Raw genomic sequence first — 144,179 nt, 5'->3', positions numbered from 1 at the left:
AAATGACACGTGTTTTTTATTCTCTGGGTCAATATAATTAAACTTAAAAGAAATCGCAAACTTTTTAACCAAATTAGTACGTTTAAAATCCCCCTATTTTGAAGACCTATAACTTTTTCATTTTTCCGTATAAGCAGTGGTATGAGGGCTCATTTTTTGCGCTGTGATCTGTACTTTTTATTAATACCATATTTGCTTATACAAAACTTTTATTACATTTTTTATACATTTTTTTTGGAATAAAATGTTATAAAAAAAAGCAGCTATTTTGGACTTTTTTTTTTTTTTACGTTCACGCCGTTCACCGTACGGGATCATTTACATTTTATTTTAATAGTTCAGATATTTACACACGCGGCAATACCAAATATGTATGTAAAATAATTTTTTTACACTTTTTGGGGGTAAAATAGGGAAAATGGGACAATTTACGTTTTTTGGGGGGAGGGGGTTTTTCACATTTTTTTTTACTTTATTTACTTTTATTTTTACACTTTAATAGTCCCCATAGGAGACTATTTATAGCAATCACTCGATTGCTAATCCTGTTCAGTGCTATGTATAGGACATGGCACTGATCAGGGTTATCAGTGATCTTCTGCTCTGGTCTGCGGGAAGGCAGATCAGTACAGAAGACAGCGGAGGCAGGTGAGGGGACCTCCGTCTGCCGTGCAGGATGATCAGATCACCACGGCAGCGCTGCGGGCGATCCAATCATCCTGTTAAGTGACCGTGATGCTGCAGATGCCGTGATCGGAATTGATCACGGCATCTGAGGGGTTAATGGCGGACATCCGCGGGATCGCGGGTGTCCGCCATTACCAGCGGGTCCCTGGCTGCGATTCACAGCCAGGACCTGCCGCGCATGATGCCGGCATCCGATGCCCGTGGTTATGCTTAGGACGTAAATGTACATCCTATATTTACGTCCTGCGTCGTTAAGGGGTTAAAGGGGTACTCCGCTTGAAACAACTTTTTTTTTCTAATCAACTGGTGCCAGAAAGTTAAACAGATTTATAAATAACTTCTAGAAAAAAAAAATCTTAATCCTTTTAGTACTTCTAAGCTTCTGTATGCTCCACAGGAAGTTCTTTTCTTTTTGAATTTCCTTTCTGTCTGACCACAGTGCTTTCTGCTGACACCTCTGTCCATTTTTGGAACTGTCCAAAGTAGGAGAAAATCCCCATAGCAAACCTCTCCTGCTCTGGACAGTTCCAGAAATGGACAGAGGTTTCAGCAGAGAGCACTGTGGTCAGACAGAAAGGAAATTCAAAAAGAAAAGAACCTCCTGTGGTGCATACAGCAGCTGATAAGTACTGGAAGTAATTCACAGATCTGTTTAACTTTTTGGCACCAGTTTATTAAAAAAAAAATTGATTATCACTGAAGTACCCCTTTAAGGACCAGGAAAATTTTTGTTTTTGCACTTTAGTTTTTCCTCCTCCCTTTGTAAAAATCCTAACACTTTAAATTTTGCACTTACAGACCCATATAAGGGTTTTATTTGTGTCACCAATTGTACTCTATAATTACATCAATCATTTAATAACATAATCTACAGCGAAACAAAAAAAATAAACTTTTGTGAAATTTCAAAAAGACGTGCAATTTTGTAAATTTGGGGGGCTTCCGTTTCTACACAGTGCATGTTTCGGTAAAAATGACACCTTATCTTTATTCTGTAGGTCCATATGGTTACAAGTGTGGTGTCCCGGTACCGTATTGCATACCGTACCTTGGTAGAGGTCCCCAAAGTCAGAGTTCCTAGGAATGGTGGGGTCCCTCTTTTCTAGTTAGCCCCTCGTCACCCCTCAGTTAGCTAATATTCATATAAATATCAGTGTAAATATGTATATTTAAATCCCTACCTGTTAGCGTTGCAGGACCTTAGGTCATGTGACTCGGTGTTCAGAACTCTATGATTTGTTGAAGGACCTTCGGTGGTTCTTGTGTCAGGTGTTCACCCACAATGCCATGTAACGGTGAGTGACAGCTGTTATGGACCAATCCAAAACCGCTCAGCCCCTTCCCATATAAGGGAGATGCAGCCAATAATCACTCTCTTGGGTTGCTGACACTGGATGAGGTAGGACCTCCACAACTTCCAAAGACAATTACTAGGCCAAAGCCTTGCGGCCTCGGCCTACGCTAAAGTCTGTGAGTTCTTACAATTCCCCTCTAACTCCGCAAGATCACTGGACCTAAACCTACCCCTAAGGCTAGGTTCAGACTACGGAATCTCCTTGCAGAAAATTTCCGCCCGGAGATTCCGAGTTCCACCTGCGCAAACTGATATAGTTGGCGCTAGGACCGCGCGGACACTGTAGTCTCCTATAGACTGCTATGTGTTCCGCTAGGATTTCTGCCTGAAGAAAGAGCAACCCCTTTCTTCAGGCGGAAATTTTCTAGCGGATTTTTCATCCGGATTTTCCGCTTCACAAATTCTGAAGTGTGAATTTGTGGACGGAAAACCATTCACTACACTGTGCATTTTAGTAAGCGAAATTTCTGCCAAAAATTTCAAAGCGAAAATTCCGGCGGAAATTCCGTAGTCTGAACCTAGCCTAAATCCAGCGGATCTATGCTACAAAATCCTCCTAAACTAAAGAGAACTTACCTGGTCCCAACCACTGTCAATCGCTGCTCTGCTGTATAGAGACTCTGTTATCTGGACTGTTACCGGTTACTGCATGTTACAGAAAATCTTCAGTAGAGTTTCAACAAGTTTTCAGCTAAGCACTGGTTGTGGACAATCCGTTATTCTGCACTCACCTATCGCTCTTGGGAAGTGTGGCAATAGGCCCAGCATTACCTCAGCATTTAAAGGGGTACTCCGGTGGTTAATTTTTTTGACTATATGGCATCTTCTTTGTAAGTTTAGTTTTTTTGCAATATACATGTGTATATGTTATATGTTTTGGCAGCATGTATGTGCTTTTCTTACCTGTTTGTTGGGCAGGAAGTTCTGTAGTTCAGAGGGTTTTCTTTTACTGTTGTCCACAGTTCTGAGTCTGTTGTGGACAAGAACAGCTTTTTTTTTTTTCCTCTCTGTCTGCATGAGAGGAATAAGCCACGCCCCCTCATCTCATCCAGCTGGGTACACAGCTCCTCACCTCCCCTCTCCCCTGCTCTGTATTCTAAGGACACAGGTCGGCACAGGAGAAGAAACACAGAGAAGATAAGTGTTATCTGAAGGGGAGGATGAGAAGGTGCACGGGCTGGGGATGTATGGACTGCAGGGGGATAAATCTCATACTGGGAATGATCTCTATGGGGGAGATTTATCAAAACCTGTGAAGAGGAAAACTTGCCCAGTTGTGCATAGCAACCAATCAGATTTTTTACAGGCCTTCATAAAAATGAAAGCAGCAAGCTGATTGGTTGCTATGGGCAACTGGGCAAGTTTTCCTCTGCACAGGTTTTGATAAATCTCCCCCTATATGTGAAGGGGGAGGGGGGGACTCCTGAATGACACATGCTGGGAGTTGTATTCCCTGTTGTGTGTGTGTATGCTAGTGTTTACAAACCAGTGTGCATCCAGCTGTTGCAAAACTACAACTCCCAGCATGCCCTGACAGATTTTGGGCATGCTGGGAGTTGTAGATTTGCAACAGCTGGAGGCACACTGGTTGGGAAACACTGTTCTAGCCTATTAAGCATACACATCATGTGACACCAGTGTTTCCCAACCAGTGTGCCTCCAGCTGTTGCAAAACTACAACTCCTAGCATGCCCAAAGGCTGTCAGGGCATGCTGGGAGTTGTAATGTTGCAACACCTGGAGGCACCCTGTTTGGGAAACACTGGTGTATGCCCTACAGAGGTGTGGTGAACTACAACCCCCAGGAGACTACAGAGGCAGCATGCTGGTGTTATACCACAGACTGAAGACTCCTGAATGACACATGCTGGGAGTTGTAGTCGCTTTTGTGTGCGTGTATGCCAGTGTATGCCAACCAAGGCTGATTATATTAGTGTGCTGTGTATAAGGGGGCTGACCCGGGAAAATAGTAGGATGGGTAAAGGGCGGAACAAACAAACAAAAAAAAAAAAGGAGCCGCCCCAAACCAGCAAGGCATGTGGCATGCTGGCATTTGTAGATTTCAGCACAGAAAGAAACAGGAAATAGAAGCAAAGATAGGAAAACAAAGTGGGGGATAAAAAGACAACAAAGAACGGAAATAGAGTAGGCTAAACAACAAGAATAGAAATGAAACAAAACAAATAGGGTAAGTCAAAAACGGAAAAACACATTGACCACCGGAGTACCCCTTTAACCCTCACCCTGGCGTCACGAGTGACAAGGGTTAATAAACCCCTGATACCTGCTCAGCAACACCCCAGCTACCCTACACCCCCCGAGGCTTACCACACATGGATTCCCAATTTATGTATGTTTTATTTTATTTTACTACTTTATAAAAAAAATTATAACTACATGAACCAGAATTAAAAATTGTCGTCTTCTGACCGCTATAACTTTTATATTTTTATGTATATGAGGCTATATGAGGGCTAACTTTTTGCACTGTGGTTTGTAGTTTTATTGGTACCATTTTTGTTTTGTTTGGACATATTGATCACTTTTTATAAATTTTTCAACCATGCGGTTTAGCTAACCTTATATTTTAATAGTTCGGACATATACACACGCGGCGGTACCACGTGGTTTTTTTATTATATTATTTTATTTAAAAAATAGGAAAAGGGGGGGTGATTCAAACTTTGTTAGGGGTGGGCTTATTCACATTTATTCTCTTTTTTTTTTTTAACCACTTTTTACTTCTTCTTTTTTTTTAGCCCCCCCATAGGGGCCTATGCCATGCAATCTATTGATTCCATACACTGATCAATGCTTTGCCATAGCAAAGCATTGATCAGTGTTATCGGAGCTCTGCTGCTCCGGCAGTAGATCGCCGATCAGACGACGGGGAGGTAGGTGAGGACCCACCTGTCATCCAGTAAGCCGATTGGGACATCGCAATTCTGTTGTGATAGTCCCAATTAGCTCCGCTGAGCTTCCGGGATAGTTTTACTTTCACTTTTGACACCACAATCAACTTTGATCGCGGCATCTAAAGGGTTAATGTCAGACATCGGCCCGATCTCCTGAGCTCGGCATTAACCCTGGGTCCTGGCTGCTGATAGCAGTGGGGACCCATGGGGCTTGAAGCATTCTCCGCTCCGGGAATCAGGACGTACAGGTAAGCCTTAAGTCCTTAAGGACTCGGGAACAGGGGTGTACCTGTATGCCCTGTGTCCTTAACTGGTTAAGAGAACGTTCACACGTTTGAGACCAGCAGCAGGTTTCCACTACGAGTTACACTACCATTCCCTTCTTTGGGCACATGGACAGTCCGCAATAGTGGCAGATTTGCAGACCCATTGAAATGAATGGTAGCGTAACCCGTAGTGGTTTTTCCCAAGTGTGAAACCGGCTGCTAGTTAGGAGCGTGTGAATGTACCCTGAAGGAGAACTTCAGTAAAAAAAAAATTATCCACCATGACTGGGCTGCCAGAATAAAAATCATAAACTTTAAACAACCTTTCACTACTCCCCTGGTGCAGCCAATATCACAGTCCCATCCTCCGGTCCTGGTCTTTTTCTGGCTTTTGGTGCCTGATTTAAATAATATATAATAATATAAGAGTTCTGACTCTCAGAAGATGAGGAGGAAAAAATTTAAATGCAAAAATAAAACCTGGCTGTGTCCTGAAGGGTTAAAATATTAAATCACACCCCCCACTCCCTATTTCTAAGGTGTAAATATATACTGCTCCCTATGGCAGCCCCCCACCCCCATCCTGTTAACTTCTGCTCTCCTCTCCTATGTTTGTTAAACCTATAGACAGCACACCAAAGGTCCTAGAAGATCCATAGTAAGTGTGTGTGATGTCTATGAGCTCTGTGCAGCCCAGACAGCTTTCGGGCTATATTCTTACTATTGTATTTAGCCATGATTTGATAAAAATCTATTTTACCGCAATTTTACGCAAATTGTGGCAAAATACAGTATTATGAGTATGGACGTAAATATGTTCAGGGGGCCCTCTTTTGGATAGGGGCCCTGGGGAACTGCCCAGGTCCCCCCCCATAATGCCGGCTCTGCCCCTAGTGGTCACACATATTTTATCTCTTCTGTGGCCTGTGGGTCTGTGGGTATTATCTGTGAAAATTATTTTTCCATTGAAAGCTTGGCTTTCATTTCTCAAGCTGTACTATATGATTGCAACAGGCAACGAGGCCAGTTTTTATAGGACACATTCAGAACATCAGGTCCATTGATTCAAGAATTTAGCCCCAGAGGTTCTGTAATAAACATACCCATTTTTTTCACAATATTATTCTAGAACAGGAGCAATTAAAATGATTTTCTCTTTCAACTCTTGACATGAGCAGATGTGTACTATTTATTGTATTGTGCAATAGCTAAATATATCAACTGTACATCTAAAAAGAAAACGGATGTATTTTCGCTATTGTTACTCCACATTATCGTCATATGTCAGATACTTGTTTCTTTTACAAAGAATTACATTATTTCTAAATGCACTTGATTTAAAAGAGGGAGCCAGAGCTATTATAATAATGCTTTGGCACATAACGCTTTGTAATTTCATTTTTCTTACGTTTATCTGTGTTATTTATGAAATAATGCAGGACCATTAAATTTATTTTCACACAAAGTTGAATAGGCTACTTTGTTATAGACTAAAAAATGTTAACCCCTTCACGTATTTTCGACTCTTTACTCTAGTGTACTTTCTCTGTTCAGCTAAAGAAAACTACATTTATTATGAAACAGCAGTGCTGTATGCGATTCTCTTGAGATAATAATACTAAAAATACAGAGATTTAAACTGATAAGTTAATGAAGAATTTTTTAAATCTTGTTTAAAAATGTGTCTTGTATATAAAAACAAAATAAAAGATTGTGAAAAAATAAATTTTTGAACTTTATATGTAATACTGACCATTTTACTAGTATTTACTCTGAAGCACTCTTTATGCCTAGATCAATAAAGTTTTTCATAGTAATAATTGTCTTCACATTTTGGAAGATTAGACAAAACACATGTACATGCAAAAAACGGAGTAAAAGTATATAAAAAGGAGGTATTAATACACATAATTTTGTGCAAATTGGAGCAATGTGCAGCGGTTGTGTTGTTCTTGTGTGTACAGTACTTCCATGTGTGTATTTTTTATTTGATATAGTGTGTCCCCTTTAAGGTCATGCCAAACCTTTGGGGTTATATGACAGTTTAATACATTAAATTTTTATTGCTGATTTCCCTCATAATATAGCGGCCCAAGCTACAGGGAAAATCCACTCCCTGATATTGACCCTGATTTACTGGGTTTAGGTTAGTGTGGAATGTTGTTTCAGATTAAACAATTCCTCTCTATTTACAGGACACACAGGTCAGGAAAATTCTGATCAGCTTTTTCTTAGTGACAACTTCCAGCCATTCATTCACATGATTTTGTGTAAATAGGTCGAGTTGTGAAAACAAGCCCTTTTTGGTCAACTATGCCCATTTTCTGGACAACCACGTCCCTTTTTCAGGTTTTTCAGGTTTGTGGTTTTTTTTTGTGGTGCAATGTGCCAAATTGTGGTGAGCTGTGCCACATTATGGTGCACGACCCAACAAAAGCAGGTCAGGTTTACAATAGTAAATCAGGGCCATTTTCTGCAGGGCTAATCTGGTTCTTCTAAAACCAAGCAGCTCCTGCAGATACCCGGCACTGGTGATTACATGATGTTTAGGACAGGAAGCAGTAAGTCATGTGGCTTCCTGCTGAGTTTAATACCCATTGCTCTTTGAGCACTGTGTATGCAGTGATCAGGAATGCAGGCATGGTAATAACCCATCCTTGCCTTCTCTCTGAAGAGCCTGGCTGTTGGTGACAGCTGGTTGTCCACTCTTGCATGGTTGTCCACTCTTGCATAGCAAAATCTCTGAAAACTTTGCAAGGACATAAAAACAAGTTATTTGTCAACCACCATGATGTTATAAGTCAATCAGTGGTTTGTAAGTGGCTAAAGATCATTAATATTTACTGACAAGTGTGTCTTACATAGTTTATATAATCACCAAGGAGAATCACTTACATACGTGTCAGCTGGAATCTTTATAATGAAGAGAAGTAGGAAATTCACAATTATGCTACAATGTATCCAGCACACCACCCAACAGACTGCAGTGGTCAATTAGACTTGCCAATCATTCACTGGCCTGCTATGCTTGGTCTTCAGAGTTGGCCTTCATCAAGTATGGTGAAGCCAAAACTAAAGTGAACATAATACACTAGCATATATCCATGTGTGTAAAGAGAAGATTGCCAATCTGCCGGTAGGAACATGGTAGGCAGGACTTTCACTATCTCTCCCCAGACAGGATTTCCTCTGAATTTTATTCAGAAATGCTACTGAAAATTATATAAATCTTTATATCACAGAGCTCTGCTTTAGGAAAAAGTATTTTGAAAACCCTATTACGGCAATGTTAGTTAATAAAGGGTAGGCCCTCATAGGTAACCTACATTTATCAGAGAGACCAGAAACTACTATAGAACAAGTACATCTTCCTGGAGGATCCAATATCTCCATGCATTATGCAAAACATCCCTCAAAAACTATAAGTGATCAGTGTATGTCCTGGTAGAGTGATCTTTTTACTCTTTTTCCTTAATATTCTTTATTTAAGATTAACATTTTAGTAAAAAGTTACAAACTGTATGAAGAAGGAACAGCTATTTCTGGAAATGTCACAATAAGGCTAGGATTCCACTTGATTTCTTGTGCTGCCTTTTTTGGGATTAAAAAAACGCCTAAAAAAACGCCAGTGCAGTGTCCTGCGCCTGAAGTTTTTTCTGGCGTTTTTTCATTTGTGTGGAAATTGCATTTTTTGCACCTTTTGGCGTTTTTTTTGGTACCCAAAAAAAAAAAAAAATACAGCAGTGATGGAATTTTTTTTTAAACAAAATGTATATATTTTATAACAACATTTTTCTTATTTTATAATAAAGTGTGTGTGTTTCACTTTTTTTCTCTATTTTTTAAATTTTTTAGGTAGTACTACTACTCCCAGCATGGAACAGACTGTCCCATGCTGGGAGTAGTAGTACCTGTAGTAAAAGACAGATCACCCCGGGTCTCAGTTCTCACACCCGATGTCAACGTCCAGATGCGGCTGTATACAGCACTCACATCTCTGCTCTGTACTCCGGCCAGTGATGTAAATATAACATAATTAATTCATATTTTCCGCCCAGAGCTGTGATTGGCCGGATGGTTGCAGCCAATCACAGCTCTGAGGGAAACATCAATGAGTGAGTGGCCAGCCCGGAGTATAGTCTAGAGCAAGGATGCGAGCGATGTATACAGCCGCTCTCCATCTCTACTATAGAAAGGACGATCACAGCAGATGTCAGTAGTGACATCCACAGTGATGTGTCCTTAACTCCAGGCACTACTACTCCCAACATGGAGCACACTCTGCTTTATGCTGGGAGCTGTAGTACCTGCATTAATAGACAGATCGCAGTGAGTGTAACTTCTGACACCCGCTGCGATCTGTCTATTAATGCAGTTACTACCACTCCCAGCATGAAGCAGAGTGTACTCCATGTTTGGAGTAGTAGTGCCTGCAGTTATGGAAAGATCACAGAGGTTTTCATAACCCCTTACATTTAAAGATCAATGTTTACATTTGCATTAAGCATGTATTTAGCTACTGCTAAACTCAAAAAATTATAGGCCCAAGGCCTGAGGCACCAAGGAGGCAAGTAGTTTGTGAAAGACACAGAATGAGTCTGGAGCAGTCATTCGCAGTACCCAAGAGGGTTTCATAACCCATTACATTTAAAGATCAATGTTAACATTTGCATTAAGCATGTATTTAGCTACTGCTAAACTTCAAAAAATGTATAGGCCCAGGGCCAGAAGCATCAGTTTTCCCCATATTAGGAGCACAGTTGTCCCCCAGATTAGGCAGCATAGATGTCACCCAGATTAGCCAGCATACATGTCCCCCAGATTAGGAACATAGTTGTCCCCCAGATAAGGAGCATAGTTGTCCACCAGATTAGGCAGCATAGATGTTCCCCAGATTAGGAGCATACTTGTCCCCCAGAGTAGGCAGCATAGATGGCCCCCGGATTAGGAGTATACTTGTCCCCCAGATTAGGCAGCATAGATGTCCCCCAGATTAGGAGCATATTTGTCCCCCAGAGTAGGCAGCATAGATGTCCCCCAGATTAGGAGCATACAACATACTTGTCCCCCAGATTAGGCAGCATAGATGTCCACCAGATTAGGATATTAGTTGTCCCCCAGATTAGGCAGCATAGTTGACCCCCAGATAAGGAGCATAGTTGTCCCCCAGATTAGGCATTTTAGATGTCATCCAGATTAGGCAGAATAGATGTCCCCCACATTAGGCAGCATAGATGGCCCCCAGATTAGGCAGCATAGATGTCCCCCAGATTAGGAGCATAGTTGTCCCCCAGATTAGGCAGCATAGATGTCACCCAGATTAGGCAGCATAGATGTCCCCCAGATTAAGAGCATACTTGTCCCCCAGATTAGGCAGCATAGATGTCCACCAGATTAGGAGCTTAGTTGTCCCCCAGATTAGGAGCATAGTTGTCCCCCAGATAAGGAGCATAGTTGTCCCCCAGATTAGGCAGCATAGATGTCACCCAGATTAGGCAGCATAGATGTCCCCCAGATTAGGCAGCATAGATGTCCCCCAGATTAGGCAGTATAGATGTCCCCCAGATTAGGAGCATAGTTGTCCCCCAGATTAGGCAGCATAGTTGTCCCCCAATCAGCGCGGGCCGGTCAGAGCCAATCAAAGGGCCGTATGTGGCAAGCGGGCCGTACAATGCCCAGGTCTGCCACCAGAGGGTTTCATAACCAACCACAATAGAGAAAATTTTGTTGTAGGAGCATGGTCAATCTACTCAGACCCATCTGTCATTGGTGGCTGGAAATCCTGGCTGATCCATCCCTCATTCATCTTGACAAACGTCAGTCTCTCCACATTTTTAGTGGACAGACGAGTTCGCCTTGGGGTCACTATGGCCCCGGCCGCACTAAACACCCGCTCTGATGGCACACTACTGGCCAGGCAGGACAGCTTTTCCAGGGCAAACTCCGCTAGTTGCGGCCATAAATCGAGTTTGGCTGCCCAGAAGTCCAGCGGATCTTCAACGGTTGTTGGCAGGGTCATGTCAAGGTAAGCCACCACCTGTTGGTTCAGGTCCTGCTCCATGTCCACCTGCTGCTGATGAGTAGCATCACTATGCGGCTGAAGGAAGCTACTCATCAGCGACTGTAGACTCAGGCTGCTGCTGATTGAGCCGATACTGCTCCTGCCACCCCTCCCCTCTCCAGCAGCCGTGGCAGTGGAAGGTGAGCGCAGAGGCCCCCCCGAGTCAGACCTGCGAGTGGATGGACCATGTGACCGACTACGTAGAAGCTCCCTGAAGTAGGTCAGTTTGTCCTCCCTCTCAGTGGGTGTAAAAAAGGCCCCCATTCTGGGCCGGTAGCGAGGGTCTAATAAGGTGGAGATTCAGAAGTCATCGCACTGACGAATATTGACAATTCGGGGGTCACTACGCAAGCAACTCAGCATGCATCGTGCCATTTGTGACAGTGACTTGCTGGGACTACCTGCCTCCATCTCCACTGCATACTGCCACGGTGTGGCTGGATCCTCTGTCTCGCCTCCCTCTTAATAACCCTCCAGCTCCTCTGGCTGCTCCAGCTCCTCCTCTCCTGTCCAATGACCAGAAACACCGGCCATCTCATCCACTGTAAACTGTGCTCCGCTCTTCCCCTCATCATCCTCCTCCAGTTCATCCCCCACAGGACTCATATAGCCTTCTGATGTAGGCGCAACGTCTCCATTGCCATGACCAGCCACGTTTTCAATAATTTTTTGGAGTAAATGTAGGAGTGGAATTACGTCGTTCATGGCGTAATTCGAGCGACTAACAAAAAATGTGGCTTCCTCAAAGGGCCTCAGCAAACGGTAGGTGTCACGTATGAGCTGCCGTTCACATTGAAGTTACACAGGGGAGTACTCCTATCTGCTTGTATCATCAAAAAATCCGTGATGGCTTTTCTTTGTTCGTATAGTCTGTCCAACATATGGAGGGTGGAATTCCAACGTGTGGCAACGTCACAAATAAGACTATGTTGTGGGATACCGTTCTGACGCTGCAGCTCAAGCAAAGTGTGCTTGGCGTTGTACGAGTGGCTAAAGTGCATGCACAGTTTCCTTGCCATTGTCAGGATGTCTTGCAAATGGGGTGAAGACTTGATGAACTTCTTGACAACCATATTCAACACGTGTGCCATGCAGGGTAAGCCATACTCGTGATTTCTTCCCTAATGCATTTCAGCAGTTCCTCCCCTGTGTGACTCCGTTCGCCAAGGCAAACCATGTGAAGGACGGCTTGACACCGCTGTGCCCTACACACGTGGTACGATGAAGGGCCACCGAGATTTGAACGTGCAGTGGAGGCTGAGGACACGGGGGAGGAGGAGGTGCACACTGTAAAAGGACCAACTGCCTGGGAGCGAGAGCGTGGAGGAGGAAGCAGTGTGACCTGTCCAAGTTGCTGTTGTGGCTGTGCTGGAACAACATTTATCCAGTGGGCCGTAAAAGACATGTATTGTCCCTGCCCGTAGTTACAGCTCCACACGTCGGCGCTGCAGTGCACTTTTGAACACACCGACAGGCTCAAGGACTCAAACTTATGCAGGGCGGGTACTGCCTTCTTCGCAAAGAAATGACGGCTTGGGACTATCCACCTCGGCTCGGCACAAGCCATCAATTCCCTTAAAGCTGCACAGTCCACCAGTTGGAAAGGGAGGGACTGCAAAAACAGCAACTTGGACAGGAGCACATTCAACTTCTGCGACATTGGATGAGTGTGTGCATACTGTTGTCTCTTGGACAAGGCTTCGCTGATCGATTGTTGGCGGAATGGCTGACTACGAGCGGAAGAAGCAGGAGCGCAAGAAGGAGGGTTTGACACAATGCTCCCTTCAGCTGAGGTGGTGGAGCCTTGGCTGGATGACGGAGGGAGCGGATGGCCACTGGGTGATGCGGCAGGCTGGACCACTACATCGGAGCCACGGTTATCCCAGGCCACTTTATGGTGGCGAATCATGTGTTGACGCAGGGCCGTGGTGCCGAGATTGGGACCCTGGCCACGCTTCACTTTCTGCCGACAGATTTTGCATGTGACTACGCTAAGGTCCTCCGGATTCTTTATGAAGAACAACCACACCGCAGAGTAGCTAATTTCCCACCCGCAGTCTGCACTATTTCACTGCTATTGGCACCGTCTCCAGGAACCCCTGTTCCACTACCTCCTTGAATGGTAGCTTGCCGCGAAGCAGGTGGTCTCCCCCTGGCATGTTTGGCTCCTGAATTTCCACTACTGCCACCACCACGCTGATTGCCAACCATGCTACCGCCTTGCTGCCTCATAGACAAAGAGCAAATCTCTTCTCCTGATGATGATGAAGCCCCAGCTTCTGCACCCGGCTCCCAGTTGCGATCGGCTTCATCATCATCAAAAGATGTGTGCACGTCACTGATGTCCTCCTCGTGTTCCACAACAGTGTCTGCCTCAGGACCCTGAACAATTGAAACACCGCCTCCCACGTCACTCTCCGCATCACTAATTGCCCGCCTTGCGGAGCAAGCGACACATGTCTCCTCACATTCTTGGCTGCCCATTAGCTGCTGACTGTCCTCTCTATTGGATCGTCCTCAGTAAATAGTGGAGCTGAACCCAAAGCATGAGATACTTCTTTGGGAGAGGGAACAGCATAGGACAAAGGCAATGGGATTACGGTGACTGCTCCCAGGCCATGTCAACTGAGGGTTGTGTCTGAGGAACCCACCGACTCTTGACTGGAGTTGTCACATGTCGCTTGTGATGATGGGGATGAGTGTGCAAACCAATTGACGAGGAGAGATGGGTCGACGATACGACCGCTGGGTGTTAACAGGAGCTCAGGCCTATTGCTGCGACTTCTGCTGCCACTCGCCCCAAGTCTACTGCCAACTCTGCCATACGTATGTAGGCCTCTGCCCCTTCTCTGTGCACGTCCTGGCACTTCCCTGCCTGACATACTTAGTGCGTTTATGAGGGTATAGAACAGCAGCAGGCGATTACTTACGGCTGTCCTTTCAAAGTATATAGGCCCTAGACAGAATAACAGTTACTAAATAGTCCACTCCTTTGTTGCATGTATGCCCTTTGCAATGATGAGCGCACTGGTATGCGTATTTCTACGCAGAAAAAACACTTTTTTTTTTTTTTAAATACACCAGCAGGTGTATACTAATGTGTGGAATAGCACTGAATTTAGCACAGAGACAGAATAACAGGTAGTAAATAGTACACTACTTGGTTCTATGTATGCCCTTTGCAATGATGAGCGCACTGTTAAGCGTATCTCTACGCAGAAAAAAACTCTCTTTTTTTGTTGTATACACCAACCGGTGTATACTAATGTGTGGAATAGCACTGAATTTAGCACAGAGACAGAAAAACAGGTACTAAATAGTACACTACTTGGTTGTATGTATGCCCTTTGCAATGATGAGCGTAATTGTACGCAGGAAAAGCTTTTTTTTTTTTTTTTTTCATACACTGGCAGGTGTATAACATGTGGTATAACACTGAATTTAGCACAGAGACAGAAAAAAAGGTAGTATATGGTACGCTATTTGCTTGTATGTAGGCCCTTTGCAATGATAATGCCACTGTTAAGCGTATTTGTACGCAGGAAAAACTTTTTCTTTCTTTCATACACCAGCAGGTGTATAACGTGTGGTATAACACTGAATTTAGCACAGAGACAGAAAAAAAGGTAGTATATGGCACGGTATTTGCTTGTATGTAGGCCCTTTGCAATGATAAGGCCACTGTAAAGCGTATTTGTACGCAGGAAAACCTTTTTTTTATTCTTACATACACCGGCAGGTGTATAACGTGTGGTATAACACTGAATTTAGCACAGAGACAGAGTAACAGGTGAAAAATGGTATAAAGGCACTAAAGTCCACACTAATATGACTTACCGTATTTATCGGGGTATACCACGCACCGGCCTATAACACGCACCCTCATTTTACCAAGGATATTTAGGTAAAAAAAGTTTTTTACCCAAATATCCATGGTAAAATGAGGGTGGGTGTGTGCGCGTGTATACCCCGATACACCCCCAGGAAAGGTAGGGGGAGAGAGGCCGTCGCTGCCCGCTTCTCTCCCCCTGCCTTTCCTGGGGTCTAGAGCCCTGCTGCCGGCCCTTCTCTCCCCCTGGCTATCGACGCCACTGCCCGTTCTGTCCCCCTGACTATCGGTGCCGGCGCCCCATTGCCGGCGCCGCTGCCCCGTTGCCTCCCCCCATCCCCGGTGGCATAATTACCTGGGTCGGGTCCGCGCTGCTGCAGGCCTCCGGCGTGCATCCCCTGCGTCTTTGCTATGCACGGCGCGGCGCACTGACGTAATTCGCCGCGCCGTGCAGCGCATAGCAACGACGAAGGGGACGCACGCCGGAGGCCTGCAGCAGCGCGGACCCGACCCAGGTAATTATGCCACCGGGGATGGGGGGAGGCAACGGGGCAGCGGCGCCGGCAATGGGTGCCGCTGCCCCTTCTCTCCCCCTGGCTGTCGGCACCGATTCTCTCGCCCTGGCTATCGGCGCCGGCAATGGGGTGCCGGCACGATAGTCAGGGGGACAGAACGGGCAGCGGCGCCGATAGCCAGGGGGAGAGAACGGTCGGCAGCAGGGCTCTAGACCCCAGGGAAGGCAGGGGGAGAGAAGCGGGCAGCGACGGCCTCTCTCCCCCTGCCTTTCCTGGGGGTGTATCGGCGTATAACACGCACATAGACTTTAGGCTAAAAATTTTAGCCTAAAAAGTGCGTGTTATACGCCGATAAATACGGTATTTCTGAACAGCAGCAGGACCCAACAGTGCAGCACCACAAAAAAAAATCCAGGTATTAAACCCTAAATTGCACTCTGTCACACAATTCTGAGCAGCAGAAGATTTGTGGAGCAAATAAAATTTAACTCAATTGGAGTGAAAAATGAGGAGATGAGATGCTTCAGAAAGTTCAGGCAGCTTGGAGATCTGTATGAGGCAGCTGACAGCTATCTGCCCTCTCTGCTGCAATGCTCAATAACGTGAATAGGTGGTTTAGCTATCAATGATCCTTCTCAGTGTTAACAGCACAGCACTCTGCACTCCTGCCTTTCCCTAATGCTGATGTGACTAGCAGTTGCAGTGTAACGCTGTGGTATGAGCTATTCACACACACACACAGTTCCGTCCTCTCCATCTGAGTGCATAGATGAAATGAAGAGAGGCAAGATGGCCGCCGATTATATAGGGGATGTGACATCACAGGGGTCAGTGAACAATGATAGGCTGCATCTCACATGTGATTCAGGGTCAGCCCGCCTACCTTCTTTCCCGCCGCTGTTTCCCGCCCTCCCATAATCCCCTGCCCCATGTACTCACATGTGGATCCGCAATCTTAGGTCTCCAATAGCCTGGAACGCTGTAAAATGAAGTTTAATGAAGCGATTTGCGCGATAGAATCGCGGCTATATTCGTATTCGTTGCAAATCTAATTTTTCATGAAATTTGTAATGAATTCGGGTTTGTCAACTTCGATTCGCTCATCTCTAGTCAGAACCTCAACCATTGCAGTGCGAACCACCACTTTAGGCCTCAAATCTCATCAGTGCAGTCTCATTCCTAAGCCCTGTTTTGCACCCACATAGTGCTTTACCTCAATGGGGTATTTCCTTATTCTGGAGAAATTGGGCTACAAATTTTGTGGTGCTTTTTTTCTCTTACTACTTGTGAAACTAAATTTTTTTTGGTTAATACCAGCAATTTAGTATTAAAAATCTATTCTTTCACTTTTACGGCCCACTGTTCAAAAAATATGTGAGTTGTAAGTACTCACTATAACCCTTGTTACGTTCCTTGAGGGGTGCAGTTTCTAATGTGGTGTCACATGTGGGGTTACTGCTGTTCTTGCACAATGGGTGCTTTGTAAACGCACATATCCCGGACTTCAATTCCAACAAAATCTTCACTCCAAAAGCCCAATGGCACTCCTTCTATTCTGAGCATTGCAGTGTGCCCTCAGAGCAGTTTACATCCACATATGGGGTATTTTCTCAGGAAAGTTGCACTACAAATTTGGAGGGCCTCTTGCTCTATTACCCCATGTGAGAATTAAACATTTGGGGTAACATTACAAATATAGTGTGAAAAATAAACTTTTTCGCTTTTATGGTCCACTGTTCAAAAACCTGTGAGGTGTAAGTACTCACTGTAACCCTTGTTATGTTCCTTGAGGGGTGTAGTTTCCAAAATGGTGTCACAAGTGGGGGGTTTCTGCTGTTCTGGCTCCATGGGAGGTTTGTAAATGCACATGGCCCCGACTTCAATTTTAGCAAACTTCTCTCGCCAAAAGTCCAATGGTTCTCCTTCTGTTCTGAGACCTATAGTGCGCTTAACACTTAACATCCATATATGGGGCGTTTTCTTAATCGAGAGAAATTGGGCTTCAAATTTTGGGGTCTATTTTCTCCTATTACACCATGCAAAAAATAAAAAGTTTGGAATAACACCATCATTTTAGTGTTAAAATCTAATTTTCCATTTTCACGTCCAACTTCAACGCAAAGTTGTCAAACACCTGTGAGGTGTTTAGGCTCACTACAGCCCTTGTTACGTTCCTTGAGGGGTGCAGTTTCTATAATAGTGTGCCATGTGGTTTTTTTTTTTTTTTGCTGGGGGCTTCCTAAATGCAACATGCCCCCCCCCCCCCAAACCATTTCAGCAAAATTCTCTTTCAAAAAGCCACATTTTGCTCCTTGTCTACTGAGCATTGTAGGGTGCCACTTAATGTCCACATTAACTTTACTAGTCCCTGAAAAATTCAGATTTTGACATTTTCGTGAACATTTTGAAAATTGCTGCTATACCTTGAAGCTCTCTAATGTCTTAAAAAAGTTTTAAAAAATTCAACTTTATGTTGTCAACATAAAGTAGACATATTGGCCCTCATTTACTATTCTAAACCCGACCTCTTTTGTCGGGTTGTTTTGTCGCATCTTTGTCTGCGCCATGTCGCAGACATCGTGCGCCAGTCTGCGACACGATGCAACATTTTTTCCCGACGGATCCGATGTGGATTCTCCCAAACCCGAAAAAGGGGCGTTACCCGACATTTCTGAGCTTTCCCACGTATTTATTAAGGTTTCCAACCCGAATTTGTTGTATTGTTGTGGATTTTTTCCCGACAGCTCAGAGGAGTTGGAAACCAAAACCAACAAAACCCACGTGCGACAAACAGGATGCGACATAATAATAAATATCAGGGGAAAAAAGCAGTCGGGTAAGAAAGCAACATAGACTTACAACCCGATTTTCTAAGTAAATGAGGGCCATTGTATTTGTGAATCAATATATAATTTATTTGGAATATCCATTTTCCTTACAAAGAGTGAGTTTCAAAGTAAAAAAATAATGCTAAATTTTCATGACATTTGGGAATTTTTCACCAAGAAAGGATGCAAGTAACAACAAAAAATTACCACTATGTTAAAGTAGAATATGTCACGAAAAACAATCTTGGAATCAGAATGAAAGGTAAAAGCATCTCAGAGTTATTAATGCTTAAAGTTACAGTGGTCAGATTTGCAAAAAAAGGGCTGCGTCCTTAAAGGGGTATTCCAGGCCAATTTTTTTTTATATATCAACTGGCTCCGGAAAGTTAAACAGATTTGTAAATTACTTCTATTAAAAAAATCCAATAGTTATTAGCTTCTGAAGTTGAGTTGCTGTTTTCTGTCTAACTGCTTTCTGATGACTCACGTCCCAGGAGCTGTGCAGCTCCTATGGGGATATTTTCCCATCATGCACAGCTCCCGGGACATGACATCATCATTGAGCAGTTAGACAGAAAACTTCAGAAGCTAATAACTACTGGAAGGATTAAGATTTTTTAATAGAAGTAATTTACAAATCTGTTTAACTTTCCGGAGCCAGTTGATATATAAAAAAAAGTTTTGGCCTGGAATACCCCTTTGAGGTGAAAATGAGCTGCATTCTTAAGGGGTTAAAGAAGGGGAAAACATTGAATGCATGAATGCATTCAGTCTTTTAAACAAAAGTGAACAATTCTAGTACTTTATGTATCACTGTTGCATCCAGTTGGCAATTCCCCAGAAATAATCCCTTTAAAAGAAAAATAGGACAACAATACAGCATGTACAAGGTCGGGTTCACACAGTGCTTTTCCTGGAATAGTTTTACTGGCATAAAATTCATAAGACAAATTTTTTTGTCCAAATTTTTCATCTATGGCTTAGTTGGTTAAAATTATGCCTAAACATGGCTCCCTGGTCTTTAACCTTTTCAGGACGCCGGGCGTATGCATACGCCATGCATCCCGAGTCCTTAAGGACTGAGGGCGTATGGATAGCCGGTTGGGGACCGGATCGGGATGCCTGCTGAAATCATTCAGCAGGCACCCCTGCACATCGCCCAGGGGGGTCCTGAGACCCCCCCATGTCGGCGATCGCAGAAAATCGCATGTCAATTCAGACATGCAATTTTCTGCTATTTCACGCTGATCGGGTCTCTGGTGATCCGATCACCCAGAAAATAGCGATGATCGGAGCTGTCAGGGACAGCCTCGATCATCTTGAGGGCTAGGAGTGAGGTCGCAGAGATGCGATCTCCTCCTATCCCCTGCCATTGGTCAGAACTGATTCTGACCAATGGCAGAACAGGACAGTGGGTTGCCATGGCAACCCTCATTTTGCCCACCCCTGGATGTCGAGGGGATCGAGGGAAGAAGATGGAGGCCGGTACCTGCAGGTGAAGATGCCTTGGGACCCCGGATCTTCGCTGTAGACTGCTGGATACTGAATCAGGAAGGGAAGCGACGGTGGGGGGGCATTGGAAGTGAAAGTAAAACGATCTTCACTGTGGCAACCACTAGGAAGGCCAAACTGCAACTCCCAGCATGCCCATACAGCCAAAGGCTGTCTAGGCATGCTGGGAGTTGTAGTTTTGCAACATCTGGAGGGTCACAGTTTGGAGATCACTGTTACAGTGGTGCCCAAACGGTAGCCCTCCAGATGATGCCAAATTACAACTCTCAGCATGCCTGGACTGCCCAGGCGTGCTGGAAGTTGTAGTTCTGTAACATCTGTCCCTTCAGATTTAGCAATTTTCATAAATTTTTTGAAAATTGCTTCTCTACTTTGAAGCCCTCTAATTTTTTCAAAAAGCAAAAATATGTCCATTTTATGACGCCAACATAAAATGGACATATTGTATTTATGAATAAAAATAAAATTTATTGTGAATATCCATTTTCCTTACAAGTAGAGAGCTTCAAAGTTAGAAGAATTCAAAATTTTCTAAATTTTCATGAAATTTGGGGATTTTTTGCCAAAAAAGGATGCAAGTAACGCAGAAAATTTATCACCAAAATAAAGTAGAATATGTCAGGAAAAACAATCTCAGAATCAGAATATTCGGTAAAAGCGTTTTTGCGTTATTAATTCGTAAAGCGACGGTGGTCAGAATTGCGAAAAAGGGCTCAGTCCTTAAGGTGAAAAAGGGCTGCGTCCTTAAGGGGTTAAGCCAACCCTACCTCACATTATGATGAAATCAATGCCCCAAACATTCCAGCACCATGGCCCTCATTTACTTAGAAAATCGGGTTGTAAGTCTATCTTGCTTTCTTACCCGACTGCTTTTTTCCCCTGGTATTTATTATTATGTCACATCCTGTTTGTCGCACGTGGGTTTTGTTGGTTTTGGTTTCCAACTCCTCTGAGTTGTCGGGAAAAAATCCACAACAATTCAACATATTCGGGTTGGAAACCTTTATAAAAAAGTGGGAAAGCTCAAAAATGTCGGGTTACGCCCCTTTTTCGGTTTTGGGAGAATCCACATCGGGTCCGTCGGGAAAAAAATGACGCTTCGTGTCGCAGACTGGTGCACGATGTCTGCGACATGTCGCAGACAAAGATGCGCCAAAAAAACCCGACAAAAGAAGTCGGGTTTAGAATAGTAAATGAGGGCCCATGTGTTTTGTTTAGCTCAAGAATTCTTTCTCCATATGTGATCAATTTAAAAAAATGCATTTGCAAATATGTAGCATGTCACTTATTTTTGTGCACTCACAAAAAAAAAATATATATATGTGATCAGTGTTTGTAAGACAAACAACCACTTTCCCTTAGACTTACATAGAGCACATTATTATGGATACAAAACTCCTGCAATTTTGCAAACAGAATTTGAAAATAAATTTGCTTGGATACAATGTGAACATAGTCTAAGTCTAATGTTATGAAACAAGTGTCTATGTATCTATACCACTGATGGCGAACCTATGGCACGGGTGCCACAGGTGGCACGCCAAGCCCCCTCTGTGGGCACGCGGCCATAGGTCGCCATGGATGCCTTTCAGAGCACACCGCTTGGCCAGCCGTCTGTCTTGGCGGAATATCCAAAAATACATTAATTTTTTTAAACTTGCAGCTCCGCCCGCTCTATCCCGGTTATCCCCCCTTCCTCCGGCCGCTCTATCCCCTCCGGCCACTCTATCTATTTGTATGTATGCATATAGTATGTATTTATGCATTATGTATGATGTGTGTGTGTATATATATATATATATATATATATATATATATATATATATTTGTTATGTATGTATGTATGACGTATGTATATATGTATTATGAATCAGATCAAAAGATAAACGAAAGTTGCCTCCAGCTCTTCCAAGGATAACGGTGCATGTAGTATTAAACCATGAAACCTTTAATCTGTATGCATTAAAAATAGAAAAAAAAAGGATATCAGAAAAGAAAAGTGAAACACCAGTGCGTTTCGAGCTAAACTACATTTAGCTCAAAACGTGTTGGAGTTTCACTTCTCTTTTATGATTGATGTCCACCTTTTTCTATTTTTAATGCATGCAGATTAAAGGTTTGATGTTTTAAAACTACAAGCACCTTGAAAGAGGCAACTTTTATTTTTCCTTTGTTCTGATACACGGGACACAGCCCACTCTCTGCGGTCCGTGCTCTTCTACCAGCAAATATACTAAAAACTACTACAGCGCCGACCTAGCATCCAAGCCGGTAGCTAAAATATATATTTTTTTATGTATTATGTATGTATTTTGTATTATGTACCCCATCCCCCAAACAGCACCCATAGCACCCCTCAAACACATACAGCAACCCTCAAACACACACACACAGCACCCCTCAAACACACACAGCACCCCTTAAACACACACAGCACCCCTTAAACACACACACAGCACCCCTCGAACACACATCACCCATCAAACACACACACACACAGCACCCCCACAAACATCACCTCGCACACAGCACCCCCACAAACATCACCTCACACACAGCACCCCCATAAACAGCACCTCACACACAGCACCCCCACAAACAGCACCTCACACACAGCACCCCCACACACAGCACCTTTAGACACACAGTACCCTTCAAACACATACAGCACCTCACACACACACACACACACACACACACACACAGCACCCCTCAAATACACACACACACAGCACCAAACACACACAGCACCTCACACACACCCAGCACCCCTCAAACACACACACACAGCACACACACACACACACTGCACCAAACACACACAGCACCCCCACACACAGCACCTCACACACACACGCACAGCACCCCTCAAGCACACACACAGCACCAAACACACACAGCACCCCACACAGACAGCACCCCCACACACAGCCCCTCACACACACAGCACCCCTCAAACACACATACACAGCACCCCCCCACACAGCACCCCTCAAACACACACACAGCACCCCCACACACTGCACCTCACACACACAGCCCCTCACACGCAGCCCCTCACACACACAGCCCCACTCAAACACACACACACACAGCACCTCACACACACAGCACCCCTCAAGCACACACACACAGCACCAAACACACACAGCACCCCCACACACAGCACCTCACACAGACAGCACCCCCACACACAGCCCCTCACACACACAGCACCCCCCCACACAGCACCCCTCAAACACACACAGCACCCCCACACACTGCACCTCACACACAGCCCCTCACACGCAGCCCCTCTCACACACAGCCCCCCTCAAACACACACACACACAGCCCGCCCCACACAGCACCTCACACACAGCAACTCTCACACACACAGCACCCCCACACACAGCACCTCTCACACACACAGCCCCTCACACACACACACAGCCTCTCACACACACAGCACCCCCACACACTGCACCTCACACACATACAGCCCCTCACACGCAGCCCCTCACACACACAGCACCCTTCAAACACACACACACAGCACCCCCACACACAGCACCTCACACACACAGCACCCCTCAAACACACACAGCATCCCCACACACAGCACCTCACACACACAGCACCCCCACACACAGCACCTCTCACACACACAGCCCCTCACACACACACAGCCCCTCACACACACAGCACCCCCACACACTGCACCTCTCACATACACAGCCCCTCACACACACAGCACCCCTCAAACACACACAGACACAGCACCCCCACACACAGCACCTCACACACACAGCACCCCTCAAACACACACACACAGCACCCCCACACACAGCACCTCACACACAGCATCTCTCACACACAGCACCCCTCAAACAAACAGCACCCCACAAACACACAGCACCCCACAAACACACAGCACCCCACACACAGCACCCCTCAAACACACACACAGCACCCCCACACACAGCACCTCACACACAGCATCTCTCACACACAGCACCCCTCAAACAAACAGCACCCCACAAACACACAGCACCCCACAAACACACAGCACCCCACACACAGCACCCCTCAAACACACAGCACCCCACAAACACACAGCACCCCTCACACATACATCACTCCACACACATCAGTATTCTGATTTAATTGCTGTGCTGGCACTTTGAGGGGAAAAAAAAGTTGGCGTGCATTGCGGTTTGGGCACTCGGGCTCAAAAAGGTTCGCCATCACTGATCTATACAATACAAATTTGTATGCAGTTATGCCATGAAAATAATGCAAATTTAATCAAATAAAAAATTGTTACGAACAAAAGATACAAGTCAGTTGACTGTAAATACAAAGTTACATCACTATACATGCTGTGTTACTATCTCAACATGTTTTTTTTTTTTTTTTTTTTTAAGAAAAAGCCTACCAATGTGGTTTACCTATACCCCTACATTTACAGATAGATCAATTGGCAAACAATTCATGAAAAACAGATCAGACTCAAAATAACCAACAGGGACATGTCAAACAACAATTCCTACAATTGTCTTTGATAAAGGAAAAAGTAAATAGAAAATGTCAGAACACAAATGTGGCAAAGGGAAAGTGCTTTCATATAATGTGTAGAGCATCACAAATAATAGCGACCTAATGTGACTGCATGATGCATCTTTACCTCAGGCACAATACTTCAAGACATGTATTATGTGCCTATAGGGACCCTATTACCATCAATAGTTTTGCATAATATTTTTTTTTTATATATCTTCTATATGTAGTCCTTACTGAATTGTCACAGAACCAAGATAACATGAAACCTAGCTATCTTGAGCTATAAAACAGGTTCTGACATTTATGTGTAAGGATGTGCAACTTTAGAGGATTTGTGCTGCTGGCACAATTTGATAAATGTCCCCCTATATGTCCATTACCAGCCATTTTTCCTGATTTTAACGGGATTCTGCTGCGGTGTTCACATAGCAGAATTTCCGTGCCGGAAACACACTGAAGGTATTGTCATCTATGAGTTGGCCCCTTCCCAGTCACTACGGTCCTAGCACTGGCGTGTTATGGGGCAATGTCCGCATGGATGTGCCCTAGGATGAAAACAATTGACAGGATTTACAGTACATCATAGGGAAGGATGTGACCAATATTCTGTTATGCAAAGAGAGAACTGTTGCTTTTCTTGTTGATTTTTATTCATTGTTTATTATTGTTATCCACCTGATTAATGGATTTATGTATGCTGTATAGTGGACCTTATCATATTTTGCTGTATGATAAAGTCTTGGGATGTTTCTTTGCGCTAAACATCTGGCGACTAAATTATACATTCAGGACAGGGAAAGGATATCATAGATTATATAGAATTTTGACTAATGAAGTTAGAATACTATGGACTATATGAAATTTCTGTTTTGGTATTTTTCTTTTGGATTTATAATTAGACATAATGAAAACAATGCTTTGCACATGACTTGGTCTGGTTAGGGTGTGTGTGGTGCAATCTTTGTTGGACAGGAATTAGTATGTAGTGTGTGTGTGATTCTAAGGGTAGGCTTATTCAGTTTGGGTCAATTTAGGGTGGCTGTGGGGTGGAGAGGTGTGTCATGGGATTGTGTTTTTTTCATTTTTTTTTTTTTTGGGGGGGGGGGGGTACATTCATATGGTTTCTATTATTAAGTGTTTCTTTAATTATCTGTTATTGCCCTTGGATTCACCATGTGTATTGAATTTTCTAGAAGTTCATTATCATGGTTGATTTAATTAGCATCTTTTTTTGCACATTTATGCACTAATTGCACTTTTGTAATATATTATAGTTATTTATTATAGTCTTTTTTATTTACAGGTAAAATGATTATTACAGCTGTAACCTTTTATTTGATTATATATAAGGGTTGCATCTTGAGTCCAACAGAGAGTCCCATCCATAAACAATTTTAATTAATTTCCCTGTGGCTGGCAGTGTATATGAAGTGGAACTGTGGGCAAGCAATTGTGGAATTGTGTAGTGGTGTAGGTGGTGGGGCCAGATGGTATTAACCCCTTGGGCAAGATGTTGTTAACCCCTAGTGTTTGTGACGCCTGAGTGGTTTTCGGGTTTCGGAACCACACGAAAGGTATCTCCGCTATTCCAATGGCTAGTTAAGGAAAGGAGAGTCCACAACCAGTAATGGTTTAACAGAGGCTTTACTGAGTTAAGACAGATGGAATTATCTTCACAGCTAGGCCAAATTCCCAGAGAGGTGGCCAGGAACCCAGAAGGACCTTGCAGCTTGCTGGGACCAGTTATACTTGTAATAGACTTGAGACATTTATCTTGAGGCTTGACTATATGCAGGACTTGACTATTTGTAGCAACAGCAGACATAGACTTTTGACTTACTGGAATGACTTTGTGGCCTTCCAGATGCTGGTCACTAGCACTGAGATCTCTGGTGTTTGCTGTGCTCAGTAGCAGATGAAATCTGAGAGAAATTGTAGGTCATAGGTTAAGCTGGTGCTCTCTGGGTAACATCATGTGACAACATAACATGTGACACTCCACAGGTCCTGCAGACATCTCACAGGTCCTTTAGACAATCTATACATTGGGACACTGACTACACATAAGGTAGGATAAATAACATTATAGAAATAGCAGGGGAGTCCCTGCAGGGGAGCCCCCAGGTCACCGAGGGACTCAACCTGACACGGCCTAACTGCAGTGCAGTATCATGTCCTGTACTGGGACATTGCAAACTGCTGCCACAAAGTTAAACAGATATGTAAATGACTTCTATTTAAAAATCTTAATCCTTTCAGTACTTATCAGCTGCTGTATACTACAGAGGAAGTTGCATTTCTTTCTGGAGTTCTTTTCAATCTGACAACAGTGGTCTCTGTTGACACCTCTGTCTGTATCAGGAACTGTCCAGAGCAGGAGGTTTGCTTTGGGGATTTTCTTGTACTCTGGATAGTTCCTGACATGGACAGAGGTGTCAGCAGAGAGCACTGTGGTCAGACTGAAGAGAACTCCAGAAAGAAATACAACATTCTCAGTAGTATACAGCAGCTGATAAATACTGGAAGCATTAAGATTTTTAAATAAAAGAAATTTACAAATCTGTTCAACTTTCTGGCACCAGTTGATTTAAAAAAAATAAATGTTTTCCACAGGAGTACCCCTTTAAGTTCAAGTCCATCTGACTGATTTCCTGAATTGTCAGACAAACTATAAACCAACATATCTCAGGAACAGAAGGGAATATCAATAAACAGTTTTTTAAGGGTGGGTATTTTATCTTGAAGGGGGGAAGGGAATTCAGTTTTTAACATGAAAATATTAATAAAGCATTGTGTAAACTGTTAGTGTGATGTTTTGTGATCAGCTGTAGGTTTTAATGAAGTTTTAAATAGACTGCATCATTATTTTGAGGTATTGCTGGGAGAAATTTGCTTTGACTGTATCACTGTATGCCTCTAATTATATGTAATATTCCTGTCACAATACAAGCTCTCCGGACGTGGTTGCCATGTGTATGATCCTTTTCCACTTTCATTTTTCCATTCATTTGTATAAATGGGTCATAACCTGCGAAATCTTTATTCGCTTTAAACTAGAAATATATTGTTGGGTCAAGTTTTTAAATGTTAATCATGGTAATATGTAAGGCATTTTTATATTAAAGGGGTTATCTGGAGGGAAGGGGGAGTCCTAACTATGCCCATTGAATGGGATAGGGATATTTAAAGAAAAAAAAGAAAAAAACTGTACTTACCTCCAGCACTCCCGTGGTACCTCCAACGTCCTTCTCCAGTCCCCAGTTGCGATGCTCTTCCTGAGCTGCAGCATGACACAACAGGCCCAGGAAGCACCCGGGCCTAATGTGACATACCGTTGCTCCGTGAATCACTGACATTTTCTGCTCATATTGGGCCCGGGTATTTCTTGGACCCAGGTGTCATGCTGCAGCTCATTAAGATGATCACACCAGGGGACTGAAGCAGCACACCAAAGGCACTGTGGGAGCACTGGAGGTGAGTATAGGTTTATTTTTTTATATCCCACACAATGGGCATAGTTAAGAAACCCCTACCCTCCTGCCAGATAACCCCTTTAAATTCAAATTTAGTTTTACAGTTTTTCAGCATAAAATAATTAGTTGCAAATTTAAAGTTTACTCATCATATGACTCATTCTTTCACACAGGACGCAACTTTAAATAACACATTAACGGCAAAAGCGGACAGCGTTTTTTAATCATTATCTCTGATTATGTTAACAAGCACAGATCAAAAAATGTAGTGTCAATGAAAGTCTAAAGTAAGACATATTTAACAATATTGCTTCCTTTTACTATGCCAATACTGTACATCAGAAGACTGATGTAGGTCAAACTTGATAAAAGCAAACAGACAATTACTGAAAATTATCAGGCATGCTACAAAAATATAATTTTTTTTACATATGAAGCCAAGTTCTCAGAACCCCTGAATATGCTGATAAAAGACCAAACATGCTCACCATTTTGCAACATTTGAAGACCAAAGGCCCAGGTCTAATGTATGTCAGTGTGTGTAGTGCGGAAGAGGCCAAACTCATATTCTAATGGATAGTCAACAAGCCAGTGTAAAATAAATCGTACACATAAAATCAATACATTTTGGTAGTATTATTCAAGATAGTTTGCTTCATAAGGAAGAATACTGCTTCTCTAGTCCTAAATTAAAGAGGTACTCCGGTGGAAAACTTTTCCACCGGAGTACCTCTTTAATTTAGCACTAGAGAAGCAGTATTCTTTTTAAATGAACTGGTGCCAGAATGTTAGTAAATTACTTCTATTTAAAAATCTTTATCCTTCCAGTACCTATTAGCAACTGTACAGATACAGAGGAAATTCTTGCTACAGAGGAAATTCCTTTATTTTTGAATTTCTTTTTTGTCTTGTCCACAGTGTTCTCTGCTAACACCTCTGTCCATGTCAGGAACTGCCCAGAGCAGCATAGGTTTGCTATGGGGACTTTCTCCTGCTCAGTTCATGATACTGACATCAGGTGTCAGCAGAGAGCACTGTCGAAAAGAACAAAAAAAGAAATTCAAAAAGAAAAAAATGTCCTTTATAGCATACAGCTGCTAATAAGTACTGGAAGGACAAATATTTTTTTTTATAGAAGTCATTTACAAATATGTTTAACTTTCTGGCACCAGTTGATTTAAAAAAAAAAAAAAAAGTTCCACTCGAGTACCCCTTTAAGGTGACTACCCTGTAGTCAATATGACAGAACCTCAGTCACATGTACCATATTTTGCTGCATAACTTTCTGCATATTTGCTGCATATTTCCCTACCCATTAAAGGGGTACTCCACTGGAAAAAAATTTTTTAACCCCTTAAGGACCGTTTTCCCGTTTTTGCATTTTCATTTTTTCCTCATCACCTTCTAAAAATCATAACGCTTTCAATTTTGCACTTAAAATTCCATATTATGGCTTATTGTTTGTGCCACCAATTCTAATTTGCAGTGACATTAGTCATTTTACCGAAATGTGGAAAAAAAATGTATTGTGCGACAAAATTGAAGAAAAAATGCCATTGTGTATCTTTTGGGGGTTTCCGTTTCTACGCAGTAGGAAAAAGAAACACTGAGGTCTAAAAGTTAGCTTTTATTGATATACATTAAACTAAGAACATGACCAAAAATAAGGTAAAAGATAAAAAAAGATATCACAAGATTCAGTTATAATCTAACATAGCAGGCCCCAGATATTGGACCATACACAACGGCTCCTAAATACTGACCCTGCTTGGTCCGTGTAGACCCCCTGCCTATTAATGCAGAGAGGCCTTCCTAGAGAATACCACCTGCATCCGGAACCTCGTACCTCACCCTAATGAAGAGGAAGGGCGCCAGATGCAATACAGGTTTAGAGACCGTAAGTGGTAAAATTGCTGGTTGGTATAACCTCCGATTGCACATACAGTGAGTTATATAATACGCAAACATATGTATACAATTAGTACAGTGATTACAAGACAATGCTAATCGGTGAGCTGGATTTGCTTACTGACAATTGATAGGGATGACCCTTATGTTTCTAATGACTGATCATTATATTAATATTAGAATGCCATTGCTGCTGGAAAAATATCTGTTCCCTTACCCTTTAACCCAGATACATCAGAATGCTAAATGCAAAATATTTAATCTTATCGCTTTGCCTGTAACTAAGACTAGAGCCTTGAGATGGAGACTCTGGATACAAGACGTCTAAACATTGGAATTTGTGGAAAGATGCTGAAATCTTAAGCTAAGAGGACTTGCAAGATAATGACTTATTCTACGCCACACTCAAATGACCAATCAGCATATAGAACGATGCATAATTTTACCTTTCACCCTCCCCTTTTTCTCAGTTTGTAAAAACCAAATTTACTTCCTGTAATAAACAGAACTCCCCGGGGTACCGAGGAGGGAACCCATACCAACCTGGCCTGGTGTGAATTCTCTTACGTCAGAAATTAGTATAGCGGTAGTCACTCACAGATTAAGGCTGCACATTAGCTAATCCTTAACAGTTGGTGGCAGCCGACTGTCAAAGGTGCTCGGGAGCAAGAAGTGGCTCTGGTATATTTTTTTGGACTGGTAATGCATAAGAGTAGCAGATTATAGTGGCATCATACAAACGATGGTTGTCACGTTGACACCCTTTTTTGTTTGGTCTAGAGTCACATGACATAGTTATGCACTGTGAAAGGAAAAAATATAAAGCAATTCTAGAAGCTAATGATTTGTTGGCTGCTCCCCAAGTTTGATATCCTACCTCATGTTCCATAACAAAAGGAAAATATATAGAGATGGAATGTAGAGAAGAGAAAGAGAATATAACTGTATACTAGATAGAGACGTTTTACTGCTCGATAATGATGAGGATCGCAGCTGTCGGCTGTGTTCCCGTGGTGGTCAGTAAAACCTGCCCTCAATAAAAGACTGTTAGAGACTGTTTCCTGTTCCTGGAGTGTAAATGCTCCACCAGATGCTGACACAGCACCTCCGTATACTGGAAAAATGGAAGCCCCCCAAAAAATGCACCCACCCTACAGTATTCTATTCAACCTCCGTATAGTGGTGGCCATGTTACTACAGTAACCTCCAGTACTTGCAGCCATATTGGAGTAGCCGGAAGTGTGGGTTGCCCCACTTCCTGTGATGGTAGCCATATTGGAGGCCCAGGAAGTGTGGTAAAATCCATTCCCTGTGCTGTCAGCCATTTTGGTTCAACAAATCTACTTATTCCGTGTGACAAGCCGTCATGCAGTACACCCAAACAGAACTTGCCAGTTGCTGGAAGGTTTCCAAATGAAACTTCCTCTATTGCTGAAGCACTTGATCTCTTTTCAGGTATGACTCAGGATGGGAGTTACTTTGTACGTAATGACCAGAACACTGGCCCATACCCAAATCAAACCCGCACACTCCGGGATCAGCCCTCACCGGAAAGCTCTGTATTTAATTTTGCTAATAATTGCTGTGCCTCACCTAGAAGTCAGACCTCTGTACCCAGTGAAGGCAGTCATCCAGACCGAGATGTATTCCAGGATCATTTTAACTCTCCTACCGATGATGATGATCATCATCATCATCATCGTCAGTCCACAGGAAAGAGACCACTTTCACCTGTTAATACAATCACACCTACTGTGGTGCAATTTCATGAGCCTCCCAATATTTCCAACAGTAACATGTACCAAACCAATATAGCAGATATGGTTTCTAAATTTTTTCAAAGGGCCCTTGGAACAAAGATTTGGAATAACACCCTACTCTGGATTGGCATGGGTTCCATGGAAACCCAGCGAGTGCAAGCTATAGTCAACGCTGCAAATTGATATCTTCAGCATAATGATGGCCTTGCTGCTGCCTTAGTGCAGACAGGGGGAAATAGTATACAACATGGATTACCCAGATCTACGTCAACTGAACTTTTGCCCACACAGCCTGATGATTCCAGAGATCTCCTGCATAGTTTTGATGAATCCAGTCCGCCGCAAACTATGTCAATACCACTTACCTATGGTGGTATTAAAGGGTCTGAAAAACCTCTTTCCAAAACTCTTTATAAACATGTTCCGTTTACCTCGGTACAAGTAAATAATCTTGTAGCCCAACTACCTGACCTAGAGAAACAGCCAATGCCTTTCTACAGAAGAATTAAGCAAATCCAACAAACCTATTCATCAGTATGGAAGGAGTTATATAATCTAGTCTCTATCAGAACTGGAGACGCCTTCTGGCCTATCATTTCCACCAGCCCTGATAGCTCTGCTATTGTGGACAAAGAGACATACTCCTCTGGAATAGAATTCTGCCGACAACTACAAGCCTGGGCCAAAGGCAGACTAGCTTCAAGCTCCACCAATTTCTCTGATGCCTCTCAGGAACATACGGAATCAGCTGAAGAGTTTTTCTCCAGACTACTTAATCTGTTCCAGTATCAAGGTTATAACCTAGGAAGCAAATTCCATAAGAAACTCCTCATTAGCACTTTTGTTACTGGCCTCCACGATGCTAAATAAAGACTTACGGACACTAGGCCTGAATATATGACACTTTAAACAAAACAGCTTTCACTCATTGTCGAAGCTATTGAAAAACAAATTGAAGTGGCACCTACTAAGAAGAGCTCGGATGTGCCAATCTGTCAAGATGCACCGATGATGCTTAATGCTACAGCACAATACCCGGTTCAGGATTATGTCCCTCGAAGATCACCCATCAAAACGATCATCTGATACAGATGGGGTAAAATTGGGCATGTCCAGTGACACTGCAGAACCAGACCTCCTCCTTCTAACTACCGAATGGATTCAGCCATTGTAAGGCCAATGATGTCACAAAACCGTCATAATATGGGCCAACAACAATCTGGATCTCTCTCTGGACACCAAAACTACTCCAGGATGAATCAACAATGAAGACCCTACAATAGAATAACTCAAGATAATCCAGTCAATCATGTCTCATATAGAAATTGTCGAAAATCTGAATCCAAAATTTACTCCTAAAACTCGAAGCAACCAATACATATAAGGATGATGGGATGCACCTTGAATTATCCTAACCACTCACACCTGAAGAACTTTGTGTCCTGCAAGCCTCTCCACTGATGGTCATGAACATCCCAACAAAGACTATACTCGATGTCCATCTACAACAAATTCTTGACTGTGTCTGGTCCAAAAGCCCAGATGATGTTAGACTCTTGCCTGTTCCGCCTGTTAAGGTCTTCTTAAACCAGGAGCCAAGATACCTAGAGTACCCCAGTATCCGCCCAAAGCAAACCAAGAAACTTCTCTTTCTGAACAAATAGCAACTCTTCTCAAGAATGGAGCCTTAATCAAATGTATTTCCCCAGCAAAGAAGAAGACACGAAAAGGACAACCTTCGTGCCATTAATGCTGCCACAGTTCTGGATACTCCCATTGTTCCCAACCCACATCCAGCTCCTCAACCCTGATGCCAGAAGCTCGCAGACTCTGCTCAGCTCAATACAACCAGATGCCAAGTTTTACTGTTCTGGACTTAGCCAATGTTTCAGCATTCCTTTGCATCCAGGCTGCCAATACCTCTTTGCCTCTACTCAACAAGGAGGGCAATACACCTAGACACGCTTGCCACAGGGAGCTCAAAACTTTCCTCAAGCCTTATCCACCTGTCTGCATCCATGGTTATGTGCCCATCCTAATGTGACCTTACTTCAATATGTGGTTGACCTTCTACTCTGTGCCACATCGCAAGATAAGTGTGCCACCACTTCGGTTGATCTGCTATCTTTCTTTCTTCAATCAACTGCAAGGTGTTCCATGGGAAAGTTTAATGGACACAACAAGAAGTTGTTTTCCTACAGAAGACCAGTATCTCTCAAGGTGCTAAACGGAAGACAGAAAGCAAGCCATACAAGAGATTCCTGTACCCTTTCTTGGTATGATCACTTACTGCCGACAATGGATTCCAGATGCCTCAGCACTGATGCAACCTCTGCATGATGCCATTCCAGCTATGACTCAGAAGCAGCCACTATCATGGGAAGCTGTACAGTGTTTGAACCGCCTAAAAGACCTTATCCTGTCCACTCCAGCACTTGGTATCCCAAATTACGAACTGCCATTTTATCTGTTTGTCTCTGAGACCAAGGGCCATGTCTCTGGAGTCCTTGATCAAAAACATGGAAATAAATTCAGACCTTTGGGATACTACTCATCCAGACTAGATCGTGTTGCACAAACTGCACCAACCTTCTTTCGAGCTGTGTTAGCAGCTAAAGACCTTCTGGACAAGACTTTGGATATCATTCTTGGACATTACATTGTTATCCTCGCTACGCATGATCTGAAAGCTATTCTAACACAATGCCAAAGAAATGCACTTACTCTACAAAGACAAGTGAAACTTCAATGCTCTCTCTTACTCCCGGATAATGTCACCCTTCAGAGATGCACAATCCTCAATCCAGCTACCCTGCTTCCTCTCTCGAGGGGGGATGATGAAGAAAAACACATTGATCAAAATCATGCAGACCTCAGTGACCCTAAGCACAATTGTTTAGAGGTTATAGAAATGGAGACATCACATCTACCAAGAAATACCATTGGGCAATACAACCTTTAGTCTCTACACAGACGGGTCCAGATATGCTGATGAAAGTGGCAACTTCCACACAGGATACTCAGTGGTTAGCCCATTAGAAGTTCTGCGAATGAGACTTCCCGTGTTTCAGCACAAGATGTGGAACTCATTGCCTTAGCTGAAGCCTGCCGCATTTTGGAAGGACAGACCGCCAACATCTACACGGACTTTGCCTATGGGCATGGAGTGGCGCTGGACCTCAGATTTAAATGGGCCCTAAGGGTGTACAAGACTGCAAATAGAACCCCTATAAAGAACTTTGAAGCTGTCAGGACCCTGATTGAAGTCTTAAAATTGCCTGAACAGGTGGAGATCATCAAAGTTAAAGTGCATAGATGATTGTGCTCTGAAGAAGCCGATGGAAATTTCTTGGTAGACCAGGCAGCTAAAGAAACTACAATACTGCCCTTGCTCAAGATGAATCAGGGGTATATGTAGTGACAAGAAGACAGAAGAATATATCAGAAGAACCAGAAGAGGGAAAGAAGAACCCCGGACCATGACAAGAAGACAGAAGAAAGGATCAGTAGAACCAGAAGAGGAAAAGAAAAACCCCGAACTCAAGAAACTGAAACAGTTCCAGACTCAAGCCTTGAACAAGGGAAAGAGGAAATGGGAGCTGAACTCAGTGATTCAGATGGCCTATGAAGGAAAAGAAGCAATATTTGTCTTCATCAAGCCCTTTACCCAGGGGTGGCTTAATGGGCTCATGGAGTCACCAAACAGAGGGGAAAAAACAAAAAAAAACAAATGATCACTTCTAGCAACAAAATCTACCTTGCACCAGGCATCACAACACCAGTTGAACAATATGTCAAGGGATGTGACATTAGCAACACCTGCAACCCTGAAAGAACAGAAGAAACACTTGGCCAAACCTTGCTACCCATTTCAGAGAATCCAGATTGACCACATGCAACTGCCCAAAAGGGGAAAGTTTGAGTACTTGCTAATAGCAGTGGACATTTTCTCAGGATGGGCAGAAGCCTACCCAGTCACTAATATTGTAGCAAAGACTACTGTAAAGAAACTACTTACGGGGCTGGTATGCAGATTTAAAGTCAATGAGGTAATTGAAGGTGACAAAGGACAGGCTTTCATTGCGGATATTACAAGAGAACTTTGGAAGATGATGAGAGCAGACCTTGGACTCCATACTCCATATCATCCCGGAGCAGTGGGAAAGCTGAACGACTAAATGGCACCCTAAAGAACAAAATCCTAAAAGCCAGTTAAGAACTGTCCCTTCCATTGCCAGAAATGCTGCCCATAGCCCTGTACTCTGTTAGAAACACACCCCGACAGCCAACAGGTCTAACCCAATATGAGACATTTTTCAGGGAAGGGGGGTCAATAAGCTAGGATGTTATTACCCTCAGCATCTTAGTGCAGGAGATGATAGTTTAGTAAAATTTGTTATTACCCTGTGTAATGAGCTGAAAGTAACACGTTTTAGTTTTATTCTTCCATTCCAGATCCAGACACTGAACCAGGAAGTCACAATCTGCAGCCCAGAGAATTTGTCCTCGTGAAAGACACATGAGGGGGCAGCTGGAACCTGGATTTGAAGGTCCTTATCAGGTTCTACTGACAACTCTGATTTCGGTGAAACTGGAAGGAGAATCAACATGGATACGCCTCATACTGCAAGAGGGTTCCTACACCATGCTCCTGATACATATCCTTTTCTGTATAAGTGGAGTACAAATCCAGCAACCCAATCCAGCTCCACCACACTACTGGACTGACTTGACAATGACCCAAGAGTTGTATCCCACGTTTTGATAACTCTTCAGTGCCCAAGTGATAACTTTTAAATTTGACTACTGTGATATAGTGAATTGTCCCGAGGTGCCAAAACAATGTCTTATGTATGGGGATGACAATTCACTATGTGCATGTGTGACGGATGACTACTGGGGGGAACAACTGTGGATATTGAACCTACTATTTCAGCTTATCTGAACCTAATTGATACATCAGACTCAAACATGACCGAGAGAATTACCCCCATGAGAACAACCATCCTGTATGCCAATGGTGCAAGTGTATACCCAGCAGAGTAGGGTGAACATAGAAGTCCCAGGTAAAGGACTAGTCTGACAACAAAGGTGGGCGGAACACAAGGGTCCGCTTGTCACAATTCAGTGAAGCATCACATACCCGTTTTTTTTTTCTCCAACTGAACTTGGGACTATTAGGCAGAACGCACCATAGGGAGAGATGTCATGTATGGTAACAGATATCTTTTAGGGGGGAATTGATAGGGATGACCCTTATGTTTCTAATGACTGATCAATATATTAATATTAAAATGCCAATGCTGCTGGAAAAAATATCTGTTCCCTTACCCTTTAACCCAGATACATCAGAATGCTAAATGCAAAACATTTCATCTTATCGCTTTACCTGTAACTGAGACTAGGGCCTTAAGATGGAGACTATGGATACAAGACGTCTAAACATTGGACTTTGTGGAAAGATGCTGAAATCTTAAGCTAAGAGGACTTGCAAGATAATGACTTATGCTATGCCATGCTCAAATGACCAATTAGCATATAGAACAATGCATAATTTTACCTTTCACCCTCCCCTTTTTCTCAGTTTTTAAAAAACAAATTTACTTCCTGTAATAAACAGAACTCCCCGGGGTACCGAGGAGGGAACCCATACCAATCTGGCCTGGTGTGAATTGTCTTAAGTAGGAAATTAGTATAGCGGTAGTCACTCACAGATTAATCCCGCGGCTAATACCACACATCGCCGATCACGGCAATGTGCAGTATTAACCCTTTAGAACCGCCGCTTCTAAAGTGAAAGTGAAACTATCCTGGCTAGTCAGTCGGGCTGTTCGGGACCGCCGTGGTGAAATCGCGGCGTCCTGAACAGCTTACAGGACACCGGGAGGGGCCTTACCTGTCTCCTCGGTGTCCAATCGACGAATGACTGCTCAGTGCCTGAGATCCAGGCAGGAGCAGTCAAGCGCCGATAACACTGATCATAGGCGTGTTAATACACGCCAGTGATCAGCATGAGAGATCAGTGTGTGCAGTGTTATAGGTCCCTATGGGACCTATAACACTGCAAAAAAAAAGTAAAAAAAGGGTTAATAAAGGTCATTTAACCTCTTCCCTAATAAAAGTTTGAATCACCCCCCCTTTTCCCATAAAAAAAATAAAACAGTGTAAAAAAAAAAATACATATGTGGTATCGCCGCATGTGTAAATGTCTGAACTATAAAAATATATCATTAATTAAACAGCACGGTCAATGGCGTATGCGCAAAAAAATTCCAAAGTCCAAAAAAGCGTATTTTGGTCACTTTTTATATCATTAAAAAATGAATAAAAAGTGATCAAAAAGTCCGATCAAAACAAAAACCATACCGATAAAAACTTCAGATCACTGTGCAAAAAATGAGTCCTCATATTGCCCTGTACGTGGAAAAATAAAAAAGTTATAGGGGTCAGAAGATGACATTTTTAAACGTATAAATTTTCCTGCATGTAGTTATGATTTTTTCCAGAAGTACGACAAAATCAAACCTATATAAGTAGGGTATCATTTTAACCGTATGGACCTACAGAATAATGATAAGGTGTCATTTTTACCGAAATATGCACTGCCTAGAAACGGTAGCCCCCAAAATTTACAAAATGCTGTTTTTTCTTCGATTTTGTCGCACAATGATTTTTTTAACGTTTCGCCGTGAATTTTTGGGTAAAATGACTAATGTAGTGACATTAGTCATTTTACCCAAAAATTCATGGCGAAACGGAATTGGTGACGCAAAAAATAAGCCATAATATGGATTTCTAGGTGGAAAATTGAAAGGGTTATGATTTTTAAAAGGTAAGGAGGAAAAAATGAAAGTGCAAAAACTGAAAAACCCTGAGTCCTTAAGGGGTAAAGGCTGCACATTAGCTAATCCTTAACACTAGCATTGTCAGTGATCTGAAGTTTTTATCGGTACCATTTTTATATTGATCAGAATTTTTGATCGATTGTTATTCATTTTTTCATGATATAAAAGTGACCAAAAAAATACGCTATTTTGGACTTTGGAATTTTTTTGCATGTACGCCATTGGCCATTGGAATTTTTTTTTAAATGGAAAAAGGGGGGTGAGTATTACTTTTTTAAGGAAGGAGTTAAATGATCTTTATTAACTTTTTTTCACACTTTTTTTTTTGCAGTGTTATAGCCCCCCTGGTGGCTATTACACTGAACATACCGATCTCATACACAGATCTTTGCTCTGCATTGACACAGCAAAGATCAGTGTTATTGGCGGTCGATTGCTCACACCTGGGTTTTGAGCAATAAATCGCCGATTGGACGCGACGGATTCAGGTAAGGGGACCTCCGCTCGCGTTCTAGCTGATCAGGACATCGCAATTTCACTGATCAGTCCGACTGAGCTTTTACTTTTATTTTAGACGCAGCGATCAACTTTGAACGCTGCGTCTAAAGGGTTAATAGCGCACAACACAACAATCAGTGCTACACGCTATGAGGCCAGGGTCCCGGCTGTCATTAGCCGCCGGGACCGACCCGGTATGACCCTGCCTTATATACCCTGACCGGGTGCAGGGCGTACAGGTACGCCCTGCGTCCTTAAGATGTTAATCAACTGGTACCAGAAAGTTAAACAGATTTGTAAATTACTTCTATTTAAAAATCCTAACTTTTCCAGTACTTATCAGCTGCTGTATGTTCCACAGGAAGTTCTTTTCTTTTTGAATTTCCTTTCTGTCTGACCACAGTGCTCCCTGCTGACACCTCTGTCCATGTCAGGAATGGTCCAGAGCAGGAGAGGTTTGCTATGGGGATTTGCTCCTACTCTGGACAGTTCCTAAAATGGACCCCACAGACAAAGCATTACAGTAACAATGGCCGCCACAAATCACCACACCAGTGTGAACACCTACCATGTGCTCCCTGCCAGAGGGCTGGGAGAATGCTAAGAGGAAACCCATATGCAGTCTCCTGCTAATGTGATGAGTGGGCTTGTATTTTTTGACCAAAATGTATACTAACAACCTGTTAGTTTTTGAAATTATGCTGAGAAGCAAGTAGATCAAAATACAAATGGTGGATGGGCAGCTATGTTTCTAGTTCTTTATTTTTGTTGTACATTGCAGTCTTTCCCCTCTTCCATGGCCAGCACTTCACTCCATCCATTCAACCCAGGTATTTTAAATTAACAGTAGACTGCAAATGGGTTTCCTTCTAGTATTCTCCCAGCCCTCTGGCAGGGAGCACATGGTAGGTGTTCACACTGATGTGGTGCTCTGTGGTGGCCATTGTTTCTGTGATGCTTCGTCTTTGGGGTGGTGTAACCTGGAGCCAGGGGCTTGGTCGGGCAGCAGTGGGGCTGCCAGGTCACTGGGTCATTCACCCAGTGGATTTTGTGTCACGGAGGCAGTGGTCGCCGCCCAGCGCTACGCCAGTGTTAGGTAAGAGAGTGAAGAGTAGTGCCCACTCTGACTAGGTGGCCTTGACGTGGCGAGTGGGCTTGTACTTTTTGATCAAAATGTATACTAACAACCTGTTAGTTTTTCAAATTATGCTGACAAGCAAGTAGATCAAAATACAAATGGTGGATGTGCGGCTATGTTTCTTTATTTTTATTGTACATTGTAGTCTCTCCTCTCTTCCATGGCCAGCACGCCACTCCACCCATTACTAACAACCTGTTCGTTTTTTAATTGACCATATACTTAGAAAAAAATGCACACGTACAAGGTTCATGTTCTTAATTCCATATACTTTATTTCCCTTTCAGTTTGTTATCGAATCAAATTTACCTGCGAATGTAGCCAAAAAGAGATACACTATTTGGATGTACACATTAAAAAGGTAGAGAATAGACTTGAAACTTCACTATTCTCTAAGGAGACAGACCGTAACAATCTGCTCCATAGGAACAGAGGCCATGCACCCCAAGTATTCCAGGGGATCCCTAAAGTTCAAATAATGAGAGCTAAAAGAATTTGCAGCACACAGGGTGAATATGAGAGGAACAAATAGAAATTAGTGAATACATTTGTGCAGAGAAGCTATGAGAGGAAGATAGTAGAGTAAGCATAGAGAGGTGTGGATGATATACCAAGGGAATCATTGAGGAAAAAGAAATGAGAATGTGTTCTTGGGGACATTGGGGTATGTTGAGAGCGGACCCTAAATATGGCATTGGTGACCTGTTGGTGAGGTCAGATCTAAGGAAGAAAAAGTACCAAGACAGATATTTCTTAAAGCTATAAAAGAGGTACGTTCCCATGCGGTTCCTGTCAGAACTGCAATGCCATTGTGAGGGGTGACACAGTATCACATCCAATGAAGTGGACCCACTTTCCCATTCGAGGATGGTATAACTGTGAAACTAAACAGGTTGTATACATGATAAAGTGCCCATGTGGCAAGGTATACATCGGCCAAACCACCAGATCTGTTAGAGTTGAATCAATGAGCATAAAAGTGCTATTAGAAACATGGCTAAAAAAATTATCCAAGAAAGGGAAGTGGAGAGTACTAAATATGGTAAAATCAGTGTGGCAAGACACTTTGTTGAGAATCATCATCAAGTATGTGATCGGAGATGGATGGTATTGGAAGAAGTATGGGAATCCAGAAGTGAAGAGGTTAAAAGGATGATATTGAAAAGGGAGGTGTTTTAAATAACCAGGCAGGATTTTATGTCCCCGAATGGTATTAACGAAAATGGTAAGTTTAATGTATTTTTGTGATTTTCTTTAAACTGTTCTGACATGTTTTAATATGGTATTTCCACCTATTATTGTACTTAAAATTGTTTTGTGCATGATTTTAACCTTTACATGTGAAATCTAGCGAGACTTCGGTCCTTATGTAAAGTGGTGGTGGGTGCACATACACTAGGCTTGAGAAAGGGAACACCACCTACGCTAGGCTTGAGAAAGGGAGTCGCCAGTACGGCCCACAAGTGTGTGATCGTGTCTGCTGTTAGTCTGAAAGGAAAGCTGGGTGAATGGCATACATGGAAGCTCCGGCTGGAGCAAGAGACTTGTACTAAGATGCCGCATCCCTGAACAGCAACGAGCACATGGGTGATTATGTTATTTTTTATTATACTGCTTCCGTTATTTGAAAGTTTTGTAAAGAAACAAATGGAAAGAGATGTAAAGTATATGGAATTAAGAGCATGAACCTTGTATGTTTTTTTCTAAGTATATGTACATTGTACTGAGAGCAAGAAGAGTCTTACTATATTGAGCTTTTGAAATGATGCTGAGAAGCAAGTAGATCAAAATACAAATGGTGGATGTGTGGCTATGTTTCTTTATTTTTGATGTTTATATGTTGTAGTATTATACAGGCTTTAGAAATGTCTTCCTTCTGATGTGCATACACCTTACCTTTGTTTTGCCATATCTGCATATAAACCCCATATTCCACGCCTCCTCTTACTTCTCCCCAAATATTGGCTGTCTACTTATGTACCAGATATCTCTATAGGGGTTGCTTAACTAGATCAAATATATCCCTTTGAGGAGCTTTCCCACAGGTAATTTTGCTCCAGTGCAAATTGGTAATATTGGTGACTGGTGTACTGGAATTATTGTTAATGTTGGTCTCGGTATGCTGGATTTGATCAGGTTACAATAACATAAGGGGATATTTGCCCCCTGTATAGTGGTATCATTAGGTAGTTGTATGACTAGTTTATTTATGCAAAAAGTGTTATCATGCATAGAAAATTGTCACTAACTATATATACACATACATGTGTTTGTGCTTTTTTTTATTTTTTTTATTTTTTTGGGGGGGGGAGATTTGGGGCAGCATGTCATTCTTGGGTCAGGCAGCACAATGTATTGGGCCGGCCCTAACAACAGTACTGTACAGTGCAGAAATATTAAATATTCAACTGCTATTAAAAAATCATAGTTAACCCTTTTGCTTGAATATCTACACAATTATATAAACATTGTCACATATTTTCAACAAAACATGCACATATCCATTGTAAGTTATCTATTTGTTTTAACCTACTGTATATAAAAGTAATTTAAATAATTTAAAGCTAATTTTGCATATAAATAAAAGCTGGAAAGACTTGCAGATTGGCTGATTAATAGAGTAGTCCCGGAACTCATACAGTGGGGGCGGACAACTTTTCCTATCTTTGACACAATCTGTCCTCTGTAGAATCCCACTTGTGTTTCACACATTGTGGGGTATTTAAAATGAATCATTCAGTAACTAAGTTTTATTTAAAAAGCAAAAGCATAGAGAATGCACACGATCAGGTTAAAGCTAGAATAGGGAGCAGATAGGAATCTGATTCTTACTCATTGACACAATGAATCCATCTCATTGCTGTACTATGCTAAAAAAAAAAATTGATATCATTTGCCCTTCCCTAAACATAAGTCATTTAAAGAAATGTACTTTTTTATGTTTGCTGTCATTGTTGTAAAATATCCAATTCATTTACACAAAATACTGTATTGTATCAGCATGTCATCTGCAACTCTCAAATGAATATTGATTGGAGCTATGTCAAAATATGCATTGATTTTGTGATATTTCAGAATATGTCATTGTTATTTAGAAACACGGTATAAATGTGCCATTTTATTGCAGATTAATGATGTATAGTTGTCACACAGACAAGATACTATTTAAAAACTTGCAGCAGAGACTATTGATGGCCTCATGGACTAAAAATGTATCTCTAAATGTTTCACAAAACTGTAAAACATATTTTTATTGACCATATAGGCTGGGTTTATACACCGTAAAATTAAAAGCAAAATTCATCCATAAAAACCTGTATAGAAAAAGTCCATATTTTAAATATGTGTACTATAAAAGTCTCTCTAAAAGCAGCTGTTAGTGCACACACTGGTTAAAAGAAAAAACTTAAACATGTTTACATTTAAGTAGGCAGGAAGTGGCAGAGAGGAGTATGGCTTTAAGAAAAGGGGAATGGCCATCCCAAGCACCAATTTTACTACAATTTACCCCTGCTGAATAACCTACTAGAAACTGACTTCAGATATACAATCCTTTATTTGTCCATCAACTAATTACAATATATAGAGACCCTTATACAGTCAAACTGCCCCCCCAAACATCCGCCCCATCCTAACAGTACTTAAAATAATCACGTCAATATAGGCGTAATTGATAATCTCATAATGGACAAGGCATCAATATAGCCAAATATCCGCACTAATAGTCAATATATTTCTGCAATTGACATGCTGAAAGGTAGGTACAGGAAAATGTTGAATATTAGTGTGGATACTCTGCAACATTGATACCTGGTCCATTATGAGATAATCGGTCACACCTGCATTGAAGTGACTAATTTGGACGGGATGGATGTTCCGCACTTTTCTATGAGGTTTAAGGGGTTTGAAGGGAGGCCAGTTATTAATGTGGAAGGGTCTCTCCATTAAGTTAATGAGCTGTTATGGCTATGTCTTCAACAGCAAACAGTAAAAAAAAAAAAAATTACTCCAAGGAATATAAAGCCTGAAAATGAAAGGGGTTTTCTAGAAAGTTTTTTGTACAATTAAGGTCAGGAGTATTAGGAAAAACAATTATATGCTTATTTTCCTTGCTCCTGCACCACTGTGAAGATCATTTTGCTCCCATGTCTGCACACAGGACTTCCGGGTTGAATCTATGATGTCACAGGCCCCCTTAGTCATCAGTGGCTGAGACAGGACATTGCTGTGGCCATTGATTGGCTGAGCAAGCCTATGACTTCATGTCTATAAACTCAGAAGTGCCGCACAGCAGGGACCAGAGCTCTGTGACACTGGGGCAAGTGGTCAGAAGCGAGCATTGTGTTACCAAATTATGACCCCTATAACTTGTTTTACTCTATGGCGCTTTGCATGGGTTAATTTTTTAACGGGATGAAGGGTAGCTTTTATTAGCACATTTTATGATATATTTTTATATAGGGTATTTTTCATTTCTTTTTAATCAATGTTTTTGGGAGGTCATTTGACCAAAACAGAAGTTCTGGCATCAGTTTTTTTTTCTCCTTTTTTTTTTAAAGTATTTGGGCTATGTGATATAAATATATATTTTAATAGTTAGGACAATGCAGCACTACCAGTTATCTCCTTTTTGGATTAATAGTAATAATAATAAAAAAAAAGATAATATGAGTTTTCTTTAAATATATATTTAAAAAATGTAGTACACAAACTTACTGCCATAGTGTTTTTCAGCTGTTGCAAAACTACCACTCCCAACATGCTTGGACAGCCTTTGGCTCTCTGGGATTGTTAGTACCTGTAGTTTAGCAACAGCTGGAGACTTCTAGTTGGTAAACAATGTACTGCTGCATTGCAGTGTACTAAAGTTTGATAATGCAGCTAGTAAACCTTGACCATAGCCTCCATTTTCACTGCTTGGCATCCTATGGCCACGGGGGAATCAGGCTAACCTCTTCATTCTAACTGCAGCATCTAAGGTGTTAAAAAGGTTCCAAAATCAGGGCTCTCTTCAATCTCAGCCACATATATCAGTGGGTGTCAGCTGTATTAGTTTGGAGCAAGCTATGTTGATGAGCCTGCTCCATGTTTCCTTCTCTACATATAATAGCATGTCAAATGTTACAAACAGGTTAAAAAGTGTCCGTAAGTGAACTTTTTTGGGCAAATCCCATGAATCTCTACACTAATAGTGTAGGGCATGACAGAAAATACATACAAATCAACACATTTCTAGGGACATACCCCTCAGGGAACGCCCTTTAGCGCGTTCCCTGAGGGGTATGTCCCTAAAGATGTGTTGATTTATAAGTTTGCCCTGAGACTTCCATGTGATTTGCTGTGGAAGACAAAAGATACAGACAGTACATACATAACAGATGGTACATACAGGTGCCAGGACTCCTATAAAATGTAAGAATTCCTGCTCCTGTACACTGAGACGTGAGGCATAGATGGTTTGCCTGACCACTAATTTAACAGAGCATCAGGTCTGTGGAATCTGTGCATCCACCGAAGGCACTTGATGTTGCTGTATACGTTTCTACCTATACCAAAGTTGCTGCCATGGGTACAAAGCTCTTGGCTATGTGAATCTGGCGAGTGTAAGCGGTGGTATGGTGGGGTATTCAAGATAATATGCACAGGATCGGGGCTTCTGTCAAAGACAGGAGTCCCTGAAACTGTGCACTGAGTGGCGGAATTGTATGCACCTTGTCACCTCGCTCACTTAACATTCAATGAGGATAGGCCACCAAGGAAAATAAAGTCCTGGAAACACCCGTTTAGGGTAATGTATGTATTATTGCCGCCAGTATACTCTGCAGTGCATGCAGTACCCCATTGCTATCAATAGGCATATTCACAGACCATCTGAGCATTGACCCTATGCAAAGCTGCCAATGGATAAATAGGCAAATTCATAATAAACTGAAGAAGTGCATTATCTTGTATTCTGTTTTCATAAATGGCAAGCAGGTATAGTTATGATCCAAGGTTTGGACCAGTCAGGGGTGTTTAGACCCAAATGGAGTTGAAACCCTGATTTTAATCAAGGGTTTGGACTTAAATGCAGGTAAAGTGATAGCCTCGCTGTATTTACTTTTTGTTCTTTTCTTCTGCCCATTTTGTTCTTCTCCAGTAGTTTTCTGTGTGCAGGAAAAGCTATATATTAACAACTCACAGTAAATTTTCTAAGGCCACAAGAGAATAAAGCCTACCTCAGCCTTCAGGCACCATATTGCAGGTAAAAAGCCCTGAAGCGGGTGAAGGCACTCTGGAATATCAAATGCACAAGACAGCTGTGATTTCAAGCCAATTTTTGTATAATTATATTCAGTCTTAACATGGAGTCACTATGCAGTTTCTATTAATAAAAATGTTATAATTCAGTAATTGCAGCTTTATATAGTAAAATGAATGTAATTACTGTTAAACACGATAAATCAATGTATTACTGTATCACTGCCTCATTGCATTAGAAAACACGCTTTTGTCAATCATGAGCCAGCATTGTGTATTTTTTTTCCACAGGCTCTATAGACAAGACTTATGCATAGAGCAGATGTCAGATGGTAAAGTTGTATTGCTTGCAGATCATGTTGCTACTGCCAAGTCTCGCGAGCTTTAATTCAGACACAGTTTCTATTAATGTCTGTACTATCCAATTTACAGAACTGAGGCAGCAGATGCACTTCTAGGCACTGAACTACTTAAGATCTTCTCTGTTTCTAACTTAAACATCAACACAGGTGAGTGTCATACATTTTTGCATTTCAAAAAGTCTTTTAATCTCTGTTCATCTAAACCTTGTGTTGATATGGAACATTTCAGGAAGAATTATTACAGTTTTAGTATTTGTTAGCCAGAAAAGACTGTATTAAGCCAGTATCATCTGCTGAAGATAAAGTCATTACAGAATTTTTTGTAACATTTCTTGCCAAAAGATAAAATTAAATACAATGTAATATTATCATCTGTTTAACTTCTTATTTAAATATGCATATGTTCTAGTCTATGGATGATGCTAAACTTTATAATAATATTTTGTTTCACTATTTTCAAAGCTGGTGCATAAAGATGCACATATATCACCTCTATATTTGGTAGCATGGTAATATTTTTGATATAGACTTGTAACATGGACTTACAACATGAAATAAAAAGAGTGATGAATACATTCTATGTATTAATTTTTTACGCTAGTGGGCTGGAATCTGTGCTTCTCCAGCTGTTCACACTACAAGTTTCAGCAAGCCATGGAAGATGCAGACTTTCACTACTTTTTACACAAACACAGACATAGCCCACTTTGTAGAATTTCTTTCTGATATGTAAAATTTATAGATCCGTACAGGGAACAATTTTTTTTATGAATCAAAGATATATTTATACACCATAATCTTGCACAGCAATATATCAATACTAGAAGAAGAAAAAAAAAAAAAAAAAAAAAAAAATATATATATATATATATATATATATATATATATTAAAAAAAAAAAATATTAAAAATAGAATCCTACAAAGATAGGCAAGTTATTACCATTTACTTCTAACAAATTCGATCTCTGTGAATTTGTCCTGATACTACGACTGCTTCCAGAACTTTGTAGAAAGTTTTTCTTCACAGGGAACTTAGTTGTTGTGAAGAATTCCAGCATGTAACCATAATTGGCTTTATTTATGTTGACTCTGCCCCATTGTTAAGCCTGCCAAAGAAATATGTGCACACTAAAAATAATTGAACAATAACTGGGTAACCCTGTGCTGTGTGTTTACTAAAGTGGAAAATATCTAAGAAGTTAAAGTAAATTATAATAATCAAATCCCAGAAGCTTTCGGCATTCAAAGACAGACAAACAACACTACAGTACATTCTAATTAACATACGCCGTGAATAGATTTATTGTTATGGCAGCTACAGTATAACAGTTGAACATCAATACAGCTTTGTGATATATATTTATAACACTGGTTTATTACTATTCTATCTGCTTCAGCCAGTTGTTAAGCTGCACTAATTCCTGCTTTATTATCATGTAGAAATATACTTGAGCTAAAATAGCGCAAGTAATAGGATTAGTGCATCTAATATTAGCATAAATAAAGTTATTAATATGTAAAGGGCGCATGAGGGCAGTGGTTCATATTGGGTTATCAGCTTCAAGACAATGCAAGAGATTATATGCTTAGAAATAATGAAGATAATGATTTCTTTTTCTATAAATACAATACTAGCCAAAACATGGTCACAGCGATGTAAAATTGCAGAAATAATTCAGGCTGTAGAAATTTTTATGCTAATGGTACTAGTTTCACAAACAGCATTTTTTAGAATGATTCTACTTTTTTACATTATGTATTTTATATCTATTTATCTATCTATCTATCTAATTAAATAGAAGGTGGAACTAAGAAGTTGCTTACAGCATCAGATAACATTGCTCCTTTACCTTTTAGAAGGCCTCTGAAATAAAGCTAAAACCTCATTGGTTGTTATAGGCAACTGCACCATTTTTAAGTCTCACCAAATCTTTTTCCTGCATCCAAGTGTTTCTTGTATTATTTAGAACATCCCCATTTAAAGATGTGTACGGTTATATAGACTTCAATCCACTTAATGGAAGAAAGTCTCTCTATCTGTCCATGGAGTTCCACCTGACTTCGGATCAAGCACTTTGAGCCGTAAAACAGAGGATCCAGCATTACAATAAATTAATAAGAGGAATTCACAGACCTGGTTCACTCGTTTTCTTCATTTATTTTTTCATCTTTGTTGTATTACAGCATATATTCAGATCATAAGGAGAACAGAGCCATTGCACCCACGTCCATAGCCAAACCGGACGCTAGCATCAGGTTCGGCTATGGACGTGGGTGCAATGGCTCCGTGCTCCTTATGATCTGAATATATGGTGTAATACAACAAAGAGGAAAGAATAAATTAAGAAAACGACTGAACCAGGTCTGTGAATTCCTCTTATTAATTTATTGTAATGCTGGATCCTCTGTTTTCTGACTCAAAATATTTAGAACATTAACATGATTTTTTTTCCCATCATGTCATTTTTTAGATGCAACATTTGTGCTTATTACTTCGTAATATATCTTTATAGCAGTCGGAGCTTCATTTTTCCAATACCATACTCCAAATCCCCAGCGTAAACATAGGTTTTAAAGATAACATGCTGGCTACCTGCAGCTGCCACTAGAAGGGGCTTAGAAGCTTACTACACATTGTCAACCTCCTTCCCAATTTGTCATTGAATTGTCTTTTTTGCACTGTTTCGCATAGACACACCTGTATGCTTTTTCTTGATTATTGCAAAATGATGCACCTTGGTTAAAGTTTTTTCCATAGAAATAGGATCTGTGTTGTGTTCAATCATAATTATTTGCTTTGGCAAATATAGCAACACAGAAGGTTGGCGGCAGAAAAAGACCACATGGTCCATCTAGACTGCACATATAGTATTTCCTTTTTATTTTTATCTTAGGATGGATATATATATATTTATCCCAGTCATGTTTACATTCACTTAATATACTTTTTCAGCCACATTTGTTAGATGTTTGTTCTAAGCATCTGCAATTCTTTCCGTTACTGTGAATAATATTTTCTGACATTGCTTTAGATCTTATTTTGTATTATTCCTCCTAATTCTTTAGTTCATGGCCCTCTCCCTTCTTTCATCCATTGTATACAGATCTTTCCAAAGAAGGTTTATACTTGAGAACTTTTTAGATAATTTTAGTAAGCTGTCTTTGGACTTTATTTTAAATTGTATTCTATCAGTGTACTCATAGAGCCAAAAAGAGTACCGGAGATATTGGGCCTCATTTACTAAGCTGAAACCGACCTGTTTTGTCTGGTTATTTTGGCGCAGAGTGTCTGCGACATGTCTGCGCCAGTCTGCGCCAGTTTGCACCTGGAAAATCTGACAAACCCGATATTGCACTGCAAAAAGCCGAAAAGGGTTGTGGTCTGTCGCAAAGGGGGCTTGACCCGCCTACAAAAGGTGCGTGGTTTTACAACTCGACCAATTTACTATTGAATTCACAGAAAATCCTGTGGATAAATGGCTGGAAATTTCCACATATATATATATATATATATATATATATATTTTTTTTTTTTTACAATATCAAATAGAGAGGAATCCAGCAAGTCCGAAACAACATTTCCCACTAGTAAAAACCCGACACTTTTAGTAAATGAGGCTCATTATCTCACTTTAGATATTGCTAGCACTTGGCATCCAGTATAATTGAGTAAATTTTTCTTGGCACAGCTGATATATCTGTAGGTACTATGTAGGGACTATATAATAATGGGATATAATAATGGGGTGTTTATCAAAGTCTGTTTTTTTAGAAAAGTTGCTTTATAACTATACCCCCTTCCATATATTTTTGAAGGGGGCAGAGGGGGGGGGGGGACAGAACATATGCCCCCAATCTCTTTGGATTCTTACAAAACCCCGAATTTAACTAGATCGCTAAACAGTAGGATCACAATCTCCCTCTTTCTCCTGGTTATAGCTATGTAGACAAGCATTTGTCTTGGTTTCCTAACTGCTTGAATGCACTGATGATCCATTTTGAGGTTCTTAGGAATGATTACCCTTAAAGGGGTATTCCAGGCCAAAACTTTTTTTATATATATCAACTGGCTCCGGAAAGTTAAACAGATTTGTAAATTACTTCTATTAAAAAATCTTTATCCTTCCAATAGTTATTAGCTTCTGAAGTTGAGTTGTTGTTTTCTGTCTAACTGCTCTCTGATGACTCACGTCCCGGGAGCTGTGCAGTTCCATTGGGGATATTCTCCCATCATGCACAGCTCCCGGGACGTGACATCATTATTGAGCAGTTAGACAGAAAACTTCAGAAGCTAATAACTATTGGAAGGATAAAGATTTTTTAATAGAAGTAATTTACAAATCTGTTTAACTTTCCGGAACCAGTTGATATATATATATAAAAAAAAGTTTTGCCTGGAATACCCCTTTAAATCCTTCTTTTCCAAGCTCCTGGCTAACAAAGAGCCACCATTGTTATACATAGACAGTTCTTCTACATTACTATCGCATTGTATAATTAAACAAAACAGAAAAAAATCCATTTATTTCTATGGGATATAACATGATTACAAATGTGATAAAAACTGAAAATGATAGAACTAGATACAAAAATTCATATGAACTGACATTTTATGAAGTCTATACCTTTAAATCACAAAAAAGCATAGAAAGCATCAAAATATTTTTTTTTCTACTTATTATTATTTGAATCTTTCATATATTAATAAAGAAAATCTTGTGTATATAAGCTAACAACCTATGATGAGGAATTAGAGTTTGACGTCTGACACAGTAAAATATGGGCAATACAATTAAATGACAAAAAAAACTTCTGTTTTAGTTTAGGAAAAAAATCCCTGACCAAATATTAATATTGAATATGCAGTAATGTTTAAACATTTTATGTATCCTTGTATTTGCTAATCTTCCTACTTTAAATGTATTGAAATAAATATATTCAAAATAAACTGAAAACGTAATCGATGACTGAAGGTCACAGAGGTTAAGAAGGAAAGGATAGAGGTATGAATCAATGAACCATTGGACAGATTAGATGGACAGCACCATTTATTTTACAGGCATATTTTAAATTATTAAATGCAATAAATAACTATGAATAATACTGTCAATTAAAATATAACCAAAATCCATAGTTATAGCCTCATTTATGTATAGATCACCACATTGTTTAAAAGTCAGCATACACATTCTCCTGTATTTATCTGCTTGATATATAGTTGATGGTAATTTATTGTCTGCCTTTTCTACGTGTCTCCGGGCAAACTTCCAATGTTGTTGTCATAAACATGAGTATACACCAAGTCATTTACAGATGAGCAGTATACAAAAAAAAAAAAAAAAAACTCAAGTGGAAATTTTTTAATTTCCTGGTCCTTCCCAAAATTGAGTTATTCAATATATTAAACATAATCTAATCTGAGGCAATGAAACATACCATTAATACTCTTCATGACAAAAACACAAACAAATAAAAATACTCAAAAAAAGTCAAGTCTTTAAGGCCCAAACTGGGCAGTCTATTTACATTAAAGGAGTGACAATAGCAATTTTAAATATGTCTATTACAAACCTATAATAGATCTCAGATAAGGAAATTACTATTAAGAGATTAGATTTAGTTAGAAAATTAGAACATGTGTGTTCTTAATGTTCAAAGTTTTTCTAGCTTTATTTAAATTAGATATTGTAATATTTTGTGTCTCTACTTCCCATTTTTAAAAAAATAGAAAAAGGTAGCAGCACACCGTTTTAAGGTAAAATTGCAGGTGGGTGCAACTCAGTGTAGGGTCCAGGTCGCACGGCTCCAAGTAGATACCAGAAAAATAGATCACTGCAGCACTCCAAAGTATGGTGAAAACTGTGAATAGCATTTATTCCATCACAAGTACATAGAGACGTTTCAGCTGCTAGCCAGCAGTGCAAATGAGGCAGTTTAAATATGGTTCAGGAAGTGACATCAACATCAAATATGCAAAGTGGATTAATTTACATAACAACAATAACCAATGTGTACATGTAAAAAATAGATGCGATCAATCATATACAAACACAGTGCTATGCCATCAATGTGTACATACATAATAAATATAGAGCAATAAATACAAAGTCCAGTGAATATGAAACGTGCAGTGAATATGCAGTGAATATGAAACGTGTGCGCACAATCCTGTGTGTTGCCAGCATTCATAATGTCAGTACAGTACTCCACTGCGCATGTGCACATTTACCAGCTGATCCTCTAGCCCTGCATACCTCCGGTAAGCACTCGGCGCGCACTTGTCACGTAGCAACGGTGCCGCCAGGAGTTTGTTTACATGACATGCAGTACCCGCCCAGAGCCTCTGCCCCTGTAAATTTTATAATGTATTCAAGTTTCATATTCACTGCACTTTGTATTTATTGCTCTATATTTATTATGTATGTACACATTGATGGTATAGCACTGTTTGTATACGATTGGTGCTCTGATTGCATCTCTTTTTCACATGTACACATTTGTTGTTGTTATGTAAATTAATCCACTTTGCATATTTGCTGTTGATGTCACTTCCTGAACCATATTTATACTTCCCATTTATGCTAATACAAATTACAAATCTATATATTATAATAATTTTAAAGTAAGTAAATATATCAATAAAGAAAGGCCCTGGACAGTCAACAAATGCCCATTTAACCCTAACAACTTTGTCTATGGTGCAAAATTGATCTTTTTCAACCAGAATTTTCATTGGTGCAGACATATTTTAAAGGGGTACTCCAGCTGAAATTTTTTTTTCAAATCAACTGGTGCCAGAAATTTAAACAGATTTGTAAATTACTTTTATTTAAACATATTAAGCCTTCCAGTACTTATCAGATGCTGTATGCTCCAGAGGAAGTTGACCACATTTGACTACAGTGCTTTCTGCTGCCACTTCTGTCCGTGTCAGGAACTGTCAAGAGTAGGAGCAAATCCCCATGTCAAGCCTATCCTGCTCTGGAACGTTCCTGAAATGGACATAGGTGTCAGAAGAGAGCACTGTGGTCAGACAGAAAAGAAATACACAACTTCCTATGTAGTATACAATAGCTGATAAGTACTGGAAGGATTAAGATGTTTAAACAGAAGTCATTTACAAATCGGTTTAACTTTCTGGCATCAATTGATTTGAAAACATTTGTTTTCCACCGGAGATCCCCTTTAATGGATGCCCTTTAACCAACAGCATGCTATGTATCCAGTGTTCTGCTTTAGATTTAGCTCACATTCTATTTAACCTTACACTTAATTTAACAGATTATTGTTATCTATTTCAGTTATCAGTTATGTGGTACAAGCTGACACAAAGAAAGCATATCTCTGCAATCTGCCTCACAGTCATTTGTGTGTTTTCCTCAACTATCTGTGGTGACGATGATGATGATGATGTTGTTGTGACCAAATCTGGAAAAGTAAGAGGGATAGAAATATTAGTGTTTTCTAAGACAATCACAGCCTTCCTTGGGATACCCTATGCAGAACCACCAATCGGAGCATTGAGATTTAAAAAACCAGAGCCTGTCAAATCTTGGTCTGAAGTATTGAATGCTACAATGTATGGCAATTCCTGTTATCAATATGTAGATCAAACATTCCCTGGCTTTTCTGGGTCTGAAATGTGGAATCCAAATACAAAATTAAGTGAAGACTGTCTTTACATTAACATATGGATACCAAGCCCAAAGCCAAGAAATGCCAGTGTCATGGTTTGGATATATGGAGGTGGTTTCGAGACGGGAACATCTTCTTTAGATATTTATGATGGCAAGTTTTTAGCTCGGAATGAACGTGTTATTGTTGTGTCACTGAACTACAGAGTGGGAGTTTTGGGCTTTTTGGCTTTTCCAGGCAACTCTGAAGCCCCGGGAAATGCTGGTCTCTTTGATCAAAGGTTAGCACTTCAATGGGTTCATGAAAATATTGCAGCATTTGGTGGCAATCCAAAAAGTATAACTATTTTTGGAGAAAGTGCAGGAGGAGCATCTGTCAGTTATCATTTGCTTTCTCCTAAAAGTCATCCATATTTTACAAGGGCCATTATGCAAAGTGGGACCTCAAATGCCCCTTGGGCTTCTCTAAGTAGCACAGAAGCCCAAAATCGAGCTCTGACATTAGCAAATGTATTGAGCTGCTCCTTCAGAAATGAAACAGAAATAATTGCTTGTATCCGGAGTAAGACTCCACAGGAAGTAATTGAAAAATCATTTTCTATTCTAACACATGGGTCATTAATAGAAACTAATTTTCTTCCAACTGTTGATGGCGATTTTCTCATAGATTTACCTGAACATCTTCTGCAACTAGGACAACTAAAAAAAAACACACAGATATTAACAGGAGTCAATAAAGATGAGGGGTCATATTTTTTAGTTTATCAGCTGCCAGGGTTTAGCAAAGACCATGAAAGTTTTATAAATCGAACTCAGTTCCAAGAAAGCGTGAAACTAGCATTTCCGAAAGCCACTGAACTTGCAGTTGACTCTGTGATTTTTCACTACACAAACTGGGAGGATGAACAAAATCCAGTTCTGAATCGTGATGCCATGGATGATATTGTTGGAGATTACAATTTTATATGTCCCCTGCTGGAATTCACAAAGAGGAATTCAGAAGTTGGAAACAAAGCCTATTTGTATTTCTTCAACCACAGATCATCAAAGCTAGCATGGCCGGGTTGGATGGGAGTTGTTCATGGCTATGAAATTGAATTTGTTTTTGGAATTCCAATGTATAGAAGACTCAATTACACAAAAGAGGAAGAAATACTAAGCAGAACTGTTTTGAGGTTTTGGGCAAATTTTGCTAAAACTGGGTAAGTTTTATAAAATTTAAAAATAATGTATTATTATTAGTAATGTTTACCTAATGTAAAGAGTCAATGATGATGATAATTAGTAATATTATTATTTCTACCCTTATTTAATGAGCATTCTATGGACATGTTGCCAACAAATGCAATGTATTTATGAAGCAAAGTCTCCATACTAAGGGGGACATTTATCATTGCATTTAGAGATGTTTTTGTCACGGACCGACCAGGGGACAGGGGGAGTGAGCCCTAAATTGACCGCTCTCCCTGCCTACTTGCTCATCCAACCTAACCGGTGGATCGACAATTGGGCGCCAGTCCCTCCCTGAGCTAAAGTGCAGGGGCCTAATAAAACACATACTAATAAATAGTCGGTCACAAACCAGAAACATAACAGTAACATAGAACTCAATAGTATAAGTTCAGAGGACACAGATCAGTGAGCAGCACAGGGGACACTATGGATCAGCAGTCATGAACAGAGAACACTATAGATCCATGGTCATGAAAAGAGGATACTATAGATCAGTAGTCATGTACAGAGCTCCAAAGATCTGAAATCAAGAACTAATAAAAATAGAGTTCAAAACACTAGACAGGAAAACGGATAAGTCAACAGACTTTAGGAACAGACAGGAATATAGCATAATCCCCCAGAACATCCAGTAGACACAAAGTCCCCATGGACCAAAAACAGGGATCTATCGGTAATCAGAAATATTTGCATTCTCTTTGCAAAACCTCCAATAGACACAAAGTCCCCATGGACAGGTAATAGGAATGCCTAGATACACAGGATATATTTATAGAACATTGTTCACACTGAACACAAGACAGGAATAATTGAACTCCCTTCAGAACACTTCCAGTAGACACGAAGTCCCCATGGACAGGTAATAGGGATGCCTAGATACACAGAATATATTTATAGAACACTGTTCCCACCGAACACAAGACAGGAATAGCAATCCCTCCGAACACCTCCAGTAGACATGGAGTCCCCATGGGGCGGTAACAGGAATCTAACATAGGAGATTGTTCACACTGGACACACAAACCGGACACTCCACTCCACTAAAGGAGTAGCCATAATAATAAATCCAAATAGACTACTGGCCAGCAGCACACTCACCAGTGTGGACAGGATGCTGGCCCAGTAGGAAAACAGAAATATAAACACAGAACATCATATAAACGGATACAAGTGAAAACACAGTGTGAACAGACACATAGCAAAAAGAACATACCAATCCTAAAACTGACTAAACTGACACAGCATAAAATCTACTAAGAGCATGCCACATAACATAGGCTAAAACTAGAAAAAAGAAAGTGCATGCTAAAACAGAGATAGTAGATTAAAAGCTCAAACAAAGAGTGTTTCACCAAGAGCTCCATGCAGCATGTCCAGCATCTTAGCAAGTCAGGATATAATGAAGTCAATCACCAGCCTAGAGGCTAGACTGGGCTGACTTTATATAGACACACCCAAGGAGCGATTGGCTAACAGATGCTGAGAGTGAAAAAACCAGAGACATTAACTATTCCTTGACTAGAGAACATAAAACTGTTCACACACAGCAAATCCAATAGCTGTGTGTGAACACAGATCAGAACAGACATGACAGTTTTGTTGTCTATATTTGGGGCTGTTTAGGTGCAGTGTTTTTTTGTGTGACTTCTTTGCAACTTTTCAAATAGATATTCTTTACAATGTTGACTTGCAGTACACCATGTATCCTTTTCACTATGCAGTAGTCATGTATTTCACTTATGTGTAAAGTCGCAATTTTTGTGCAGACACTTCCAAAAAGTCACAATATTACACCATGCGGTCAGTCGTGAGCCATACCTCCATCCTCCGTCAGGCAAAACAGCATCCCGCCTCCTCCCTCGGACCAATCGCTGTCAGTCATCAGCCGCAACTATGTCCTCTGTCAGGCAAAACAGCATCCCGCCTCCTCCCTCGGACCAATTGGCGTCAGTCAGTTCTGAGTTTTAGTATGTTTGAGTAGTTTGTAGTTTATAGTTTGTAAATATATATATATATATATATATATATATATATATATATATATAGCTCTAGCAAGAGCAGGAAAGAGCAGCACACCAAAGTAATCAAACCAAGGTTGTGGGTGCAAGCAGACTCAGGGACCCCGGTCCTGGGTCCAACAATGTAGGTATGAGAAAGGCAACTGCAACACACCAGCATATTCAAATAAGAGGTAGCTTTATTCCAGAAATGCAAAGCTGTGGTAAAAGTTTATATAGTTTATATGTATAATTTATAAATTCTTTGTAGTGTAATGTACTTGTACTTATCATCTCGGCAAATCATACAAAGTTTTTTAAATTTTTTAATTTTTTCCCGTCCTTGTACTGTTTTATCTGTATTTCCTTAAAGGGGTTATCCATAAATAGAAAAACAGAGTTACTTTCTTTCAAAAACCACTTCCTGTCTGTCTCCAGGTGTGGTTCTGCAGCTCAGTTGAATTGAAGTGAATGGACCCAAGTTGTAAAACCACACCCAACTTGGAGACAGACGGGGTGCTGTTTTTGAAATAAATTAGCTGTGTTTTTCTATGCATGGATAACCCTTTAAGATAACTGTAAGTCCTCATGCACAAACAGAGCAGTGGTCAAGGAGTTCAGTACTATGGAGCTGTTGGCATTCTGGGTGCCATTGTATGGTGTTGCTATAAAGTAACAACTTATAGAAAAGAGAAAAATTTTAACCTCTTAAGGACCAAGAACGTATGGGTACGTCCTTGGTCCCGCCTCCGTGATATAACGCGGGGTCCCACGGTGACCCCCCATCATATCACGGCGGGCCCGGCGTCATAGTGAAGCCGGGACCCGCCTCTAATAGCGCGCGGCACTGATCGCGGTGTCGCACACTTTTAACCCTTTAGCCGCACGCTCAAAGCTGAGCCACGCAGCTGAAAGTGAAAGTAAAATGTGCCGCTTAGCTCAGGGAGCTCTTCGGGATCGCCGCGGTGAAATCGCGGTATCCCAAACAGCTGTCCTACAGGAGGAAGGTCTCTTACCTTCCTTCCTGCAGTCCGATCACCGATTGAATGCTTCAAGCCTGAGATCCAGGCTTGAGCAATCAATCGCCGAAAAGAAAAGTGTCAAAAAATCATTAACCCTTTGAATTATCCCTTCCCCTAATAAAAGTTTGAATCACCCGGCATTTCCAATAATAAAAATAAAAACATTGTAAATTTAAACAAAAATAAACATATGTGGTATCGCCGCGTGTGGAAATGTCCGATTTAAAAAAATATATACTGCTAATTAAACCGCATGGTCAATGGCGTATGCGCAAAAAAATTCCAAAGTCCAAAATAGCGTATTTTTGGTCACTTTATATATCATGAAAAGATGAATAAAAAGCGATCAAAAAGTCCGATTAATGCAAAAATGGTATCGACAAAAACTTCAGATCACGGCGCAAAAAAATGAACCCTCATAGCGCCCTGAACATGGAAAAATAAAAAAGTTATATGGGTCAGAAGATGACAATTTTAAACGTATACATTTTCCTGCAGTTTTGATTTTTTTCTGAAGCAATACAAAATCAAACCTATACAAGTAGGGTATCATTTTAACCGTATGGACCTAGAGAATAAAGATAAGGTGTAATTTTTACCGAAAAATGTACTACGTAGAAACGGAAGCCCCCAAAAGTTATAAAATGGCTGTATCTTTTCAATTTTGTCGCACAATGATTTTTTTTCCCGTTTCGCCATTTTTGGGTAAAATGACTGATATCACTACAAAGTAGAATTAGTGGCACAAAAAATAAGCCATGATACAGATTTTTAGGTGCAAAATTTTAAGAGTTATGATTTTTTTAAAGGTAAGGAGGAAAGAGCAAAAACCGAAAAAACGCCCGGTCCTTAAGGGGTTAAATGTATAACAATATTATTATTTTTTTTCAAAATAAACATTTTCTTCCTTGTTTTATTGTGATAAAATATTGTCTAGTTTTTGATCTTTATTATTGGCTCACCAGTTTTAGGTACATAAATGCTCAAGAGATAGTTCAGATGTTGTGTGCATATGCTAAAGTTACAGGAGATCTGGAAAGTGACATTTGAAAACACTCAGACAGTTTAGAAGCCTCCCAGGACTTTATAAACAAGGATAATATCAACAAGATAATTGTATTAGTTTAGCACAACATGAGATTTTTGTATTCTTGAACTGTAAAAATATTGGTCACAGAAAGAGCTGGAAAACATTCATGCTACATTATTGTAGCTGACATTTCTTGCATTTGAGATTCATAATAATAATAAAATAATAATAATAATCTTTATTTATATAGTGCCAATTAGAGATGAGCGAACTTACAGTAAATTCGATTTGTCACGAACTTCTAGGCTCGGCAGTTGATGACTTCTCTAGCATAAATTAGTTCAGCTTTCAGGTGCTCCCGTGCGCTGGAAAAGGTGGATACAGTCCTAGGAGACTCTTTCCTAGGACTGTATCCACCTTTTCCAGCCCACCGGAGCACCGGAAAGCTGAACTAATTTATGCAGGAAAAGTCATCAACCGCCGAGCCGAGAAGTTCGTGACGAATCGAATTTACTGTAAGTTCGCTCATCTCTAGTGCCAATATATTCTGCAGCACTTAACAATTCAGAGGGTACATGTGCATATGAAATAAAATACAATAGAGTAAAAATCAATTCAACAATTCAAGAGTTACAAGAGGATGTAGGGGGTACAACAAGAGGTAAAAGTGCCTGCTTGTAGTTTATAGGCATGCATAAAGCTATGGATGTTGGGAAATATTTTGACTGGGATAATGCTTTCCAGAAAAATACAGCTAAGCAAAGATACATTTTGGAGAAAATAAATAGTAATGAATTATAGTAACCAAGAAAAGAATGAATTAGGGTAGGTTCACATATGCCATATTTTGCTATGTATTTGCAGCTGCATATTTTCCCACTGATTAAGGTCAATGGGTAGCAAAATCAGCTGCATATTTTGTAACCCATTGACTTAAATGGGTAGGAAAATATGCAGCAGCATATACATAGCAAAATATGGCATGTGTGACTGTAACCTTAAAGCAACAATTTGACGGAATTGTTATTGATTAGACACTCTAACTGCTGTCATACTCTGCACATAGAAATCTACACTAACTACCAGTTACTAGAGGTGAGCAAACTTTTAAAAAATTTGATTTGGCCGATACGCAAAATTTTCCGAAAACATTTGGTTCGGTCCGAATTTATTTGTGGCAAATCTGTATTAAAAATGGCTATTTCTGGCCTACAGAGAGCCTCAATAGGGGTGTGGAACCCTTTGTATTGCTGAAACACACATAAGGTGTGTGCTTGGTTAGTGAAATAATACTGTTATTCAGTATGACATGCTGACATTGCTATTAGAATCCTTGTCGCAGAGCGGCACAATGATAGAGCTTGGAGGTGTCATCAGTATGAGGAGACCATATAGTGGCTTAATGATACAGCGTGGAGGTGGCAGCAGCAAGAGCAGACCACATAGTAGCTGAATGACACAGCCTGGATTTGGAGGCAGCATGAGGAGACCATATAGTAGCTGAAAGACACAGCCTGGAGTTGGCATCAGCTTGAGGAGACCATATAGTGGCTGAATGACACAGCCTGAAGTTGGCGGCAGCATGAGAAGACCATATAGTGGCGGAATGACACAGCCTGGCGTTGGCGGAAGTATGAGGAGACCATATAGTGGCTGTTTGACACAGCCTGGAGGTGGCGGCAGCATGAAGAGATCATATAGTGGCTGAATGATACGGCGTGGATGTGGCAGCAGCAAGAGCAGACCATATAGTGGTTGAATGACAAAGCCTGGAGTTGGCAGCATCATGAGGAGACCATATAGTGACTGAATGACACAGCCTGGAGTTGGCGGTAGCATGAGGAGACCATATAGTGGCTGAATGACACAGCCTGGAGTTGGCAGAAGCATGAGGAGACCATATAGTGGCTGATTGAAAGGCTGGAGTTGGTGTCAGCATGAGGAGACAATATAGTTGCAGATTGAGACAGCCTGGAGGTGGCAGCAGCATGAGGAGAACACATGGAGGCAGAATGAGACAGCCTGGAGGCATCAGCAGCAAAAGGAGTCCTGAAAGTGTTCCGGTGACATTGTGGGGCGGTGGGTGGTAATACCAGTACCCGGTGACGAAGGTGGGTGAAAAAAGGAGAACTTGGCATCAATTGTGTGGCATCAGGTTAGTGGCAGGATAAAATTAGTAGCTGAGGCAGGTAGGCAGAAGAAAATGGTCTCTTTTCTAAAAGTGTTAGTGTGCACATGTAAGTATTGTGGATATGCATTACATAAAACTTAACGTTTAATAATATTCTTAGGACAAAATATATGTACCCAAATTTGTTTTTTTAAATCAAAGAAAAGGAATGGTGCGCAAAAAACACCATGTGCCACTTACACCACCAAGTATTGATGTGATGCAAAGACCTCTAAAAGGTGGAAAGGAACAACATATGGTTCATTGTAACCAGTGGGGGTAAAAACTTCCTCTATAAGGCCCTACTCTTTCATTATTAATTCCCTTCTTGGCAAGTGTTTCTCGCCCTAACATGGGCGGGGTCACACAGGAACCTCTCCCTATTTCTACCTGCAAACACTGCCATTTCCCACGGTTTTTAGGAGGAAATAGGGAGAGGTTACTGTATGGGAACACCCTTTTTAAGACAAATAACACTTTCCTCGAAAAGGTGAAAGGGAACAACGCATTGTCCATTGTAGCAGGTGGGGGTAAAATATTATCCTGTAAGTCCCTACTCTTGTCCAATTAATTCCCTTCTTGGCATGTGTTACTTGCCCTAAAACGGGCCACCCCACACAGAAAACTCTCAATATTTCCTCCTAAAACCCTAAGAAATGGCAGTGTTTGTAGGTGGAAATAGGGAGAAGTTCCTGTGTGGGGCTGCCCTTTTTAGGGCAAGTAACACTTGCCAAGAAGGCAATTAATAATGCTAGAGTTGGGCCTTACAGGGGAAGTTTTTATCCCCACTGGTTACAATGAACCATGCGTTGTTCACTTCCGCCATTTAGAGGTCTTTGCATCACATCAATACTGGGTGGTGTAGGTGGCACATGGTGCTTTTTGCACATCTTTCTTTTTGTTTGATTTAAAAAACAAATGTTGGGTACAAATATTTTATCCTAAAAAAAGTTAAGTTTTAGCTAATGCATATTCTCAATATGTACTTGTGGTCTGATGCGGAGGAATGTCTGTAACTGGGGAGCAGCACCTTAAATATGCTTGCACTATCCATATTTGTGAAGTGTTGGTGTGGCACCATGGTCATTCTGATGCATTATGCACAGGTGGGTGGAAATCCTGGCTGATCCATGCCTGATTCATCTTCATCAAGGCCATTTTTTGTGGACAGACGAGTTCTCCATGGGGTTACTATGGCCCCCACCGCACTAAACACCCCCTCTGATGGCACACTACTGGCCGGACAGGAGAGCTTTTCCAGGGCAAACTCTGCTAGTTGCAGCCACAAATCAAGTTTGGCTGCCCAGAAGTCAAGTGGATCTTCAAGGTGTGTTGGCATGGTCATGTCAAGGAATGCCACCACCTGCTGGTTAAGGTCCTGCCCAAGGTCTACCTGCTGCTGATGTGTTGCTTCACTATGCGGGTGAAGAAAGCGAGAAATCAGTGACTGTAGACTCAGGCTGCTGCTGATGGAGCTGGTACTGATCCTGCCACCCCTCCCCAGCAGCCACGGCAGTGGAAGGAGAGTGCAGAGGGACCCCTGAATCAGACCTGCGAGAGGATGGAAGATGGCGCAGATAGGCATCGGCCAACTGACTACGTAGGATGTCTCTGTAGTAGGTCAGTTTGTCCTCCTTCTCACTGGGTGTAAAAAAGGCCCCTATTTTGTGCCGGTAGCGAGGGTCCAATAAGGTGGAGAGCCAGAAGTCATCCCGCTGTCGAATGGTGAAAATTCCGCGGTCACTATGCAAGCTAGTGAGCATGCATCGTGCTATTTGTGCAAGTGACTTGGAGGGACTTCCTGCCTCCATCTCCAAAGCCTACGGCCATGGTGTGTCTGGGTCCTCTGTCTCACCTTCCCCATAACCCTCTAGCTCCTCTAGCTGCTCCTACTCAGATTGAGATGACCAGAAAAAATTCCCATCTCGCAAAACCTAAACTGTGCTCCAGTGTACCTCTCCCCCTTCTCCTCCAGTTCAGCCCCCATAGGGCTCATGTGGCCGTGACATGTAGGCACCACGTCTCCAGTGCCCTGACCAGCCATCACTTCCAAACTATTTTTTAGTAAATGAAGCAGTGGAATGGCGTTGTTCATCCTGTAATCCTCACGACTGACTAATACTGTGGCTTCCTCAAAGGGCCTGAGCAAACGACAGGTGTCAGGTATTAGCTGCCACTGGTTGATATTGAAGTTACACAGGGGAGTGAATCGGTGATGGCTTCACTCTGTTTGTATTGGTCCAACATAGGGAGGGTTGAATTCCAACATGTGGAAACTGCACAAATCAGACTATGTTGGGGGATACCGTTCTGATGCTGCAGCTCAAGGAGTGTATGCTTTGTGCGAGTGGCTGAAGTGCATACAAAGTTTCCTTCCCATTGTTAGGATGTCTTTCCGATCGGGGGAACACTTCAGGAACCGCTTGACAACCAGATTGAAGACATGTGCCATGCAGGGCGCATGTCTCAGGCTTCCTTGACGAAGCACAGACAAGATGTTCTTCCCGTTGCCGGTCACCATGGTTCCCATTTACAGTTTTTGTGGAGTAAACCATGATTCGATTTCTTGATGAATAACTTTTAGCAGTTCCTCCCCTGTGTGACTCCGCTCGCCAAGGCAAACCATGTGACACCGATGGTAACACAAATGGTATGCTGGAGGGGCACTGAGAATTGGAATACACGATGGAGGAGGAGGAGGCGGAGTCGCACACTGTTACAGGACCAATGGCCTGAGAGCGTGGAGGCAGTTGTGGCTGTGCAGGAACCACATTTACCCAGTGGGCCGTAAAGGACATGTATTGTCCCTGACCGTAGTTACAGCTCCAGATGTCAATGCTGAAGTGCACTTTGGTACACCGACAGTCTCAAGGACTGAACCACCTTCTGTTCCACAAAACTGTACAGGGCTGGTACGGCATTCTTTGCAAAGAAATGACAGCTTGGGACTCTCCACCTCGGCTCGGCACAAGCCATCAGTTCTCTGAAAGGTGCAGAGTCCACCACTTGAAAAGGGAGGAACTGCAGCACCAGCAACTTGGACAGGAGCACATTCAGCTTCCACGTCGTTGGTTAAGTCGGCACATACTGTTGTCTCTTGGATATGGCTTCGCTGATGGATTGCTGACAGAATGACTGACTCGAAGTAGGAGGAGCAGGAGCGACAAAAGATTGGTACGACACACAGCTCCCTTTGGCAGAGGTGGTGGAGCCTTAGCTGGCTTAAACAGGGAGCGGCGTGCCACTGGGAGATCAGCAGGCTGGAAAAGCTCATCAGAGCCATGGTTCTCCCAGGCCGCTTTATAATGACACTGCACATGTTGACGCAGGGCCTGTGGAGTCAACATTGGGACCCTGGCCATGCTGGACCTAATGCCAACACATCTTGCATGTGGCCAAGTTAACATCCTCCTGATGCTTGATGAAAAACTGCCACACTGCCGAGTAGCTGATTTTCCCTCCAACAGTCCGCACTGATTGACTGCTACTGCCGCCCACTCCAGGAACCCCTCTTCCATTACCTCCCGGGAAGGTAGGTTGTCGCGTATCTGGTGGTCTACCTTGGGCACGTTTGGTCACAGACTTTCTGTTTCTGCCACCATGCTGACTTCCAACCATGCTACCAACTTGCTGGCTCAGCTGCTGCCTCACGGGCAACCTGCAACCCTCTTCTCCTGATGATGATGAAGCCCCTTCTACACCCGGCTCCCAAATGCGATCTGCTTCATCATCATCGAGTTGTCTGCACATCACTGATGTCCTCCTTAGGTTCCTCAACAGTGTCTTCTGTGCAAAGTTGTATGCAGAATTATATAAATGTAACAGTGTAAAATGTAGCAATGCAACTGTATAGACTTTAACAACTGTATCATCCTAAACCTGTAGAACGAAAAAATAAAGGTATTGCCCTTTGAGGGTATCAGCATCCGTCCTGTAAAGAAAGTGAAAAGACAATATATGCACTGTCACAGAGAAGTATCTGATAGTTCTGTGCGGGGGATGGTAACCGCCTATTGCGGGATATAGAAAATGGAAGCCCAGCTGGTGAAAACCTGCTGTGGCAATGTAATTCCTGTAAGGAGAAGACACAGGCACTTGCATGCCACTCACTCCTAGCTGGACCCGGTACCGATGATTGTCCTGCTCTAGCTAAGAACGGCTCCGTGGAGCACCCCTTCAATAAAGTTTGAAAACAGAGCAAAGGTGGGAAAAGATTAGATCAAATGTGCTGCAAAGCTACAAAAGACCTAGGGAGGTGGTTAAAGATAATAAATAAAAGGCAGATTACAGGGAAAATAAGAAGAGTCTAAGGAGAATAATCTAAAGAGGGGTTGATGGGATTTACACCACTAAAGATGTTTTCTCTTGTTCTTTTGAAAAATATGCTGTGTATAGGGGATACAGTATCTGTCTGTCTTGGCCTTATGCACACAGCATTTTGGCCAGTTATATAGTATACAATATGAAACGGTATAGCACATTGTTTTTAAGCTTGCACAGGAACTGCACTTCTACAGGAAAATTTGGCCTGATATATCCCATCTGATGGAACATTCATGCCCTGGCAAAGAGTGTGAAATCACATCATTTAGAGAATGTTTGCCCAGCTTTTTTTTTTTATTTTGTGGTATAAACATAAATAACCAATCTGTACCTGTGTGTGATGGTTTTCTCACAATTCTTATGTGATTTTCACCCCAATATTTATTTTTAACAGCATACAAAATGACAGGTTGCAATGCGGCCAAGATCTCACTAGTCAGCTGATGACAGGGAGCCTGTCTGCTTCAATGGGTGGCGCGATCACTTGGTGGGAGAGATCAATCTGCAATTAATGCAACAGCTGTAGGCACCCTGATTGAAAACCACAGGTTTTTTTGAATGGATGCAGCTCATTAATGTTTCAATGGGTGGGGTGGCTGATATGTGGGAGGGAGGAAAATGGAATTATGGGATTTGTAGGCAAAAAAGTTAAACTGAAACAGAAAATACCAGTTCACAAAAACAAGAGTTTAAAAAAAAAAAAAAAAACTTTCAGATATAGCCTTACAGGGATGTTTATTCTCTTGTATTCCTGGTGAAAATGAAAACTTTTAGGCTATAACTTCATGTAATTTTTGATATTCATGGCCCAATGCTAATAAAATTTATGAAATACTTATGGGGTCAAAATGCTTGTCAGCTGCAATTCACATTCCAAGCTATCTATTAGGGCAAAGAGACATATGGTACCTTTCATATATGTGTCTGTGTTTCCATAGCACAACAAAATGATTTTACCTCTGGTGTCAAATAGGTGTTCCCAGGACCCTGAACTGTTGAGGGCTGGAACACCCCCTCGCTTCCCATTCCATCCCTGTTCTGGCTTCATTGATTCCAATTTATGCGCTGCATTTCCAAATCTTATTCCTGCCCTGTATACACTATTTGAATGCAGGCATGAGATTTGGAAACAGGGCTTGGCTTCCAGATGACCATTGTTGGAACAGGTAGAAGGAGAAGCAAGAAGGCATTTCAGCCCTCAGTACTACAAGGGCTTGGTAATGCATGTTTTACACTTGGTACCAAAGATTAAAAGCATTTTTCCAGGTTAGGGAACCACAGGTTAATAAATGAAAGGTACCAAATGTCTCCTTGCCCTAACAGTTTGGAATGTGAATTAGAGCTGACAGGCTCCCTTTAAACCTAACCCATCTATGATGAAGCAAGAATTTTTTTTCCCCATAAAATACATAATAATCATCTTAGCCTGGAGCTAGACATTTTATTAATAATAATAATAATAATCATAATAATAATCGTAATAATATTGAGAGATGAGTGAAGTTACAGTACTTTGATTCTGCACGAGCCTCGCGGCTCGGCGGTTGCTGACTTTAGCCTACATGAATTAGTTCAGCTTTCAGGTGCTCCGGTGGGCTGGAACTCCAACCCTAATAAATCTTAACCCCTATACAAAGGATAGGGATAAGATGTATAATCGTGGGGGTCCCACCACTGGGTGCATAATGACAGATTGCAGGGGTCCCCACTGGCGGGACCCCCGCGATCATACATCTTATCCCCTATCCTTTGGATAGGGGATAAGATGTATTAGGGCCAGAGTACCCCTTTAATAAGTTTCTTCTGATTGAAAATGATTCTTCTAAACAAAACTGTTTTCAAAATTTTTGAAATGCTAAATATCCTCAAACACTAGCGTAAAATGCTTTACCAGGATAATAGCAACCATTTATTAAATATTGGTTTTAGCGATAATGCTATAAAAACATTCTTCTGAATGCAGCTTCTGAAATTAGCTCAGATGCTTCTACATTCCGGATAGAGAGAATTGAATTGACTTGACAGCTTGCATTTCTGAGTAACAGTTTACCAATAAAGGCCTCATCTCAATCCAATTAGCAGCTAATTTTCTCTCAATGCATTACATTTTCCCCCTCTGGGTAATGCAATCTAAAGTTTCTATGAAAACATAACAGATAATCCTCATATTTCTGTATATTTCTACCTTATTTAAATGATTTCAAACAGTCATATTGTAGATACATTTTATAACTGTTATTACAGCTGCAATTATTGTTCACATATAATTTATAAATGGTTGGTTGAAATAGCCAGGGTCAACCATTTTGGCCGACTTTGATCTAATATGTATGGCCAGCTTTAAAGGGGTTATCCAGGAAAAAACTTTTTTTTATATATCAACTGGCTCCAGAAAGTAAAACAGATTTGTAAATTACTTCTATTAAAAAATCTTAATCCTTTCAGTACTTATTAGCTTCTGAAGTTAAGGTTGTTCTTTTCTGTCTAAGTGCTCTCTGATGACACGTGTCTCGGGAACCGCCCAGTTTTGAAGCAAATCCCCATAGCAAACCTCTTCTAAACTGGGCGTTTTCCGAGACACGTGTCATCAGAGAGCACTTAGAAAGAAAAGAACAACCTTAACTTCAGAAGCTCATAAGTACTGAAAGGATTAAGATTTCTTAATAGAAGTAATTTACAAATCTGTTTAACTTTCTGGAGCCAGTTGATATATAAAAAAAAGTTTTTTCCTGGAATACCCCTTTAAAGACTAGCAGAGGATTCTCCCTGCTTGAAAATAAAACAATGTGGCTTTATAGTCACAGTTACAGTTTTCTCCATCAGTGTTCAGCTTCCTGTCATAACCAGGACTCCAGTTCTAGCCTAAAGGGATGAGTAACCTACTTGTAGGTTAATACTTTAGGTATGAAAGAATATCCCTATATTGCTCTATACCACCTGGATTTTTAAAAGGCACCCCTTCTGGACCCCAGATCACCAGGGATGCAAATGTAAGTTAACCTTTTCCCTGCCCTAGAGTCATATAAAACCTGTGTATCTCTATAATACCTTAAATTGGACATTTTCCTAGTTTTAATGATATATAGGATATATAGATTTTATTAACGACAGGAGGCAAACAATATTTGCATTATCTTTCTTTACTGAACTCACATAGCAACGAAACAGTTAATGAAAGTTTGTAGTGAAGAAAACTTAGGTGTAACCAAGCATGACAGGTAATCACAGGTGCACTAATCATACTCTTAGTACAGGTAATAAATAGCCAGGCAGGTTAAGTCCCACCCTCTTTCTGAGATGCGACAAAGTAATAAACAATTAAAATAAACCATAGTCCAGAATTCCGGGAAGAAACAAACAGACTATAAAACTGAAGACTCTTAGATGAAAACGAAGATCTTGAACTTTTCATTTGTGTCCTGACCTAACCCTGGGCGAGAGTGTCGCTTAGGCAGGGTTTCATGGTCGTCATTTGCACAGAAATGTCTTTTATGTGTGCGTTTCCCCTGAGATTTGAAACCTTTAGCTAAACCGGTTGTGGACTCCTCTGCAGACCAAAATATGTCTGAAGGAGTAGAGGGTTTATTAAAACTGGGGTTATTGTGTGACAAAGCCGATAACACAGATTCTGATATGGTCTCACGTATAGAGGAGATAGCTGATTTTATAGCTAATTGTATTGTATGGTCTACCATATTTTTAACGGCAGTTGGGTCTGACATATCAATATCGCCAGAGGTAGAGGAATGTTCCTCTTTAGAGGTTTTATTTCAGAGGACATTGAAATAATAAGTTACTATGGTAAGTATACCGATAGAAATTATAGGGCAGTAATAAATTATGGCCTCAGAAATATAAGTATGACTGGAAAATAGTTATAATTAATAGCTATCTGCCGGTCGATAACTTTCCTGAGTGAAATAAATCTTTTGGTAAAGTCTGACAGGAGCTGAGAAGCGCTGCGGAGCTGTGACAGGGTCGCAGCGGGAGAGCTGACAGGCAGACTTGAGCTGTTACAGAGATATTCAGTGAGAAGTGAGATCTCGCGATAAACGGGAGTTGAGCTGTGAGGAGAAATTGAGCTGTGCGGGAGAGCGCGCTGGAGTGAAAGAGAAATGTTTACAAGGCATATATCATTGACACAAGGGAATATATGATGTAAAGAATAAGGATAAGATGGAACAAAGATTACCAGGAGGAGGAGGGGGGGAGGGGGGTGGTTGGTGCGGGCGACGGTCTAAGTGTGTATAGTGTAATGAGTAACGTAATGTACCAGCGTATATGTGTGAACAATGTATAATTCTGCAATTCTGGTAACAATATTATATTATATTTAAACAATATATTACTGCAATATAACACTTGAGAGAGAAGACAATATGGTACTTATCTCTTGAGTGAGCAGCGAAGAAAGAGGGTGGGACTTAACCTGCCTGGCTATTTATTACCTGTACTAAGAATATGATTAGTGCACCTGTGATTACCTGTCATGCTTGGTTACACCTAAGTTTTCTTCTCTACAAACTTTCATTAACTGTTTCGCTGCTATGTGAGTTCAGTAAAGAAAGATAATGCAAATATTGGGAGCCTCCTGTCGGACATAAAATCATTGCATGGTTGTCTTAGTCATAGATAATTTACCGTTTACCTCTTCAATACCTTATACCACCATAGATGTAAACATTTCACTGCACTAGAATACAAAGGATGGTGTAAATTAACCCATTATCTGTTCCTGATCCATATAAGAATGTTTACTACTCTAGCTAAATATTCAGCATGCCAAAGCAATATTTCTTTCTTGTCATTCTGAGTGCTCCCGATTAGGAAGAAGCAATGGTCAGTCCCCTACATGCACTGATTAGTAGCTGCAAAGGTTTAGAGAGAACATTATTATGACCTCTGGAGTGATCAGTACTGATTAGTTCTGTATATAATATACATATCCTATTGTCTGGATTATACATTACAATGAAAATTCATTTAGCCCCTTGAGCCCTTTCACATAGACCTCCTCTATGTTACAACAACACATTCATGTTTGCCTATAGTAAATAAATTCTCTGAGACCTTGTAACCAAGTTTGTTTCCACAGAGATTAACAGAGATTGCATTATGTTAATCCTACAATTTGACTACCAATTGTTGTTATGTAGCTCTACCCTACCCTAAGGCCCCATAAAACAGTGTATATGGAAAATAATATGCCGACATGCATCAAATACTTGACACTAATTTAGCCACAGGTATACATCTCAATAAGAATATCAAAATAATACAATATGAAAGGGGCCTTAGAGACAGAAGATTAGTTGTAGAGACAAACACGCAGCTTAAAATAACCTTAACTTCTAATAAAGTGTATATATATATATATATATATATATATATATATATATATATATATATATGGGCCTAGCACTATCTTAGAGCTAGTAATAAGTATTACAAAAAGAAAAAGAAAAATACTTAAATATTTATTTAAAATTATTATTTAAGATATATAATATGTAAACTTGGAAAAAAGAAAGGAATACAAATATTGATATTTTCTTTTCGGTGAATGACATTTTACAGTACAGCTGATTTTAACACAAAAATATGTAAATATTTTTATGCTGCTAGTGATCTATTTATATCTTATCTTCGCTGACTGCAGCATCAATCTTACTTTATAAGGAGTGGATCAAAGCGTCTCACAGAAATTAATGAAGAAAAAAAAAAGGAATATGGCTACTGCCCAAGTGGGTTTCTGTCCAACAAACCACAAAGTAACTTGCGCCATGTCTACTGCCTGAAAAGTAATGTTATGTTTTCTCCTATCCTTTGTTGCCAATACACTAATCAGCTGTAGGAAAACTGATAGAATCCAGCATGATGACAGGAGGCTGGAAACTTTAGCAGTGCAATAAAGCATCTTGACTTTTTTCTTTCCTCAGTCACACATTTCCAATATACTATTATCACTGCTAGTGGAAGACAAAAATGCTTCCATACACGTTCAATAAAGCAGCACGGCCTGATAACTGCAGGGAAATAACAAGTGAGAGTGTTACTCTAATATTTTAAAATAAATACACAACTGTCACTATTGTTGGCCATTTCTCACCCTCAGACACTAAACAGTGTGTGCATGGTCACTTGCTGGCCTTTAAGCTAATTCAGTCTAAAGTGAAAACATTACAGCACACTTTTCCTGGCTATATGTATGCAAAAAAAAAAAAACACTCCTATGTTAGTATGTATTAAAGTATTGTGAAGGCCCTCACCTTGGCAACAGAAGCCTGAGATGATTGCTAATATTGCTCACACATTTACATGAATCTCCACCAGAACACGAGCCCACTCCTTGATATTCACCATGCACAGACCCTATATCATATTCACAGTCCGGTCCAAGCACATGGCAGCCATGGAGCTTCATAAGTGGACCCAGCCTGTGCTCATAGCCTCAACAAGTAAAAATCCCACCCGGCTCCCTGATGTGAAATTCCCATTGGGCATTCCGGTCCGAGCACATGGCATCCTTAGTGCTTCGCCAGTGTATCCAGACTGCGTTTGTAGCCTCAACAAGCAAAAATCCTTACTTTGGAAATTTCCCAGCATCATTCTGAGACTGAACTCTGCAAACCGATATGGCAGCGAATGCCGCAATGATGTCACGGGTGACTGAAGACCCACAGCGTTTAAAGGGGTACTCCGGTGGTTAAGATTTTTGGCTATATTGCATCTTCTTTTAATGTTCATGTTTTTTGCAATTGACATGTATTATATGTTTGTGTAGCATGTGTCTTTTTGTCTTACCTGTTTGTGGGCCAGGAAGTTCTGTAGTTCTGTGTTGGATCTCTGACTGTTGTCCACAGGTTAGGATTAGGCTGTGTACAACATGTCATGGCTTTTTTTTTCTCTGTTCTTTCAGAACTGCATGACAGAGATAGGCCATGCCCCCTCATCTCCCCCTCCTGGAGGACGCAGGTGTGCATGAGAGAAAGAAGAAAGAGCAGGGGGTGAGAGAGGACGTTCACAGCTCCTCATCTCCCCTCCCCCTGCTTTGTCTTCTGAGGACGCAGGTCTACACTGAAAGAAGACAGAGAAGACAAGAGTGTTATCTGAATGGGAGGATAACAAAGTGCATGGGTGGGGATGTATAGACTGCAGGGGAATAAATCTTGGACTGGGGATGATTTCTGTGTGTGAAGGGGGGAGGGACTCCTGAATGACACATGCTGGGAGTTGTAGTCCCTGTTATGTGTGTGTGTGTGTTTGCTATGTGTTTACAAACCAGTGTGCCTCCAGCTGTTGCAAAACTACAACTCCCAGCATGCCTGGACAGACTTTGGGCATGCTGGGAGTTGTAGTCTTCCAACAGCTGGAGGCACACTGATTGGGAAACACTGGCCTAGCCTATTCAGTATCTTACAAACAAAGTACATTGTTTCCCAACCAGGGTGTCTTCAGCTGTATCAAAACTACAACTCCCAGCATGCTCAGACAGCTTTTGGCTGTCCAGGCATGCTGGTAGTAGTAGTTTTGCAACACCTGGAGGCACCCTGGTTGGGAAACACTGGTGTATGCCCTATAGAGGTGTGGTGAATTACAACCCCCAGGAGACTACAGAGGCAGCATGCTGGTGTTATACCACGGACTGAAGACTCCTGAATGACACATGCTGGGAGTTGTAGTCCCTTTTGTGTGTGTATGTCAGTGTATCCCAACCAGGGCTGATTATATTAGTGTGCTGTGTATAAGGGGGCTGACCCAGGGAAACAGTAGGGTGGGTAAAAGGCGGAACAAACAAACAAAAAAAAAAGGAGCCGCCCCAAACCAGCAAGGCATTTGGCATGCTGGGATTTGTAGTTTTCAGCACAGCAAGAAACAGGAAATAGAAGCAAAGATAGGAAAACAAAGTGGGGGATAAAAAGACAAAAAAGAACGGAAATAGAGAAGGCTAAACAACAAGAATAAAAATGAAACTAAACAAAAAGGGTAAGTCAAAAATGGAAAAACATGTTGACCACCGGAGTACCCATTTAAGAGGGGACAGTTGCCCCTCCCTTGAATACAGGCTGGTAAATCAGCCTTAATAACTTTATCGTTTACAAATAGATTAGAAGTTGGAACCACCAATCATAACAACCCTCAGAATAAAACAAGATGATAAATAATTTGATATTTGTACTGTAAGTTTAAGGAAAAGGAAAAAATAAAAAATAAATATATATATATATATATATATATATATATATATACACACACACATATATGGGGTTCACATTGTACAAAATCCAATGGTGATGTTGCTGTTTTTGTCCCATAAAAATCATACCTCAAAACAGCTATACTGACAGAAAAATTTAAGTGATAGCTATTGAAATGCAAAATGAATAGGCAAATAAATGTATTGGTCCTTAAAGGGGAACTCCGGTGGAAACAAGTGGAAAACAAATGTTTTCAAATAAACTGGTGCCAGAAAGTTAAACAGATTTGTAAATTACTTCTATAAAAAAATCTGAAGCCTTCCAGTACTTATCAGCTGCTATATAATACGGAGACATTTGTGAAGTTTTTTCCAGCCTGACAACAGTGCTCTCTGCTGACACCTCTGTCCGTGTCAGGCACTGTCCAGATTAGAAGCAAATCCCCATTGAATACCTCTCCAGCTCTGGAGTTCCTGACACGGACAGAGGTGTCAGCAGAGAGCACTGTTGTCAGACTGGAAAAAAATTCACAAATTTCTCTGTCGTATATCTGTAGTTTAGGCAGCTGATAAGTACTGGAAGGGTTGATATTTTTAAATAGAAGTAATTTACAAATCTGTTTAATTTTCTGGAGCCAGTTGATTTGAAAAAAAAAAAATAATAATAAATTCCCCACCGGAGTTCCCCTTTAAGGTCTAAAACATATGCAGTACTAACTTGAAATTGTAATGGGAAAAACTTTGATTATAAAACACCATGTGCTGTGAGAATAAGTGTTCAGATGACTGTTTTATTCTTCATTAACAGTTCCTTTCTCCATTCTAAAGTGCATAACTAACCAGCATATAAAAGCATGTAATGCAGATTTTAACTAGATATTTATAAAATGTTCCTTCAAATCCAAGTACGCTGTTTACTTATGGATCTAATCCAAAATAAAATGGGCATTCGTGATGCTTGTTCACACTGAAATCCCTTTCTACCGTTCATGCAGCTCTGCTTTATTCACTGCATTTCCTTGATTTATGAGCATGTATACATCTCATAAAGAGGTATGCTTTTACCCGTAATGTGATCTGATACTGTTTTGGAATATCCCACGTGGTGCCCTGTACTATGGATATGGTATGTTGATGATGTTTTGGCTCTCTTCTCCAAGCTGGTGTAATTGATCCCTATGGAATTATGCCAACTTGGAATTCCTTGGCTTCATCTGTAAAATTTAAGATGGAAACTGAATCTAAAGGAAAACTTCCTCTTCTTAGTCACCCATGTATAGACTTTCAGAAAGGTAGCAAATAGAAACATCTCTGTCATTTGTTAACTGAGATTTAGAACAGGGCTGTCACATGTTATATTTTCCTATTACCTCATACATATTTTTGGTCGAGAGAGTAAATCAAATAACTGTAACTGTTTTATTTGATTTAATATTAATTATTTGCTAATTAATAACCAGATTTTTTTAATTTACATTTTGATCCTATAGTACAGTGTACGTCCTCCTGAGAGCAATTACTCTGTAACAGCATGATCCATTTTAATCCAACAATGCTTTGTTGCCAAGAACATATGGTCAAATATGGCCTTTAGTACCCAGATAGTTATATAACACAAACATTACTGTAAATATTTACATTTACAGATGTAGCTAGCGTCATCTCAATCCCTGGTGTGTTAAGATATTCTGCTGCACTCAAGAAACTGAGATATGTTATCCTAAAACAGTACACAAACCTAATTTTAACATTACTCTTCAATTACTGGCCTAATATTGATTACTGGTACATTAGGATATCAGAATACATTACTGTGTTGGGTGTAGGAAATTTACATAAATATCACTAAATCAATAAATGCAGTATATGCAGATCAAGCCACAATGTATGATGTATTATATAAACATGCATATACCATTAACCCATTAACGACCACAAATGTAAATGTACGTCCTGGTTTGGCGGTACTTCGTGCACCAGGACATACATTTACGTCCTGTGTATGACCGCGAGCATCGGACCAGTGCTCGTGTCATATCAGCTCGACATATCAGCAGCCGTGGACCAGCCAGTAATGGCCAACATCCGCAATCTTGTGGATGTCCGCCATTAACCAATCAGATGCCGTGATCAGTACAGATCACGGCATCTGCGGCAATGCGCATGTTAAAATAGATGATTGGATCGCCCGCAGCGCTGCCGCAGCGATCCAATCATCTGTCATGACGGACGAAGGTCCCCTCACCTGCCTCCGTTCATCTCCGGGCGTCTCCTGCTCTGGTCTGAGATGAAGCAGACCAGAGCAGAAGATAGCCAATAATACTGATCAGTGCCATGTCCTATGCATAGCACTGAACAGTATTAGCAATCAAATGACTGCTATAGATAGTCCCCTATGGGGACATAAAAAGTGTAAAAAAAAAGTTACAAAATGTAAAAATAAAAAGTAAAAAAAAAAGCTAAAAATCCCACTCCCCCCAGTAAAAATGAAAATTGTGTGTTTTTCCCATTTTACCCCCAAAAAGCATAATTTTTTTTAATAAACATATTTGGTATCACCGTGTGCATAAATGTCCAAACTATCAAAAATATAAGGTTAATGATCGCGTATGGTGAACGGCGTAAATGTAAAAAATAAAAAAAAAGTCCAAAATTTTTTTTATAAAAAATGACATAAAAGTTTTATATATGCAAATGTGGTATCGATAAAAGTACAGATGACGGCGCAAAAATGAGCCCTCATACCGCCCTATATACGGAAAAATGAAAAAGTTATAGGTGGTCAAAATAGGGCGATTTTAGATTACTGATTTTGTACAAAAAGTTTTAGATTTTTTTGAAGCGGTACAAAAATATAAAAGTATCTAGCCATGGGTATCATTTTAATTGTATTGAACCACAGAATAAATAACACATGTCATTTTTACCGTAAATTGTACAGTGTGAAAATGAAACCCTCCAAAATGTGCAAAATTGTGGTTTTCATTAAAATTTCCTCCCTAAAAAAATATTTTTGGGGGTTTGCCGTATATTTTATGGTAAAATGAGAGATTTCATTACAAAGTAAAATTGGTCATGCAAAAAACAAGCCCTTATATGGGTCTGTAGATGGAAATATAAGAGTTATGGATTTTAGAAGGCGAGGAGGAAAAAACGAAAACACAAAAATAAAATTGGCCTGGTCCTTAACCCCTTAAGGACGCAGGACGTAAATTTATGTCCTGGTGCGGTGGTACTTAACGCACCAGGACGTACATTTACGTCCTGTGCATAACCGCGGGCATCGGAGCGATGCCCGTGTTATGCACGGCTGATCCCGGCTGCTGATCGCAGCCAGGGACCCGCCGGCAATGGCCGACGCCCGCGATCCCGTGGGCGTCCGCCATTAACCCCTCAGGTGCCGGGAACAATACAGATCCCGGCCTCTGCGGCAGTGCGCGACTTAAATGAACGATCGGATCGCCTGCAGCGCTGCTGCGGGGATCCGATCATTCAGAACGCCACACGGAGGTCCCCTCACCTTCCTGCTTCCGGCTCCCGGCGTCTTCTGCTCTGGTCTGTGATCGAGCAGACCAGAACAGAAGATAGCCGATAACACTGATCTGTTCTATGTCCTATACATAGAACAGATCAGTATTAGCAATCATGGTATTGCTATGAATAGTCCATTATGGGGACTATTCAAGTGTAAAAAAAAATGTAAAAAAATGTAAAAGTAAAAGTAAAAAAAAAAGGGAAAAATCCCCTCCCCCAATAAAAAAGTAAAACGTCCGTTTTTTTCCTATTTTACCCCCAAAAAGCGTAAAAAATAAATTTTATAGACATATTTGGTATCGCCGTGTGCGTTAATGTCCAAAATATTAAAATAAAATGTTAATGATCCCGTACGGTGAACGGCGTGAACATAAAAAAAAGTCCAAAATTGCTACTTTTTTAATACATTTTATAAAAAAAAATTATAAAAAATGTATTAAAAGTTTTTTATATGCAAATGTGGTATAAAAAAAAAGTAAAGATCATGGCGCAAAAAATGAGCCCTCACACCGCCGCTTTTACGGAAAAATAAAAAAGTTATAGGTCATCAAAATAAAGGGATTATAAACGTACTAATTTGGTTAAAAACAGTTTGTGATTTTTTTTAAGCACAACAGTAATATAAAAGTATGTAATAATGGGTATCATTTTAATCGTATTGACCCTCAGAATAAAGAACACACATAATTTTTTCCGTAAATTGTACGGCGTGAAAACGAAACCTTCCAAAATTAGCAAAATTGCGTTTTTCTTTTTAATTTCCCCACAAAAATAGTGTTTTTTGGTTGCGCCATACATTTTATGATATAATTAGTTATGTCATTACAAAGGACAACTGGTCGCGCAAAAAACAAGCCCTCATACTAGTCTGTGGATGAAAATATAAAAGAGTTATGATTTTTAGAAGGCGAGGAGGAAAAAATGAAAACGTAAAAATCTTAAGGCCAAAATGGGCTGAGTCCTTAAGGGGTTAAAGGGGTTATCCTGGCAAAAAACTTTTTTTTATATATCGACAGGCTCCAGAAAGTTAAACAGATTTGTAAATTACTTCTATTAAAAAATCTTAATCCTTTCAGTACTTATGAGCTTCTGAAGTGTAGGTTGTTCTTTTCTGTCTAAGTAATCTCTGATGACATGTGTCTCGGGAACCGCCCAGTTTAGAAGAGGTTTGCAATGGGAATTTACTTCTAAACTGGGCGGTTCCCAAGACACGTCTCATCAGAGATTACTTAGACAGAAAAGAACAACCTTAACTTCAGAAGCTCATAAGTACTGAAAGGATTAAGATTTTTTAATAGAAGTAATTTACAAATCTGTTTAACTTTCTGGAGCCAGTTGATATATATAAAAAAGTTTTTTCCTGGAATACCCCTTTAAGGTGAAAATGTGCATGGTCATTAAGGGGTTAAAGAGTACCTGTCATGAGCTTGATGATTTTTCTTTAATCCCTCCAGTTCACTCTCCCTATCATGATAAACAACCACCTGTCTTTATTTTTATTGTTTTTGAATTTTCTACCTTGAGATTGTTCTGTATCTTCTGCTCAGTGAGCTTCACAGAATGGAAAGGGGTGTTTCCCAGCATTTGTGACATAATCTAAATCCCTGCTACACACAGCCCAGAGCAGTTTGGTGTGAAATGGCTGTGGTTGCAATCCCCCTTCCCTTAGCTTTCACACTGAAGTCATCGTGACTCTACAGTCTAGCATAGGTGAAAGGGAAAGGGAGCTGAAATATTCAACTCTATACACTATGCACTGTGATGAGCTAAGGTCCCACCTGCATTCTCTGACTTTTGTCTCTGCCAGGATGCTGCAGGAGACAATCTTCAAGCAGCACTGCAGGCAGAACCAGAAGGAGGACCCCTGGTGGTCAAACATTTAGGGGTTACTTTAGCACATTAATTTACAACATTTTATTAAGAAGTATATTAAAAAAGTAATTCAAATAGGCTAATCTATAATATATTTATTTCTATTTCTCGTGACAGGTACCCTTTAACCCCTTTCTAATACATAATATACACGTATATAAGGTTGCTGATCAGTTGTCATAACAGCCGGAGACCTTTGGAAGGCCTCCGTTGTTTCTGTGACACATATACTAGTAAAGCCTGCCACATGCCAGCTGTTCTAAAAGAGCACCAATTTATAGTTCAAAGCAATAGGATTTTGATAAAATTGTATAAGTAATCAAATGATTGACTATACAAGGCCCCTAGGGGATTTTAAATCCCCAAGTAAACATTCAATTAATCTGAATCCCAAAAATGTACACATTTGATTACATTGCACATGGAAATGTCCAAGCTATCAAAATATAATTATACTGATCCAGTATAGCAGGAGATGCTGAGCAGAATGATATGTAGGTTTATATGGAAAAAATATTCTTTATAACTTACATTTTATTCATTGAAATGTCTATTATGGCCCTGATTAACTATTGTAAACCCGACATGTTTTGTCGGGTTGTCCACCAGAATTTGAAGCACAATTTGCACCAGGAATGGAAAAAACCTGACTAACCCTCCATTTTACTGAGGGCATGATCTCGATATTTTTACAAGAACCCAACATATTTACTAAGGTTTCCACAGAAATTATGGTGGATTTGAGCTGAGGAAAACCAGACAGTTCAGAGCATGTATAAAAAAATAAAATGTAAAGAAAAGTGCAAAATTCAATGAAACCTTAGTAAATACTGTGGAAAAAATTGTAGGGAATTAAAACCCACAAAGAAAACTACACTCCACACTTAGTAAATCAGGGCCTATATGCTTAGAAGTCCAGTGGACTATCTCTGTAAGCACAGTTCTACAGAAAAGGTTGTTCACAAAATAGGACCACCCACTGGACTATATCAATATGCTCAGCTCCTCCTGCTTTACAGCCTATTGCCTACAGAAAGTATTTTATTATGACAGATTATCCCCATTGCTGTAAATGCATGGCCATGACAACCATAGTCTAATGCCCTGTGCTCTACATTTACATTTGACAGCTAGATTATCATTGATGCCGATTATTATTTTCTATGCACAGAGAATAGTTTATTAGACATTGTACATATAAAATAATGCATTACAATATACAAGTAGTAAAAGTAGTGGAAAAAAGCTTAAACAGAATTGTATATGTGTATTTATATATTTCAGAAAAACACTCAAAATTGCACTAAAAAGTGGTCTTCTGTGGGTCTGGTCTGGTATGCTTAATATGAAAATCTGTCATAGGAGATCTGGCTAGGATAAAGGGGGGGGGGTCTTCTCATAGATGTGGTCAATGACATGCCTATATATCCATGCTACTACTTCAGCCATTTACTGGCCTCAATGTTCTTATGTTGTACATCACTAAGGACAGTGACTGGCTACAGTGGGGATGCTGGTTTGTCATGGTCATGTCTTCACTGCATTCCTATAAACAAGCCAGCAGGGGGACCATAGTGACAGCAAAGTAATCAGGAATAGAGGGTTGAGTAAAGTTTTGCCACAGTCCTAAGCACCAAACTTAAAAGGGGTATTCTGCCCCTAGACATCTTTTCCCCTATCCAAAAGATAGGGGACAAGATGTCTGATCATAGAGGTCAAGGCTCTTGGACCCCCCGCGATCGCCATGCAGCAACCGGAGTTATAAACATTATGTTCAGAACGCTTGGTGCTGACGGCCGTGGTCGTGATGTCATACCATGATGTCAGGCTACGTCCCCTCCATTCATGTCTATGGAGGGTCATGGCATGACATCACAAATGGGCTTGGCATCATGACCATGGCTGCCCACATCAAGTGCTCTAAACATAACTTTCGGAATGTCGGGTGTAGCACGAAGATCACGGGGGGGGGGGGTCTCAGAGGCTGGACACCCGCAATCAGACATCTTATACCCTATTTTTTGGATAGGGGATAAACGTCTAGGGTCAGAATACCCCTATAAATGTATTAAACAGAACATTTGTGACTAACATGTTTTCTCTCTTCTTGCCTGCTAGGTTGGTAGTCTGTTTCAAGAGTTGTGCATGCTCAGGATATTCAGGCATTCTGATATGTCCCGCTGCTCCCTGTACTCTCTCACAGTATGCAGTCTCATAGACACTAAGGCTATGTTCACATGGCAGAAAATTTGAGCAATATCCACCCAAAGAGATAACATGGGCAGACTTGTCTAAAATGGGCCATCTCCATAGATGGCAATGCATTTCAAAGTGGATTGCACCGAAAGTATAAACTTTATTTTAATAATATTTTAATATTTTTAGGAAATTCACAAAGTATAGAATTTAATGAAAAAGCTTTTTATGTTGATCTTCAAATAATAGTTGCTAATCAACAATAGTATTAGGTTTATTGTTAAAAACATTTGCACAGATTTTATTTTGCAAAAATCTCATAAAAATCTCATCAAAATGTTAATTTTGCATCTATTACAACCATTTTCAAGTTCCTTAGTTAGGACATAATGTTGTAGTTCCTTAGTTAGGGCATAATGACAATTTTCAGTTCTGTTGCATGGACCATGACTTTCAAATGGTCCGATGGTGAGTTACAAGCTCTCATGTAAACACATTAGCTTTTTGTTATAAAATATTAAATCCTTTCCTGGAGCGTGAATATCTTATGTGCTTTATTTTGCTTGATTTCCTTTGAAAACTTTTATTTGCATGATTTAAAATTGCACTTTTATTGACTAAAATAATGATCATATGAAGAAATAACGCAGGTTTAGATAAAGCTGATGATATTTTATTTGTTTTTGTAATATTATCATTTTATATTTCATGGCGTTATACAAGGTAGGAAGAAATTGATAATAAAAGTGGTGACACGTGTTACACCAGCAGGCTTAAGGTCTAAGGCCCCCTATTCAGTTTTGTTTTATTTTTTGTGTGTTTTTAAAAGGCCAGAAAACCGATGAAATCATACATTCTTATATATTCTACATGTTTTATAATCATAACTAAGTATTTATTATAGTAAATATCAGAGAAGGTAACAACATTGGGCTTCTGAATCCTTGAGTACAGAAATATAACCCCTAGAGCAGTGGTTCCCAACCCCTTGGCAGCCCATTTACAAACATTTTACCCCCCCTCCCCCCATATTAGCAACATATTTGTAATTAATATAGCTGGGGTAGAGGTGACAGCTTTTCATGCATCTGCAGCAAATGCAGAGCATGCATGCAGCGTTTTACCAGTGAAGTTCTGGCACCTGGGCATCTTCATGTCTCTGCTGAGACCATCCATCCTCCCTGGCATCAACTGTCTCTGGCCACTAATTACCTGGTCTGCCAGAAGGCTTTGCAGCTCCTCACCTATCCTCTCTCCTCCCCTGTATCTGAGGTTCAGCTATTCCCCTGTCCCTTCACTCCCTGTATCTGTGTGCTCCAGGACTCCCTGTTCACCACATCACACATTCGCTTCCCAAACCCTGTATGCCTGATACCATACCATCACACATGCACTCTTCATACCCTTTAGACCTGGAACCATATAAACACACATGCATTTTCCATACCCTGTATACCTGGTACCATACCCAATATATCCCAGATACCTGGCACAATACCCATCACATACTGTCTCCATACACCATATACCTGGAACCATACATTGTATACCTGGCACCAAAGGAGTAACTTGTAGCATCTTGGCTCTGATGCAAAATCTGCAACAGGGCCCCATGTGCCATTTATAATACTCATCCCTTATGGGACAGATGTTCCTTTGGGACCCCTTAGACACCAGGCCCCTGCCTGGCACTGTATTATATATTCCCCATATACTATAGCTATTGCAGCATTGAAAGGAGTAGCAGGCACACTTACTTCAGTACTCATTTTGAATAACCAAGGTAATAGAGTTGGCCTGGACCTTGACCCTCTCTGGATGTGTCCACAACACTTATGGCCCCTATGTGGTCTTCAGGCTGCCCTGCATGGACTTCAGGTTGGCACTGAGTAGCTCTGTGCTTGCTTCTCTGCTCCTACTACCACTTGCTGAACTACTGGTGTAGCTGCTTCTCCAACAGCTGATCCAGCTTGTGCAACCTGCCCAGAGAGCAGAAAAATTCCATGTTTAGGTTCTTCAGGACATTGATGTTGAAGCTTGTGCATCAAGACTGTTGTGCATCACTCGAGATGAGCAAATCAAATCGGACAAATCCACAATGACAGAGCCTAAAGGTGGCAGCAGCCTGAGGAGAACATCATCTGGCAGAATTACACAGCCTGGAATTGGAATTTAATGTCCCAGGCTAGGCAGCATCAGTAAACCCTATATTGGCTGAATGACACAGCCTGGAGGTGGCAAAAGCATGATGAGACCATAAAATGTCTGAATGGCACAGCCTGGAGGTGGCTGAAGCATGAGGAGACCATATAGTGGCTGAATTGAACAGCCTTGAGGTGGCTGAAGCATGAGAAGACCATGTAATGTCTGAATGGCATAGGCTGGAGGTGGCTTAGGTATGAGGATACCATATAGTGGCTGAATTGCACAGCCTGAAGGTGGATGAAGCATGAAGAGACCATATCGTTTCTGAATGGCACAGCCTGGAGTTTGTGGCAGCATGAGGAGACCATGTAGTATATGAATGGCACAGCCTGGAGGTGGCTGAAGCATGAGTTGACAATAGGGCTTCACAATCCCTAAGATTAAAAGATGAATTTTAATATTGAAATTAAAGATTTATGGTAGCTAGTGCTACCATAAAATATTTTAGGTAATGTCCTAGGCCCAGCTGCATCAGTAAACTATATAGTAACTGAATGGCACATACTGGAGTGGGCTGAAGCTTGAGGATACCATATAGTGGCTGAATGGCACAGCCTGGAGTTTGTGGCAGCATAAGAAGACCATATAGTGTCTTAATGGTACTGACCGGAGGTGGCTGAAGCATGAAGAGACCATAAAGTGGCTGAATGGTACAGCCTGGAGTTGGCTGAAGCATGAGGAGACCATATAGTGGCTGAATGAGACAGCCTGGAGGTGGCAGCAGCATCAGGAGTCCTGAAAGTGATCCCAATGCAGAGAAATTTCTGAAACTGGGGACCAGCACCTTAATTATGTTCTGCAGTATCCATGGCAGCACAACGAGAGAACCTGGAGGTGGTAGCATCAGCATGAGGAGACCATAGAGTAGCACAAAATGAGAGCCTGGAGGTGGCAGCATCAGCATGAGGAGACCTTATGGCAGCACAATGACAGATCCTGGAGGTAGTAGCATTAGCATGAGGAGACCATAGAGCAGCACAATGACAGAGCCTAGAAGTGGTAGCATTAGCATGAGGAGACCATCGAGCAGCAGCATGAGAGAGCCTGGAGGTGGCAGCATCAGCATGAGGAGACCTTATGGCAGCACAATGACAGAACCTGGAGGTAGTAGCATTAGCATGAGGAGACCATATGGTGGCACAATGACAGAGCATGGAGGCAGCAGCATCAGCATGAGGAGACCAAAGAGCAGCATAATGAGAGAGCCTGGAGGGGACAGCATCAGCATGAGGAGACCATAGAGCAGCACAATTAGAGAGCCTGGAGGTGGCAGCATCAGCATGAGGAGACTAAAGAGCAGCAAAATGAGAGAGCCTGGAGGTGGCAGCATCAGCATGAGGAGACCATAGAGCAACACAATTCGAGAGCCTGAAGGTGGCAGCATCAGCATGAGGAGACCATATGGCGGCACAGTGACAGAGCCTGGAGGTGGTAGCATCAGCATGAGGAGACCATACTGTGGCACAATGACAGAGCCTGGAGGCAGTAGCATTAGCATGAGGAGACCATAGAGCAGCACAATGACAGAGCCTGGAGGTGGCAGCAGCAGCATGAGGGCCATGCCAACTGAGGGTTGAGTCTCAGGAACCCACCGACTGTTGACTGGGATTTCACTTGGGAGGAAGTGGATGACCGAGTGAACCGATCAATCAAGGCTGCTGGGTTGCTGGTCACGACAGGACTGCCACCTGACACCAGGAGCTCAGACCTCTCACTGCGACTCCGGCTGGCACACACCCCTACTCTGCTGCAATCTCTTCCTGCACCTGATGAACTTAGGCACTGCTCCTCCACTGTGCACGTCCAGGCACTACTCTGCCTGACACTGGGTGTATGAGGGGAATACAATACGCTTCACTACACTTAAAACAGTATTTAGGTGTGTACGAGACGCAATATGGCTGCCAATTATATAGGGCTGTGACGATTACAGCTCAAAAGCAGTTGCTGTGCTTAGTGACACACATTGGACCAACTGCAGCATGACCAATGGGGTCAAATGAGAGAACATGGCATCTGGAGGTCTCCTCACCTGATCCATGCTGCTCTGCTGCAATCCTATTGTATCCTATTGTCTTCCATCTTGAGGGCTCTACAAGTGAATCACCAATATTACTGATCAGTGCTATGCCGTTGCATAGCACTAAACAGTAATAGCAATGGAAAGATTGCTTTCAATAGTCCCACATGGGGACCTATAAAAAAAAGAAAAAGCAATAAAAAGTTTAAAAAATCTATATATAAATTAACATATCTGGTATTGCTATATGAGGAAATATCGGAACTATTAAAACATTGTTGCTTATTCTGTATGGTGAACGGCATAAACATAATGAAACAACAAAATCCCAAATTGCTGATTTTTGCTCACATCACATTCAAGAAAACATGGAATAAAAGTGACCAAGAAGTCACATATACACAAAAGTAGTACAAATAAAAACTACAGATCATGGCACAAAAAATATATATTTATATAGCCCCCCCCCAAAAAAAAAAAAAAAAAAAAAAAGTTATCGGTGTCAAAATAAAGCAAATTATTTTCTAATAAAAAGTTTTACTTTTTGTAAAAGTAGTATAGTAACAAGCAAACATGTAAACATGGGTATTATTTTTGATTTAAAGAATAAAGAGATTTCTTAAATGTTACTGTATAGTGCACTGCGTAAAAGCAAAATGAATCCCTATATAGTTGCACAATTAAATTTTTTATCTTATTTCCCCACACAATTTTTATTTATTTTTTTATAATTGTGCCATACATTTTATAGTAACATGAAAAGTATCATAACAATTGGTCATGCAAAAAACAAGCCCTCATATGGCTCACTGGATAGAGAAAAAAAAGGTTCTGATTCTGAAAAGGCAATTTAAAGGGGTACTCCACTGGAAAACATAAATCAACTGGTGCCAGAAAGTTCAACAGATTTGTAAATTATGAATTTGGGTAGAAAAACAGACATGGTGCACATCTACAATCTTGTATAATGATCCGATTGCTTCTCAGCATAATATCAAAAACTAACAGGTTGTTAGTATACATTTTTGATCAAAAAGTACAAGCCCACTCGCCAGGTCAAGGCCACCTATTCAGAGAGGGTCCCTAACGTCCCTAGCATAAAATGGCGCAGCACTGGGCGGCGACCACCACCGCCGCGACACCAGTGCCAACGGGGGGGGGGACCCACTGGCAGAGCGGCCCCAATGCCACTCAAACCAGTCTATGGGCCGCACCCACCCGCAGACACAGCGCCACGGCAGCAACGGACGCCGCCCAGCACCACACCAGTGTGAACAAGGTATAACAGCTCACTTACCATGTTTGTAGATTTGTAAATTAGAGAAAAGAAAAAATAGGTAGGTATGTGCAGCTCACAATTACTAATACACACCGAGGTCAGACTAGGGCATGCAGCTAAACCTTAGTTGCAAAAAAGGAAAGAAAACCAAAAACAAATAGTAGTGCCCGGACCTTCTAGCTGAGTGGGATATAATGAATTTGGGTTAATAATTGTAAAAAATTATTATAAAAAATAAAATAGTGGGATGTGCTTCAATAATAATATATTCAATTTATTAAAATGACAATATAAAAGGTTACTCCTCACAGGGCCCTGTGCGGAGAACACATAAGATATAGGCAATGGATATTAATGCATAAAAGTATAAATGTACCACTGGCATATATAGTAGTTACTTATGTGCAACAAGGAAATGCCTATTCTGAGTAAGCAAACACTCAATTCACAAAAACAAGCCACATGCAGGCTAAAAGTACGCTAATGAAGTGGCTAGTTACCACATTTAAATATATATAAACAAAATGTGTCCTTATTTTATGCTAGACAGTTTGTAGCAATTCAAAATATGTTACCGGTCTTGTGTAACAGTTCTGGCAGTTCTGTGACGTCAGCAGATGTTGGAGCTGGAAACACTGCACCTCAGTTTACTTTTGCGAAGGCTGGACCGGACAGATGCTGGACTGGACTCACTGAAGTTCACAGAGGTCACGGACACATTTCATACATAGCGTTTCATAGATAGCGTTTATGCCAGTGGTTAATGCATGCAAGACTAGACGCGTTTCAGGGTGATATAATGCAACCCTTTCCTCAGTAGTCTACTGAGGAAAGGGTTGCATTATATCACCCTGAAACGCGTGATATATTTTATGTTAGACAGTTTGTAGCAATTCAAAATATGTTACCCGTCTTGTGTAACAGTTCAGGCAGTCCGCACTGTAAACAAATGATATTATAGCAGTGCCTGGATGGTAAGGCGCACTGAATCCTCTGTGCGGCGGTCCCGGATGGTAACAAGAAGATAGCCTGGCAGAGTCCTTAGTAGGAGGCGGTGGTGGTCATCATGGGCTGTTGGCGCTGGCAGGCGCCGAGATGGAAAAGCTGCCGGAGGACCGTTGGTGCTGGCAGGCGCTGTAGTTCGAGAAATTCTCACTGCTGGACTGCAATGCTGGCTATGTGGGACTGGAGACCGCACACTGAATACGAGGAGCTCACCTCGTGTTGGCGGCGTGTGATGTCAGCAGATGTTGGAGCTGGAAACACTGCACCTCAGTTTACTTTTGCGAAGGCTGGACCGGACAGATGCTGGACTGGACTCATTGAAGTTCACAGAGGTCACGGACACAATTCATACATAGCGTTTCATAGATAGCGTTTATGCCAGTGGTTAATGTGGTTTATGCTAGTGGTTAATGCAAGACTAGACGCGTTTCAGGGTGATATAATGCAACCCTTTCCTCAGTAGACTACTGAGGAAAGGGTTGCATTATATCACCAGATTTGTAAATTACTTTTATTAAAAAACCTTAATCCTTCCAGTACTTATCAGCTGCTGTTATGATCCACAGGAAGTTATTTTCTTTTTGAATTTCCTTTCTGCCTGTTCACAGTGCTCTCTGCTGACACCTCTGTCCATTTTAGGATCTGGGCAGAGTAGGAGAAAATCCCCATAGAAAACCTATCCTGCTATGTACAGTTCCTAAAATGGACAGAGGTGTTAGCAGAGAGCATTGTGGTCAGGCAGAAAGGAAAAAAAAATCATAACAGCAGCTGATAAGTACTGGAAGGATTAAGATTTTTTAATAGAAGTAATTTACAAATCTGTTTAACTTTCTGTCACCAATTGATTTAAAAAAAAAAAAAAGGTTTTTCAGCGGAGTACCCCTTTAAATTGGTTGTGTTCTCAAGGCCAACATTGGCTGGGGTTAAAGTGGGATATTTTAGAATAGAAAACAGAGGTAATGTTCAATAACATCACCATAGATGGTGTGTAACATTACAGCTTCACTCTATTCACTTTATTGAAGCTAAGCTGCAATACATACACAACCTGAGGACAGGTGTGGTGCTGTTTTCTAATCCTGCATAACCTCTTTAACAGCCTTCTTTATGTGCTTCTGAAATTTCCTGTCTACATTGTTTTATGAGTATTCAAGATTTTTGTCAATCCAAACCCTCCAAACTTTCTCCTTACAACAAATGACTGTGAAACTTCCCCTTCCTCTTGTGTTTTTAAAGTAATTTATTTTTCTCACTACAGCTAATGTGAAAAGCTCAGAGCTCAAAATCTGATTTCTTATGTATTCAAACACTTGCATGCTGCCCCCTGATGAGGTCATATGGACATGACTGAAAAGCGTAGGGACTTGGGTGTTAGCTATCAGACGTTGTTATGTATGATTTATCTCTTAGACTTACTATTGCTCTTGCCTATTGCTGTTACTTGTTTAAAACCATGGTATATGGGAACAGTGGCTTGTTCACTGAGTGTTGTAGAGTCCTTACACGTGAGGCTCAGTTGGATCATTACATTTAATACTGATGCCTATAATTAATAACAGAATAGTGGATGTATGTGTTTCTCCCCACTCCATTCTGAAGCCAAAGACACAGAGGGAGGAGGATTGCATTAAAAATTACAACAAAATTATTACAAATTGTGTTGCCCAATATAACTGTCCTGTTAGGGACTCAACTCTACATAATAAACATATATAATACATTTTAAACAATGCCCATATGACACATACCCTGAATTTTCTCAGTCTTATTGAAATGCATTGCTTTGACCAATTACAAGACAATACTGTTAGGTGATGTTGGTCCAGAGGCCTAAAATTATTTGCTATATTTTTTCAAGTTACAATGTATACAATATTTATAGTTTTTGTATTATGTATGGTATTTTCTGTACCTTAAGTACTATACATATCAATTTAATATGCACTGTACTGTTTGAAATTACCACATCAGTGACCACTTATCTGCCATTCTTTTTTACCTATAAAGAGAATCCATCATGACAGGTCCACTTAATGTATTTATGAAGAATGCTTTTATGTGTCGAGACTTGGAGACGCAAATGACTGATGCCTTAGAACTATAATGTAAAAGTTTGTTTGTAAACAGAACAGACTGAATTTTGGAGGCCTGAATACCTGTAGTGACATGAGAGAAGTTATCAGTGGGGATCGGGCTACTGAGACCCCCACCGATCACTGAAAGGAGACAGAAGTTCTTGGCTGGGCATTTTGTCCCTTCAGTTCTGCATGGGGTTCCTTGAACACTGAACACATTGGGGGACATTTATCTAAACCTGTCCAGAGGAAAAGTTGCTGAGTTGCCCATACCAACCAATCAGATTGCCATTTTTAACAAGGCCTCTACAAAATGAAAAAAGGAATCTGATTGGTTGTTATGGGCAACTCACTAACTTTTCCTCTGGTCAGGTTTTGATAAATTTCCCCCATGTAGTATAAATGGCATGACAGTCACGGCATGTGCAATCCATTTAGAAAGTCTTCAGACCCTTTCACCTTTTTCCCATTTTTTTTGTTATGACCTTGTGCTAAAATAAAACAATAAAAATGAAGTTTCCCCTCATCATTCTGCACTTAATACCCAATAAAGTCAAAGTGGAAATAGAATGTTTGAAATCTTTGCTATTTCTTTGCAAAATAAAAACTAATACTTTTGCATTGACACAAGTATTTAGACCTTTTATTCAGTACTTAGTTATCCCCTTAAGGACGTAGGGCATATGGGTACGGCCCCCGTTCCTGAGTTCTTAACCCCATGGAGACGGAGCATTTTTTTGACCCTAAGAACGGGAGCATTTTTTTCAAATCTGACATCTCTCACTTTATGTTTTTTCATTACATATTGAACTTTATGTTAGTGGTAAATTTTTGTTGATGCTTGCATAATTTCTTGGTGAAAAATGACCAAATTTCAGGAAAAATACGGAAATTTTGAATTTTTCTAACTTTGAAGCTCTCTGCTTGTAAGGAAAAGGGACATGTCAAATAAATTACATATTGATTCACATATACAATATGTTACATTTATGTTGGCATCATAAAGTTGACATGTTTTTACTTTTTGAAGACATCAGAGGGCTTCAAAGTATAGCAGCAGCTTTCCAATTCTTCACAAAAATTTCAAAAACAGAATTTTTGGTGGACAAGTTAAGTTTTGAAGTGAATATAAGGGTCTTTATGTTGGAAATCCCCTATAATGGACCCCCTTATGAAAACTGCACCTCTCAAAGTATTCAAAATGACATTCAAAAAGTTTGTTAACCATTTATGTGTTTCACAGGAATGGCAGCAAAATGGAGGAGAAAAATCAAAATCTCAATTTTTTACACTAACATATTATTGTAGCCCCATTTTTTTTCTTCATTTTTGCAAGGGGTAAAAGGTAAAAAGGCCCCCAAAATTTGTAATTCATTTTCTCTCGAGTAATGAAGTACCTCAAAAGTGGATGTAAAGTGCTCTATGGATGCACTAGAGGGCTCAGAAGGGAAGGAGCGACATTGGCATTTTGGAGAGTGAATTTTTCTGAAATGGTTTTTGGGGGGCATGTCGCATTTAGGAAGCCCCCATGATGCCAGAAAAGTAAAAAAATAAAAATAAATAACACATGGCACACTATTTTGGAAACGACACCCCTCAAGGAACAAGGAGTAAATTGAGTCTTTATAACCCAAATTGATGAACTTTTGTTAAAGTGATTGACGAACTTTCGTTAAAGTGGGACGTGAAAATGTAAAATTTGATTTTTAACATAAAAATGCTGGTGTTACTTGAAACTTTTCATTTTCACAAGGAGTAATAGGAGAAAATGCCCCCAAAAATGTGTAATCCCATTTCTCTCCAGTAAGGAAATACTTCATGTGTGGATGTAAAATGCTCTGTGGGTGCACTAGAGGGCTCAGAAGAGAAGGAGCGATATTCTGCTTTTGGAGAGCGAATTTAGCTGAAAAGGTTTTTGGGGGGCATGTTGCATTTAGGAAGCCCCCATGATGCAAGAAACGTAAAAAACAAACAAACACATGCACACTATTTTGGAAACTACACCCCTCAAGGAATGTAAAAAGGTGTAAAGTGAGCCTTAACACCCCACAGGTGATTGACAAACTTTCATTAAAGTGGGCGCTCTGCAGGTGAACTACAATGCTCAGAAGAGAAGGAGCGCCATTGGGCTTTTGGAGAGAGAACTTGGTTGGAATGGAAGTCAGAGGCCATGTGCGTTTACAAAGCCCATATGATGCCAGAACAGTAGACCTCCCCACATGTGACCCCATTTTGAAAACTACACCTCTCACGGAATGTAACAAAGGGTACAGTGTACATTTACACCAAAACCCTGTGGCAGTGTTTCCCAAACAGGGTGCCTCCAGCTGTTGCAAAACTCCAAGCATGCCTGGACAGTCAATGGCTGTCAGGCAATACTGGGAGTTGTTGTTTTGCAACAGCTGGAGGCTCCATTTAGGAAACACTGCTGTATGATTTTTATTTTTATTGGGGGGGACATGTAAGGGTGTGTATGTAGTGTTTTACTTTTTACTTTGTGTTAGTGTAGTGTAGTGTTTTTAGGGTACATTCACTCAGGCTGGGGGCTCACAGTGAGTTTTCCGCTGGGAGTTTGAAATGCAGCCGCAGCTCAAACTTGTCGAATGAAGCCCTCTGTAAACCCCTGCCCGTGTGAATGTACCCTGAAAATTCTCATGGGAGGGGGGGCACCCCAAACCTTCAGCTGTTGCAAAACAACAACTCCCAGAATGCACTGACCGACTGTACATGCTGGGAGTTGTAGTTTTGCCACAACTGTAGGCACACTGGTTAGGAAACAGACTCTTGCTCAGTGATTCCAACCCGTGTCCCTCCAGCTGTTGCAAAACTGCAACTACCAGCAAGTAGGGTCTGTTAGTGCATTCTGGGAGTTCTGGAATCACTGAGTTAGGAAACAGACTCTAGCTCAGTGTGTCCCAACCAGTGTGCCCACAGCTGTTGCAAAACTACAACTCCCAGCATGCACTGACAGCCGAAAGGCATGCTAGTAGTTATGTAGCAATAGGGGAAGAACAGTGTGGAGACTGCTAAGTAGTGGTCTCCAGCTGTAGCCCTCCAGATGTTGCAAAACTACAACTCCAAGAATGCCCAGACTGTCCAGGCATGCTGGGAGTTGTAGTTCTGCAACATCTGAACGGCCAGATATTGCAGAACTACACCGACCAGTATCCCTGACTGTCTGCGCATACTGAGAATTGTAGTTTTGCAACATCTGGAGGGCTACAGTTTGGAAACCACCGTATAGTGGTCTCCAAACTGTGTCCCTTCAGATGTTGCAAAACTACAACTCCCAGCATGCCCAGACAGTTAGGGATGCTGGGCGTCATAGTTTTGCAATATCTGGCCCTTCAGATGTTGCAGAACTACAACTCCCAGCATGCCTGGACAGTCAGTACATGCTAAAAGTTGTAGTTTTGCAACATCTGGAGGACCATTGGGCATGCTGGAAGTTGTAATTTTGCAACTTTTAGAAGGCCACAGTGAAGATCACTTACCAGCAATCTTCACTGCAGCCTCCTCCATCGCTGCACTTTCTGGCCGCACAACTTCCTACATAAATTGGGTATCCCGGTAACCGTATGGACCTACAGAATAAAGATAATGGGGGAGATTTACTAATCTAGTCTATTCTGGGTATGCTTATAGACCAGCATATGTGGTAGTCTCCTGTCTATAGTGCTCCTAATTTATCAAAGGTCTCACAGCACTTGAAAAATTCTGTGCTCAGACTTCAGGGTCTACAGCTTAAACTGCATTTAGACCTGCTCCAACATGGTCTGACATTTCAGCGTATTTTGGGCAGATGCGACTTGTCGCACAAAAGTCGCACTTGATAAATTCAGCACCAATGCATTTTCCAATGCATTTCCGTCTAAAATAGACTTGCATGCATCATGTTCTAAAAATCCTCTACAGCAAAAGTCGCAGAAAAGTCGCACATATTTAGACTGCGACTTTCTGTGCGACAAATTTAGACAGGAAAAACCAGTCTAAATCCTTTGATGAATCTCCCCCAATGTGTCATTTTTCCCAAAAAAGTGCACTGCGTAGAAACGGAAGCCCTGAAAATTTGGAAAATGTCATTATTTTTTTTTCATCTCACACCACAAATTATAATTTTTTTGTTTCGCCACAGATTATGTTATAAAATAAGTAATGTCATTACAAATTACAATTGGTGATGCAAAAAACAAGCCCTTATATGGGTCTGTAGGTGCAAAATTGAACGTGTTATGATTTTTAGAAGATGAGGAGGATTATTTTGAGCCCTTAAGGTGAAAATGGGTCCTTAAGGGGTTAAACACTTTTGGCAGTGATTACAGGTTTAGTCTTCTTGGATACGATGCCACAAGATTTTCACACATGCATTTAAGGATTTTCTGCTGTTTTACTTTTTACTTTGTGTTAGTGTAGTGTAGTGTTTTTAGGGTACATTCACTCAGGCTGGGGGCTCACAGTGAGTTTTCCGCTGGGAGTTTGAAATGCAGCCGCAGCTCAAACTTGTCGAATGAAGCCCTCTGTAAACCCCTGCCCGTGTGAATGTACCCTGAAAATTCTCATGGGAGGGGGGGCACCCCAAACCTTCAGCTGTTGCAAAACAACAACTCCCAGAATGCACTGACCGACTGTACATGCTGGGAGTTGTAGTTTTGCCACAACTGTAGGCACACTGGTTAGGAAACAGACTCTTGCTCAGTGATTCCAACCCGTGTCCCTCCAGCTGTTGCAAAACTGCAACTACCAGCAAGTAGGGTCTGTTAGTGCATTCTGGGAGTTCTGGAATCACTGAGTTAGGAAACAGACTCTAGCTCAGTGTGTCCCAACCAGTGTGCCCACAGCTGTTGCAAAACTACAACTCCCAGCATGCACTGATAGCCGAAAGGCATGCTAGTAGTTATGTAGCAATAGGGGAAGAACAGTGTGGAGACTGCTAAGTAGTGGTCTCCAGCTGTAGCCCTCCAGATGTTGCAAAACTACAACTCCAAGAATGCCCAGACTGTCCAGGCATGCTGGGAGTTGTAGTTCTGCAACATCTGAACGGCCAGATATTGCAGAACTACACCGACCAGTATCCCTGACTGTCTGCGCATACTGAGAATTGTAGTTTTGCAACATCTGGAGGGCTACAGTTTGGAAACCACCGTATAGTGGTCTCCAAACTGTGTCCCTTCAGATGTTGCAAAACTACAACTCCCAGCATGCCCAGACAGTTAGGGATGCTGGGCGTCATAGTTTTGCAATATCTGGCCCTTCAGATGTTGCAGAACTACAACTCCCAGCATGCCTGGACAGTCAGTACATGCTAAAAGTTGTAGTTTTGCAACATCTGGAGGACCATTGGGCATGCTGGAAGTTGTAATTTTGCAACTTTTAGAAGGCCACAGTGAAGATCACTTACCAGCAATCTTCACTGCAGCCTCCTCCATCGCTGCACTTTCTGGCCGCACAACTTCCTACATAAATTGGGTATCCCGGTAACCGTATGGACCTACAGAATAAAGATAATGGGGGAGATTTACTAATCTAGTCTATTCTGGGTATGCTTATAGACCAGCATATGTGGTAGTCTCCTGTCTATTGTGCTCCTAATTTATCAAAGGTCTCACAGCCCTTGAAAAATTCTGTGCTCAGACTTCAGGGTCTACAGCTTAAACTGCATTTAGACCTGCTCCAACATGGTCTGACATTTCAGCGTATTTTGGGCAGATGCGACTTGTCGCACAAAAGTCGCACTTGATAAATTCAGCACCAATGCATTTTCCAATGCATTTCCGTCTAAAATAGACTTGCATGCATCATGTTCTAAAAATCCTCTACAGCAAAAGTCGCAGAAAAGTCGCACATATTTAGACTGAGACTTTCTGTGCGACAAATTTAGAAAAACCAGTCTAAATCCTTTGATGAATCTCCCCCAATGTGTCATTTTTCCCAAAAAAGTGCACTGCGTAGAAACGGAAGCCCTGAAAATTTGCAAAATGTCATTATTTTTTTTCATCTCACACCACAAATTATAATTTTTTTGTTTCGCCACAGATTATGTTATAAAATAAGTAATGTCATTACAAATTACAATTGGTGATGCAAAAAACAAGCCCTGATATGGGTCTGTAGGTGCAAAATTGAACGTGTTATGATTTTTAGAAGATGAGGAGGATTATTTTGAGTCCTTAAGGTGAAAATGGGTCCTTAAGGGGTTAAACACTTTTGGCAGTGATTACAGGTTTAGTCTTCTTGGATACGATGCCACAAGATTGTCACACATGCATTTAAGGATTTTCTGCTATTCTTCTTTGCAGATCCTCAAGCTCTGTCATGTTGGATGGGGGCCATTGGGGGAATTTTCAGGAATCTCCAGAAATGTTTGAGCTTAAGTCAGGGCTCTGGCTGGGCCACTCAAGGACACACTGGCTGTCTGCTAAGGGTCATTGTTTTATAGAAAGACCCCCAGTCCAGTCTGAGGTCCAGAGCACTCTGGATCAGGTTTTTTAATAAGAATATCTCACTACTGTTCTCCATTCAGCTTTCCCTCTCCCCCACAGCATGATGTTACAACCACTATGCTTCACTGTAGGGATGCTGTTGGGCAGGTCATAAGCAGCTACCTCTAAATGATTCTTAGAATTGAGGTTAAATAGTTCAATCTTGAATTCATCAGACAAGAGAATCTTGTTTGTCAAAGTATGTGAGTCCTTAAAATTTTTTTTGAAAAAAGTGATTGTGTCTAAAAACTTTCTGAATGCATTCTATCTTTATGAGATTGCTATAGCATCCATGCTTCATGCATTTTACTTCCGAGGAAAGCCAATCAAAAATGAAGGGACAAAACGCTCAGCCAAGAGCTTCTGTTCCTTTATTTTTGAGATCCGTGGAGGTCCACAATTTCTAAATATGTTAATGTTACTCTAACATAAGTGTTAAAAGGGTATTCCAGAATTATTTTTATTTGACTATGCTACAGGGGATGTAAAGTTAGTGTTGTTCATAATATATGACAGTTGTCTCACAATTCTTATGTGTTTTTTGCCCCAATATTTATTTTTAACAGCATACAAAATTACTCAGGTCTCGGGATTTCCCAGGTTGCAGTGTGTCGAGACATGACCTCACTAGTCAATTGTGTAAAGGGAGCCAGTCCTGCTTCAATGGGTGGAGTGACTGCTGGGTGGGAGAGAGAGTTAATTTTGCAACAGCGGTAGGCACCACTGGTTGGAAAACATTTTTTTTAATGGATGCAGCTCATTTGTGCTGCAATGGGTGGGGTGGCTAAGGTGTGGGAGTGAGGAATGTTACTTCACACTTACAAACATGAAACTATGGGATGTGTAGTTTAAGAGACCAAACTCAAACACAAAATACCCAGTCATCAAACGGATAGCCTGGCAGGCATGTACTAAAATCACCTTATGGTGGATAACCCCTTTCAAACCTATCCTGCTCTGGACAGTTCCCAAAATGGACAGATGTGTCAGCAGAGAGCATTGTGGTCGGACAGAAAGAAATTCAAAAAGAAAAGAACTTCCTGTGGGCATATAGCAGCTGATAAGTACTGGAAGGATTAAGATGCAGCTCATTTGTGCTTCAATGGGTGGGGTGGCTAGGGTGGGGTGGCTAATATGTGGGAGGGAGGAATGTTACTTCAGACTTACAAGCATGAAACTATGGGATGTGTAGTTTAAGAGACCAAACTCCAACAGGAACTACCCAGTCATCAAAAGGATAGCCTGGCAGGCATGTACTAAAATCACCTTATGGTGGATAATCCCTTTAAAGGGCTACTCCATTGGAAAAAAAAAATAATAATCAGCTGGGGCCAGAAAGTTAAACATATTTGTAAACTACTTCTATAAAAAATCTTAATCCTTCCAGTACCATTTTAAGAACTGTACAGAGTAGGAGAAAATCCCCATAGCAAACCTATTCTGCTCTGGGCAGTTCCCAAAATGGACAGAGGTGCCAGCAGAGAGCACTGTGGTCAGACAGAAAGGAAATTCAAAAATAAAAGAACTTCCTGTGGGCATATAGCAGCTGATAAGTACTGAAAGGATTAAGATTTCAGAAGTAATTTACAAATCTGTTTATCTTTCTGTCACCATTTGATTTAAAAAAAAAATGTTTCCAGTGGAGTACCCCTTTAACCCCTTAAGGACTCAGGTTTTTTCCGTTTTTGCACTTTCCGTTTTTTCCTCCTTACCTTTTAAAAATCATAACCCTTTCAATTTTCCACCTAAAAATCCATATTATGGCTTAATTTTTTGTGGCACCAATTCTACTTTGCAGTGACATCAGTCATTTTACCCAAAAATTCACGACGAAACGGAAAAAAAAATCATTGTGCGACAAAATCGAAGAAAACAACACCATTTTGTAATTTTTGGGGGCTTCCGTTTCTATGCAGTGCATAGTTCGGTAAAAATGACACCTTATCATTATTCTGTAGGTCCATACGGTTAAAAGGATACCCTACTTATATAGGTTTGATTTTGTCGTACTTCTGGAAAAAACTACATGCAGGAAAATTTAAACGTTTAAAACTGTCCTCTTCTGACCCATATAACTTTTTTATTTTTCCACGTACAGGGCGGTATGAGGGCCCATTTTTTGCGCCGTGAAGTTTTTATCGATTTTTGTTTTGATCTGACTTTTTGATCACTTTTCATTCATTTTTTAATGGTATAAAAAGTTGCCAAAATACGCTTTTTTGGACTTTGGAATTTTTTTGCGCGTACGCAATTGACTGTGCGGTTTAATTAACAATATATTTTTATAGTTCAGACATTTACGCACGCGGCGATGCCCCATATGTTTATTTTTATTTACACTGTTTTATTTTTTTTATGGGAAAAGGGGGTAATTCAAACTTTTATTAGGAAAGGGGTTAAATGACCTTTATTAACACTTTTTTTTAACTTTTTTTTTGCAGTGTTATAGGTCCCATAGGGACCTATAGCACTGCACACACTGATCTCCTATGCTGATCACTGGCGTGTATTAACACGCCTGTGATCAGCGTTATCGGCGCTTGACTGCTCCTGCCTGGATCTCAGGCAAGGAGCAGTCATTCGTCGATCGGACACCGAGGAGGCAGGTAAGGGCCCTTCCGGTGTCCTGCAAGCTGTTCGGGACACCTCGGCGGTCCCGAACAGCCCGACTGACTAGCCGGGATACTTTAACTTTCGCTTTAGAAGCGGCGGTCAGCTTTGACCGCCGATTCTAAAGGGTTAATACCGCACATTGCCGCGATCGGCGATGTGTGGTATTAGCTGCGGGTCCCGGCCGTTGATGAGTGCCGGGACCAACGCTTCATATCGCGGGAGCCGGCGCAGGACGTAAATATACGTCCTGCGTCGTTAAGGGGTTAACGCGGTAAAGTTTAGGTACATTTATTTGCCTAAAGGGATGGATCTCCTTTAAAAAAAAAAAATGCTCTTCTAAATGTTCTATTCTTAATTGAGTCTAAAAATAAAAATATTAAAAATATTAGAATCCTTTTAATGTGAGCTTTATTCATAATTTGTTTAAAACTGGCTTAGATCTATAATTCTCTCTGTTCTATTTGTTAATGTATTAATGACCTGACCTTGCCTAACTTTTTAGTTAAAGAAGTCCATTTAAGGGTTTTAGGTATTTTTGTTAGTTGCTAAATTAATTTTCTTACTTCACCTTGATGGACATCTGCAATGCATTCAGTTAATCAAAGGCTGTCACTTTTCTGGATGAGGTATTATTGTGAAATTAAGACAAATATTGGGGATGAAATTGATTTGGAGAGGTGAAAAATCTTCTTTTTAATATCCTGGTCTTTATCTACTTACTGCCTATTTATATAGATAGAGCTAAATACTCATTCACTTTGTTTTTTTTTTTGTACAATTAATCATGATAGATCCATCAACTGATCCTATCCATTTATATAGGATCAATTTGCATAGGGTTGAAGTCATCAAAAGGCATCCTACAAAAATCTAGTGTGCAAGTGCCCATAGTAACAGTGTTGCTTAACCCCTCAACATTTTCATTTTTTTCCCTCCGTGCCCTTTTCAAGCCATAACTCTTTTAGTATTCCATCTACAGACCCATATGAGGGTTTGTTTTTTTATCAAGTTAGATGTACTTTGTCATGACACCTTTCATTTTACCATAACATGTACAGAAAACATGTACAGCAAACTTCCTCTCCCCCCCCCCAACCCCAAAAAAACCCAAACAATTTAGCACATTTTGGAGGTTTAAGGTTTCACACAGTGCACTTTATGGTAAAACTAACATGTTATTATCATTCTGTGGATCAATATGATTGCAATAATAGCAACTTTATTTAAAACTAATGATTCATTTTTTTTTCACTATAAAAAAAGGGGGTATGCTTAGACTGCTATGTAATGACCCCTATAACTTTATAAACTTTGCAGTGTACGGGACTGTATAAGGGTTTATTTTTTGTGCCGGGGTTTCTAGTTTTTATTTCTTGTATACGAGAATTTTTTTCTTTCCATTGACAGTGTAATTGACAGTATAGGATCCTAAACGTGGTAATTAAACCATTTGAATAATTATGCATGTTGTGATACCAAATATGTTTGTTTATTTTATGTATTTATTTATTTATATGTTTTGGAAAAAATGGGAAAGGGGGTCATTTTTGATATGAGGGATTTTTTTTATTTACATTTTTACATCTTTTTACTTTTTTTTTTTTACACTATTGAAGTTCCTCTTGTATGTGTAATTACTTGATTGCTCATTGCATAATCATTCATAAAGTTAGTACCCTCAACCTTTAAAAAGAGTATTAAAATAAAAAACATAGGAATAGAGGAATATATGCTCTATTCAAAGCTTAAAGGATTTTTCCAGTATATATATATATATATATATATATATATATATATATTTATATATATATTTATATAATAAATTTGAGTAGCCGTATTAGTCCAGTGATGCAGATGCAAATCATAAAATGTTGCAGTATCTTGTAATGCCTTTTTTTCTTGGACTAACAGCATTTTGTAGAGACAAGCTTTTGGGATTCCTCCCTTTATCAAGTCCAAAGCAAATCTAAGCTCACAAGTAGAAGACACAGGTTACATCTCACAAATATGCAGGGGTTAGGACTATAGATGTGGAGAATTCACACTATGGGCCATCAATTGTCCTGTTATGGGAACATAGACTAAATAGATAAGAATGAGAAAAAGGGGGAGGGGGAAGCAGGGGAGAGACTGATAATTAGCAGGACATAATGAGATGTAAAAGAGAACACAGTGCAGGTTATAAGATAGTACAGTACAGTACAGGTTATAAGAAATTTTGATAATGAGATAAGAAGCTCAAATCCACATTAAGTCCCCTGTTTTTTTAAGTCAAAAAAACAGTATCATTTTGGCTTCAAATGTCTTTCTCTCTTGTGTGTTTTTGAAGTTCCCTGTCATTATCCTGATTGTAAGGTCATGTATGGAGTGCCCTGTTTGGTTAAAATGATGTCCAACTGGGGTGCAGTAGTCAGCCAGCCGGAAACTCAACGAAAGGATGAATCTTCACAGACATTCCATCAACCGCCATAAAGAAAATGACTACTGCACCCCAGTTGGACATCATTTTACCCAAACAGGCCACTCCATACATGATCTTACAATAAAGATACTGAGAGGGAACTTCAAAAACACACAAGAGAGAAAGACATTTGAAGCCAAAATGATACTGTTTTTTGACTCGAAAAACAGGGGACTTAATGTGGATTTTAGCTTCTTATCTCATTATCAAAATTTCTTATAACCTGTGCTGTACTGGATTATCTTATAACCTGCACTGTGTTCTCTTTTACATCTCACTATGTCCTGCTAATTATCAGTCTCTCCCCTGCTCCCCCCTCCCTCCCCTTTTTTCTCATTTTTATCTATTTAGTCTATGTTCCCATAGCAGGACAATTTATGGCCCATCTTAGTGTGAATTCTCCACATCTATTGTCTTAACCCCTGCATATTTGTGAGATGTAACCTGTGTCTTCTACTTGTGAGTGTTACGATTCGGCTGGCTGGAGGTGGATCCTCTGTGCCAGAGAGGGATTGGCGTGGACCGTGTTGGTGGACCGGTTCTGAGTTGCTACTGGTATTCACCAGAGCCCGCCGCAAAGCGGGATGGTCTTGCAGCGGCGGTAGCAACCAGGTCGTATCCACCAGCAACGGCTCAACCTCTCTGACTGCTGAAGATAGGCGCGGTACAAGGGAGTAGACAAGAGCAAGGTCGGACGTAGCAGAAGGTCAGGGCAGGCAGCAAGGATCGTAGTCAGGGGCAACGGCAGGAGGTCTGGAACACAGGCTAGGAACACACAAGGGAACGCTTTCACTGGCACAATGGCAACAAGATCTGGCGAGGGAGTGCAGGGGAAGTGAGGTATAAGTAGGGAGTGCACGGGTGAACATACTGATTAGGCCTGCTGCGCCAATCAGTGGCACAGTGGCCCTTTAAATTGCAGAGACCCGGCGCGCGCGCGCCCTAAGAAGCGGGGCCGCGCGCGCCGGGACAAGACAGACGTGGAACGGGTCAGGTACGGGAGCCGGGATGCGCATCGCGAGCGGGCGCCTCCTGCGTCGCGAATCGCATCCCGGCTGGGAGAGATATTACAGCGCACCCGGTCAGCAGGTCTGACCGGGGCGCTGCGAATGAGAGCATGCTGCGAGCGCTCTGGGGAGGAGCGGGGACCCGGAGCGCTCGGCGTAACAGTGAGCTTAGATTTGCTTTGGACTTGATAAAGGGAAGAATCCCGAAAGCTTGTTTCTATAAAATGCTGTTAGTCCAATAAAAAGGTATTACAAGATACTGCAACATTTTATGATTTGCATCTATATATATATATATATATATATATATATATATATATATATATATATATTTATATATATATATATATATATATATATATATTTATATATATATATATATATATATATATATATATATATATATATACACTCATATTAATTATTATTATTATTATTATTATTATTATTATTGTTTATTTATTTTTTTGACAAGAGGTCAGAGAAGGACATCATTGTTCATCCAATAACTGGGTTAGACAGGGCACCTCTGCTGCTAGTGACTGTTTGATTTGAGAGGTCCTGCTCCGACCTCTCATCTTAGAAGCAGCTGTGAATGCCTTTTTTCTTTTCCTACAGCTTTCTCTTTAAAGGGATGCGATCTCTGGGCCAGCACCCTGGCATTCTGAACACAGAAGCTTAAAGCTTCCATGTCCGTGACATCACAGCCCCTCCATTCATGTCTATGGGAGGAAGTGTGATGGCTAGTACAGACGTCACACCTCCTCCCATAGAAATGAATTGAGGGGGTCCCCAGTCATCCGGCATGGAGTGAAGGTCACTCTGTGCACTGGATGACTGGGATGCAGCACCAGAGATTATTGGCGTTCCAGCGGGCGGACCCTGCAACCAGATATCTTCTTACCTAGGGGATAAGATGTTTAGGGGTGGAATATCCCTTTAAGGATACTGGATTACCCCTTTCAAGATGTATTCTATAAGGATGTGTAGCACACTGACTTTTTTTGCCCTCCGCCCCCATTTGACTGAATGTTGTACCTCCTATTATTATTTATCCATAGCTTACTGCATTATCTCTATAATGAAATAATAATTATAGAAGTGGCAATAGCCAGAAAAGTAAGGTAGAAGGTTAGTAATGGCATATTCTCTTGGTGATGAACGGGAAAGGCTTAAAAAAAAGGCGCTATTTTGCCACTCTACCTTGGCCAGGGTATGTACATACAAGTATGAAGTGTTGAAGGAAAGCCTATCTAAAACTCTGGCTATTCTGTATCTGCTATGTAATGGCTTCCATTACATGCAGCCCAACATGTTAGCCTGAGATAACTCTGACACTTAATATTGAGTGGAAGCCTCTCAGACATCTAGTTCAAGGTCTTCTATATTTTATTAAAGGTACTATAGATGACTTTGCATGCATTTGACTTATGTTGCTTTTTCATATTTTATTTTTTCATGCATTCAAAAATGTAACATTTTCTTACTCAAACAACTCAAATCTGTCTGTAGTTCTAAGCTTGATAAATAAGACATAGGGCATGGCACAGCCTGCGCAGTATACTGATAAATCCTGCAACACAGTGCAGAATTCAGAGCTTTTCATTCCGAATGATGTTACAAGCATTTGTTGTGTGTTTTGAATATGGATGAGTAACCAAAGGGCTTCTGATATAAAGAGCATAATACACAATATGAGCAGACTATGTAATAACAGTCGTTATGTTAAAATATCTCTCATTTAGCAATCCAAATGGGGCACAGTCTCAGGAAAACAGATGGCCAGCTTTCACACTCGATGAACAACATTACCTTATGTTAGACACAGAAGACTTAAAGACAGATCGGAAAATGCGTGCCAAGCAGTGCAGATTCTGGAACAAATTCTATCCCAAAATCCAGCAGATAACAGGTAAGTATAAAAAAGAAAGTTCAAAACAACTTTATAAACTCAATGGGGGAGATTTATCAAAAACTGTGCAGAGGAAAACTTGCCCAGTTGCCCATAGCAACCAATCAGATTGCTTGTTTCATTTTTTCACAGGCCTTCCTAAGCATGAAAGAAGCAATCTGATTGGTTGCTATGGGCAGCTGGGCAAGTTTTCCTCTGGACAGGTTTTGATAAATCTCCCCCAATGTGTGGTTCAATAAATCTATATTATAATCACAACAACTTACCTTTTCAGAGCAAAAATGTTTGAGCTTTAAATTGGTGCTATCATTTGCAAAAACTTTTTATATAGTGTAGATAATGACATTATATGTATATTGGAACATAACATACATACGTAAAAAAAAATGTGTATTTTTATTTATTTGGTAAAAGAATGCTGAGGACAAGCAGGGTTCTGTGCATTCAGGTATACTTTATACGGAATTTCTTTTTATTTACAAGGTTTACCATGAAGACCAAATGTTATAATTATATAATTTAGGATATGGCTATATCTATTATATGTTTTACTGATTAAAGTTAACATTTTAATCAGTCACTCAGTCCCACAAGATGTGAACATGTGCATAGCAGATCCTTGGGCCTTGCTTTTTGACTGTTGAGAAGACTCCTGGCCAGTTTACAAAAACAAATTGTATGGTTGACACCTTATATCACCTTATATCAACCAAGGTAGAATATTATTAGAGGTGAGCAAGTTTTTGAAAAATTTGATTTGGCCTATTCGCCGAATAAAATAAAAAAAAATTGATTTGATCCGAAACAATTCTCTGCAAATTTTTATTAGTAATGTATTTTAACATTTTTAGGTAGTACTACTACTTCCAGCATGGAACAGACTGTTCCATGATGGGAGTAGTAGTACCTGTGATTATAGACAGATCGCCCCGGGTCACTCCTGACACCCGCAGCGATCGTCCTGTGTAACGTATAGATGCGGGCGATTTTCTCGCATCTAGATAGGACAATAACATTGGGTGTCAGGAGTGACACCCGCTGTGATCTGTCCTCAACTGCAGGTACTACTGCTTCCAACATGGCTATATCTATTATATGTTTTACTGATTAAAGTTAACATTTTAATCAGTCACTCAGTCCCACAAGGAGATGTGAACACGTGAACATGCAATTGTTACATAATATAATGCAGTGACAGATGTACAAACATGGCAGTCCTGTGGGCCACCATTAGACCCTTGGCTGCCATGGAAACCATTTGTAATCCTTAACTACTATATGAGGGTGCAATGGAGGTAACAAATTGAGCACACTCTGACTAAAACAACATAGAAAGTCTCTATTGACCATGACATCAAGTAAGTTAAACAGCTGAGATAATTTCTTTAATGTTGAGCAGTAGAGCTTAACATACACCAGGAGCACCCACTACACCTGGAATAGAATACCCATCTCATGCTATTTGTGCAGTGTTATAAAAAGGAATATTCTCAGAAATAAAGCTGCCAGGAACTGAGGTTAAATGTATATTTTAAGTAACTTAGGGGGGGGGGGGGCACAAACAGTAGTTGGGGAGTTATAATTTTATAGGCTACAAGTCCTTAGAGAGCATTTATCACATACAATAGACTTGTTAAATTGCATACACAGTACATTAGGGATTAACAAGTTTAATCCGAACAAATTTTTGTTGATATTGTAAGGTGCGTTATCTACATAAAAATTCCATTCGTAAACTCGCTAAGAGTCGTTCGAACAGTCAGAGAGGTGGAGCCTGGTGTCTGCTATGCTTTCGGGCTGCACCACATCTCTCCTCTTATGTTGCGCTGTTGATTGACAAACAGGAATTAGTGTTGAGCGGCATAGGCCATATTCGAATTCGCGAATATTCGCGAATATATGGACGAATATTCGTCATATTCGCGAATATTCGCATATTCGTAATGTTCTCGTTTTATTTTCGCACATGCGAATATTCGCATGTGCGAAAATTAACATATGCGAAAATTTGCATGTACAAAAATTAACATGAGCTAAAATTCGCATACGCGAAAATTATCATATGCAAATTTTCGCATATACGAAAATTTGCGCGCCAGTCTCACACAGTAGTATTAGAGCCTTCTTACACCACATAAGCTGGAAGCAGAGAGGGATGATCACTGTGATGTGTACTGTGAAAAAAATAAATAAATAAATAAAATAAAATAAGAATATTCGTCATTACGAATATATAGCGCTATATTCGCGAATATTCGCGAATTCGCAAATATGCGATATTCACGAATAAAATTCGAATTGCGAATATTCGCAAGCAACACTAACAGGAATCACCTGTATATGGAGGTCCTGGGTAGCTCTCCTGCACATGCACTTGTTTATGTATAACACAGCACACACTTTCAGATTACAGCGGCCCTGGAGCATAGCAGATCATTGGACCTTGCTTTTTGACTGTTCAGAAGACTCCTGGCCAGTTTACAAAAACAAATTGTATGGAGACAACACACCTTATATCAACCAAGGTAGAATATTATTAGAGGTGAGCAAGTTTTTGAAAATTTGATTTGGCCTATTCGCCGAATAAAATAAAAAAAATTGATTTGATCCGAAAGAATTCTCTGCAAATTTTTATTAATAATGTATTTTAACATTTTTAGGTAGTACTACTACTCCCAGCATGGAACTGACTGTTCCATGATGGGAGTAGTAGTACCTGTGATTATAGACAAATCGCCCCAGGTGTCACTCTTGACACCTGCTGCGATCGTCCTGTATAACGTATAGATGCGGGCGATTTTCTCCCATCTAGATAGGACAATCACATTGGGTGTCAGGAGTGACACCCGCTGTGATCTGTCCTCAACTGCAGGTACTACTGCTTCCAACATAGAGTACACTCTGCTCCATGCTGGGAGCTGTAGTACCTGCCTTATTAGACACATCACAGCGAGTGTCACTTCTGACACCCGATACGATTGGCCTGTATAATGTATAGAGGCGGCCGGACGGCCTCTCTTCTCTGGTCCCACTATAGTATGAGTATATGCCGTATATATGTGATTGGCTGGAACATCTGGCCAATCACAGCTCTCTGCGGGAAATATGAAAAAGTGATGTGAATTCTATTCATATCACTGGCTGGCCGGAGCATAGTGAAGAGATGCGAGTACAGGATAAAGCTGCTCCATCTCTGCAATAGAAATGACAATTGCATGAGGTGTCAGGAGTGACATCCGGGGCGATCGGTCTATTAGTACAGGTACTACAGCTCCCATCATGGAAAGGTCTGTTCCATGCTGGGAGTAGTAGGACTACCTAAAAATTGCAAAAATTTGAGAAAAAAATAAAAATTAAAATACATTACTAATAAAAAATGTAAAAAATGTATTATAAAAATACATTATTTTTACATTTTAATGGCCCCTTTCTACATTTTTATTATTGTCGGCTACATTTCTAGGTCCCTGCCCACACACATAAATTGATCCCACCCACATAAATTAACATTAACATATTTTTGTCTTTCAATTTTCGGGAGCGGGCAGGGAACAGAAAATTCAGCGCTCAGTATTAAAAATGAATGAGGAGTGCATTTCATTTTTTTCAGTTTTTCGTTCTAAATCATAATTTTTTTAAATTTTCACTTTAGCATCAATTATTTTATTTTTTCGAGCATTTAGATGTGCTGCCATGTATAATTGCCGGGGTCAGAGATGAGCCAAGGACATGGACATCAGTAATATATATATAATACAGTAGGCAAAAAAGGCTGAGTTTCCCTAATTTACAGAGGTCTTCTATCAGAAATCAAAGATACTTCAAACTGTAATTTGCGGAGGCAGATGCGATCATCCTATCTATTGCAGAGATGGAGCGGCTTTCTCCTGCACTTGCATCACTGCACTATACTCCAGCTGGCCAGTGATGTGAATAGTATTCACATCACTTATTCATATTTCCCACAGAGAGCTGTCATTGGCAAGATGGTTCCAGCCGATCACAGCTCTCTGCAGGAAATATGAATAATAGGCATATATTCGGCATATGTACATACCACAGTGGGACCAGAGAAGGGCAGATGGCCGCCACATTTATGCATTATACAGGACAATTGCATCGTGATCGCATGCAATCTATCTATTAATGTAGGTAATACAGCTGGGAGAAGTAGTACCTGCAGTTAAGGACATATCACTGCAGGGGTCATTCCTGACACCCACTGCGATCATCCTATCTATTGCAGAGATGCGAGAGCAGGAGAAAGCCGCTCGCATCTATACATTATACAGGACGATCCCAGGGGTGTCGCTAATGAATATATTTGTTATTTAGAATCGAGTCGAAGTTCGGATTCGGTCCAAATCGAATTTTTCATGAAATTCTGAATGTCCGATTCGATTCGCTCATCTCTAATTATTATTATTATTTATTTTTTATTTTTTACTATTCTGGTGTTTAGTAGACTCATTTCATGCTATCTGCCGAGATTTGCTGATCCTGTCCACCTCAATACATCTCTCATTCATGGAAAAGATTAAAATGGAGTTGTCACTCTACGTCTTCCCGTTTCCAATCCACTGGTTTCTGTCCAGTCCTGGAACCGCACAAGCACAGTTGTAAATGTTCCCTTGTCAGTTCCAGCTCAGGACAGGCTATAAATAAGTGAATGTGCACGTATACATTGTGATAGGAATGGCATGGACAGTCTTCTCAAAGTCAAGTGCTGTTATGAACAAGAACAGCATTGCCACAGGCATAAATCACCAAGAGGGGGGACCAACAATATGTCTAATAAACTAGTAAAAGTGTTCAATACTGATTTTAATATTTTTATGCCTGCAAAACATGAATAGGAGTACCACTAAGGTGACCATCTTCTGAAACTGGAAAAACCTTGGGCCTTATTCATCAAAGCTGTGAAAAAAAAAAAATAAAAATTAAACTATCCATTTTGCCCACTACAGAGTCCTGATTTCATCTTATATGTATAGCAGAAATCACAGGGTAATATAGCATTTCATGTGTTGTGTTGATTAGACAATACTTGTGTCCGATTTAACCTTCTATTCTTCATAGAACATTCAAATACTTTTTGCATCAATTCCACGACAAGCAAAGTTTATTTTAATTAGAGGTGGAACAGGAGCCACTAATCTTACTTTATTAGCGACAGTCTCATTCCGTCTGAGATAGTCATTGCACAAAGATTGATGAGGTCAGTGTTAATAAGATGCATGACTTATGATTTGATTTGTGTGACCTTATCACTAAGAAAGTAAACAGGTGGCAATAATATATCACACTGTGTGTCCTTCCACTGCCTTTCAGGATGTGAATACCTCAATGGAATTAGAGTGTTACATTGGATTGAATTTCTATGAAGTAATTAAAGAGATCAATTATGTATGAAGACATATGTTTAATGATGTTTATGTTTCTATTGTCACAGGTGTTATTATCAAGGGCTGTTTTATTACATTAAGCTCCATTGAGATTCTAAGAAGGATAAAAGCCTAGAATTGTAGATATTCGGAGCAGTGAACATGATTTCTAGGTTAACTGAAATAAGTTTCTATATAAAAAGTTTTCTTCTGCAATTAAAAAGACAAACCAATATAAATGGAGATAGAGACAGTCTTCACCACTCATTTGGCAGCAGCATTACCGTGACTGCTTTCATAGCTGTAGTTTTGTTTTATTTAATTTTATTGGAGTCTTACTGTTCACTGCTCTGTTCCCTGGTAAAGAACATTCTCGCCTTGCTGGCAGCTGGCAACAAGTAGATGAGCAAATAACCCACGGTTCTATGCAGGGGATGATTTGCTGAATTGGGACAATAATTTGACTTTCTGTGCTTCAGATTACAAATCTATTGCAATGGTCAATAAAGTATATAAGTGGCACTTTGCAATAAAAAAAAAAGCTATTTTATAAATTGCCAGAACAGGCTATTTCAGCTAGATTTTTTTCGTTAAGTGACACTTTATTTTAAAGTTTGTTTCTTTTCGGTTTCGGGGAGATTTATCAAAGCCTGTCCAGAAGAAAAGTTGCCCCCAGCTGATTCCTATAGCTGGGGGCAGGCGTTAACAGCTGACAAGTGACGATCGCCGCGGCCGGCTATCACCCCTTTAGATCACCGCTGTCAAAGCTGACAGTGGCATCTAAAGGTGCCTTTATCCAATCCCTGGTGGTCCACTTCTGAGGTAGCTGGAGGGCTTACCTCCATGCTGGCTCCTGCCCTGAGAATGATAAAACCTGGCAGGTCCAGGCTTTCTCACTTGAGCGCAGAGCACACAGATTGTTACGCCTAGCGCTCCGGGTCCCCGCTCCTCCCCGGAGCGCTTACGGCGTCTCTCTCTCCGCAGCGCCCCGGTCGGTCCCGCTGACCGGGAGCGCTGCACTGTCATGGCCGTCGGGGATGCGATTCGCACAGCGGGACGCGCCCGCTCGCGAATCGCATCCCAGGTCACTTACCCGTTCCTGTCCCCTGCTGTCATGTGCTGGCGCGCGCGGCTCCGCTCTCTAGGGCGCGCGCGCGCCAGCTCCCTGAGACTTAAAGGGCCAGTGCACCAATGATTGGTGCCTGGCCCAATTAGCTTAATTGGCTTCCACCTGCTCCCAGACTATATCTGATCTCTGCCCCTGCACTCCCCTGCCGGATCTTGTTGCCTTAGAGCCTAGTGAAAGCGTTACTGTGTTTGTCCATACTGTGTACTTGACCTCCTGCTATTACCTTATTGACTACGATCCTTGCTGCCTGCCCCGACCTTCTGCTACGTCCGACCTTGCTTCTGTCTACTCCCTTGTACCGTGCCTATCTTCAGCAGTCAGAGAGGTTGAGCCGTTGCTAGTGGATACGACCTGGTCACTACCGCCGCAGCAAGACCATCCCGCTTTGCGGCGGGCTCTGGTGAACACCAGTAGTGGCTTAGAACCGGTCCACTAGCACGGTCCACGCCAATCCCTCTCTGGCACAGAGGATCCACCTCCTGCCAGCCGGCATCGTGACACAGATCAATGGGGTTCTATGAAACCACTTTGATCTGTATGAGGAATCAAATGATTCCTCCTAAAAGTCCCCTAAGACTAAAAGTGTAAAAAAATAAGTTTACAAAAAAGTTTAAAAACACACACATTAACCCCTTCCTTATTATAAGTTTAAATCACCCCCTTTTCCCAAATTTCATATAAAGATATATAAACATAATAAATATAAACATATGTAGTATCACCACGTGCATAAATGTCTGAACTATAAAAATATATTGTTAATTAAACCACACAGTCAACGGTGTCACGCAAAAAAATTCCACCAAAGTCCAAAATAACGTATTTTTGGTCACTTTTTATTCCATTAAAAAATGTATAAGCAATCAAAAATTCGATCAAAACAAACATGATACACATAAAAACTTCAGATCACGGCGCAAAATATGAGCCCTCATACATCCCCACACGTGAAAAAATAAAAAAAAGTTATAGGGGTCAGAAGATGACAATTTTAATGTATTAATTTTAGTGCATGTAGTTATGATTTTTTCCAGAAGTAAAACAAAATCATACCTATATAAGTAGGTTATCATTTGAATCGTATGGACCTACAGAATAAAGATAAATTGTACTGAGTAGAAATAGAAGCCCCCCAAATTTACATAATGGTGTTTTTATTTTAATTTTTTCCGTTTCGCTGTAGATATTTGGGTAAAATGACTGATGTCATTACAAAGTAGATTTGGTGGCATCATATGTTTTTTAGGTGCAAAATTGAAAAGTTTGTGATTTTTAAAAGGTAAGGAGGAAAAAACTAAAGTGCAAAACCAAAAAAATGCTTGATCTTTAACGACGCAGGACGTAAATGTACGTTCTGGAGAGCTGGTACTTAACGCACCAGGACATACATTTACATCCTAAGCATAACCGCGAGCATCGGAGCGATGTCCGGATCAAGCACGATAGGTCCCGGCTGCTGATCGCAGCCAGGAACCCGCCGGTAATGGCGGACATCCGCGATCCAGTGGATGTCCGCCATTAACCCCTCAGATGCCGTGATCAAGACAGATAACGGCATCAGCAGCATCGTGGTCACTAAAATTGATGATCAGATCGCCCACAGCGCTGCCGCGGCAATCCGATCATCCAGCATGGCAGACGAAGGTCCCCTCACCTGTCTCCGCTGCCTTCCCGGCATCTGCTGCTCTGATCTACCTTCTCGCAGACCAGAGCAGAAGATGACCGATAACACTGATCAGTGCTATGTCCTATACATAGCACTAAACAGTATTAGCAAGCGAATGATTGCTATAAATAGTCCCCTATGGGGACTATTAAAGTGTAAAAATAAAAGTAAAAAAATAAAGTAAAAAATTTGAAAAAACCCCTCCCCCAATAAAAACGTAAATTGTCCCATTTTCCCTATTTCACCCCCAAAAAGTGTTTAAAAATATTTTATATACATATTTGGTATTGCCGTGTGTGTAAATATCTGAACTATTAAAATAAAATGTTAATAATACTGTACGGTGAACGGCGTGAACGTAAAAATTCCAAAATTGCTGCTTTTTTACAACATTTTATTCCTCAAAAAAATTTATAAAAAATGTATTAAAAGTTTCATTTAAGCAAATATAGTATCAATAAAAAGTAAAGATCATGGTGCAAAAAATTAGCCCTTATACCGCCGCTTATACAGAAAAATGAAAAAGTTATAGGTCTTCAAAATAGGGGGATTTTAAACATACTAATTTGGTTAAAAAGTTTGCAATTTTTTTTAAGCGCAACAGTAATAGAAAAGTGCATTATCATGGATATCATTTTAATTGTATTGACCCAAAGAATAAAGAACACATGTCAATTTTACCGTAAATTGTACGGCGTGAAAACGAAACCTTCCAAAATGAGCAAAATTGCGGTTTTCTCTTTAATTTCCCCACACAAATTGTATGTTTTTGGTTGCGCCATACATTTTATGGAAAAGGGAGTGATGGCATTACAACGGACAAATGGTCGCGCAAAAAACAACCCCTCATACTAGTCTGTGGATGAAAATATAAAAGAGTTATGATTTTTTGAAGGCGAGAAGGAAAAAACGAAAAGCTAAAAATAAAATTGTCTGAGTCCTTAAGGGGTTAAGGGGTTAAATAAAAAAGAATTGTGTGAACCTAAGAGAAAGAATAAAATGGAGTGATACAGTGTCCATGAATGTTTTTGTGCTTTACACCATAATATCAGGGCATGTCCCTGAATCTGAATTTCTTGCCTGAGCCAGATATAGACTGAGTCTAGATGGTCAATGTCATTGGGCAATAGCCCTATGGGTCAAACCTAAAAGCCAGCCATAAAACAGCTATAAATCAGCTTGGATATATTCTAATACTGCAGATGAAGCCACGCTAATGTACACTGCTCAAAAAAATAAAGGGAACACTAGAATAACACATGCTAGATCTGAATGAATGAACTAATCGTATGGAACACTTTCGTCTTTGCTGATAACAAAATCACACAAAAATTATCAATGGAAATCAAATTTATCAACCCATGGAGGTCTGGATATGGAGTCACACTCAAAATCAGAGTGGAAAACCACACTACAGGCTGATCCAACTTTGATGTAATGTCCTTAAAACAAGTCAAAATGAGGCTCAGTATTGTATGTGGCCTCCATGTGCCCGTATGACCTCCCTACAATGCCTGGGCATGCTTCTGATGAGGTGGTGGATGGTCTCCTGAGGGATGTCCTCCCAGACCTGGACTAAAGCATGGATGGAGCGAGACATGATGTTCCAGCTGTGCTCAATCGGATTTAGGTGTGGGGTACGGGCGGGCCAGTCGACAGCATCAATGCCTTCCTCTTGCAGGAATTGCTGACACACTCCAGCCAAATGAGGTCTAGCATTGTCTTGCAGTCTGGCTACCGCTGTTTTTCTTTTTATTGCCACCGCTGAAAAGTGACATCATGCTCCTGGTGCCTTTTAGTCCTGCTGTTCTCCTGCCCTCTGCGCATAACTGTGGTTTCAGAAGATTTTAGCGTTTCCGGCTTAGCTAGGCACAGAGAGTGGGAGAACACCATTTCCTTGCGGCAGACAGGCTTTACTCGCTGCAGCGTACATTTATGGCGCATGTCCCTAAATGTTAAAAAAGGAAAAATTTGCACAATGTTCCCCCTTTATTTGTTAACCAGCCAGGTAGAAAATAAAATATTAAAAAAATATATATAGCCCCCCCCCCCCAAATAAAAATAAAAATTGTCATCTTTTCCCATAAAAAAATGGTAATAAAAATATAAAATAAAAAAATATAAAAATAATGTTTATTATCCCACGTGGTGAATGGAGTAAACCTAAAAGAATTCCAAATGTCGAAATTGATGATTTATTATCATATCACATCAACCATTGCTCTCAAGTTCCCAGAACTTAAAATTAATTCCTCTCAGCATGACAGGGGATAGATAGCTAAGTGATCGGTGAGGTCTGCCTGCTGGGACACCCACTGATCACCAGACTGGAGGAGTAATGTCCCTGATTATGCTTCATGCATTATCTTAGGGGTGTGTCTGAGGGCGTGGTTAGGGCATGTCTGAGGATGTGGTTAGGGGCGTGGCTGGGCTATGGGCTCTAGCCCTGGGTCTTTTGGAGACCTAGCAACGTCCCTTCTTTCAACAGATTATTGGTGGAGTTTTTTTTCTGTACAGATTGGGAGGAATCTGTAACTTAACGTAACATTACATAACTTTTATTATGAGTAGAGATGGACGAATATTTCAAAAATTCGATTCGGCCGTTTAGTCAAATTTTCCGAAAAATTTGGTTTGATCCGAATATATTTGCGTCAAATCGCTATTAAAAACGTCTATTTCCAGGTTACAGAGAGCCTTAATCGGGGTGTAGAACACTTTGCCTTGCCATGACACGCATAGGGAGTGTGCTGGGTCAGTGAAATAATACTGTTATTCAGTATGACATGCAGATTACAGGTGTCACTATTATAATCACTGCTGCAGAGCGGCACAATGACAGAGTCTGGATGTGGCAGCAGGGTTGGGAGACCATATGGCATCACAATGGTTTCTTCCAGTCTTTGAATGGGGAGTCCTTCCTGTCATGATCTCAATTGGCAAACTATGAAATAACTTCCCCGCCTGCCTGCAGTGATGCGGGCTTGAGGTCAATGGATTTCCCCAGTGCTGATCTGTATTGTCAGTAACGATGATTAGTGATCACACAGTGTCTGCTCTCTCTATAGTCAGAAATAATGGGGGCTTGAGGTGAATGGATTCATCGTTGTAAAGATCTATATTGTCTGTGACGGTGGTTAGTGCACACACACAGTCTCTGCTCTCTCAGCAAAATCGGAAATGCCCATCTTCGGTAATGGCTGCTATAGGGCTGTGACATGGGCAGGCTGGCTGCTGATAGGCTGCATGCCACCATGTGATTCAGGATGATCACGCCTACCTGCCTTCCCACCTTCCCAGACTTCCTTGCCCCATGTCCTCACATGTGTAGCCACCATTTTAGCTCCCCGGCCTGCACAAAATATAGTGAATGAAGTGATTCATTACTACAGAGCGCAAGGAAATTCAGATTCCTTCAGAATCAAATTTTTCATGAAATTCAGAACAAATTCGACTTTGTAAGCTTTGATTCACCCATCTCTATTTATGAGCCTAGAAAGTTAAAAATCTCAACCCACTGGTCTCATCAGTATAAACAAAAAGAGAAAATTGTTAATTATCAAGGCAGGCAACTGGATGCAAACATATTGAAGTTGTGGCTGCAGTCCACAACTTCTAATAGTGAGCCAGTAGGTACAATTACACGCAACTACACATTTCCCACTCAATGTTTCACCACAGGCAGTGGCTTTCTCAAGAGCTATTCCTCATGATGATGAAGATGGAAAGAGGGTGGACCTTTCAGCATGACAATGATCCCAAACACACAGCCAGGAAACTCTCAAATGGTTTAAAGGTTTAAAAAAAGAACTACAGAGGAAATTATTTTCTTTTTGGAACACAGTGCTGTCTGCTAAAATCATGACAACAGTGCTCTCTGCTGACATCATGACCACAGTGCTCTCTGCTGACATCTCTGTCCATTTTAGGAACTGTCCAGAGAAGCATATGTTTTCTATGGGGATTTTCTCCTTCTCTGGACAGTTCTTCAAATGGACAGAACAGTCAGCAGAGAGCACTGTGGTCATGATGTCAGCAGAGAGCTCTGTGTTCCAAAAAGAAAATAATTTTCTCTGTAGTATTCAGCAGCTAATAAGTACTGGAAAGATTAAGATTTTTTAATAGAAGTAATTTACATATCTGTTTAACTTTCTGGCACCAGTTGATTAAAAAAAAAAGTTTTCCACCGGAGTACCCCTTTAAAGGAAATCTGTCATCAGTGTCATCTGCACTAACCTGTTGGTACAGACATATAGTGCAGGTGACACTGATAACAAACCCGTTATGTGCTCCCGTTTTCCAATGTTTTTGTTCCGGGGCCAACTTAGAGCATGACTGGAGCTTCCTGATGTCACTGCTGCTTCTCTGCATGATGCCCCTGCCATCGAACAGCAGCTCTGATGTCAGGAAGCTCCGCCCATGCTCCAAGTTTGTCCTGTAACAAAATCAATGGAGGAAGATAGCACAGAACCGGACTAGGTGAGTGTTTTTATCATCAGTGTCACCTTCATTACCTGTCTGTTCCAACAAGTTAGTGCAGGTGACACTGAAATCTACGGAAAATCTATGGAACTGAAGATCATGACTCATAGAAAAGGCCCACAGAACCTTCAAGATTTGAAGACTGTGTGGAAGAATGGGCTAAAATCACACCAGAGCTATGCATGTAACTAGTTTCTCTAAAAAGGAGGCGTCTTGGAGCTGTCATTAGCAACAAAGACTTTTGTACACAGACAAATAAATAAAAGTAATCATGTTCAATACTTTTTCTATGTTGCATTTAACATTATTATACATAGCTTAATTTCTTTGAATATTTTTCCTTTGTATACAAATTCCTTTGTATATAAGGATTACATGGTTTATTACCAACATCTGGTGAAAATGTTTGGAAATATATGTAGTGAGAAAAATGGGGACGTGTTCAATACTTACTCACTATATATATATATATATATATATATATATATATATATATATAGTCAAAGCCTAACAGGTAGTTGATTGCTTATGAAAACAAAAGGATATATAAGTAAAGAGAACATCCATAGACATTTTCTGTGTGTATCTCGCACTTGGTCCATGCACATTTTGAAGGCTATCAGGTGAGCTGTTATTTTGTGTCTTTCTGAAAACAGAAGGGTGTTAAAAGTCACTGAACAGTACATGGCTTAGAATGTGTCCAGATAGGTGTCTCCTCTTTCCTCATCTCTAGGGTTCCATTAATATAACACAAGCCTTATTTATGCATTTGAAGATTTTATATATCCAATGCGTAAATAAATTCACAGAACATTGTTGTTTTGGAGCATTATCTGTTTCTGTTTTAGGATTAAAAACCTCCCTTGGTACAGGAATTCTGTTCTTTTAGAAACCTACAGAGAAATGAAAAGTGCACATATTTCGATAACATTCACAAGTTGCTTAGTGGGATTTGATAGAAACAGCTGTTAAGACAATTCTGGAAAGTTTTCAGTACTAAATGTATGTCGCACAACCTTCAATGTTTTTACAATATACGTATAAAAATGATGATGTGCAGTTGTGGCTCCTACTCATCTACCTTTACATGTCAGATGAAAGAGGATCCCACCTAATATACAGTAAACCATTGTATAAATGTACTATCTGATACAAATCTCAGGCATACTACTGTATGAATATTTGGGGGTAAACAGAGATTTTTAAATGCAGAAGTCAAGGATATAAGGTAAAAATTATAGCACAGCATTGATAGTCAGCACTACACTACTACAGGCTGCTGACGCTTGGTTGGACCAATTGAACAAGAGGATGCCTAGTAAGAGCCCTTCGCCTGTGATTTTTTTCCCATTTTAGATGCAGTGATTAACTTTAATTTCAGCATCTAAAGGGATAATGCCAGACTTCGGTCCGCTCGGTGATATCCAGCATTAGCTGCTGGTCGTGGATGTTAATAGCATACCTTTTCACCTTGCTTTCTCTGGTGGGTTAAAATTAATGTCTGAAAATTATATCTTGTAGACAAGTTCCTTCCTGCACACATAGGCATGTAAAGAAGCAATAGCTTTTTCCAAGGGGTCCAAATAGTATCCCTTTTTGTAACAAAAGCAACAGGTTTGTGTCTGGAAAGTGAAGAAGCAGTGGCTTGGTTCCCATTTTAGGGCATAGCAACGGGATTGGCATCCATTGTGTGAAAAATGAAAAAAATAACTGACATAACTTCCAATTAAAACATATTTTACACTAACAGAGGCAGAAGTCTCTCTGCTACGTTACTACAATTATTATAAATGTGTGGGTGGTCCTGCTCTTATCTCTGTTGGTCACTGCTTAGGGTCTTTCACAGAAATCTTCACCTAACACCTGCTGTCTGTAAAATGGCTGCTGGAACCATGTGCATAGGCTTTTATAGGAACTTTGACATCACCCCTACACTGCAACCCTACTGACTGGGAGAGCTGTTTGAAAAATCTTATGGGATTCACTGAGGTCATGTGATCCTTCCTTCTTCCCTTTTCTGCCATTTGGCTGATGTTATTTTAGCAGGCTCTGCTGAACCGGGCCTCCCGAAGTTCAAGTTTAGCCGAACCAAACTCTTAGCAATATTTTGTTAGAACGCAGGTTGTACAGATGCAGTTACCTTATTTCTAGTTAGTATTGTAGTAGTCACATCTAAGGCTTTGTGCACTAATCTCTGCCTAGTTTTGCAGGGATTCAGTTGGGCACCACTTTATATACTCTCCCTTAAAGGGGTACTCCGGTGAAAACCTTTTTTCTTTTAAATCAACTGGTGGCAGAAAGTTAAACATATTTGTAAATTACTTCTATTAAAAAATCTTAATGCTTCCTGTACTTATTAGCTGCTGAATACTACAATGGAAATTCTTTTCTTTTTGGAATGCTCTCTGATGACATCACGACTAGAGATGAGCGAGCTTACAGTAAATTCGATTTGTCACAAACTTCTCGGCAGTTGATGACTTTTCCTGCATAAATGAGTTCAGCTTTCAGGTGCTCCCGTGGGCTGGAAAGGGTGGATACAGTCCTAGGAGACTCTTTCCTAGGAATGTATCCACCTTTTCCAGCCCACCGGAGCACCTGAAGGCTGAACTAATTTACGCAGGAAAAGACATCAACTGCCGAGACGAGAAGTTTGTGATGAATCGAATTTACTGTAAGTTCGCTCATCTCTAATCACTACCACAGTTCTCTCTGCTGACGTTATAATAATAATAACACTTTACGTATTGTTGTATTTAGTGGGATTTGAACCCAAGGCCCCAGCGCTGCAAGGCAGCAGTGCTAACCACTGAGCCACCATGCTGCCCTTAGTATACATCTGCTATGCATGGTTGCTAAAATGGACAGAGATGTCAGCAGAGAGCACTGTGTCCGTGATGTCATCAGTGTTCCAAAAAGAAAGGAATTTCCTCTGTAGCATTCAGCAGCTAATAAGTACTGGAAGGATTAAGATTTTTTTAATAGAAGTAATTTACAAATATGTTTAACTTTCTGCCACCAGTTGATTTAAAAGAAAAAAGTTTTTCACCGGAGTACCCCTTTAAAAGCAATATTTGCTGTACTAGAGTTTTCCTTTACAGACACTGCTGAGATCAGAATTTCTTAAATATATTAATTGAGCATGAATATTTCAATAAAACAACTACAGGGTGGGCCATTTATATGGATACACCTTAATAAAATGGGAATGGTTAGTGATATTAACTTCCTGTTTGTGGCACATTAGTATTTGTGAGGGGGGAAACTTTTCAAGATGGGTGGTGACCATGGCGGCCATTTTGTTGACAGCTATAAAGTAAATAGAGGTCAAATATAAGGTGTCTCTCTAATAGGGTGAAAAGAGCTGCAAAGATGGGTATGTGAGAGAACAGTGAAACTGGGTCTGTGATGGAAAAGGTAAAGACTTTTTAGATGTTCTAAAAATTATTTATGCTGTCAATTTTATGTACACTTTCAAAGCATGTTTATATTGCAACGATACATGTGTATGTGGTGTCAGGGTGTGAGGTGCAGGGTTGATGCAGGGCAGATGTTATTAACCCCTTCTTGTTGTGACGCCAAGGCGTGGTTTAGCCTCAACCACCCGAAGGTAACATCGCTGATCCAGGGTTAAGCAGGGGCAATGAAGACACCAACACCAGATTAAGGATAACGGCTGCTTTACTGAGGCAAGACAGGTGATATAGTCTTTGCAATACAGACTAATATCCCAGGGAGGTGACCAGTGACTCAGGGGGACCTCGCAGGCTTGCTGGGACTTGCAGTAGTTAAACTGACTTTAATGCAGGCCATGGTGACTACAGATGCACTTGACTTGACAGAGATGGTGACTGACAATAACTGACATAAAATGACTTACTGATGACCGACTTGTGGCTGCAGGACTTTATGCTTGAGGCCTCCAATGCTCTGGACACAGACACTGGAACAACTTGACTGGACTTGATCTCAGCAGAAGAAGCAATGTGCTAAGAGAAAGATTACAGCCCCTCCCCTTGTTATATAGAGGGGCTGTGCAAGGAGCCCATAGGTCACTTGGGGGGTCACCTGGTCACTGGAGCCCTCTGGGTAACAATCATGTGGTACAAACATTAAAGCAACAGTACATTAAATGAGGCAAACCTATATACATAATGGGGGGTATGCTGCAGGGGAGCCCTGGGGACATGCACAGGGGGCCACATCATCCCGTACTAGGACATCAGATGTATAAAATATCAAATATAAGGCAGCACCAAAAATCAAGATGAAGAAAGTGGGGATCCTTTATTCACTCATGTTGTACAAGGTTTCAGCTCATCTCAAGGAGGCCTTTCTCTGACTCCAAGGCTTGAGAAAGGTTCCAGTGGGCTTGACTGAAATGTTGTACACTTTCCTGATTCTGATCTGGAGTGTTGCCTGTCTCATATGTAATTTTGTTCATGCTGCAGGAAAACAGTGAGTAAGGAGCCCCTGGAGGATTTGCATCCTCTGTTGTTGTGTAGGTGTTTTGTTATGCTTATTTGTTCAAATGTCTTTGGAACTAAAAGAAGCACTCTGTTTTGGCCTTTCCCCCCCCCCCTTTATGCATACTTACCATGACTAGTCCGACAGTGCCATTTGTTTTATTCCACAACAGCTGCATCCATGTGCTGGAATAAACGAAATGTCACATAATCCATGTGACTCTAATTTAGTGATATGATCACAAATCCGACTCTCAAAATCTTATAGTGCCTAATGGTAAAAATAGGTTGCCAGATGACTTCTTGTGGACTACATGATGACATAATCACCTACCAAACCCACTCCTACTAGCTCCCAGACCTCTATACTTTTTATTAAATAGTAGCAATTAAAAAATCTGTATACATTTTTGACACCTGTTGATTTGAAAAAAATATATGAAATACCCCTTAGGACACTAAACCACCATCATGTCTTCATACAGCTGAGGTTTAGTGTCTTAAACTGCATATAAGTACATTGGAGACAGACAAGGTCAGGTCTAAGGCTTGTAGGCAGTGGCTTAAAAGGGTACTCCACCCCTGGACATCTTATCCCCTATCCAATTGCGGGGTTCTCCAGTGGTGTTACCCCCGTGATTGCACAGGGGATAAGATCTCCCTGCTTCACCTGGCGGTCATGCCCCCTCCCATAGACTTGCACTGAGGGGGCATGGGTGTGGCGTCATGAGCGGGCCGTGACCGTGACATCATGAGCCTCCGCCCCACATCGCCAGTCATCAGGCATGGAGCGAAGTTCGCTCTGTGCACCAGATGTCTTGGGTGCCGCAGCCAAGATTGCGGGGATCCCCAGCAGCGGGACCCTCGCAATCAGACATCTTATCCCTTATCCCTTGGATAGAGGATAAGATGTCTGGGGACGGAGTACCCTTTTAAGGTGCATGCACATTGCACTAATAAAACCAAGTGAAGTACGCTTAACTTTATCACCCATGCAAAATAAAGTAAGAATTACTTTCCTTGACTTTATCAGTGCTTGAGGCCAAAGCAAGATCGGGACTGCACTCCAGAGAGGTCATTGTTATAAACTGTAAGTTTGAAGGAACAGGTGAACTTCATCTAGATAGTTTTGGGACCTGCATAAATACTTGCTGGTGATTTAGTGTCTCAAATTGTTGTGACAGTTTCCCTTTAATGGAGGGACTGATGCCTTTAAATGGGCACTGTCAGATACAAGAACTTTTTATATGTTGAACATTATATGTTGAACATCTTCTCTCCTGTCTAATAGTACTCACCTGTGCTCTCTCCTGTCTAATAGTACTCACCTGTGCTCTCTCCTGTCTAATAGTACTCACCTGTGCTCTCTCCGGTCTGATAGGACTCCTCTGTGCTCACTTCTGTCTAATAGTACTCACCTGTGCTCTCTCCGGTCTGATAGGACTCCTCTGTGCTCACTTCTGTCTGATAGGACTCCTCTGGGCTCTCTCCTGTCTGATAGTACTCCTCTGTGCTCTCCTGTCTGATAGTACTCCTCTGTGCTCTCTACTGTCTGATAGTACTCCTCTGTGCTCTCTCCTGTCTGATAGCACTCCTGTGTGTTCTCTCTTGTCTGATAGTACTCCTCTGTGCTCTCTCCTGTCTGATATCACTCCTCTTTGCTCTTTACTGTTTGGTAGTACTCCTCTGTGTTCTCTCCTGTCTGATAGGACTCCTCTGTGCTCTTTCCTGTGTGATAGGACTCCACTGTGGTCTCTCCTGTCTGATAGTACTTCTCTGTGTTTTTCCTGTCTGATAGTACTCTTCTGAGCTCTATCCTGTCTGATAGGACTCCTCTGTGCTTTCTCCTGCTCGATAGGACTCCTCTGTGCTATTACCTGTGTGATAGGACTCCTCTGTGCTCTCTCCTGTCTGATATCACTCCTCTGTGCTCTCTCCTGTCTGATAGTACACCTCTGTGCTCTCTCCTGTCTGATAGGACTCCTCTGTGCTCTCTCTCTCTTGTCTGATAGGACTCCTCTGTGCTCTCTCCTTTCTGATAAGACTCCTCTGTTCTCTCTCCTGTCTGATAGTTCTCCTCTGGGCTCTCTCCTGTCTGATAGGAGTCGTTTGTGCTCTCTCATGTCTGATAGAACTCCTCTGTGCTCTCTCCTGTCTGATAGCACTCCTCTGTGCTCTCTCCTGTCTGATAGAACTCCTCTGTGCTCTCTCCTGTCTGATAGCACTCCTCTGTGTTCTCTCCTGTCTGATAGAACTCCTCTGTGCTGTCTCCTGTCTGATAGCACACCTCTGTGCTATCTCCTGTCAGATCGAACTCCTCTGTGTTCTCTCTCCTGTGTGATAGGACTCCTCTGTGCTCTCTCCTGTCCCATCAGACAGCACATAGGAATGCTAGCCCACCCTCACTTACTGGACATTATCCATGCCTGTGCTTCAGCTTGGAAAAAGCCATGATTTTATAAGCCATGATTTCTATAAAAAAGGAAATACATTTTTTTTTTATAAAGTATATTAGAAAGGTTAATGTTCTGCCAAGATGTACAACATATAAACATTTTTTTAATCTGACAGTGCCTATTTAAGGAATTCTAACACAGTTTTCAGAAGCACTTTGAAATATGTATTGATATTGAAAGAAATTCTAATCAATAGACAAAAAAAGTTTGCAAAAGAAAAAGGAAACAAATAAACAAAATAAATAAATAAACAAACAAACAAACAAACATGCTATTTTCTAAAGTTCTGCTTTTTCCCCCACCAGACTCTCCAGTGCTTTGTAATTCCAGCAACCATGTCACTAACACTCATTCTTTTTCAATTAATGTAAACACATAGATTCAGATGTAGATTAATACACCCCATGCATTCTTTTTTCAGGAAATATTGATGAAGTAGAACGACAGTGGAAGGCTGAATTCCATCGTTGGAACAATTACATGATGGACTGGAAAAATCAATTTAATGATTACAGCAGTAAGAAGGAAAGCTGCACTGGTCTCTAATTAATGGTTTTACCCTTTAAAGAATCACCATATTATGATTAGTGGGTACAAACATATTGGGAGTCATTTGGAGTTTGGCATTATGCAAATGAACAGCAAAATGTATTCATTATTCTGGGTATAAATAATATGCTTTGTATTACTGTATGTATATTATCAGGTCTTGTATTTAATGAAGAAGATGAGCATTTTTTTATGTAAGCTATTGAGAAATTCTGCCATCAGAAAAGTAACATTATGTATATGTTGTCAAATTGATTAAGATCTACAGACATCCTTCATGTAATAAATAGTTATCAGAACCAGAAATATGCTTAAATAACAACTTTTTATATGTTGATACTGATGAAAATGAAAGACCTTTTGTAATATGGTTGTTTAAAAAAAAAAGTAATATTTAATAAAGAAAATGGTCCCTGAAAAAAATGGAATATTTAATAAAGAAAATGGCCCCTGAACAATACCTACTGGGACACTAACTAGTCCTGCAGCAGCATTAGGCTTGTCCATAAGTCATGGACAAGAGATGACTTATTAACAAGGCTGCAGGAGCAGACACACCAATCACCACCCACTATCACAAGGGAGGGACACGCCCCTTTCCTCTGAGAGGATTTTCAACACTGTAAGCTAATAAAAAGAGGGATCTTTATAATAAATAATGGTGATAGAGGCATAAAATAGATGTGCATGTTCAGGATTAGGTACTAAGTAACATTTTTTTTTGGCAAGATATGACAGATATGATTTAAACAATGCTATACAGACCATGGTATTATTTTCCTAGACCTGTAGAAAAATAACAGAGCCACATTCTTCTTTTAATTACCAAACCACAGTGTGTTAGCAATAAATCAATAACGGAATTAGTTTTTTCAATTTTGTTAATATACTTAGTGCCATAATATTAATAATTTATTGTAGTGCCAAAAACACAGAGTAATGTGATGGAGATACTGAAGCATATATGAAGAGCTATACTTGATATTGTTTATACGGGGGTGAAGATAGCGTCCTATATACAGTAGCTTGTTTACTTGAACAGGGGCCCAGAACAGTCTGCTCTGATCATGAAGGGATTTCTTCTACCCTTTTCACTGCTCACCTTTAAAAATGCACTACATGATTTCCATCAGCCAAACACAGAATCAATGTGCTTAGATGAGCTTTTCTGTAATTACCTTGACGACTCAGGAAGGTACCAATGGAATCTTTCACTACCTTCATCCATCAAGGATGTTTCCATTAAAGGGTATTCTGGAATTCATTTGAAAATATTTAAAGGGGGTACTCCACTGGAAAATATATATATATTTGTTAATCGACTGGTGCCAGAAAGTTAAACAGATTGGTAAATTACTTTTATTATTTTCTGTCTGACCACAGTGCTCTCTGCTGACACTTCTGTCGATGTCAGGAACTGTCCAGAGCAGGATAGGTTTGCTATGGGGATTTGCAGTTCCTAAAATGGACAGCACTGTGGTCAAACATTGAAAAAGAAAAGAACTTCCTGTGGAACATACAGCAGCTGAAGTACTGGAAGGATTAAGATGTTTAAATAGAAGTAATTTACAAATCTGTTTAACTTTCTGGCACCAGTTGATAAAAAAAAACAAAAAACAAAAAAAAACATAATAATAATATATATATATATATATATATATATATATATATATATATATATATATGTGTGTGTGTGTGTGTGTGTGTGTGTGTGTTTTCCAGCGAAGTACCCCTTTAAAGAAGACTGCAGGGAAACTACACACAAAGCAACACTCACCCTTCAATATCTCCCAGTGCTGCAATTGAGCGTGCATTATCAGAAAACTGAATTTAAAAAAGTCATAGTCCCAAAAAAACTGCTATAAACATCACATTCTGGATTAGTAAGTGGTGGCTGATCATGTGGGAAACTTGTGAAAACATTTAATTATTAAGGATCTTTAATTTAAATTCTATATGTTGTCAAGTTGTGTATACTAAAATACCCCTTCACGCCCTTCCTTCTCTTAGACAAGTAAAAATATAGACATTAAGGTGCTACTACAGTTGACTTTTTTTTTTTTTTTTAATCAACTGGTGCCAGAAAGTTAAGCAGAATTATAAATTCTTCTATTTAAAAATTATAATCCTTCCAGTACTTATCAGCTGCTATATGCTCCAGAGGAAGTTGTGTAGTTCTTTCCAGTCAGACCAAAGTGCTCTCTGCTGACACTTCTGTCCATATCAGGAACTGTCCAGAGCAAGTGGCTCGCTATGGGGATATGCTCCTGCTCTGGACAGTTCATGACATGGAGGTGTCAGCAAAGAGCACTGTGGTCAGACGGAAAATAAATTCAAAAACAAAAGATCTTCCTCTGGAGCATACAGTAGCTGATAAGTACTGGAAGTATTACGATTTTTAAATAATTTACAAGTCTGTTTAACTTTCTAGCATCCGTTGATTTAAATAACTCCTTCAGACCAGTAGAGATATTGACATGAATTCCTTCAACACTCTAGACTACCCTGTTTGTTGGTGTTAACCCTTTTACTCCCCTGGAACTCCCCACATTGAACTGCAAATTCCTTGGAAAATGCTGTGCATAAATTTGTTTGTCAAAAATAGTGGGCCTACATACTGTTCTCACAAAAGGCTTCTCAGTTTCCCTGTCCGTCCCTGTGTGTACTGTACATGAGCCAAACTTTGAGTGGCTTAGCTTTAGCTTGAGACAATTTTGAAAGTTCTGTTTGTGGTTCCAGAATTTCATTTTTGTATATCAATTAAATTGTATTCTATTATTTTGTTTTTAATACATGTTTTTTTCTCTATACAATGCCTTCAGAAAGTCTTCATACCCTTTCACTTTTTTAACATTTTGTTATGATGCAGCCTTGGGCTAAAATGCTAAATTATAGTTCCCCTCCATTATTTTGTATTTAATATCTAATTATGACAAAGTGAAAACAGAATGTTACAAATGTTTGCTAATTTATTCCAAAGGAAAAAAAAAAACATATTGCATTGACATAAGTATTCAAACTCTTTACTCAGTACTTAGCTGAAGCACCTTTGACAGCCTCCAGTCTTCTTGAGTGTAGTGCCACAAGGTTTATACCTTGGGATTTGGGGATTTTCTGCTACTACTGATCTTTGCAGATCTTCTCAAGCTCTGTCAGGTTGGATGGAGAACGTCAGTGGCAGCCACTTTCAGGTCTTTTCAGAGACTTTTCATTGGATTCAAGTCAGGGCTCTGCCATGATGCTGCCACTGATATGCTTTATTGGGATGGTATTGGCCAGATGATGGCCAGTGACCGGTTTCTTCCTGATATGATACTTAGAATCGTTGCTAAATCATTAAATCTTGAATAAAGTACAGTTTTTTTCTGACCATTAAGCCCAGATTGGTGAAGTGCTGCAGTGATGTTTCCCTTTTCGACGTTTCTATAATCTGCACATATGGATCTTTAGAGCTCAGCCATAGTGACCATTAGGTTCTCGGTCACCTCTCTTTCCAAGGCCTTTCTTTGCTGATTACTTAGTTTGGTGGGGCTGTCAGTTCTAGGAAGAGTCCTCGTAGTTACAAATGTCTTCAATTTAAAAATAAATGGAGGCCATTGTGTTCTTGGGTACTTTCAATAAAGTAGAATCTTTTTGTGCCCCTCAAGAGAAAGGGGAGGGCCCCAGAGTTAAAGTGTCAGTCTGAAGAATACTTCTACTCACAGGCCAGTTCATTAGAATACCTTGCTGCTACCAGATACACTTTGCTACCAACTGCTCTCACTTTTTATGGGATATGTTTTTACAAAGTGCTAAAAACGTTCCCAAGAAATTTTGGTTTATATGGACATGATGGCATCGTGCAGTGTCTGCAGATTTGTTGGCTGCACATCCATGATGCAAATTTTCTCTTCTACCACATCCCAAAGGTGATTTATTGGATTGAGATCTGGTGACTGTGGAGGCCATTGGAGTACAGTGAACGAATTGTCATATATGATGTGAGCTTTCTGACATTGTATATTATCATGCTGGAAGTACGCAACAGGATAACAGGATGAACATGGTCAGCAACAATACTCAGGCAGGCTGTCATGTTTAAACAAAACCCAGTTGGTACTAAGAGGGCCAAAGAATTCCAAGAAAAAATGTCCTCCACATCACTATATCACCACCTCCAGCCTGGACAGTTGATAATAGGATTGATTCCAGGTTTCATGTGTGTTAACACCAGATTCTGATACTGTCATCCTAATGTTGCAGCTGGAAATGCGACTTATGACATAATGCTATACCTTCCATTGTCCAATTTTGGTGAGGCTCCGTGAATTGCAGCCTCTGTTTCCTGTTCTTAGTTGGAAGGACTGACCCTCTGTGTGATCTTCTACTGCAGTAGCCCATCTGCCTCAAGGCTCGAAGTGCTTTACCTTTAGAGATGGTGTTTTCCAAACCTTGGTTGTAACAAGGGGCTTTTTGAGCTACTGGTGCCTTTCTGTCATCTTAAACTAGTCTGCCTGTTCTCCTCTGATCTTTGACATCAACAAAGCATTTTTGTTCTCACATCTGTTGCTCACTGTATATTTTTGCCTTTTTGGATCACCCTCTTTATAGCCTAGAGATGGTTGTGGCTGAAAATCCTAGTAGATCAGCAGTTTCTGAATTACTCAGACCAGCCCATCTGGCCCCAACTACTATGCCACGTTCACTTTTCCCTTTTTTCTCCATTCTGATGCTCAGTTTGAACTTCAGCAAGTTGTCTTGACCACATTTACATGCCTAAATGCATTGAGTTGCTGAATTGTGGCTGATTAACTACTTGTGTTAACAAGCAATTAAACAGGTGTAACTAGTTTAATTGTTTGTTAACACAGCAGTGAGTCTGTGTCCATGCAAATTTGTCTTTCAAATTTACATTCGTATTATGGGGCATCAAAGCATACCTGTCACAAAACAAAGAGAAAAAAAACAGACTTACCCTGTGTTACCTAAGGATCGTGTCTGAAGTGTTATCAGCCTTTTCTAATAGTTTTTATGCCTTTATTAAATTTAATCCACTAGTGGGGTTCCTCTTGGCACGAATGTCATTCGCCATCACATGTGCGTGAACTTCTGCCCTCACTCTCTCTTCTCTCAGGACATGTAGCATACTTACACTGCAGTATATACTGTATGCTCCTAGGAATCCTCCTGGCCTGGTGTTTGCAGTAGAGTTGCAGGCATTCTTCTCTATTTCTGTGCATATTACTACATGTGACACATACTGCTGTCATGAAGGGACATATCTGTTATACAGGAGGACTCCTAGTGGTTGATCACATAAGGTACATTATTAACCATTTATAAACATATTTAATTAATAAAGCATGTTACAATTATGCACAACTTTTGGTCCTTTACCATTTACTACATATAAAAAAAAAAAAAAAAAGGAAAGGGGTCTGAAGACTTTCCAAATGCATTGTATGTACCTAATGTATGTTGAAAGTATATCAAAACATCCTTTACATGTGTATAAATGTCCATAAAAAATATTGGTTGAATGTAACGAATTACCAGAAATACATCAGTCTACAAATGATTAAGTTACTTTTCCTATGCATATTCCAACAAACAATATTGTTCCCTGGTGGAATAATAATAATAATAATAATAATAATAATAGGTTTTATGTCTCAAAGATTGCTCATTTAGTGCATCACCCTATAAAATGTTGCTAATCCACTCCAGTTGTGTGACATCAACATGGTAAACTCTTACAGGGCAGTTATGCAAACACCTATGTGAACTAGTCATATTTCGAGGCAGAGCTATTAACCCCTTAAGGATGCAGGACGTAAATGTACGTCCTGGTGCGGTGGTACTTAACGCACCAGGACATACATTTTCGTCCTGTGAATAACCGCGGGCATCGGAGCGATGCCCGTGTCATGCGCGGCTGATCGCGGCTGCTGATCGCAGCCAGGGACCCGCCGGCAATGGTCGACGCCCGCGATCTCGCGGGCGTCCGCCATTAACCCCTCAGGTGCCGGGATCAATACAGATCCTGGCATCTGCGGCAGTGCACGATTTAAATGAACGATCGGATCGCCCGCAGCGCTGCTGCGGGGATCCGATCATTCAGAACGCCGCACGGAGGTCCCCTCACCTTCCTGCTTCCGGCTCCCAGCGTCTTCTGCTCTGATCTGAGATCGAGCAGACCAGAACAGAAGATAGCCGATAACACTGATCTGTTCTATGTCCTATACATAGAACAGATCAGTATTAGCAATCATGGTATTGCTATGAATAGTCCCCTATGGGGACTATTCAAGTGTTAAAAAAAATTTTTAAACAATGTAAAAGTAAAAGTAAGAAAAAAGTGAAAAATCCCCTCCCCCAATACAAAAGTAAAACGTACGTTTTTTCCTATTTTACCCCCAAAAAGCGTAAAAAATTAATTTTATAGACATATTTGGTATCACCGCGTGTGTAAATGTCCGAACTATTAAAATAAAATGTTAATGATCCCGTACGGTGAACGGCGTGAACGTAAAAAAAAAAAAAAGTCCAAAATTGCTACTTTTTAAATACATTTTATTAAAAAAAAATTATAAAAAATGTATTAAAAGTTTTTTATATGCAAATGTGGTATAAAAAAAATTACAGATCATGGCGCAAAAAATTAGCCCTCACACCGCCGCTTATACGGAAAAATAAAAAAGTTATAGGTCATCAAAATAAAGGGATTATAAACGTACTAATTTGGTTAAAAAGTTTGTGATTTTTTTTAAGCACAACAATAATATAAAAGTATGTAATAATGGGTATCATTTTAATTGTATTGACCCTCAGAATAAAGAACACACATAATTTTTACAGTAAATTGTACGGCGTGAAAACGAAACCTTCCAAAATTAGCAAAATTGCGTTTTTCTTTTTAATTTCCCCACAAAAATTGTATTTTTTGGTTGCGCGATACATTTTTTGATATAATGAGTTATGTTATTACAAAGGACAACTGGTCGTGCAAAAAACAAGCCCTTATACTAGTCTGTGGAGGAAAATATAAAAGAGTTATGATTTTTAGAAGGCGAGGAGGAAAAAATGAAAACGTAAAAATTAAATTGTCTGAGTCCTTAAGGCCAAAATGGGCTGAGTCCTTAAGGGGTTAAATAGTAAAATATATGTAGATAGATTAACAAGAGGAAGAGGTCATCACCACTAAATACATTTGTCGGGGGCCTTCTGCTACAATTTATATTGGCTTTCTTAGGTTGGATTCACATATATCAGGCATCCAACATAGTTTCACTCTGGCATGCACCGGAGGGAAGCTGATGCTAGAACTGATCCCATTAATTTGAATGGGACAGTTCACAATCATACAGCATCTCAATTTTGACGCCTGATGGTTGGACATGTCGGAGGGCACCGGACAGGGTAACGCAGCTTGCTCCTGTCCACTGACCAGAAACAATGGATGCAGGATGCCATTAGTTTTCATCAGTTGTGGCATCAGTTGCGTCGAGATCTAGGCTAAGTTCACCTATACCGGATGCCGAACGTATGTGAAACCAGCCTTACAGTGCAATATCTCGAGGAAAACTCATCTGATTTACATTGGGACAATATTTATTCTTCCTCTGTGCTTAAATTGACAATAATACATTATGCCGAACTTCTCTTTGATAGATCTATTGTTTGATACAATACAAAATAGAATAAATACTTGAGTATGCTGTATACTGATGTAGTTATACATCATTGTTGCTTACATGCCTTAAAAATTTTCCATATCCAATATTTCCAATAATTTCTACACTTCTGTACACTGTTATAAAGCCAATAAAGAATTCACTAATTTAAATAGAGCAAATAAACACAATTGGCAAGACAGATCTCTCTGAGTCATATTGATCGTGTGCAAGAAAGTTTCTCCCTAAGCAATTCATATCTGTTTCACATGAAATACTGAAATACATGAATTAACTGTTTCTGCAGCTCTGGATACTGTATAGATAGTTCTGGTGTAAGGAGGAAAAATTTGTTTAAGATATGAAGCGTAACGTGGATTATCAAATTAAATGAACTTACAAAAATGCTGGTGAGTCACAAGTTCAATTTTCTTAAAGTGCAACTGTCACCACAATATTAAGGTATAGAAGTGCAAAGACCATCAGTTTGGGCATAGGGAGATTAAACAGACCATACCTTTGTATCCTTTGCTTGCAGCTTGTAAACTTATGTTTTTGGCTATTTTGTATTTTGGCCAAAGAGTTGGAGAAGCCAATGTCAATCATGCAGTTCATGGAGAGGAGGAGGCATATTGCTTTTACTTCTCCGGCCCTTCCGACTTTATAGCCAAAATTCAAAACAGCAACAGATACAAGTTTACAAGCTGCGAGCAAAGCATACAAAAGAATGGTCTGTTCTATCAGCCTGTGCCCTAACTAATGGTGCCTAGACCTCCATACCTTGTATGAAGGTGACAGTTGCGCTTTGAAATGGAATAGTGAACATACTAGAACATACAAATAACAAGGTTTACCAATGTAACTTATAAGCTAAAAAAACTTTTATATAAAAAAAAAGTATAAATAAAAAATATGCATAAATGTAGTGTGTGTCCAGATGTTTTTGTGTAGAAAAAGTTATTTTTACCAATTTATTGTTATTGCACCGTTAGAGGTATTGCTACTGGGCTCCAGTAGTTGGGTGCTGGAGGGGCACGAACAAACCACTCCACTTTGATTGGACTCTGCTTCAACAAAGGTATTAATGTAGATCTATGGACTGTTTGAAAAAAAAATAATCTTGTTATCAGTTTATAGCCTATAGTGTCCTTATTACAACTGTTCTTATTTTGTTTTTATGCTCTCCCCACTAACTTCTGAGCTCTAAAGATTTTCCTACTTTTGCTGAAAGGCTGCACATTTTTGCAAATAGTCAAGTAGGTGGTAAATTTCTTTCAGAAGGTGTATAAATCTTAGCCTAAAATTTCCTCCACCTGCTTCTCAGATTCAAAGTTCACTTTCTTAAAGGACAAGTATCATGAAAGAAAACATATCACATCAGAAGAATAAATGATCAGTTTTAGATTGTGGGGGTCCAGACTCTCCTTCACAGCGGCGAGTCACAACCCCTGCCCAAAGCAGGGGCCACCACGCCCCCTCTATATAGTTCTATGGGAAAGCCGAAGATTGCTCAATGGCTTTCCCATAGAGCTGGAGATGGAGGGGTTGTGGCGGCCCCGGGCGGGGTCGTGATGCACCGCTGTGAAGGAAAGGCGGGGCTCTAAACAGGAGATAGCGGGGGTCCCAGCGATCGAATCCCCCATGATCTAAAACTTATCCCCTATACTTCGGATAGTGGATAAGGTTTTTTTCATGATAAGCCTTAGAGAGGAAAGTTACCACCCACTTGACTACTCAAAGAAATGTTAATATTTGCATCCAAATGGTAAAATCTACATATCTTGGGGGCACAGGGTTTAGAAACAAAATATGAATATTGTTGAAATCAGGACAACTAGCAACAGGCCATCTTTAGAGCACCAAATTGAGTTAATGCCTCAAATGAAGCCACATTTGGCTTTGCCTCTGAACACCTACTGTAAGGTTTGGCCCTGTGCGACCTTTTTTAACAGAATTTAATATAATGTGGCAAATTCATAAAAAACAAAACAAAAACAAAAAACATTTCCAGTTCTCGGGTCTGCTTGTTTGTTCATTATCATGCCACTTTTCTTTGATGGGTTGCAAACTATAATTAATTGCTTTAATAAAGCAAATACAATGCAAATGAGGATTTGGACTTAGAATAGGTCAGATATATTAGTAACAGTTACTATTATTTGATCAAGGAAAGATAAACATCATTTGTGCATTCATTATTCTCATTTAAAAATATGCTTCTGTTAATAGCATTAAATTAAAGAACAACACAGCTGAACATTGATTTATCCCCGGCCTGATTGTGAAAATACAGCATCTGAATAAACGCCAGTAATAGAATACAGATGCTACTATTTGCGCCTTCTTTACTTTATCTAAGCTGTACTCATATAACTTGCAACAAACATTTGCATATGTTTGATATCCTCTCTGTTGACTTTTTGAGCTTGTTAAGTTCTTTAGTCTCCAGCATAGATAAAATAGCCACGAGCTGTATAAGCTGTTTGATGCAGCTGGTAAAGCTCCAGGGTATCTATGTAATAAAATAGGAAGTGAGAAGTGACACACCCACTGGCATCTCATTTCCATTGCACTTCCAAGATTCATCATCAACAATGTTTCTTTCATACTTATTATTATGACATATGGGACCTGCTGTGAGTTTGGAAAAGAGAAAATTATAGTACAATGACCTGTTAAAGTAGAATGTCATCGTAACATTCTTATATTATTTTTTTCATTGCCACTGACAGAATCCTTAGTAATGTTCAACAAAGGTTCATGGCATCCTGTTGTTTTTTGCGGATACATTGTTAGCAATGTGTTATTCTACAGGTCTGAGAATTAGAAAGAACCAGACTGATTCACCTCTAGGGAAAACAGAGAGGAGAATTTACAAGACTTTTTGTCTGAGACACCAAAAACATAATTTACCTGAAAAAGAATATATTGACAACACAGCGGTCCTTTCATGAATGTGTAAAGAGGTACTCTGGTATCTGGTATTCAAAGGATAAGGGATAAGATGTCTGATCACGGGGGTCTCTGGACCAGCAGCTGTGGTGTCTGGAACACGGAAGCTTGAAGCTTCCGTGTTCCTTATGTAACACCACGCCCGCTCCATTCATGTCTATGGGAGGGGGTATGATGGCTAGTACGTAGCCGCCACACCACCTCCCATAGACATGAAGGGAGGGGGCGTGGCAGCGGTCAGCAAAATCACGCAAAATTTACTGAATTTCCATTGAAGTCAATTAGGCTTTGAATTTCAGCAGAATTCTGTGTTTTGAGAACGCAGGATTCTGCTGCAATTCTGGCAGAATTGGGAATATTCTGCCGTGCGAACATAGCCTAAGGGCACTACAGTCATGAAGATGCTCCAATCCTTCTAGAAAGTTCCCAGGTGTTCTTTCTGACTAATAAATGCAAGGACATGGTTTATATATACTATTTCAGATAGGGGATATGATGTTTTTTACCGGAGTACCCCTTTAAACCATTGTATATTGGGTCCATAACTCTATGGAAAACTGGTAATTGGTTCAGATGTCCTTGTAAAGTCAAAATTATAAAATTAATTTTTCTAGAAGGATTGGAGCATCTTCAAGGCTGTAGCACCCTTAGGCTATGTTCACACGGCAGAATATTCCCAATTCTGCCAGAATTGCAGCAGAATTTTGTGTTCTCAAAATACAGAATTCTGCTGAAATTCAAAGCCCAATTGACTTAATTGGAAATTCAGTAAAGTTTGCAGAATGCAGAATTTCCGCTTCAGAAATGCCGCTGTGGAAATTCCACTGTGTGAATTGCACAGTGGAATCCCATTTAAGTCAATGGGCAGTAAATTTCTTCTGTAAAATTACGCATGGAAATTCTGCCGTGTGAACAGCCTTACAGAGTTAAAATAATGGTTGGGCAGTGCTGAATAAATGATCACTTAAATAACTGTTGACAGCACATGGTTCACGTGCGGTGATGTGCAGCCATTAGTAATGGTTTTATTGCGTACATAAAAGATGTATTCAGTCAACGTACAGGCATATAGTCAGTTACACAGGGCAATATCAGCATGTTCAGCCAATATGTAATATGACCTCAAGAAAGACTGCTTCCCAGCTGTAAGAAAAACTACAAATCTCAACAGGTCTTAAAGGTCTGCTGCATGGCAACACCTGTAGTTCTTACAATATTTTGGATGTGACATGTTCTGTGTCTTGGTGGGACACACTGCACTTCTGTGAAACTTGGAAGTGCACACATAAACAATTGTGTTGCACTATGATCACAATAAGACCTCTAGTGACTGTGTAGAAGGCTCAGCAGGCATCTGCAGAAAGAAGTGTGGTAGCGTTGGGGGATAAAGCCTTGTGAGGTGTAGGGTAGTTAGGGTGTTGCTTTTCAGAATAGTAAAAAGCGCTGTTAACCCTTGTCACTCGTGACGCCAGGGTGAGGGTTAAATACGGTAATCTTGATAGGCCTATTGCCACCCTTCCCAAGAGCAATAGGTGAATACAGAATAAAGGATTGTCCACAACCACTGTTAACGGAAAACTTGCAGGAACTTTTACTGAAGAATTTCTGTACATGCAGCAATAGTAACAGTCCAGATAACAGAGTCTCTACAGATATAGCTGAGCAGCGATTGACAGTTGGTTAGGATCAGATAAGCTCAAGTTGGCTTCTTAGGGATTTATAGCATAGATACGCTGGATTTAAGGGTGCGTTTAGGTCCAGAGATCTTTTGGAGGGTAGCAGAGAATTGTTTAGTATATCCGCTTTGATATAAGCCGTGGCCGCAAGGCTTTGGTCTAGTAAATCGTCTTGTAAGCTGCGGAGGTCCTACCTCTTCCAGAATCAGCAACCCAAGAGAGCGATCAAGATCGCGCAGCTCCCTTATATGGGCATGGGCTGGCCGTTTTGGATTGGTCCATAAGAACTGTCACTCATCGTTACCTTGCATTGTGGGTGAACACATCATGAGAACCTCCAAAGGTCCTATAGCACAACCATAGAGTTCTAAGCCTAATCACGTGACCCGCAGGTCCTGCTACGCTGAACAGGTAGACGATTAAATATATACATATTTATACTTATATTTATATGAATTTCTATACAGATATAGATTAACTGAGGGGTGACAAGGGGATAACTATAGATGAGGGACCCCGACGTTCCTAGGGACTCTGACTATGGGGACCTCTACAAAGGTAGCGTGTGAAATACGGTACCGGTACACCACAGAAGCCTCAGACTAATAGAATGGCCCTACAGAACACTGTGTTACTGAGGAGGTGGGCCTCGGTAGGAGGAAGCTGTGCTGACAGAGCTAGGGGCCTGGTGCATCGACAGAGGCAAGTAAGTCTCACTCACTGTGTCTCTACAGGGTGGGCCATTTATATGGATACACATTAATTAAATGGGAATGGTTAGTGATATTAACTTCCTGTTTGTGGCACATTAGTATATGAGAGGGGGGAAACTTTTCAAGGTGGGTGGTGACCATGGTGGCCATTTTGAAGTTGGCCATTTTGAATCCAACTTTAGTTTTTTTTCAATAGGAAGAGGGTCATGTGACACATCAAACTTATTGGGAATTTCACAGGAAAAACAATGATGTGCTTGGTTTTAACGTAACTTTATTCTTTCATGAGTTATTTACAAGTTTCTGACCACTTATAAAATGTGTTCAATGTGCTGCCCATTGTGTTGGATTGTCAATGCAACCCTCTTCTCCCACTCTTCACACACTGATAGCAAGACCGCAGGAGAAATGCTAGCACAGGCTTCCAGTATCTGTAGTTTCAGGTGCTGCAGAATGGGCAAAATAAAAATTGGAACAGGACCCTCAGTTTACGCAAAAGATTTTGTTCAGTGATGAAGCAAACTTTTATGTGAATGGTGAAGTTAACAAACAAAACCACCGCTATTGGTCTGACACCAACCCACATTGGATAGATCCCTCCAAGACACAAAACACAAAAATTGATGGTATGGTGTGGTATATGGGGTACAAAGATAGTGGGGCCATTCGTCATCAATGGAAACCTCAAGGCCACTGGATATGCGAAATTGCTACATGATGATGTGCTTCCCTCTCTATGCACTGAAGCTGGCACATTCCCTGAGTTTTTCCAGCAAGGTGGTGTACCACTACATTATGGGTGTCAGGTCCGAGCATTCCTAGATGAACAGTTTCCTGGAAAGTGTATTGGTCATCGTGGGCCAGTTGAATGGCCCCCAAGGTCTCCTGATCTGACCCCCTTAGACTTTTATCTTTGGAGTCATCTGAAGACAATTGTCTATACTGTGAAGATACGAGATGTACAGCACCTGAAACTACGGATACTGGAACCCTGTACTAGCATTTCTCCTGCGGAGTTGCTATCAGTGTGTGAAGAGTGGGAGAAGAGGGTTGCATTGACAATCCAACACAATGGGCAGCACATTGAAAGCATTTTATAAGTGGTCAGAAACTTGTAAATAACTCATGAAAGAATAAAGTTACGTTAAAACCAAGCACATCATTGTTTTTCTTGTGAAATTCCCAATAAGTTTGATGTGTCACATGACCCTCTTCCTATTGAAAAAACAAAAGTTGGATTCAAAATGGCCGACTTCAAAATGGGTGCCATGGTCACCACCCATCTTGAAAAGTTTCCCCCCTCACATATACTAACGTGCCACAAACAGGAAGTTAATGTCACCAACCATTCCCATTTTATTAGAGTGTATCCATATAAATGGCCCACCCTGTACTACAATATACAGAATGTGTGGCATGCTAAGCAGCAAAGCTGCATCTGTAGCACATGGCTCCAGAGAGCAGCTGCTTGAGTAGGTGCTTGGCACCTGACATACTCTAAAAGCCTCATAGCTTGATACTTACTTCAACTTACTATGGCCTCTAAGATGCCACCATAAATTGAATACATTGTATGTCGGGGCCCACATCCCTTATGAGTCATGCACATTACAATTAAATAGTTTAAAAACTGCGCTATCCACTTTGCATGTTGCAGACACCTGGTGAACCTACCATCCCTCGCAAAAATATTACACTTTCTTTTCTAAACAGCACTCTTATCATTGCTTAGATTATCTTTTTGCATCTCACAGGGGTCTGCCCTGCCTCTGATCGACACATATAGGAAGCATTACACTTTCTAATCATGTACCTGTGTTTTTTTTTCTTTTTTACCATAGCTCAGATAAGATGGATATATATTTAGATATTTTGAAATGAAATCTACACCTGATGTCCCTCTACTGATCATATGGGAAGCACATAAATCTGTGGCTAGAGGGGAGTTTAATGTTTTAGGATGGGCAATGAAGAAAGCCAGGTCCTCCCAACTTGATTCTTTATTTTCCCAAATCTCTGTAGGAGAGAAGATCTATGAGCAGTACAGGCTCTAGATGACCTTACAAATTTACATAGTCAGGTCAAAAATATACTTAAAGGGGTACTCTGTCTCTAGACATCTTATTTCCTATCCAAAGGATTAGGGGTTACGATGTCTGATCAAGGGGTCCCCACACTGGAGACCCCCGCTATCTCGGCAGCGGCACCCCAGACATCTGGTGCATGGAGCGAACTAGCGATGTGACATCATGGCCATGCTTGTGACATCATGGCCATGCCCCACTCGTGACATCACACCACACCCCCTTATTGCAAATCTATATGAGTGGGCATGACGGCCGTCATGCCCCCTCCCATAGACTTGCATTGAGGGGGCCTGCCTGTGACATCACGAGCGGGGTGGCACTGTAACCACACAAGCCTCCAGCGCTGCACCTGACACTCTAAACGCTGGGTACAGCAGGGAGATTGCGGGAGTCCCTTCCTTGGATAGGGGATAAGATGTCTAGGGGTGTAGTATCCCTATAACACACAGTTCTCAAAGGCACTTCAATTTTAAAGCATTATCTGCAAGGAGACAGGTGTTCTTAACACACCTCTGGCATGGTCAGGAAGAAGCAAGAACGAGTTTTCATGTCAAGCTTAAAAACCACTGATAGAACCACTATTCCTTCAACTGCAGATATTACCTTGGAATTTTCCCATGTTTACCAAGGTCTTTATAACCTATGTACTTCTCCGACTTTTGACAACACTGTTTTTCATAATGAGCTGATAGACCGCAAGTGCCCCTAGTGAAGTACAAAATGTACCGTGCCACAGAAGACAGGACAAGAACACTTACCCTGCACAGTTGCGCTAAAAGCACAACATCTGAATTCATTTAAGGAAGAAAACTCTTGGGTCCTGCAGCTCTGTTCCTCCCCATTCCAGAAGATAGCTGGGTCAGTATGAAGTCAGCAGAAGGAAAATGGCAAAATTGGAACTCGAATGGCGCTGGACCCTGGTATATAGATGTAACCTCAGACTTTTGTAGGTACCTAGACCAGAAATGCGTAGATGTGTGCTATTGATAAACGTTCTAAGTTTTAACTATACAAAAGTCTGTGGTTACATCTATATACTGGGGTCCTGCACCATTCGAGTTCCAATTTTGCCATTTTCTTTGGAACAATAGGAAGCTGCACATAGCATGCTCCCAGCTCATCCACCCTAAATTTGAGGGTGGATTTGCTCTACCTAGAATCCTTGACTATAAAAGACACTCATATTAGACCAAGCCCATTTTCACTTTAAGGACCAGGCCAATTTTATTTTAGCATTTTTGTTATTTCCTCCTTGCCTTCTAAAATCCATAACTCTTTCATATTTCCATCTACAGACCCATATAAGGGCTTGTTTTTTGCGTGAACAATTGTACTTTGTAATGAAACCTCTCATTTTACCATAAAATGTATGGCAAACCCCAAAAAATCTTTTTTTAGGGAGGAAATTTAAATTAAAACCACAATTTTGCACATTTTGGAGGGTTTGGTTTTCACACTGTACAATTTACGGTAAAAATCACATGTGTTCTTTATTCTGTGGGTCAATACAATTAAAATTATACCCATGGCTAGATACTTTTATATTTTTGTACCACTTAAAAAAAATCTAAAACTTTTTGTACAAAATCAGTAATCTAAAATCGCCCTATTTTGACCACCTATAACGTTTTCATTTTTCTGTATACTGGGCGATATGAGGGCTCATTTTTTGTGCCATCATCTGTACTTTTTATCGATACCAAATTTGTATATATATATATATATATATATATATATATATATATATATATATATATATACTTTTATGTAATTTTTTATTAAAAAATTTTGAATAAAATGTGAAAAAAAGCAGCATTTTTGGACATTTAAATTTTTTATGTTTACGCCGTTCACCGTACGGGGTCATTAACATTATATTTTGATAGTTCGGACATTTGCGCACGTGGCGATACCAAATATGTTTATTTAAAAAAAATACGCTTTTTGGGAGTAAAATGGGAAAAATGGACAATTTTCATTTTTATTGGGGGAGGGGATTTTTCACTTTTTTTTTACTTTTTATTTCTACATTTTTCAACTTTTTTTTTACACTTTTTATGTCCCCATATGGGACTATCTATAGCAATCATTTGATTGCAAATACTTTTCAGTGCTATGCATAGGACATAGCACTGATCAGTATTATCGGCGATCTTCTGCTCTAGTTTGCTTGATCTCAGACCAGAGCAGGAGAAGCCGAGAGATGGATGGAGGCAGGTGAGGGGACCTCCGTCCACCATTACAGATGATCGGATCGCCGCGGCAGCGCTGCGGGCGATCGGATCATCTATTTTATCATGCACATTGCTGCAGATGCCGTGATCTGTACAGATCATGGCATCTGAGGGGTTAATGTTTTCTGTACAGAGCACGGCATCTGAGGGGTTAATCATCTATTTTATCATGCGCATTGCTGTAGATGCCGTGATCTGTACAGATCACACCAAGCAAATACTCCTAAGTGTCTCAGGGCAAAACAATGAAAATTACAATTTTAGGGACACGTCCCCAAGGACTGCCCTAAACTAGAGACTACTTAACTAAATTATTAAAACTTAACTTTTATTACAACCACTTAATTATAAATTGTGCTTTTGGTACCATAGTGAAAAAATTTTAAAAAGTCCGGTCATCCACTGTGTGACTACAAAATAGGTCAAAATTGCCCATATGTCTTGTGATCAGTGTCACAGTGGGAAGGTCTAGTTGAACCAGACAGTGTCGCCACCGCTGACTAGAGAAACCCCCACCCTGTTCAAATCTTGCTATTGTGTCACTAGGATGCAGATTTATAAAAACATTATAGCCCCTCCTGCTGACGTTTCGCCAGTGTACCCTGGCTTTTTCAAAGAAGAAGTGTCCTCATAGGTTCCATACAGAGCACCCTACTCTTCATGCTAAAAACTGGTTAAAAATACTTCTCTCCTTTCATACTACATTGAAAAAAAACTATACCTTATTAGCTGGGAAATAGAATTGGGCATTATTTCCCAAGCTTTCTTCATCTCGTCACATTTGCATGGATGTTGTGATAAGATTCAGAAAAGTTTCTTCAAATTGTTTACTAGATGGTGTGTATGTTAGTTTTTCTGTTTAATCATTCTCACATTAGCAGCGGCCTTTGCTGGAAATCTTTGTCCCACAGGGGCACCGAGATCACTGTGGAGTACTTTTAGACCCTTTTAACACTGTACAACTGTTACGCCGAGCGCTCCGGGTCCATGCTCCTCCCCGGAGCGCTCGCGGCGTTCTCCTCTCTGCAGCGCCCCGGTCAGACCCGCTGACCGGGAGCGCTGCACTGACATTCACGACGGGGATGCGATTCGCATAGCGGGACGCGCCCGCTCGCGAATCGCATCCCAAGCCACTTACCCGTCCCGGTCCCTGGCTGTCACATTCTGGCGCGCGCAGCTCCGCTCTCTAGGGCGCGCACGCGCCAGCTCTCTAACATTTAAAGGGCCAGTGCACCAATGATTGGTGCCTGGCCCAATCAGTCTAATTAGCCTCCACCTGCTCCCTGCTCATATAACCTCACTTCCCCTTCACTGCTTTGCCGGATCTTGTTGCCTTGTGCCAGAGAAAGTGTTTAGTGTATGTCCCAAGCCTGTGTTCCAGACCTTCTGCTGTTGCCCCTGATTACGACCCGTGCTGCCTGCCCTGACCTTCTGCTATGTCCGACCTTGCTCTTGCCTTGTCCTTTTGTACCGCGCCTGTCTCAGCAGTCAGAGAGGTTGAGCCGTTACCGATGGATACAACCTGGTTGCTACCGCCGCAGCAAGACCATCCCGCTTGCGGCGGGCTCTGGTGAATACCAGTAGCAACTTAGAACCGGTCCACCGGTACGGTCCACGCCAATCCCTCTCTGACACAGAGGATCCACCTCCAGCCAGCCGAATCATAACAACTACATTGTAATTGTACCCTTGTAAATTATCCTGTGTCTTATTTAAAAAAAACGACAAAAAGAAAA

General features: G+C 40.7%; 1 protein-coding gene across 1 annotated transcript; it reads left to right on the top strand.

Annotated features, from left to right (window-relative positions):
• The first annotated feature begins 40,910 nt into the window (after positions 1–40,910).
• Positions 40,911–125,771, top strand: BCHE (butyrylcholinesterase). Its single transcript, XM_056563193.1, has 7 exons — positions 40,911–41,355; positions 46,270–46,374; positions 46,662–46,702; positions 46,803–46,879; positions 54,035–55,569; positions 104,831–104,997; positions 125,002–125,771. Exons 5-7 carry the CDS (start codon positions 54,044–54,046, stop codon positions 125,124–125,126), a joined length of 1,818 nt encoding a protein of 605 aa, XP_056419168.1. The 5' UTR covers positions 40,911–41,355; positions 46,270–46,374; positions 46,662–46,702; positions 46,803–46,879; positions 54,035–54,043; the 3' UTR covers positions 125,127–125,771.
• Positions 125,772–144,179: the final 18,408 nt, after the last annotated feature.

The sequence above is a fragment of the Hyla sarda genome, chromosome 3, assembly GCF_029499605.1.
Source record: "Hyla sarda isolate aHylSar1 chromosome 3, aHylSar1.hap1, whole genome shotgun sequence".
NCBI classification, from domain to species: Eukaryota; Metazoa; Chordata; class Amphibia; order Anura; family Hylidae; genus Hyla; species Hyla sarda.
The sequence above is the reverse complement of the archived record's forward strand: the minus strand, read 5'-3'. Positions and strand labels throughout refer to the sequence as shown.

Excerpts from the sequence above, each read along its gene's own strand:
- BCHE (XM_056563193.1), top strand. The coding sequence starts at position 54,044 with ATGTGGTACAAGCTGACACAAAGAAAGCATATCTCTGCAATCTGCCTC. Across the intron at positions 55,570-104,830 it reads GCAAATTTTGCTAAAACTGG|CAATCCAAATGGGGCACAGT; the intron begins GTAAGTTTTATA and ends TCTCTCATTTAG. Across the intron at positions 104,998-125,001 it reads CAAAATCCAGCAGATAACAG|GAAATATTGATGAAGTAGAA; the intron begins GTAAGTATAAAA and ends TTCTTTTTTCAG.